This window comes from Bubalus kerabau, chromosome X, assembly GCF_029407905.1.
Source record: "Bubalus kerabau isolate K-KA32 ecotype Philippines breed swamp buffalo chromosome X, PCC_UOA_SB_1v2, whole genome shotgun sequence".
In the NCBI taxonomy this organism is placed as follows: Eukaryota; Metazoa; Chordata; class Mammalia; order Artiodactyla; family Bovidae; genus Bubalus; species Bubalus kerabau.
In genome coordinates, this window is record NC_073647.1 from 67,068,156 (window position 1) to 67,190,608 (window position 122,453).

At 40.5% G+C, this 122,453-nt stretch overlaps 3 protein-coding genes and 2 long non-coding RNA genes across 6 annotated transcripts; 2 read left to right on the top strand and 3 right to left on the bottom strand.

Moving 5' to 3' along the window:
- Positions 1-3,363: 3,363 nt before the first annotated feature.
- FAM199X (family with sequence similarity 199, X-linked) lies at positions 3,364-34,823 on the bottom strand. Its single transcript, XM_055563482.1, has 6 exons — positions 33,730-34,823; positions 22,837-23,056; positions 13,393-13,542; positions 12,990-13,151; positions 11,307-11,573; positions 3,364-10,020 (listed from the first exon to the last, which is right to left on the bottom strand). The coding sequence occupies exons 1-6, from the start codon at positions 33,924-33,926 to the stop codon at positions 9,850-9,852; spliced, it is 1,167 nt and encodes a 388-aa protein (XP_055419457.1). The 5' UTR covers positions 33,927-34,823; the 3' UTR covers positions 3,364-9,849.
- Positions 34,824-43,785: 8,962 nt separating this feature from the next.
- On the bottom strand, positions 43,786-46,607 carry LOC129638645 (uncharacterized). Its single transcript, XR_008707954.1, has 3 exons — positions 46,579-46,607; positions 45,227-45,334; positions 43,786-43,935 (listed from the first exon to the last, which is right to left on the bottom strand). It is a non-coding gene; the product is annotated as an uncharacterized LOC129638645 (long non-coding RNA).
- Positions 46,608-48,552: 1,945 nt separating this feature from the next.
- LOC129640379 (uncharacterized) lies at positions 48,553-79,197 on the top strand. Of its 2 annotated transcripts, XR_008708770.1 has the most exons (6): positions 48,553-48,914; positions 72,042-72,275; positions 73,454-73,542; positions 74,917-75,100; positions 76,603-76,676; positions 79,183-79,197. It is a non-coding gene; the product is annotated as an uncharacterized LOC129640379 (long non-coding RNA). The 2 variants fall into 2 exon arrangements; XR_008708769.1 differs by lacking the exons at positions 76,603-76,676; positions 79,183-79,197 and adding an exon at positions 75,951-76,441 and having other exon boundaries at positions 48,556-48,914.
- A 10,640-nt stretch (positions 79,198-89,837) lies between these two features.
- On the bottom strand, positions 89,838-92,933 carry ZCCHC18 (zinc finger CCHC-type containing 18). The gene is given in 6 exon segments (XM_055565663.1): positions 89,838-90,436; positions 90,438-91,183; positions 91,186-91,673; positions 92,126-92,210; positions 92,373-92,457; positions 92,805-92,933. Coding segments are annotated over 3 exon segments (1,209 nt in total). The 5' UTR covers positions 91,550-91,673; positions 92,126-92,210; positions 92,373-92,457; positions 92,805-92,933; the 3' UTR covers positions 89,838-90,337.
- Positions 92,934-93,250: 317 nt separating this feature from the next.
- Positions 93,251-105,347, top strand: SLC25A53 (solute carrier family 25 member 53). The gene is made up of 2 exons (XM_055565664.1): positions 93,251-93,545; positions 102,781-105,347. The coding sequence occupies exons 1-2, from the start codon at positions 93,358-93,360 to the stop codon at positions 103,730-103,732; spliced, it is 1,140 nt and encodes a 379-aa protein (XP_055421639.1). The 5' UTR covers positions 93,251-93,357; the 3' UTR covers positions 103,733-105,347.
- Positions 105,348-122,453: the final 17,106 nt, after the last annotated feature.

The following is a 122,453-nucleotide window of genomic DNA, read 5'->3' on the forward strand; positions in this document are numbered from 1 at the left end:
TTACTAGTTAGGAGCAAAAAAGTCACCTTCCTCTTAATGTCAATTTCCTCATTTGCAAAATGCAGAAAAGAGGATTGTGCTACATCAATGGTTCTCCATGTGTTCATGGACCAGCCTCACAAACACCTAGGAGGTCATTAAGAGTGCCTACTGAATCAGAAACTTTGGGAGTGGGGCCCGGCCATCTGTGTTTTAACAAGCCCTTCAGGGGATTCTGATATAAACTCAAGTTTGAGAACCACCAAGCTAAATGATCTCTCAAGTCTCTTTGAGCTCTCAAATTCTACAATTTGGAAAGTATAAACTTCAGTAATTCAAAATATAAAACCAAAACCAACAGTTTCAGTCACACATCTGTTAAAAGATTTTCTAAAATTAATTTCTAAGGGAAAAAGAATAAGAATCTTTACTTTTACCTTATATCCCCCACAGTACCCGTGCATACCTATTTACAAATACCGGGCATTCATATATTTACCATGTGGTCCAACTTGGCTGAAAAAGAAAATTCTTTGACCCAGAGGCAGGTGACAGAGAAAATACCTAGTTCAACTTATCTTGTACAGTTATTTTCCCTACCTTCTACCTGCAATCCAAAATATCCCATGGCTTTATTAATAAAGTAGTAGGGAAAACTGGACTTTGTTTTTATCTAAAAGCAATACATATCTTATTTTCACTGGAAATATGCTCAAGACACACCACCAGGATTTATCAAGCAATAATAAAAATAATTATTCTATCTTAGTGCTAACAAAAGTATAATTTTGAAATAAGGCTGATGATAATGGTTTTGATTTCAAACAAGTAAACCAGATATTTAATATTAAGGAATTATTTTAATAAGTATGGTGATATCATGCTGCTGCTGCTAAGTTGCTTCAGTCGTGTTCGACTCTGTGCGACCCCATAGACAGCAGCCCACCAGGCTCCTCCGTCCCTGGGATTCTCCAGGCTTGAACACTGGAGTGGGTTTCCATTTCCTTCTCCAATGCATGAAAGTGAAAAGTGAAAGTGAAGTCACTCAGTGTGTCCGACTCTTAGCGACCCCATGGACTGCAGCCCACCAGGCTCCTCGGTCCATGGGATTTTCCAGGCAAGAGTACTGGAGTGGGGTGCCAATGCCTTCTCCGATGGTGATATCATAGTTATGTATAATATAGAAGTGCCATTATCTTTTAAAAAAACTTGATACTATAATATTTAAAAATGAAGAATAATACCTGTGAACTTAACTATCATCAAGTATTGAGCTAAGGTGAGTGGTTCGGTTCAATTCAGTTGCTTAGTTGTGTCTAGCTCTTTGAAACCCTATGAACTGCAGCACGCCAGGACTCCCTGTCCATCACCAACTCCCGGAGTTCACCCAAACTCATCTCCATTAAGTCAGTGATGCCATCCAACCATCTCATCCTCTGTCATCCCCTTCTCTTCCTGCCCTCAATCTTTCCCAGCATCAGGGTCTTTTCAAATGAGTTAGCTCTTCACATCAGGTGGCCAAAGTATTGAAGCTTCAGCATCAGTCCTTCCAATGGACACCCAGGACTGATCTCCTTTAGGATGGATTGGTTGGATCTCCTTGCAGTCCAAGGGACTCTCAGGAGTCTTCTCCAACACCACAGTTCAAAAGCATCAATTCTTCAGTGCTCAGCCTTCTTTATAGTCCAACTCTCACATCTATACATGACCACTGGAAAAACCAGTCTTGACTAGATGAACCTTTGTTGACAAAGTAATGTGTCTGCTTTTTAATATGTTGTCTAGGTTGGTCATAACTTTCCTTCCAAGGAGTAAGCGTCTTTTAATTTCATGGCTGCGGTCACCATCTGCAGTGATTTTGGAGCCCAAAAAATAGAGTCAGCCACTGTTTCCCCATCTATTTGCCATGAATTGATGGGACCAGATGCCATAATCTTATTTTTCTGAATGCTGAGCTTTAAGCCAACTTTTTCACTCTCCTCTTTCACTTGCATCAAGAGGCTCTTTAGTTCTTCTTCACTTTCTGCCATAAGGGTGGTGTCATCTGCATATCTGAGGTTATTGATATTTCTCCCAGCAATCTTGATTCCAGCTTGTGCTTCTTCCAGCCCAGAGTTTCTCATGATGTACTCTGCATATAAGTTAAATAAGCAGGGTGACAATATACAGCCTCGATGTACTCCTTTTCCTATTTGGAACCAGTCTGTTGTTCCATGTCCAGTTCTAACTGTTGCTTTCTGACCTGCATGCAGATTTCTCAGGAGGCAGGTCAGGTGGTCTGGTAATCCCATCTCTTTCAGAATTTTTCACAGTTTAGTGGATGGGGAGGTAAAAGGAACAAGATTGGCCATGAGAGAAGCGTTGAAGTAGATATGGTATATGGGGATGCATTTTACTCTTCTACTTGAAATTTTTTAATAAGACAAAGCAGAAAATATGCCAATTCAATTATCTGCTGTTTTGAGTAAAAAGAAGCATAGAGTGGGATCCTGCCAACCAAATGAATAAACTGGAATTTTAAAAATATTATTCCTCCATTACAAGGGAAGTAATGTACTTAAATTTAGTATCTATCAGCTAAGAAACACAGATAATGTACTAAAACATCCCACTTACCATGAGACTCAAACTGATAGTGAGGGAGAGGTAGAGATTGTCAGACGTAAGTAACAGTGATTCTCTTAAAGCTCTCACATTACAAGAAAAAAGATGCGCTCTGAGGGATGATTCTGAAATAAGCAGTTTTTTTTAATAGACTCTTTAAAAATGTATGTCCTAGTACTGTCACTTAGGACTGATTTTGCATCAAGAGAAGGATGAACTCAGAGAAATCTCCATGGTAGCACTCTGCAACAATCAAAACAGAAACTGGCACCTAATTTCCACATCATTCAAACATTAAATTGTACTCATGGTCAAGTGAAATAGTCAATATTTGAGAAATGTCTCCATTAAACCATCAAGTTCCCAACTTAGATAGTGGCCTTAAGGAAGTAGACAATGAAATGCAGCACACTCTTCCTCTCATACCAATCACTTATAAATAGTAACTGTGGGCAGAAGTTTTGAGTCAATGATTACTGTTCACTGGTAAAATGATGATAGTGGTCACTACATAAAACAAAATACCTAGATCTGTACTATCCAACAGAACTGTGATGATGGAAATGTTCTATATCCTGTATTTTCCAACGCAGTAGTCTCACCATATATGGCTACAGCACTCTTGAAGTGGTGCTAATGGGACCAAGAAGCTAAATTTTAATTTTCATTCACTTAAATAGCTACGTGTGGTTATGGGTTACCATAATAAACAGTATATACAGTTTTAGAGTACTTAAGAAACACATACACACAGATAAACACACACATTTCACTTAATATCTGACTCACATTTATTAAAAATTGAAATTACAGAAAAGCATGAATAATATTGGCTTTATTAAACAAGCTTAATTAACTTACCTTTGACTAACAAATCAAAGCATTTAATATCACAAAAGGAATTTTGAGCACGAGGTCAATTCCAACCTCTGAAGTTAAAAACAAATGAAAAGCAGCCAAGACATTTTCCAAAGGAGAGAGCAACCACAGATCTCCCTCTAGTGGCAAGAGATAAAGTTGCTGCTGAAAAGCTGAACTGCTTCCTTTTATATAACTTAAGAAAACTCTAGAAGGAAAATAGATCTGGTTTTTGTAAACAACGTTAGACCTAATTTTCACTTACTATGAATTCTAATGTCTCTAGAAATCTGATCTTTCCAGGAGAAAAGAGATTTGCCAGTGACATCTGGGGAATTGGGACTTACACAAAACAAAAGCTATGGAGCCTTAACCAAACTGAGCAAAAGAAAAGAGAGAAATTTTTCTCTGTTGATAAATGTTCTAGGATGGGACATGAAAAGGAGTAGATTCAGAAGTATAAAGTAGTAAGCAGCAGTGGGTTTGTAAAAATCCATGGTACATCAAAAGAGACAATTTAAAATATTACAATTTTTTTATAACTAAAACACTTTTCATTCTTATAATCAGTTTCAAAAGACAGCTCTACCACATTGCCATTTTAATTACAACCGTACATACTATATAGATTTAACTACTGAATGACTACTTTCAAGTACAAGAGGAAACTCAAAATAGAAGTGACTTGTGTTACAGCTATTGTTTTTCCCTCACAGCTTCAGGAAAAACAGCTTTTATATACACTGAAGTAAGTACAGAATGTACAGAAGACAGATATATATATACAAAAGTGCATTAATACAGTAATACATTTAGCAGAAATACAGGAAAAAAATCCTGGTTAACAATCTGATACATTACAGTATTTAAGACTACTTGAAGATTCTCCAAACCAGTCAATTTCCTACTTGCTTTGGTTATGATATTGATGCTACATAACTAACCTTTGAAACTAAAACAAAAAAATTGAAATTTTTAACCATCTGTGAAATGTTTTACATATACTTGTGTTTATTCTTAATAGCTTTTGAAAACAGTTTTATAAAACTCCCAACACAAAGATTTAGAATGGATAATACATATATCTAAATTAGAGTATTCAAAGAGGAAATTAAATTGATTCACTACAGGAACAGACATGGTCTGCTCCATTCCTAAAAGCCTCAGCTTGGTAACCTAACCTCAAAGTCTCAACTTAAATCCAATTGGTCAGCTACTATTAAAGAGCAAGCAGCTCCACAAAACAAGCCATGGCTTCAGGCCACTGTTCCTTAGAACAATTCACAATAGGTAAGTGTTAACTTGTCATTTATACATATTAATTCTACAACTACCTTTATATAGTCAAAATGCATAATTAGACTACTCTCTGCATATGTATAATTAGACTACTCTCCTCTTTTCTACCCCATCCCTCACAAAAAAAGAACACAGATTTCCACAGGTTCCATTGACCACAAAGATGTAACAAAGAAATCCAACAATACTTATTGAAATCAGAGAAGACCAAATCAGTTTTTCCAAGTTCAGTATGGATATCAAATTTAAAAAATTAATTTACCATTATGTGATCTAGGTTAAAACATTAATAACTTTAATTTAAAATACAATTGTGAAGGGGGGCTGAAAACAAGTAATTTTCATATTGGAAAAATTATGTAAATAAAATTTTAGTGAGTCAACTCGGCTATACCATGCAACTTCCTATTTTTTTGTCTTAAATTATTTTATTGAAGTATAGTAGATTTCTTACTCTTATTAATAATAGCCAGTTACTTAGAATTTGTAGAGTTCCTTCTAAGCCTTATGGAAATAAGAATTAAGGATTAAGAAATAAGAATTAAGCATTTCTAAGGAGCTATGTTCCAGATACTACACTGATAAGGATGCCTAGGTCTAAATCTCTCTCAGATACCTCCCACCACTTAGCATAATTTAATTGTAAAGATAAAACTTATCTTACTTTGTCAGACTTAAAATGAATCCAAAGTTATCACAGTACATGTGTATACAAATATTTATTTTCTACCTAATAGTCCTTTTAAGGATTAAACTTACCTCTAAGTTTAGACATATTGAATGTCAGTGTGCGCAACATCAATACTATCATTTGACTGTAACTGGAAATTTTTCTATCAACCATCTCAAACTATAAACTGATTTTAAGTAACCCCTTCCCAGTTTGAAGCAAACATTTTTTCTTGTAAACAGAAGTGTTAAGAAGTTAAAAGGAAGAGGAATGTTATGCTATTACATAAATGAATACAAGAATCACTAAAGTTAACAAACAAATCAAATTGCTATATAATCTCTGCTTTTGAAGTACTTTTGCCTTGAAAATTATCTTTCCAGAGTTAACTCAATTTAAAAAATATTCTTGGGAATTCCCTGGAAGCCCAGTGGTTATAACTTCATGCTTTCACTGCCGAGGGCCTAGTTTCAATCCCTGGTCAGGGAACTAAGATCCTGCAAGCTGCACAGTGAGGCCAAAAAATAAAATAAAATAAGTAAAATAAAAAAAAATCCTGCTTCATGAGTTTTATCAGGGGAAAAAAATAAACAAATACATTAAACTATACTTTCCTGCTACTGCTGCTAAGTCGCTTCAGTCATGTCCGACTCTGTGCGACCCCAGAGACGGCAGCCCACCCATCCCTGTGATTCTCCAGGCAAGAACACTGGAGTGGGTTGCCATTCCTTCTCCAATGCATGAAAGTGAAAAGTGAAAGTGAAGTCGCGCAGTCGTGTCCGACTCTTAGTGATCCCATAGACTGCAGCCTACCAGGCTCCTCCGTCCATGGGATTTTCCAGGCAGGAGTACTGGAGTGGGGTGCCATTGCCTTCTCCAAAACTATACTTTAGATGACTTCAATGTTCTATGACCTAGCTGGGCCAAAAATCAAGTTATATAAGTGAAACTTAAGATCTGAAGGTTTTCGGTATGTACTCTATTATCATTGATTAGTTCGATATAATGCCTTTGCTTACTGATATCCAAGAGCATGGGCATTTTATAAAATGAATTACAACATTTAGATTACTTTTGAATTTGGAAAAGCCTAATGTTGACAAACAGTATAGAGTTCACCTTTAAGGCACAGGAAGCTATAAACAAAAGACTCTACGCTAGAGAATCCTGGGAACAAGACTTTTCTATTTGTCATGAACTAACATTTTTGGCTTAAATATGAAGACATTTGATAAATTTCACAATTTTTAAAGCTCATCAGAATCTGGATACCTTTATATGGTAGTTCTTAAAATTTTTCCTTTATGAGGGGTTTTAGCACTTCTAAGAGCTAAATGAGATGTCTATTCAATCCACGGAGTCATCAAATTTCAAATCAGTTTCTGGCATTAATTCAGCAATATCTAGTTAACCCAGAGGACTGACAAAATGGACAAAACAGCCACCACTTAACTAAAAATGAGACAAGTCTCAAAAAATAAAGTTATTTTACTCTAAGTTCTTCTTGGGACAGAAGAACAGTATAAAGTCCTTTGTACTTCACTACACATTATTCTACATTGCCTCACTTAAACTCAGTTGCAAAAATATAGGAAAAAATGCATCATTTTGTTTAAACTCAAGGTTTGCACTTTTAAAACCTGTGATAGGGACTGACAGACTTCTACAAGGTCTCTTTTCCCCAGTTTTGTTGAAATATAATTGACATACACACAAGATCCCTAATAAAATGTTCTGGATAAATGTGATGTGACTTCATTATGCCCTTATTTAAGAAGTCTTATTTTTTAATCATGCCCTCATGTAACAAGGCTTATTTTTAAAGGGAAAGACTTATTTGCTCTAATGTCAATTCTCTACAGTTGAGAACTGACAATGGAGCAAATAAGTCTCACATTTTTATTAATTGGTTAGTCGAGGTTTATACTTTTAAAGAAAAAAATTGAGTTGGATTTGTTTTAAATTGCACTTAGAAAGAGATCAGACTAAATTTATTATTTATTCTAAGAAATAAATAATTCAAACCTGAATTATCTACATGAGGCATTAAAACCAAAAAAAAAAGTATAGCACATTAACAAAGACAAGAATTTTTTTTGTCTTTTTCTGTTGTTTTATTTGGGGGGAGGGGGCGTAGGTAGAGAAAGACTTTGTAATCTCCCTCTTTAATCATAAGCAAACACAAATTGCTTAAATTTTTTTTCTGTTCTTTATTTCAATCTCTTCCAAGCCACCTTACTGAGCTATCTCTAATTTATGATACCATAAAGACTGTGCATCCAGATTTGCACAACACTTCATGGTGTACTTTACTATAAACACTCAAACTTTTATAAACTTTAAAAATGGGCTTTGTGGCACTTTGGTAAACTTGTTTAACAGTGACCTAAGTTAAATCTATGGTAATAAGACTGCGATTATTGGGAGAGTAGAGCAATTGGTCTTATTAGGATCTTTTTTTACTGGTCACTGTCAAGTAAATTGTTTCCAAGTATTTAACAGATACATGCTGTTCTATGGTCTCCAAAAGGGGCCTGTTTTCCTTGAAGAGTAACTAAAGAGAACAGGCAGTCATTCCCTGGAATTTTGCTTTTGCTAAGAGCAGGTAGAGAATTCAGCTGTATTTGCTCTTCTATTTACTCTTTCTGTATTTAGAAGGGAAAACACAACAAGGTGGACCCTTTCAATCTTCCTCAAGAGTATTCTGGGATTTATCCCCAAGCTCTCTTTGGGCCCTCTAAGCTAGTCAGAAGCACTAAAGAGGGGGTAAGGGGAAAGTTAGAGGGAATACTCCAACTGACAACCATATACACATATATACTGTTATTTCAGTAAAATTTTAAAGTATGAATTTAGTAGTCTTCAAAATGTTACAACCATACCACAGACCTCAGTAAAGCTGCAATATATCAATTTTTCCCTTAGTTTCAATTCTTTAACTTTTGAGGAACCAAAATAAAGTAAAAATTTCAAAACACATGATTGTAAGCAAAGGTTATGCTGAGAATTAAGAATTCACAGCTGAGAATTAAGGATCTACGTTGTTAATCTTTTTAATGGATTACTTGATATGATACAGTGTAAAAAAGGTAGGAATCTATCAACCTCTGACTCTAGAGTTTAAAAAAATATTAACAACTCATCCTACAAAATCATGATTACCTCCCAAGTTTCCACAATAAAAAGAAAATTATGAAAGTCAGAAAGCAGCTTGATTGTCAGTAGTATCAGTTTCCATTTTCTTTAACCCGTGTGAATGTTTAAAGATGTGTGGGAAAATAAAAGGAATCACACTACTTATAATGTTCATGATATCAAACTCTTCATGAAAACATTTAGAGACTCCATGATTTCACATTTAAAATTAGAGTACTATTAGTAGCCAAGAAGCAAAGGTTTTTTAATATCTCACTGCTCAGTGTATTTCTAGCGATTTATAGAGTTTAGCAGAACTGTAAGGGTTTCTTGAGTTAATTTTGAACATTAACTTATTCACATGCCATAAAGCTGTTACACCAAATATTTAAAAATTAGAGCTGTGCTGAAAATAAAAAAAAAACTACAAAAAGAAGTTGACAGAGATGTTTCTTGCCTTTAAGACAGTTTCACAGCCTAAAATTTCAAAAAGCAGTGAAAAGTAGAATTGGTTGTTTTGCTTGCTGGATTTTTCCATTTGAATATTAATCAATGTAGCATTAAGTCTAAAATTCAGCTACTAGTAACATTATTTTCTCAGTAGTCATCACTTGCAGAAAGGATTCTGAATATACACAAAGTGAAAAACAAAAACAAACCTAACAAAAGATGTTAGGGCCTATTTTTTACACATTTGAGTTAAAATGAATGAAAACAAATAAACCTAATGAAGGCACTATTGTAAACAGCAATCCACATTCTATCCCTACAACCTCAAAAAAAAGACGTCCACTAGGAATTGAGAATTATGCTATGGCCCTTTAGAAAAACTAAGAAATCATAACATTAAGAAGAAACTGAATTATGATCTCTACACATTCTATACTGACATAATAAATTATCTGTCAGCAGTACCTTGAAATCTCCTAAACTGTTAAAGTACTAATCTGAAAAAGCCCACTTAACCACTCTGAAGTTTAAATAGTTAAAACATTTACTAAATCAGTGGTTCTTAAAACTAGAGTGTGTGGCAGAATAACCTGGTACCTGTTGAAACACAATGCTATGCCCCTCCCCCAGCATTTCTGATTCACTAGGTCTGGGGTGGGACCCAAGAGTATGCATTTCTAATAACTTCTCAGGTGATGCTGAAGCTACTGGTCCGAGGACGAACTGCTGAGAACCACAGACCTAAATTATGAACGGTACGTCAGCACAGCCCTAACCAAAAGTTTGGTCAAGATGCATGTAAACAAATAAGGATAGAATAATGCTTAGAAACAATGCTGATAAATTCACCCTTATTACATCAAAACATCTACATCTGCTTCATGGTCTTCCTCAGTCACTTTCAAGGACAGCACTTCTTCATTAAGGAAGAGCCCACTGAGCCTCTCCTTCCGAGCCTGCCTCTGCTCTTTCAGCTGCCTCTTGCGTAAGGCCTTCTGTTGTAACTTCCGCTGTTTGGATCGCTTCTGTCAAAATAAAAAATTCTAAATCAGTGAGGTTCAGTTCTGGCATACCCACCCCAAAGTATGGATCAAATTCGATATTTTCTGAATAGAGATGTTCAAATTCCTCTGCAGTACAATCCTGGTTCTAGTAAGTGAGCCATTAGCTTAGACATGAAAACAATTTTTCAAGATTCTGTATTTATGGTATTTGACTAGGAAATCTGATTAGGAAGGTTTGAAACCTGATCATTTGACTAGTTATGGATAACCAATCATTTCTAAGGCTTTTTTATATTAAATTAAGGTACACTGGTGTCAGTGCAGAGGAAACATGCAGTGAACAATAATGAAAACATATGTAGAGAACACTGGCAAAATCTCTAATGCTTATTCTTTGAAGGTGCCTTTCATCCAAAAGCATTAGCAATTTTACAATTGCTGGGAAAGAACCATGTCTTTTTCATATTAAGCAAATGCCATCTTTTAAGCCCATTAGAAACCCAGTGGGTACTCTATTTCTTGCCACTGGTGAACTGATGCCAAAAAAGAATGACCACATACACAGAGGAAACCCTTGGCAACCAACAAAGCTGGCTATGTTTCTGCCACTTTGGTTAAGAACCAAGTAAAGAATCACTTTCCAGGAAAAGTCACCACTGGGTTCCCAAGAGTTATAGAGATACCCTTATCATCTGTAAGTTAGCTCCACACTGTCACCACTGCAAGGAACCGAACTTTCCCACTAAGCATAACAGAACTATTCTATATACATTTAAATTTTCTATTTTTTATGCGTCCAAAAATACTATACAGAGTTTTTTCAACTGTGAAAAGAGTAGTCAGAAATTAGAGAAAGCATTATTACATTTAAAAAAGAGCTACAAAGAAACATTCATGGTTAAAACTTTAAGAAAACATTTAACACACACACATACAAGACATACAGGACATTTTTAGGAGCTAATAGACAGCAACATCAGCAACCTAGTGAGATCTGCTTAATAGTAAGTTGCAGTCAGTATTGCAATCTTGAGACTCACTCATTATTTCCATCAATTTATCTTACTTAAAACAGACACAAAAATCAGATAAAATTGAGGGTAATATGGCTGTGGGTCAAAACAGCATTTCAAAGCACTCAATGTAGAGGGCTTTGTTCAACAGCAGAGAATCCTGCTTGCTCAATTAAAATCAAAACCCACAGGCATCTATAGAGCAGGATAATTTTAACTCTTCAAGAACTGTATGTGAAGGAATACTAATGTTAATATTGAAAGGTAAAGTTTTGTATTGATTAGACGTTTTACTTTTGAATCCCGAATCCGCTCTGCTGCACTTGCAGACAAGTTGCTGTCACTGTGTGCTCGACTCATGTTGGCACTGGAGTTTGAAGCAGAGTTTCCAACACTGGACCCACTGCTGCTTGCAGAACTGACCATGCTGGCACTGCTGCTGCTGGCACTGGCACTGGCACCGCTCACTCCACTGGTGCTTGCACAACTAAAGTTGCTTCTCTTCCAGGCCTCTCTTGTGGGCCGTAGGCGAGGGCTATGCTCCTTGATATAGTTTCTGACCTTGGAACAGACAGACAAAAACTGGTTAGTATTGTACCTTGATGTTCTGCCCTCAAAATAATGGAGAAAAGAAGAATATTGTACTTAAAGATTGTCAAAAGTGCTACAGATGCATATAGGTTGACCAGAAAGACAAAAGAAATCTCTAAATGTAGAAACAAGTACCAGAAAAATTCTGGTGCTCAAAATTCTAGAATAAATGTTATGAAGCTAGATTTTTTTAAGTATATAAACTATAATCAGTAAATGAAAAGCTACTAGCTTCCAGAATTTAGGAGTGTAAGAAAATAACACTAGAAACAGAAACCAACAATAAAAGAGGTAAGAGTAGGCATTTTTTAAAAGGTTGCCACTTAAGTATGCTGCTGATTATATTAGAGTGTTTCCTAGAACTTAGGTAGGGGCCCATAATACCTGTCTTCAAACACAAGGCATCAATTTACCATACTAGTGAAAAATGGGCTGGAATGTAAAAAATTATATAGTTTGTCTGTTGAGAGAAACACTGAAATGAGAGAAATTTTTCATAAATGATGACAAACACAAAAAATTAAAATGTTCACTCAAGTATAGCTCTCAATAATATTTTGATTCTGTCCACTGGTCTTTTGTAAGATGAGTTACAATAAATCTATACCTTAGCATAACAACTCCTTAAATTGTGAAGTCAAATTTCAAATCCTATATAACTAGAAAGTAGGTTCTAGATCCAAATGATCCCAGAAAGGTATGGCCACATGAGATATACATAAAACCTCTTAAAACCACATGTTCTAATATTACATTTCACAGCAGTGATTTTGACCTTAATTATCGATATATTTATATATGACTATTCAAGTCATATATGACTATTCAAGTATAAAAAGCAGAGACATTACTCTGCCAACAAAGGTCCATCTCATCAAAGCTATGGTTTTGCCAGTAGTCATGTATGGATGTGAGATTTGGACTATAAATAAAGCTGAGCACTGAAGAACTGATGCTTCTGAACTGTGGTGTTGGAGAAGACTCTTGAGAGTCCCTTGGACTGCAAGGAAATCAAACCAGTCCATCCTAAAGGAAATCAGTCCCGAATATTCATTGGAAGGACTGATGCTGAATCTCCAATACTTTGGCCACTTGATGCGAAGAACTGACTCATTGGAAAAGACCCTGATGCTGGGCAAGATTGAAGGCAGGAGGAGAAGGGGACAACAGAGGATGAGATAGTTGGTTGGCATCACCGACTCAATGGTCATGAGTTTGAGTAAACTCCAGGAGTTGGCAGTGGACAGGGAGGCCTGGTGTGCTGCAGTCCATGGGGTCGCAAAGAGTTGGACACAGCTGAGCTACTGAACTGAACTGCTTCAAGTATACATGTTATCAAACAATGGCATTTTTAATAGCTGTAGAATCTGTATTTTCTTTACATACCTGCTTCAGTTTTTCATCTGTGAGACAGTTAAGTTCAATAATAAACTCACTGTCGGTAGGGGAGATTTGAGCAGAAGGATCAATTATTTTAATAATATCAAGTTGTTCCCGAAGACCCATCTCAGTACTGACTTTACGACTCAGATACTCAATATATTCCACCTATATGATGAAAAATTATAATAAATAAGATCAATGCCAAAACCTCTGATCTTTTAGTGTGCAACTTATAATATGTTTAAGTATCAGAAACACTTATATTTTTCCCTGCAAAACAATTAGAGCTCAAATTCATATTTACTAAGCAATCTACATTAATCTAGTAGCTTTAAATTAGACAATAAATGAAACTTCACATATTCTCCACATATACGCTTTTAATTAAGAATGTCAAGATCTCTACCTGCTCATCGTTTGTCATTGCACTCCAAGGAAGTTCATCTAAATTCCGGTGCTTGTTTTTCTTTTTAGGAAGCAGGCAAGGTGAACTTGGAATACTGGGTATGACATCAGAAAGTACATCACTCCCACTGGCAATGTCACTGCCAGGTAACTTTATAAAAATAAGGAGAAGGTAGGGAAAGAAAAATTAAAAGCAAGAGTTTAAATGCCATGTTTCATATTGACTAAAAATTACTTTAATAAAAGACTAATGACAAATACTGAATCAGAAGACATTAACTCTGATCCACTCTTATTTTAGACAAAGCAGCAATATCATACTCTTTTTATATGCAGTCATTCAATGAGCAGTATTTTCCAAAAGCTTAAAATCACAATCGAAGCTTATTAAAATGCTAACTTAAGAATCACTCATCATTAAGGTTTTAAATTCATATGAATGCAGGTTAGGGCCCACACTGCATAATGAATAAGAAGCACTAGTCTCTATCTCAAGAAACCTGAGTGATCTGCCACTATCTGGCTCTTTGCCAGACACTGTGGTAGATATACTTCCAAAACAAAGACAAATAAATCATGTCCCTTGTCCTCATGACTGTATTAATAACCTCAAGACAATTAAAATAATTTAAAATATGTTGTTAATACGTATCCATGGCATTGTAACAGGTACACGGAATCCAAAGGAGTCTAAGTCATGGTCCTTACACAAGAACTTTATATTCTACTTGGAAAGATAACACAGTAGCACAAACATATAATTATACAACATAACGAACAACAAATGCATGTTTGAGATGACAAGTCATCAATGGAAATACCTAGCAACAAACTGAAGCTACAAGACTAAAGCTTAGAGAACTACTAGGGGACAGGCACTGGGGAGTCAATTGCATAGAAGAGATGTATGAAGCCACAAAAAGGGGGTGGATCACTCTGCAAGGTGATCATGTTTACAATGAAGTTATCTAAATTAGATATTCCCCTTTAAAAACATTTTTACTTTGATAGTCATTGATGAATCCAAGTACATAAGTGACATCCAACAATCTATGACTTCCTTCAAAATCTCATTAACTAACACTTCTTGAATTGTTTACCCTTGGCCCAAATGTCAGTGTAATAGTCAGTATTAAGAACATTGCTGAATGCATGCACAAAGGCCATCTTTTCCCGTTTTTAACATCAATAAAACATTTTGCTATTTCCCCTTTGAAAAACTTTAAGTCACAACATTACTATGTTAAAGATCCTCCTGGGGTTCCTAAAACAAAATGAGGTGCTCCTTATCAGATGAAAGGCCTCCCCTACTTCAAACTACTTTGATAAACTAGGTAGAAAAAGGAACTTTCAAAATATCTATACTCTCAAAACATAAGAAAAAATTTCATCTAAATCTTTAGCAAATACCTGTTAAGTGCCAGACTACATGCTAAGCATTTTAATTGTCCCTTTAATTATGTTTACATGGTTGTTGGGGGGTGGGTGGTAAAAAACAGGCAATTAATGGTACTTTGGCCATTATTTTTTTCTGGGGAGAAGTAAAAGATTCCAGAGTTCAAATCCCAGCCCCACTGCTTACTAGCTGTGTGATCTTGTAGAGGTTAGTTCCCTTCTTTGAGCCTCAGAGTCTTCAGTAAGTTGTGGTTACTATCATCCATCTCAAAGGACTGTTGAGAGATTATATGAGGTAACATGCCTGGCACATAGGTGATACTCAATAAATTGAAGTGTGTACTTTTTTCTGTACCTTGCCATGGTTATAAAAAGAAAGGAACATAAACTCTGAGAATATTTCATGTTGCTTAAGTGGCTGGGTTAAGTTTCATATGTTAGTCTCTAAGAATGACAGCTTGGGGTAAAGGAAGAGGCATTCACATAAAGAGAATAATAAAACCATAGGTAGAAGAGAAAAAAAAAACAACACAGGATGAGATTAAGAAGACCTATATAATTAAAACAAATCAGTGCTAGGGATTTAAAAGCTTTACAAATGAACCAGAGCTGTTATATGATATAAAGAAGTAGGCCAATAACATTTCTAAATAGAAGAAGTAATAATGAAATTGGTCTGGAAGGAAGATGAGTTAAAAAGCAGTATGGGGGCTTCCCTGGTGGTTCAGTGGTTAATAATCCTCCTGCCAATGCAGGGGACATGGGTTCAGTCCCTGGTCTGGGAAGATCCCACACGCCTTGGAGCAACCAAGGCTGTGTGCCACAACCACTGAGCCTGTGCTCTACAGCCTGAGAACCACAACTACTGAAGCCCTCGCACTGTAGAGCCTGTGCTCTGCAAGAAGAGAAGCCAATGCAATGAGAAACCTGCACACCTCAACGAAGAGTTGCTCCTGCTCGTTGCAACTAGAGAAAGCCCGCGCCCAGCAATGAAGACCTAGCGCAGCCAAAAATAAATAAGTAAATAAATATTTTAATAAAATACAGTACGGGAACAAAATAGAGGAAAGACTGGAATTAGGAAGCTCTTTTTGTGATTTGGACCTAGACTAAGATAAGCAAAAACAGAAAGAAAAATGGGAACAGATAGGGAAATTTTCAAATGAAATACAATTTATAAGACTATTTGATAACTGAATAGATAAGGATAATAATCAACTGGGGCTACCCAGGTGATGCAGCAGTAAAGAATCCACTTGCCAATGCAAGGGATTCAGGTTCGATTCCTGGGTCAGGAAGATCCCTTAGAGTAGAAAATGGCAACCCACTCCAGTATTCTTGCCTGGAAAATTCCACAGACAGAGGAGCCTCGTGGGCCATAGTCCATGCAGTTGCAGAGAGTCAAACACGACTAAGCACACGGCACACAATAGTCAAATGACCATATGTGAGACCAGAAGAAAATTGGCAACATTTCACAGTCATACAACCCATCCAGGTTAACACACAACCCTTAAAGACCTCATTTTTTTTATGGCAAGAGACCTGAAGTAATGTTATATAGATCTAGTCCAACACCTCATTTTATAAGTAAGGGAAAAATGATATCCAGGGAGGGTCATACGGTTAGTGGCAGCATCCAAATCAGGACACAAGTCCAGAACTTTCAACTATATCAGACTGTCTTGCCTTGCAGGTAGTTTGGATTGAGAGAAGAAGGCAATTTGGGGTATGGTGAGTTTGCAGTGATCATGAGAAAACCAAGTACAAATGTTCTTTGAAATTACCATTATCATTTTTCAATACAATATAAGACATGTAACAAAGCAGAGTCTTTTTTTCCCTCCATGAAAACACAGTAATTGGAAGTTGCATTACTGATTAAGGATTCAGCACCAGATAATGGGTTAGCATTAAATAATAAGGTCATTCAAGTGGAGATGTCAAGTAGCCAATTGGAGACATGGGATTACAGCTGCAGATGTACAGAAGAATTTACTGTACGGATTCCTGTGTATTTATTAGAGCAGCAATTTTCCATTTTATAACAATATATTTCAGAGTCAAAATGGTTAATAACTCTCATATTTTTCATAGACAACAATATTTTGTATATTTATATTAGAATCAGTAATTGTGGCAAGGAGAATTAAATCAAACCTCTGCCATATTTTCTGTAGCATGTAGCAAAACTTTATGAGTAAGCTCATTTCTGTATCAGCTGATGTGCAATTTCAAATTGCACCTCTAGGTTTCAAGCATGACAGCTGTATTACTCACTTTCTAAATTTTCTATGCTTTCCTGCTCAACAATAAAATAATTTCTCAAGCTCTAAGACTAGTCAAATATATCTTTAACAATAAAAGGACTGTAAGCAAAGAAAACTAAGTGCAAGGCAAAATGCTTTGATGCAACTTCAAATGCTAAGATGCTTTTCATTCTAAGGTTAAAATCCTGCCTTATCAGGTAGTTAGCATTTCTCTTCCGAGAGAATCTATGAATCATTTATATTTATTTTAGTTGTAACTGAAACATCTGTTTAGAAGAAAGATTTAAACATATGTAGATTTTAATCACAACAGAGGTAATATGAATTTTTTAACTACAGTCAATGATTTTTAGCCTATATTAATCCTAACACATTAATTTGTAATTATCTTCTAGGGTAATTTACTATTCATCACTATGAGATCTCACAAAGACAAGAGAGCTTTATAAACCTTTCAGCATATTTAAACAGCAAATATCCATGGTAACAGAGTACCTACACTCCAATTTCAGAAGTGGGAAAACACATTACTAAGGCAGGCCTTAGTTTGTTTCAATGTTGTAGTCAGTCGTGTGCATTAATGGTGAGTGTTTGGGGATAGTTTTCCACTCCACTCATAAAATGAATGAAGAAGTCAGCAATTAAGATTTTAAAACGCCTGCCATTTTGCAACATTATGGATGATAAGAACTCTAAATAAGTCACATGAAATAAGCAAAAATAATAATAATTTCTCAGAATTATCAGAACTCCATCTGCTTACACTTTATTAAAAATCCTTGTAGTTGGATATTAAATACAAAGTGTGCACTTCAAAAAAATGAGACAGTGGGAAGTAGAGGAGCAAAGAATGAGAATTTGTGATTAGCAGAGGCAAAGTATTATATATAGGATGGATAAATAACAAGGTCCTACTGTATAGCACAGGGAACTATATTCAATATCCTGTGATAAACCATAATGGAAAATAATATATACATATCTGGGAGTGTGTGTGTGTATAACAGAGTCACTTTGCTGTAGAGAAGAAGTTAATACAATATTGTAATCAACTATACTTCAATAAGATTTTTTTAAATGAGGCAGTGAAGAATAAAAAGGTATAATATCTAAACAAAAATGCACACTACTTTATTATTTATAATAGAAAAAAACTGAAACAGATATGAATAGAGGAATGGTTTCATAAGTTCTGGAATATCTAGTACCAGGAATATTATGTAGTCATCAAATGAATAATTTAAATATCACAAAAAAGTTTATATGTTAAATGAAAATTTTTTATTACAGCATCTTATCCAGAAGAAAAGCAAACACTGCCCAATTCACTCTGTGAGGCAAAGTGATACAAAGGCATCACAAGAAAGGAAAACTACAGACCAGTATCTCTTATGACTACCAATGCAAAAATCTTCAACAAAATAATAGCAAACCCAATCCAGCAGCAATTTAAAAGGATTATATACCATGAGCAATTACGATTAATCCCAGGAATGCAAGGGTGAATCATTATTAGAAATCAATATACTATATCACACTAACAGAAGAGAAGAAACTGCATGATCATCTCAACAGACATGCAGAAAAAGCATGTGACAAAATCTAATACCTTTTCATATTAAAAACATAGAACTAGGAATAAAAGGGAAATGCCTCAATATGACAATAAAGAACATCTGTGAAAAACCTACAGCTAACATACTCAATAGTGAAGGACAAAGCTTCTCACCTAAGATAAGGAAAGAAACAAGGATGCCTGCTTTTGCCAGGGGTATCTAGATCTTCTCTCTTTCAACATTGTACTAGAGATCTCATCAGGGCAATTAAGCAAGGAGAAAAGTATCCAGATTGGAAAGGAAAAAACAGAACTATATATTCATAGATGACATGATCTTAAATACAGAAAACCCTAAAGAATCTATACACAAAAAATTATTAAAAATGAGTTCAGCAAAGTTGCAGGATACAAAATCAATATATGAAACACAACTGTATTTCTATACACTAGCAGTGAATAATCCAAAAAATGAAATTAAGAAAACAACTCCATTTACAACTATATTGAAAGAATAAAATGTTTAGGAATAAACTAAACCAAGGAACTAAAAGACCTAATTAAGCATAGAAAACTATTTTAAAAATCACTGAAAGAAATTAAAGAAGGCCTAAATACATTCTGGCCCATGTTTATGGACTGGAATATTTAATAATACTATTAAGATAGCAACATTCCCCAAATTGATCTACAGATTCAATGAAATCTCTATCAAAATTCAAACTTCCCTTTTTGAAGAAGTGACAACCTGATCCTAAATTTTGATAAAAAAAGAACAAAGTTGCAGAACTCATACTTTCTGATTTCAAATCTTGTTACAAAGCTAGAGTCATCAAAATATAAGGATAAGAATATCTTGCCATAGATAGATATATGAATCAGTGGAATACAATCAAGAGTCCAGAACTAAACCTATATATGTCTATGACCAATTCATTTCCACAAAGGTATCAAGATCATTAGATAAGGAAAAAATACAGTCTTTTCAACAAGTGGTGCTGGGAAAACTGGATATCTACATTCAAAAGAATGAATCTGGAACTCCTACCTTATACCATATACAAAAAGTAACTCAAAAGGATCAAAGACCTAAAATGTAGGAACTAATTAAAGCTATAAAATTCTAAAAAGGAAACAGATGAAAAAATTTGCATGATCTTGGATTAAAGGATGGTTTTAAAAATATGACATGATAAGCACAGAACTCAAGAAAATATAAATTGGAATTCTTTAAAATTTAATTTTTTGTGTATTAAAGGACACTATATCAAGCAAACAGACACAATCAAGTGAAAACACAACACACAGAATGGGAAATATTTTTGCAAATCATGTATATGATAAGGGTCTAGTAGTCATCATGTATAAAGTATTCTTACAATTCAATAATAAAAGACAACACAACTTAAAAATGGGCAAAGGATTTGAAAAGACATTTTCCCAAAGAAGATATACAAATAGTCAGTAAGCTAAGAAAAGATGCTCAACATCATTAGTAATTAGGGAAATGAAAATCAAAATCACAATGATATACCAACCTTACATATAGTAGGATGGCTGTAATAAAAAAAGACAGACAATGTAAAGTGTTGGAAAGGAAGTGGAGAAACTGGAATTTTCATGTATTGCTAGTAGAAATGTAAAATGGTACAGCCACTTTGGGAAACATTTTGGCAGTTTCCCAAAAAAGTGAACATAAAGTTATCACATGACCCAGCAACTCCCAATTGTATTTTCAAGAGAATTAAAAATAAAAATCCATATGAAAACTTATACCTGAATGTTCATAGTAGTATTATTCATAAATAGCTCCAAAGTGGAAATAATCCCTCAGTTGATGATGAATTAAACAAAAAGTGATGTATCCATAAAATGGAATATTCAGTCATAGAAAGAAACTGCTATGGACTAGATGCTTGTCACCCCCTAAATCCGTATCTTGAAGCCCTAATCCTCAATGTGATATTGAAGATGGGGCTTTGGGAGGTAATTAAATTTATAAGACATCACGAGAGTGGAGCCCTTGTGATGGGATTGGTGACCTTATAAGGGAACAAAAAGAGGATATTGCAGAAGACAGCATCTGCAAGCCAAGAAGAGTGTGCTCACCAGAACCTGTCCATGATGGCATTCTGATCTTGGACTTTCAGATTCCAGAACCATGAGTGTTTGTTTTTTAACCCACCCAGTCAATGATATTTGTTACAGGAGCCTGAACTGACCTAAGACAGGAATGAAATATACTCTTATGTGCTATATAACATGGATGAACTTTGAAAACAGTGAAAGACCACAGACACAAAAGGCCACATATTACACGCTGCTGCTAAGTCATTTCAGTCGTGTCCAACTTTGTGCGACCCCATAGACGGCAGCCCACCGGCTCCCCCATCCCTGGGATTCTCCAGGCAAGAACACTGGAGTGGGTTGCCATTTCCTTCTCCAATGCATGAAAGTGAAAAGTGAAAAAGTTGCTCAGTCGTGTCTGATTCCTAGCAACCCCATGGATGGCAGCCCACCAGGCTCCTCCGTCCATGGGATTTTCCATGAGTACATTTATATTAAATGTCCAGACAGGTAAATCCATAGAGAAAGTAAAAGAGTGGTTGCCAGGTGACAGGGGGAAATTAGGACTATCCACTAACAGGTATGGGTTTCTTTTGGAGTAATGTAAATATCCTGGACTTAGATATGGTGGTGGTTTCACAACATTGTGAATATATTAAAATTTCTGAATTATAGAGTTATTAAAATGGTACCTTTTATCTCAATTTTTAACATGTTTTATCCAAATCATATATATAACTGGAGAAGGCAATGGCACCCCACTCCAGTACTCTTGCCTGGAAAATCCCATGGACGGAGGAGCCTGGTAGGTTGCAGTCCATGGGGTCGCTAAGAGTCGGACACGACTGAGCGACTTCACTTTCACTTTTCACTTTCATGCATTGGAGAAGGAAATGGCAACCCACTCCAGTGTTCTTGCCTGGAGAATCCCAGGGACGGCAGAGCCTGGTGGGCTGCCGTCTCTGGGGTCGCACAGAGTCGGACACGACTGAGGTGACCTAGCAGCAGCAGCAGCAGCAGATTATTTCTTCCTCTTTAAAAACCTCTTATTTTTCAGCATAGTATTGTTTATAACTAGAAAAAAACTGAAATCAACCTAAATATTCATTATTAGGGAAATGATTAAATTATGCTTCAGTTATTGAAAAGAATGAGATAAAGTAGCTGAAACAGCAGAGGTGACCAGGGATCAAACCTGTGCCCCCTGCAGTGGAAGCACAGAGTCTTAACAGCTGGACTGCTAGGGAAGTCCCTTTGTGTGCCTTTTTAACACTGTGCAAACATACTGTATCTGTATAAGCTCTTAATGGTGGTAACCACAGCAGAGTTGGACTTGGAGACTTATTTTTAATTTTATGCCATTCGGTATTATTTTATATTTTAATAAAAATTTTTTGAAATAAAATGTTTGATTCCTCTTTTGTACAACAATTTCAAGTATCTAGAAGGCGATATTCAAGCAAACACTGAATATAACAGTTGCTGTATGCAAGGAAAGCTTCTTCAAATGTTATTGTCTTTTTTGTTGTTGTTATTCTCTTTTACAGTCAGAAAATGGATGTTGCAATAACATGATCTACATTTTCTGAAGGACTGTTTGGAAATGCTGCCTCATAATGACAGTAATTTGCTACAAAGCCATTTTTTTGTGTTATAATGTGCCACAGAAGAAAAAACACTGTTAGGTGGAAAACATCTCTACATATGAAGAGAATACAAAATGAGAAATTATATTCCTGACAACAATGAAAAATTATGTATTATGGAGTGGTTTGTGATCTTATATATAATGTGACCCTGGTGTAAAATTATTATACCTATAAGGACATGAAGGCCATTTATTACTAAAGAGAAAATTTGCTTGGATTAATGCATAGAAAGGTACTGATGATATATATATTAACAGGAACATTATACAAGTACTAAATTACATAAAAATGTACAAAAGGTTACCTGCAGCATGAGAAGCCTAAAAGGTACATTAGTAAAAATAAAGGATACATATTTCTTCTAATTCTTAATGCTGTCATAGAATCTTTAGGACTGAACAAAAATTGGGAGAAATTTACTTTGAGGTAGAAATGAAAATACCCGAAACAGAAATTCATACTTCTACTTATGGAGTAATAATGGCAATATAAGAAAAAAAAAAACCTACCTGCCATTCAAATTCGCTATCTGACCAATCCCAGTATGTGCTAATAGAAGAAGAGACATCACTGCAGACACTCCCTTCAGGAAATAAATCAAAAGACGTGAACTCTTGATCATCTAATAGGGAATAGCAATCATCTTGATCTCCAACAGAAACGGATGAAAACAGTTCTTCACTGCATTCTGAGCTGGCCACACTTGTTCCACAGGAAGTTAAGTTCCACCTTAAAAACGACACAAAGTCAATCACAACAGAAACTACAGAATCCATACAATTTTTTTTTCCACTGATAGATTTATTTTTTTTTAATTTTATTTTATTTTTAAACTTTACAAAATTGTATTAGTTTTGCCAAATATCAAAATGAATCCGCCACAGGTATACATGTGTTCCCCATCCTGACATACAATTTTTTAAGATACAAACAGTTCAGTTCAGTCGCTCAGTTGTGTCCGACTCTTTGCGACCCCATGGACTGTAGCATGCCAGGCTTCCCTGTCCATCACCAACTCCCAGAGCTACAAACAAGATATATTTATTACATTTATGAGGAATATGAGCATATTTCTAGATACAATATACGATAATTATTTTCAAAAGAGCTCTTGTAAAGATATATAGTAAAATATTTATGAATGAGTATGTCTGGAACCTATCTCAAAATTATATGGAAGGGATTGAGGAATGAGTGCATGTTCAGTTGCTTCAGTCGTCTGACTCTGTGTAATCTTATGGACTGTAGTCTGTCAGGTTCCTCTGTCCATGGGATTCTCCAGGCAAGAATACTGGAGTGGGTTGCCATGCCCTCCTCCAGGAGATCTTCCTGACCCAGGGATAGAACTTGCATCTCTTAGGTCTTCTGCATTTGTAGGTGGGTTCTTTACCACTAGCGCCACAGATAGGGGCATAGATAAAAGTACGCTGCCGTATGTAATTACTGAAGCTGCATGATAGGCATATGGGGTTCATTACACTATTCTCTACTTTCACATCTGACTGGAGCCAGAATGAATTCTAATTCTTGCTCTGTCATTTGCCTGCTGTTTGATCTGAAACAAAACAAATCTTTGCCAAGCCTGGGTCATCATATTTAAAATGCAGTTACTATGAACATTATATGACAATGCATACAGAGCACTCAGTGGATATAAAATGTGCTCAATACATGGCAGCTATTATTATTTTTTTTTAATTATTGGTTTTAGGTTGTGCTGGATCTTTGTTGCTGTGCCCATGTTTTCTCTAGTTGCTGCAAGTGGGGGCTACTTCTCCAGTTGTGGTGCATGGGTTTCTTATTGTGGTGGCTTCTCTTGTTGTGGAATATAGGCTCTAGGGTGCAGGCTGAATAGTTGTGGTGCACAGGCTTAGTTGTTCTGTGGCAGGTGGATTCTTAACCACTATGGACGACCAGAGAAATCCACAGCTATTATTATTAAAGGAAGAGGGCAGTCAGTGCAGGGCAGAGAAAAGTACCAACACAGTATACAGGCAGAAGCTCAAAGTGTTTCTTATATTTAAGTAACTTTTAAAAATTATTGCAAATATGTAAGAATAAGAAAGGAGTCATGAATAAGATTAAAATGACCAATAATTCCACTAATTAGCAATAACTGATCCATAATATTTTGGTACTTTTTTCTACATGCATATGTATATTTTTACGGAATCAGTGTTTTGTGTGTGTATAGGTATTAGTGCCCTATTTATTTTCACTTAACATTATATACTGAACATTTACCCAGCTATATTACTTGAAAACATTTTAATGCCTATATAAATAGTCCATTGATTAAACATAATTTATTAAACATTATCCTTCAATAACAGGTACTTAGCTGTTCAAAATTCCATTTTTTGGTATTACAAATAATACTGAGATGAAACCTTTTTGTTTATAATTATTTATCCAAATATATAATCTCTTAGGGTAAGTAACTTGAAAGGAAATTACTAAATCAAACAATATGAACACTTCTAAGGGTGATAGTATACTTAGCCAAGTACCTTTCTGAAACGTTACATAAATTTACACTCCCTGCTGCTGCTGCTGCTAAGTTGCTTCAGTCGTGTCCGACTCTGTGCAACCCCATAGATGGCAGCCCATCAAGCTCTGCCATCCCTGGGATTCTCCAGGCAAGAACACTGGAGTGGGTTGCCATTTCCTTCTCCAATGCATGAAAGTGAAAGTGAAGATGCTCAGTCGACTCTTAGCGACCCCATGGGCCGCAGCCTACCAGGCCCCTCTGTCCATGGGATTTTCCAGGCAAGAGTACTGGAGTGGGGTGCCACTGCCTTCTCCGTTACACTCCCTAAAGCAGTCTATAAAAGTGTTCATTTCACAACCTTAATAGCACTGAAATTTTCATTTTTAAAATTTTACCTAGCTGATAGGAGAAAAACTTTTTTATATCAATTTTTATTTCTTTGACTACTGTCAAGAACAAAATTAAAAATATTTATTAGCTATTTTACTACAGCATTTTACAATGTGTTAGTATTTTTCTTGTTGATTTTGTTAAGAGTTCTTTATATAGTAAGGATATTAATATTTTGTCTGTATTATTTGTATGCAGGTCAAGAAGCAACAGTTAGAACTGGACATGGAAAAATGGACTGGTTCCAAATTGGTAAAGGAGTACGTAAGGCTGTATCCTGTCACCCTGTATTTAACTTACATGCAGAGTACATCATGCGAAATGCTGGGCTGGATGAAGCACAAGCTGGAAACAAGACTGCTGGGGGAAACATCAATAACCTCAGATATGCAGATGACACCACCCTTATGGCAGAAAGCAAAGAGGAACTAAAGAGCCTCTTGATGAAAGTGAAAGAAGAGAGTGAAAAAGCTGGCTTAAAACTCAACATTCAAAAAACTAAGATCATGGCATCTGGTCCCATCACTTCATGGCAAATACATGGGGAAACAATGGAAAAGTGACAGACTTTATTTTGGGGGGCTCCAAATTCACTGCAGTTGGTGACTGAAGCCATGAAATAAAAAGACGTTTGCTCCTTGGAAGAAAAGCTATGACCAACCTAGACAGTGTAGTAAAAAGCAGAGACATTACTTTACCAACCAAGGTCCATATAGTTAAACATTACTTTACCAACCAAGGTCCATATAGTTAAAATTATGCTTTTTCCAGTAGTCCTGTATGCATGTGAGAGTTTGACCATAAAGAAAGCTAATCACCAAAGAATTGACACTTTTGAACTGTGGTACTGGAGAAGACTCTTGAGAGTCCCTTGGACTGCCAAGAGATCAAGCCAGTCAATCCTAAAGGAAATCAATCCTGAATATTCATTGGAAGGACTGACGCTGAAACTCCAATACTCTGGCCACCTGATACGTAGATTCATTAGAAAAGACCCTAATGCTGAGAAAGATTGTAGTCAGGAGAAGAAGGGGATGACAGAGGACTAGATAGTTGGATGGCATCACTGACTGAATGGACATGAGCTTGAGCAAGCTCCAGGAGATGAAGGACAGGTATGCCTGGCATGCTGCAGTCCATGGGGTCTCAAAGAGTTGGACACTATCGAGCAACTGAACAACAAGTGTATTACCTGTTGCAGAGTTATGCATTTTTATTTTTTTTTTTTTTGGTCTTGAAACCTACAAATCTGTTTTCTTTTATAAATTTCCACTAGCTTTGTATTATTGAGATAATCTTCATTGCTTTGGCAGTAGCCTAGGAAATTAATCCTTAGGATATGAGTTAGTATATCTGATACTAATCAGGTACTGAAATAATGACTTCCTGAAGAATAGCCTATTACTTACCTATTATTGGAGAAGGCGATGGCACCCCACTCCAGTACTCTTGCCTGGAAAATCCCACGGATGGCAGAGCCTGGTGGGCTGCAGGCCATGGGGTGGCTAAGAGTTGGACACGACTGAGTGACTTCACTCTTACTTTTCACTTTCATGCATTGGAGAAGGAAATGGAAACACACTCCAGTGTTCTTGCCTGGAGAATCCCAGGGACGGGGGAGCCTGGTGGGCTGCCGTCTATGGGGTCGCACAGAGTCGGACATAACTGAAGTGACTTAGCAGCAGCAGTACCTATTATTAGGTTGTTTCTCATCCTTCATTAAATCCACGTTTTTTCTTGAATTATGTATTCATTTTTTAATTTCCCCTCTTATTTTACATAGCTAATCTTAATTCCAAAGTTCTTGATTTATAAAATTTGGGCAACCTGACAATTTTATGGCACCTTTTCCTTTGTGATAAAGGCAGAGTATTTTAAAGCACTGAAACATACACAACATAAAACACTGAAACACACACGCTAACCTAGTATAGTTCCATAATATAAAAGCAGATGTCTAAAAACTTTTATAAATAGGCAAAAACTCAAAATTCATCTAAGAATCCTAGAATACCTTTTAATATTACCTAGCTTTATCACACGCTTGCTAGGTAAGCAGTATACGCATTTTTAAAAAAGATCAACAAACCTGGTAGAATTAACCTAATTGCTTCAGTCATGCAATAGGACAATAAAAAGCCTTGAATGGCAATTACAAGTTCTGTCCTTTCACACACTCAGCAGACATTTAGTTAGTCAGTATCTTCAAAGCGCCAAGCACTGTGTCATGTACTAGGAAAAGCTGTTAGGTAATTGTTTTAATAGGCATTTCTTCTCAGCTTCAAAAATTTAGTAGAAATGTGTTTTTTTTTTTTTTCATGAGTAATGATGACTCTCTTTTTTAAAAAAAAACTATGCCATATTTAATAATTGAAACATTAGGTCACTGACAAGGGAGTCTGGAATTTGCTTGATTTTGTGCTCTTACCTTACGGCAAAATCAGGATGTTCCTCAGTTTTTCAGATCTGTAACTTTTAATAGATATTACAAAGTTCTGGGTATTCTTAGAAGCCTTAGCTCCTTGTTCTTTTCTTTTTTTAATTAACAACAAGGAAACTGATCTCATACTTGAAAGTCATTTACAAAACGGAAAAACAGCACTTCAAGTTTTCAAAAAATTCTCTTATCTTCTAATATGCAAATATTATTATTGTTGTTTTAAAACAATGTAGATAAAAACCAAGTAGGAAGTACTTTCATCCACTGCCAGTGGGAGTGTTATATTGGCACTGACATAATCTGTATATATAGATTTGGTACATATATGTATAAAACATTTTGGTAGTGTATATATAAAGAGATTTAAAAAGGTTCATTCCTTTGGACTCAGTAATTGCTTTGCTAAGAATCTATCCCTTTTCCCAAATAGAAATTTGGAAAAGAAGATGTATATACAAACTTGTCCAAATATTATAATAGCAAATAAAAAAGGGGGGAGACAAACGCTCCCAAAACATTGGGAATAATTAAATGAGTATATTTTATAATCATTAAAATCATATTTTCAGACCATTTATTGGAAAATAAAATACAAGTGCAAATAACCTGGTCACAAATTATATATATAGCTCGATCCTGGTTTTTAAAATTATATGTGTACAAAAAAATAATAACATTAAAAGTAACAACAGGGAATTCTCTGATAGTCCAGTGGTTAGGACTTGGTGCTCCCATTCCAGTGGCCCAGGTTCAATCTCTGGTCAGGGAACTAAGATCCTGCAAGCCTCATGGTACAGCCAAAAAAGGTAACATCATCAAAATGTTGACACCTGTTATCTGTGGTGAAAAGGATTATAAGTAGTCTTTATGGTTTTGTATATATGCCCACAATTTTTTCTAATGAGCTTTTAAAATAGAAATTTAAGTGATGCTTTTAGACAGTTCTGTTGGCTTCAAACATGTAACGCAAGAGCACCATGTATGTGCGCTCAGCACTGAACTCTTCAAACTTACAAAGCCCTTAAATCTTATTCCACTAAGAGAAAACTACCTAACACTAAGATCCTAGCCACAACCATGCAATTATTTACAAAGGACACTCTCTCCATATCTCAGAAGAAAAATGTTGAAAAGAATCCATGAAATGGGGTTTAACTCAGTAACTAGGCTTACTGCCAAAATTTTAATTAAAAAAAAAAAAAGCCAAGAAGACTTATCCGCAAGGCATTTCAGCAATAATATACAGATGAAGGGCTTTCAATGGCATTTTTGTAAAATTAAGAAAAGTACATGCATCATATACATTCTTCTGAAGCCCTTCTCAGGAAGACCTAACCATTACCTCTGAGAATAAGAATCCAATGAGCACTGTGGAATCAAGTCCTACTGTCAATGATGAAAAGTCATTCCAAAGCCATCCTTTCTCAGTTAACAATCCCCTATCATCACGTGTATTCATCTCGGACGCCCTGCTAGAATTCCCATACAGCCACCTTGACGTCTGCTACTCTCTGGAGCCCAAAAGGCCATCAGGGTCCCAAGTTAGAACAGATGACACAACCCCCTACTCGGCTCATTCAAATTTCCAACTTTCATCCCAGCGACTTCAATTGTCTTGGGATCCTTACCCATCCTCTTACCCCCTCTATAGTTTGGGAGGTAAACAACATTCCATGATATTTCTAAGGCTAATTCTTCCATTTAGCCTTCTGAGTTAATCCCATCCATCTCCTTGTCATCCCACCTGCTCTAGTATTTTTGATTTCTCCTTTTCCTGTGGGCTTCTTCTAAGGAGCTAACATATCTATTCTTCGAAAATAAACACTAGACAAGGCAGAAAGCAAAGAAACTTTCACTTTTTTTCCAAATTATCATCACATCTCCCTTTCCTTTCCCTGTTAAATTTATTGAAAAGTTTCTTCTATTCTTTCAACCTTTGTAACCCACAGTTCCACTCCTATTGCACTACTGAAATTGCTGTTCTGATTACTCCCCAATCTACATTTCTAACCTGGGTAGTTCTCAAAAGCCTTATCCCCATCCTCAATTTGTTGCAACAAATCCCTAAATAAAATTATTCCTGCCTCTGTAACATATCACTTCTTGAAATGTGGTTCTCCCACCTATAACTCACAGCTCTTCTGCACTTCCAATTTTCTAACAAGACAGGAAAACTGTGGGTGGAACAAAAGGCACCCGGTAGTCTTGGGCTTTTTCTAGTTAATGGGGCTAGAAATGGGGCTCTGAAATCACAGAACTGAGTAACTAACTGCTGTATACAATACGTAGTTCATTTTGTATCCTGCCAATAGGGTGTAGCAAAGTGAGACACTGTCCTCCCACATGCTTTTCACAATTGTTCAATGTCAAAGTACTGATGTACTCCTGAAAGAGGAAGAGATAAACACACTGAGTAGTTCATATTAACCTCCTTCATCTCACAATTATAGGATCTACCAATATTGCTGTAATTTTTTCAATTTGCTAAAGGATATCCTTCATTTGATGACAATGGAAGTACAGTGGACAAAGGCTGAAAGAAAATCCAGTTACATCAGAAAAATTCTATCCTCCAAACCAAAAAAAAAGCCTTAAAAACTATATACATATATATTTCATATTGACATTTCAATTAAAAAATGTTTTTTGGCTTACTGAAATTTATTTTATTCTCCCCAAATTCCAGACAAATCCAACTTGGTCATAAAATCCTAAAAGATACTCCTAGGAAAGTGAATTCTCAGGAAGTTGGCTATGTTCATGTAGTTTATTTTCCAGTGAACCTAGACCAGTGACACACCAATATAAGTGACAGGTGACTCTAAACACAACAAACATTCAAACTTAGGGATCGTAAGTAATAGTGCCTTGGCCCTCTTGGTTAATGAAGACTGCATAGATACCCCAGAGTCCAGTAAATGAGTGGGCACAAAACTGTCATCATCACAAGGCCCTTATCAATAGCATTATCTAAACAATCTCCACAGTTTTGTTATCAGGTAACAGTGAAGATGCAAGATAAAGGTAAATCAATTATCTACCCACTGACAAGCTTTCTGTTTTTAATGGGACTTATTTTATAATGATTAAACCCAAGACATGGCTTCCCTGGTGGCTCAAACAGTAAAGACTCCACCTGCAATATGGGAGACCTGGGTTCGTTCCCTGGGTTGGGAAGATCCCCTGGAGGAGGGCATGGCAACTCACTCCAGTATTCCTGGCTGGAGAACGCCCATGGACAGAGAAGCCTGGCAGGTTATGGTCCATGGAGTCTCAGACAGTTGGACATGACTGAGCAACTAAGCACACAGCAAACCCAAGACATAATATCAGTGCTCAACTATTCAGATCTGATTGTTGGATTGTTCCTTGAATTGATGAATAACGTGCTGTGAAGAAAAAAAGTGACCCATATGATTCTGAAATAAAAGAACTCCTTAAACTAAACTTTGCCCACATATATGATTTAGCTGTTTGCTTCTCCCTGAAAAGAAATGACTGGAAGCTTATGGTCCTCTCAAATGCCACCCTGAGGAGGGGATAAGAAGGCAGAACATTCCAGAAGGAAAAAAGATTTAAAAAGCAAGGTAGCCTGGGGCAGAAACATCACCTGCTCTAAGAATTGCTAATTCTACTTTCCCTAAACTCAGCTGAGAAGAGTGCAGAGCAAGATACACTAGACCTGCTGCTACCATTCCAAGCCCTGTGAAAAGGAGTTGTTGTTGTTTAGTCGCTAAGTCCTGTCAGACTCTTCATGACCCCCTGGACTGTAGCCCGCCAGATTCCTCTGTCCATTGGAGTTCCCAGGTAGGAATACTGGAGCTGGTTGCCATTTCCTTCTCCAGGGGATCTTCCCGACCCAGAAATTGAACCCGTGTCTCCTGGCATTGGCAGGTGGGTTGTTTACTGCTGAGCCACCAGGGAAGCCCAGAGTAGGAGAAGGGGTATTGAAAAACAGGCAGTAACTAGAAAAAAATAATGCTGACTTGGAAAAACTGGGGTTGAACAAGAACCTCCCCCCTCTATCTTCATCACCTCATTCTGGAAAACAACCTTGACCTTACCAAGGTCTGATAGACAAGGGGGAGAAAAACAAGGAGAAAATGGGGAGGAGGAGAAGGAACAGAACAGAACAATCTGTAAGAAATGTTATTATTCACCGTTCTTCACTCCCCAACACCTCCACACATTTTGGGAGCACTTAACCCCTATCCCCACTCCCCTGCCCTCATCATTAGAGCAGGCTAATCCTGAGATCATTTAACTTTCCTGTGTATATGATTTACTCCAATGCGGCAAAACTTAAATATCAAATATGTGCACAAGTATTTTTATTTTCCAATGCAAACAATTCTAAGCACACTTGATTTCATAAATGTTACATTCATAGTAACATTTAGTCACATCCTGGGCTTCTGTGAGTTAGTCTAAGAAACTAACAACCATTTATAACAGTGCAGCCATTAGCTCTGTTCCAAGTTTCATCACTGTCTCCAAAGGAGTAATCCTGGCTTTGCCAAACTCGGTTTTATGACCTTGAACTCAGTCTTTTCTCTCTAGGCCCCGGTTTCTTCATTTTTTATAACCAGGATTTGGAACAGTTAAAACAAACTTACCATGACTTTCTTTTCAAATGTATTACAGTGATGAGCTTCATCATTATTTAACTGTAACACCTTGTTTTCAGACTATAACTTTCTTTTAGGTAACAAATGTATTTTATACATTCCTGGTACTCAGTAGAAGCTCAGCAACTCTGTAGACTGATTTAAGGGATTGGTGGGGGAAGCATGCAAAAGGTATTAGAATGTGGAAGGATTTGTTTGTGCTCATATTGTAAAATGGACCAGAAATCAGAACTAGAGGCCTTTGCCTTAATTCAGCTCCAGTATTTTCCATAGCTGAATCTCTCTCTCCTTCCCTCCTCCCTTGCCTCTCCTCCTCCTCCCTTTTTCTCCACACACCTTCCCCAGCCTGTTTGTGTGCCCCTATACAGGCTTCCCTGGTGGCTCAGCAGTAAAGAACATGCCTGCCAATGCAGAGACTTAAAGAGACTCAGGTTCGATCCCTGGGTCGGAAAGATTCCCTGGAGGAGGGCATGGCGACCCACTCCAGTATTCTTGCCTGGAGAATCCCATGGATAGAGGAGCCTGGTGGGCTATGGTCCATGCAGTAGCGAAGAGTGACATGAGCGATTGAGCCTGCACATACACGAATACATATAATATGCACCTATGTTATAGGTTGGGGCTGTGTGTAAAACATCTTCAAATTCCCCACATTTGATATAACACAAATGTCTGCATGATAGAATTCTCCAGAACACTCTACCTTCTAATAAAACTAGTTACAGGATGCACCCTCTCAAGAAATTTGTATAAGCAAGCTCATCCTACGCTTCGCTCCATCCCTCCACTGGCGGAGCAAACCAAAGGATGTGCTTCAGGAAAGAATCTTCCAGATTTAAGCTTATACATTTTGGCAGGGCCTAAAGTGCTAGGGCAAAGAGTTCACAGAGAAAGGAAAAAAAGAGAATCATCTGGTTTTCTAGAGCTTCACTAAAAAATGGGAGGCGGGTTGGAGGTTGGAAACAGTGCTATAAGACATTTAAAAAATAGAGAGGAAGATTCTAGCTTTTAAAGTGCCACCTTTCAAAACGTCGACTGATTTTGATTTTGAGCCATCCGAAATCCTCTCTATAGCATACCGGAATTGGAAGGGGTTAAACTTTTGCGGGTGGATGGAAACAGGGAAGCATCTAAAAATCAAGGGTGGGGGTTTGGGATTCGCAGGGTACAGATGGGGCAGGAGGGGGAAGGGAAGAGTAGCTGGGTCAGAAGATGAATGGGGTGGGGGAAGAGAGTAAAATGCCGGCCAAAAGGAAAATCGGAGGGAAGGGGTGCAATAGGGAGGGGGAGAGGGAAGGAGCCCGGGAATGAGAGCTGGGTGGAGAAAGGTGGGGGAGGGGGCAACTGGACGCACAGCCCCTAGGCCGAGGGCCAGGATCGGGGGGAGCCGGCGTTGTCCGACTGGAGGCAGGGGTGCGGTAAATTTGCTCCTGCCCTCAGCAGAGGATTGTACCTGTTGGTGTGGAAGCGGTGGAGCGGGTCCGTGCGATGGCAAGACGAGAGCTGGCAGCCAAAATCGCTGATGTCCAGGCAGCCCGGCTCCTCGCTCGGGCAGGTGCCCACCCCACGAGGGGGTCCCAGAAGCGGGAAGGGCTCCTCGGGAGTTAGAAACTTCTCGTATGAAGTGGTGGCTGACGCCTCGTCGGACATGGCTGGAGATGGCCTGGCTCGGACTCCCCACTCCGGCCCGGGGCTGCTCCCGCGCCTGCCCCTGCCCCCACTCTAACCTGTCCGCGGCCCACTGCTGCCCGGGGAGCGCCTGGTGGCTCGCAGGGGCTGCTCCAGGCCACCCAATCAGCGCCTCAGTGGCTTCTGCAGCCACCTCAACTGTCGTCGCGGCTGCCCGACCTAGCCCAGCGTAGCGCCGCCGCCGCTGCCACCCGGCCCGCCCACCGCGCTCGCCACTCGCGACTGCAGCAGTCTGCCAGGCGCCCGCAGGGAGGGGAAGGGCGGCGGGAAGCCGCTCCCTGTGCCCCCTGCTGGCGCGGAGGAGGAACTGAATCTCCGCCCGCCGCAGCCCGCGCCGCCGGCTCCGCCCCGCCCCGCCCCGCCCTTCGCGCGTCGAATCAGGGATTCCAGGAGCTGTAAGAGTCCGACGCTTCAGGCCAACCTCCTCCTCCACTTTCTCACCCTCGGCGGATTACTAAGCAGCAAGCCGCAGTCCCAAGAAAAGGGACTTGGCCAAGGTCACACTACGGGTGCGTGAGAAAGAATCCAGAGGCTTTGGTTCCCAGCACAGTCGATCACCCTGTCCCAATTCAACAAGTATTTATTGAACTCCTGCAGTGTGTGTGCCCAGCACTGTGCAATGGGCTGCAGGGGAAGAGGGCCAAGTAGGAAAAAAATAGTCCCTGCTTCTCTCTTGATCGCCTAACCCCGAGAACTCTTCGCAACAGCCGGCGGGCTTCTTAGAGTTGCCGGGCACGTAATGCTCTTTTGTGCTCTGTGTTCTTGCTCGCATTATGCATTCTGCTTGGAAAACCCTGCTTTTTCTCCACTGGTAATCCTTAAAGCCCCAGCTCAAATGTTACCTCCTCTGTGAAGCCTTCCCTGACTCCCAAATGAGACTTAGGCATTCCTACTCCTGTAGAAGATATAATACATTATGGCGCTAAACGTCTTGAACTTGATAAATCAGCTTATTAGGTGTCACATGCTTTTCTTTCTTCCTTCCTCCTTCTCGTCTCTCTCATTTCTAGACAGTAGTTCCAGATCTTGGGAGTGTAAAATTTTTAAAAATAGTCGAAGGAAAACACAAGGTTACCGATTACTTATTTTGCCAAAGACAATTTTTAAAAGTACCTACTATTTTACAAAAGGAAGTACATTTTAATATAAAATGATAAGGCCATAATCTCTCAATTAAAAAAACATTAAATATATTTAGCTTTATGGAAAAACATTGCAATGATCCTTGAGGGAAATGTAGAAGTAGATGGAAAAGAGAGGAACAGTAAAAGAATGCAGGAGGACGGGAAGGAGAAAGGGGGTTGGGAGAAGTGGGGAGTTGTCACATGAGCCCCAAACAGTGTCTTGTCCTACCAACTCCTCAACCGCTCCTTAAAATTTAATGTCTTGCTTCAGTTATTTGGCTACCCTACTGTTGAGTATATCTTCTTTCACTCAATTTAGAGATCAAAGAACAGTAGTGATCTATGATGGAGAACTATGGTCTCCAATGCACCCATTTTCAGGGGCCTGGACTACTGAGACAGAACGGCCCATACCTTAGTCCTCACTAACAAGAGACTTGATTGTCCAATTGAAGCAGGAGTCAAGTGCTGCATTATAATGCAGGTACTCAGGTAATAGTACCAGAACGTATTAGTAAGAAGCTAACAAAATAGTCTCATTTAAACATATATTTATTTACACATACTATAATAGGGCAGTGTTTTTCAAACTGGAATCCAATGACAGAGTCTGAGTTTTTCTACAAGTATGTTTTACATTCAGTTTTAGGCATATTCTGGAGTATCTGGATGACTGAATGGTAACAGCTGCCACATAATTAGGACGTGTATTTGAGTCTGTTTTTAAAACCAAGTTGGCACAAAGTAATACTACTTTGTCATGAGCTAGTGAGAAAAGAAATGAAGTGACCCTCCTCCTTCAAGGCTTACTGTACAACTGAAAATTTTTGTCATTTGAAAGTAGAAAGTGATGGGAAAGGAGAGTCCTCACAAGACACACATACAAGCATGCTGAAAATCAAGAGTGCACACAGGCCAGCCGGTAGTATGCTCAGTTTCTAAGGGCAGTTTTGTCTCAGCAAATATCATGTAACACATTAAATGAACATTTTCAAAATTTGTGCATAATTGGTAAATTGAATTTGTATAAGAGCTTTATGAACAGCAGAGTTCATATTTAGTTTTGTTTATATTTAGGAAATTGTAGTATAAAATTAATATAAATGATTGGCTCTGAGAAAGTTTTTGAGTTCCCTTACATATATTTTTCAGTTGAGAAACAGTGATAGAAATAATGACAGCAGCACATAGAGTATGTGCACTATGTGTATAATGTTTACTTAAATATATGATCTAGGAGTTGATGACTGTTGTGCATCCTTCCTTCTTGCTTCACTTCAATTTTCTTGGTTAGTTCCTTGGGGGTACCTAGTCTGAATGCATTTACCCAATTCATCCTTCCCTACCATTATAATGAAATAGAATAATTCTGATATGTATATATTAGTTCCCTACATTCTTTGAGGGTCTGGGCCTGGAAGGCAACCCTGGAGTGCTCTACCTTCCTCAGGTGCATAACTCAGTACCCAGAGAGATGATGGACTGCAAGAGGGCTGTGAAGAGACTGAACAGGATCGAGAATTGCCAAACAATCTTTATCATTTTGGTTACTATTGGATAGAAATATATTGAATTTGACACAGTGATCTGTGATCTAATCTTTATAATTTTTTCATGTGACTGATGGATGCAAATTATAAGTGTGTATATATCTATGTCTATACCTAGATATATGAGATGTGCTGTGCTATGCTTAGTTGCTCAGTCATGTCCAATTCTTTGTGATTGTAACCTACCAGGCTCCTCTGTCCATGGGAATTCTCCAGGCAAGAATATCAGAGTGGGTCACCATGCCCTCCACCAGGGGATCTTCCCAACCCAAGGACTGAACTCAGGTCTCCCACATTGCAGGCGGATTCTTTACCATCTGAGCCACCAGGGAAGCCCAAGAATACTGAAGTGGGTAGCCTATCTCTTCTCCAAGGTATCTTCCCAACCCAGGAATCCAACTAGGGTCTCCTGCATTACAGGCAGATTCTTTATCAGCTGAGCTACCAGGGAAGCCCCAGATATATTAGATTTTATATATATTGGAGAAGGATATATATATATATAATCAGCTCCCCAAGTATCAGCAACACAACTTGAAAAACAAAGCTTGAGTATATTACTTATCACAGCAAAGGAGAACATCTATTCCATAAAGATTTGGCAGTGTCTCAGAGGGAAAAAGGTAAGGATAGAATTGATTAAAATAGGGTGTTTGTTTTAAAAGTAGAGATTTCAGTGTGGAGACTTGACTAGGATTGAGTAAGACTCATGATACAACAGTCCAAGAGTGGTGGAAGCAGCAAGGCAAGAATTGAGGTAAGAAATTTAGAGAATCTTAGGGTGCAAACATTGTCAACGCTTTCCATTGAAGAGTTCGTGGGTCTTTTGAGAAATTCTTATGAAGGGTATTCAGTATGTGCTCAGTCACTCAGTTGTGTCCAACTTTTGCAATGCTTTGGACTGTAGCCCACCAGGCTCCACTGCCCATGCAATTTTTCAGGCAAGAATACTGGAGCGGGTTGCAGTTTCCTCCTTGAGGGGATCTTCCCAACTCAGGGATCGAACCCGTGTCTCCTGTATTGCAGATTGATTCTTTACCACTGAGCCATCAGAGAAGCCCTATTGGGTCTGTGTCTACATTAATTTTTTGGCATGTGGATGACCAGTTGTTCCAGCACCATTTGTTAAAAAGATATCTTTTCTCCTTTGTCAAAGATTATTTTTTGTTGGTCTGTACTAGGACTCTGTGTTGTTCCACTGATCTATTTGTCTCTTCTTGTGCCAATACCACACTGTTTTTACTACTGTAGCTTTTATAGTAGGTTTTCAAGTTGGGTAGTGTCAGTCTTCTGACTTTGTTCTTCAAGATGTGTTGGCTATTCTAGGTCTTTTGACTTTCCGTATAAACTTAGCATAAGTCCGTCGATATCCACAAAATAATGTGTTGGGATTATGATTGGGATTGCACTGAATCTATAGAACATTGGGAGTGCTAATGTAAATAGTATTGTGTTTTTCATTTCAAACACCACTTGATCGTTGCAGGTATATAGGAAAGTGACACTTTTGAATATTAACCTTGTTTCCTGGGGAAGTTCTTGGGATGAGCAATCAACCTGTTTGCCTGGGCAGGATAGTCCTAAAAATAGAGAGATGCTCATGAAGACAGAGGAACAGCAAAGTTATACTAATATAGACAGTAAGCATAGTTTTGTTTCTCAGAGTCCAGGCTGAGTGTGGGGATAGGCAGCTTGGGCTTTCAGTTTTTCCTTAAATACACTAGTAATATCTAAGGTGTGACCATTCTGGATTTTCACTGTTGTTTGGGGTATCACAATCACATGTCAAGTTTCTGTCTATAGTTGTTCTGGTCCCCAAGTTTCCCACAGTGGTTATTTATATCTCTGTATCAGGCTTTTCTGCTCTTCCTGCTATATAGCCATTTGCTAGATTGTCATAATAACAGCTGTGATAGAGATCATAGATCTGAAACTGAAAAATAATACTAAAAGAAGTATTATGATCAGAATTTATATGTTTGATTATGATCAGAATTTGTGGTCCACTTCTCAGCTAGGAGCCATGAGTGCCTACATTAAACCAAGGGAATATATCCCATCCCTAATCTGAAGAGTCTGCCAAACCAGCTATGGGGTTGTTCTCCAAATTGCCCAAATTCAGATTTCTTGGTTTACTTCCTGGAGTTTTAGTAGTATCAAAGATCTACTTCTTTGATATGAAGGACTTCCCTCATAGTCTGTTGGTTAAGAATCCACCTGCCAATGCAGGGGACACGGGTTCAATCCCTGGTCCAGGAAGATTCCTCATGCCACAGTGCAACTAAGCCCATGTGCCCTGAACTCTAGAGCCTGCAAGCCACAATTAGAGAAAGCCTACATGTGACAATCAAGACCCAATGCAGCCAAAAATAAATAAATAAATCTTGGAGAGGACTGTAGGGATGTAGGCACAATATCCTACTGTTAAATTAGCTCACGTTCTCCCTCAAGAAGCCAGTCCTATATTTAAGGCAGTTCAGTTCTGAACCATGGCCCATTCAGTTGCATGAACTTCTGGGGCAAGAAGTTTTAAGTGGTTGTATTAGTTTCATAAGGCTGCTATGACAAATTGCCACAAACTTGGTGGCTTTATTCTTGCACAGTTCTGAAGCCTAGAAATCTGAAATGTGGCAGGACCACACTCACTCCAGAGGCCCTAGAGGAGAAGTGGTCCCTTCTTTTTTTCAGCTTCTTGTAGCTGCCCTTGCATTCATGGACTTGTAGACTCATTTCTTCAACATCTGCCTTCATCACACTGCTTCCTTTGTGTGTCTCTCAAATCTTCCTCTGCATCACTTTTTAAAAAATATTTATTTATTTATTTGGCTGTGCTGGGTCTTAGTTTCAGTATGCAGGATATTTAGTCGTGGCATGTGGGATCTAGTTCCCTGACTAGAGATCTAACCCAGGCTCCCTGCATTGGGAGCTCGGAATCTTAGCTGCTGGATGACTAGGGAAGTCCCTGTCTCACTTTTTTAAGAACACTTTTCTTTGGACTTAGGGCCTATCTAGATAATCCAGGATAAGTTCTCCTCTCAAAATCTTTATGAATATTTTGGGCTTAATATATACTGCAATATTCACAGATTTCCGAGATTAGAAGGTGGAAATACCTTTCAGGATCTACCATTCAGCCCACTGCAGTGGCATTGTCTAAATCGCTTGATATTCTCTGAACCACAGCATGTACGGTTTGCTCTACTTTCTGTGCCTTTAATAAAGCATGAAATGAAGAGGCCTGAGAAAAGGAAAAAGAAATCCAGAATTCCCAAAAAGCAGTTAGGGTTTCAGTCCTCTAATTGGAGACCCCTCCTTTTTTCTTTTTTGAATTATCTTCTGTTTACCCTTTTTCCTAGAAGACAAACTAATGGGGCAGAATGTATATCAGAGCCAATTCTGATAATGCCAATTACCAAAATTTTAGACAAAATATCTATAATGACTGAGTCTACTTTCATCAAAAACAGTAAATGTTACATCTGATTTACAAAAAAATAGAAACAATTTTTATAGAGGAAAAAACTGAAAGATAAATAATAATAGAGATATGACATACATTCTATACCATGAATATACTAAACATACAGGAAGAACATATATTTACAGAATATCAAGAATACCAACTAGTTTCTGATCTTAGAGGAAATGCTTTTAGGTTTTCACTGTTGAGAATGATATTACTTGAGTCAGTTGGAGTAAGGTTGATGAACCTAGATTCTGTTATACAGAGTGAAGAAGTCAGAAAGAGAAAAACAAATACCATATATTAATGCATGCATATGTAATCCAGAAAAAATAGTACTGTTGAAACTATTTACAGAGAAGAAATGGAGACACAGACGTAGATAACATACTTGTGGGCACAGCAGGGGAAAGGGAGGTTAGGACAAATTGAGAAAGTAGCACTGACATATATACACTATCACATGTAAAATATGTAAGTAGTGGGAAGCTGCTGCATAACACAAGGAGCCAAGCCTGGTGCTCTGTGACAACCTAGAAGAGTAGAATTGGGGGGGTGGGGGGGCGCTCAAGAGGGAAGGGATATATATCATATATATATATATATATATATATATATGACTGATTCACATTGTTGTATGGCAGAGACCAACACAACATTGTACAGAAATTATCCTCCAATAAAAAAAAGAATACCAACTAAAGAAATTCAGTAAGTCTGGAGCAGGTACAACAAAACCTATATTTTAATGGAACTCCATAGGTTAAGTCTGATACACATCCTCACTTAAAAGCCACAGGCTTTGAAGATGCTAGATTAAAATTAATAAGAAGTAAGGTTGTGGCCAAGAAAAAGTTTACAATAATAACTAAAATTATAACCAATAATGCTAAACTGCTTTTGCCTAATATTCTCAGGCAAAGTACCACCAGAACTCTGATAAATAGAAATATCATGGAGACCAAAAGCCTTGAGAAATCTCTAGATACTTTCCATTTAGGATACAATTTCTGACATTTTTATGTTAGAAATATTTTGCCCATACAAATGTAACTTAGGGGAAACTGAGCATCTTTTCTAATTAGACAACTCTTCCTATGCATCTCATCAATAGTAACACTACTGCTGCTGCTGCTGCTGCTGCTGCTAAGTCGCTTCAGGCGTGTCTGACTCTGTGCGACCCCATAGACGGCAGCCCACCAGGCTCCCCCGTCCCTGGGATTCTCCAGGCAAGAACACTGGAGTGGGTTGCCATTTCCTTCTCCAATGCATGAAAGTGAAAAGTGAAAGTGAAGTTGCTCAGTGGTGTCCAACTTTTAGCGACCCCATGGACTGCAGCCTACCAGGCTCCTCCGTCCATGGGATTTTCCAGGCAAGAGTACTTGAGTGGGGTGCCATTGCCTTCTCTGAATAGTAACACTAAATAAACATAATAGTTTCTAGCACCTTTCTTCTAAGGTAAAAGAAAAAACAAATCTTTGACTGATTGAGGGCCTTTTGGAAAATATCAAATATACCTTTAGGTACAAAATATATCCTGAAAGTTATTTTATTTCATTTTACATTTAGGATTCAACCTTAGGAAGAAAACAAAATCAAAAGTCAAGAAATTTGAATACTTAAAATAGGATAGTTGGTGAAAAGAAACAGTATTTGGCTATTCATATGAAGGGAACAATAAAGCATCTAAAAATAAACACAGAAGGTAACATGACTCTCAAGAACCTCAGCTCCTTCATAAGTGAGGAATCTTTGTTTTCTTAAATAATCAAGGACATGATTAAAGTCAACACAAAGCACAGAAATCATTCTGGTAAAACATGAAATCTTTTTTATTTGGAAGATTACATAAAATAACCCTTCACATTGTAGGTGAAGAAAATAAACAATAAATAGTGTCATGTACTATGCTGCTGCTGCTGCTAAGTCACTTCAGTCGTGTCTGACTCTGTGCGACCCCATAGACGGCAGCCCACCAGGCTCCCCCGTCCCTGGGATTCTCCAGGCAAGAACACTGGAGTGGGTTGCCATTTTCTTCTCCACTACATGAAAGTGAAAAGTGAAAGTGAAGTCGCTCAGTCGTGTCCGACTCTAGCAACCCCATGGACTGCAGCCTACCAGGCTCCTCCGTCCATGGGATTTTCTAGACAAAAGTACTGGAGTGGGGTGCCATTGCCTTCTCCGAATGTACTATGCTAGGCCCTTGAAATACAAAATAAATGTGACATACTCTAAATCGTCAAGATTTTACAGCCTAGGTAAGGAAACAGGTATGACTTTTTTTTTAAGTGAAAGAATGTGACAGAGATTGCTAGTTGTTTATCCCTTTCTCCCCATTATTTCTAAGTGATAAAACCTGATTTTCTTGGGTGGGGGGTGTGGCTATGTACCCAAAATGTGGCTATGTAGGAAAAAATCTAATTTCTCACCCTTTCTTTCAAATAGGGGTGCTCATGTGACTAAACATAGGTCAATGGTATGTAGGTGGAAGTTGCTGGGTGGGGCCTCCTAGAAAGTTTCAAAATTTTGTCTGTGTGTATGTGTATGTGCACATATATGCACTGGGGTGGGGGAGGAGTGAGGGTGCTTATGAAGTTGTTAAGCTGGGAGGCCATTTTGCATTACCTTTTTACTCATTCTTGCCTAGGACATGGGTGTGATGGCTGGAGCTACAGCAACTATATTGTTACACTGAGGAAACTGAGCTAGGAAGGCAGAGCTTGAGCTTGAAAAATAAAGCATAAAGATGAAAGGAGAAGCTGTAACAATATTGAACTGCCTACTTTTGGATTTTTTATATAATAGAAAAATAATGGGTCTCTTAATGACATGCAAAAACAATTGTTAACTTATGCAACATATAATTATAATACCGTGAGATGCAAGGTCTAAAAGAGGTATGTATAAAGACCTATGAGTGCACATTTAAGAAAAGGATGAATTCTGCCTAGGAAAAAGGAGACTGGGAAGGTCTTCACAGAGGGAGTGACATTTGGCTTGGGATTTTAGAATATGCATATCTGTCAACTAGGCCAGAAAAGATGGGCATTGTGTATCAACAGTGACACTGAAATTCCATATCATTTCTATGGTGAAACTGGTAAATGATGAAAGATAGATGAAGGACTTAGAAAATGTTTTTATTAGAAATGGATAATGTGATAATCATTTACAATCTTAGAAACCTTTAAGGGCTGATAGGCAGAAAATTTTTGAGAAATACCAACAGAGGGTACTGTTATAATAAACTTTACATATCTACCCTCATACAATTTTCTTATTATTTCTGAAAATAAGTTATATTATTATCCTGTATAATTCTATCCATTTCAGTGCTTTAGTACTTCAAAAATTTTAATGAGTAATTCACCATTCTTTAATTGCTCTTACCAAGACTTCACTTAACAATGATTACAGGTAAGTTAGGAAAGTCATTTCTTCTCTTCAGTATACCTGTGTTAAGCAAGTTAACAGAGTATTCTTTCCTATGCTATACTGAAAATCTTGTACAGAACTAAAATACTGAATAAGCTCTATAAATACTGAGATTTATTTGAGTAATGTAGAAAGGGCTTTTCAGAAACAACCAATAGTTTTCAGATCAGTATAAATTTTTAAATAATGATATTTCCCTCTTATGAAATAGGAAATGTTTATTTCAGTTACAAAACCAAAAACCACCACTTAAAAGACTTTCCATAATCTGATTTTTTTCAAGGGAGGATAAAATCAATATATTTAGCAAAATAACAAGTACAAAAGAATTGAAAGGGATTGAACCCAGGTCTCCTGCATTGCAGGTGGATTCTTTACCAGCTGAGCCACAGGGAAACCTGAAATAATAAATAATAACATAAAATATACAAATAAATACATGTAAATAAAAAATGAAAGGGAATTAATGATCAGAGGTCACACTAAAAGCAATATATTAAAATACACAGAGAAATAAGTTTTCAGATATGTTTGGGTCTTGATTTAGATGGAAGTTAATTGAGGGGATAATCCCAGTGGAAAAAATCACCTTGGCTCTTTTAAGCCAGAAGAGTGGATTTAGCCAGCCGTTTTGGTATGGTGGTTTTACAAAGGCTCTATAATAGGATTTATGTGTTGGAGGAAGAAACTGAATGTGATGCCAGAAGTTAAGGATTTTGTATGTCTGCAAATGTAAATTTAAAAATCTGATCATTTTTAATCTGAACAATTTTTCAACCTGAACCTTATTCAACCAATACCTACACACTTCTACAATATTATGATCAAGGTTTATAATAATGATCCCAATATGTCTTCTGAATTATACCAGAATTATTTTAGGATATATTTTTATTATTTGCAAATTGGTAGTCTTGTCTGTTTTTTTTTTAACATTTCTAGATTAATCAGAGTATCCTTATCAGATACATAACCTTGGGCTTTTTCTTGGCCCTCTTCAGTAACAGCTTACAGTCAACAGAAATGAAATAGCCAACAACTGATCAATTTAAGATTCATGCTATTAGAGCAGGAATATCTATCACAAAATAATTATAATCTAACCAAAATTATAACGTCTCAAATAGCTTTTTCTAACAATTATAAGTTTTTTCCCCATAATCTGTAGTGAAAAAGAACTACAATGAAGCATGAATGAATTTACTTTTTAATTTGAGAGAATGTGGTCTGTTGATATCAGCAAGACAAGAGAAGTTAGGAATAGGCTAGGCCTCATTTTCATTGTTAGGTTGCAGGGGTGTGTGGGGAGCATGAATCTTATAACAGTACTGAAGCTTTTATTCTACAGAGTGCAATTATCCAGAAAAGGAAGCAGCTGTAGTTAGCTGCTAACACCCACAGCTGCTGGGGGAATCGGTCCATCTGTCTTGTAAAGGGAGCCTGAACTGGTCACCAGCAGTGTGTGTACCCTACAGTATAGAAACACTGTCGTATGTGTATTAGGACCCCAGATGAGCCCTTAAAAACACATAACTGAAAAATACCACAGAAAGCACAGCAGAACTTGAACACAAACTACATATGACAGTTTCGAAAATTATGTTATGAGAACATCTGGGATGAGATACTGGGAACACATCTCCCTTTCTAAAATTGGGTTTAGGAATAAGGAATATCCTCTCCCCTTACCTACTATTTTTGCAAAGCAATAGCAGCTGGTGGTAGCTTCTGTGATCAGGGCAAGTTGCCCAGAAGTCAAAGAACCAAACTGGTAAGAATTTGAGGCAGATGAAATCTCTGGAATGGGAATATGGGGTTTAGGATGAAAGGAGCTATAAGTGTAGGGTCTCTTGTTTATGTCTGAGATCTGCACCCAACCTCTCTGCTTTATTTCTACTGGCCCTAGAGACACCTCTGTCTGCTTGTTTTCCTCTGTTGACACTTATGCTTTGCACCAGGGAAGATTTCCTGACTTCTGGAACTGGACTTCTCTCAGCTTTACCCCTATGCTGACACTTTCTAATAGTCTGACACTAGAAATAATGGGGGAAATTAAGATAAAAGCTTTCTCATCCTCTCTTTCTCTTCTTTATCTTTTTAAACTTAGCCACCGGAAAAATTCCATGGACAGAGGAACCTGAAGGGCTACAGTCCATAGGGTCGCATGACTGACTAACACACACACACACACACACACACAAACTTTAAAAAAAAAATTTATAGGAGCATGTGCGGTGTGCTTAGTTGCTTAGTTGTGTCCAACTCTTTTTAACCACAAGGACTCTAGCCCACCAGGCTCTTCTGTCCATGGGATTTCCCAGGCAAGAATACTGGCATAGTCGACCCACAATGTTTTGTCAGTGGGATGGCCTATATGGGAGAAGAATCTAAACTTAGCCATTTTGAGTAGAAGACCAAGCCCAGGGACTTACCTGGCAGTCCAGTGGTTAAGACATTATCTTCCAATGCAGAGGGTGCAAGTTCAATTCCCAGTGGGGAGCTGAGATCCCACATGCCTCATGACCAAAAAACCCAAAACTGAAGCAGGGACTTCCCTGGTGGTCCAATTGCTAAGGCTCCATGCTCCCAATGCAGGGGGCCTGGGTTCAATCGCTGGTCAGGGAACTAGATCCTACATGCCATAGCTAAAAAAATCCTGTATGCCCAAGATTAAAGATTCTATGTGCCGAAACTAAGACCCACTACAGCCAAATAAATACATATTTCAAAGAAACCTGAAGCAATGCTGTAACAGAGTCAATAAAAACTTTTTAAAAATGGTCCACATTAAACACACACACACACACACACACACACACACACACACAAGACTAGCCATCCGTGCTATTGTTGGGGGTTGTGAAGAAAAAAAAGACAAGTTGATTCTTTGGCAGTTCAAGCCCAAAGGCTTTCCTGGGTGTGCAGGGTAATGAGTTCTGAAGTGTCAAAAGGGAGTAAAGAAGGTCAGGGAGCTACAAAATGGGTACAGGGGTAGGGACAAAGCAGTACTTGGTTTACCTTCAGCAAACTTGGGGACTTACATTCTTTTTCCTTACTAGTCCCTTTACCATCAGCAGCCTTTCTCCTGGAAAAAAAACAAAAAACAAAAAACACTGTGAACTTCCTGGGCATCAGTTGGGAAGTGGGAGTAGGTACGTGTGGAGTGAGAATAACAAAACCCTGGTACTGTAGGATCTGAGGGAAAAGAGGGGATTCCTTTTTTGTTTTTAACTAGGAAAGAGGAGATTTCCTTGTGCTATTGGGCTGAGGTAGAAATACCTGATTCTACCTGCTGCTAATGTGGAAATTACTACCACTTTGGCTGGAGTCAGAATAGTATATTAAAGAGTCTCTTGGTGCCATCCTAAAACAAGCAAAATCTTTTATAATATCCAAGCTTTAGAGAATGATGAGGTGAGGTGGGGATCCTGGACCTTTTATCTCCAGTGGTCTTAGGCAGTATGGGCAGTAATAGGGCCTGTGTGGCACAGTGGGGCACAATAATTGAGTTCATTATGACTTGCTATTTTAGTCATCTTTGCAGCCAACCTTCAGGGGAGAGACCCTTGCTTTATTGTCTCCTGTCCTTCTGCCTCTGAAGAGAACTTAGTGTTCCTGACCTGCACGGATATTGAGGGAACTCTTATGGAAAAGAAGAGCACTCACAAAGAATTTATGGCAGTTTTCTCAGTGATATTTGAGAAGGGTCAAATCATATCTAAAATGCCTTCCCTGGTAGCTCAGATGGTAAAGAATCTGCCTGCAATGCAGGAGACCTGGGTTTGATCCTTGGGTAGGGAAGATCCCCTGGAGTAGGGGATGGCGACCCACTCCAGTATTCTTGCCTGGAGAATTCCATGGACAGAGGAGCCTTGTGGGCTATGGTCCACAGAATCAGAAAGAGTCAGACATGACTGAGCAACTAACGCACACAAGACAAATCAGAGTTTTAAGTCTCAGCTCTATTTGTTAGTAGCTCTGAGTTATCTGCAATCTCACAGTTCTGAATTTTCTTAGTTGCTTAGAAAAACAAAGGAGGGGAGAGAAGGATAATACAACTACTACCAATGATCATGAGGATTAAACAACAGAAATGGATGTAAAGCACTTAATATAGTACCTAGTCCACAGATAATCAAATGTTAACCATGATTATCATTTACTATTTATAAGCTAGAAGGTCTTAACTGAGAAAACATATCCATCAACGTCAATAATTGTAATTTATATTCCAATATACCACTTAACTCTTTGCTAGGCAATGTTCTAGGTGCTACTTGCATATAACTTTTAAAATTCTCACTACAACTCTAGAGGTAGATCTTACTATTATACCCATTTTACAGATGAGGAAGTCAAGGAATAGCGTGCTTAAATCCTTTAACCAAGATTCCATGGTTGGATAAATGGTAGAGTGGAGATTCAAACTCAAAAAGCCTGGTTTACAAAATCGGTACCCTTAACCATTGAGGCATGCGGTTAAATAGTCAGACAAGAACTAAAAGGAGATGAGAAATGGAGGGTAGAAAAGGCACAGGATCAAGGCGAACAGTCAAAAACAGCAAATTTGGAGTGTCCGTTGGTTCAGAAACTTAAAAGGCATCATTGTGAACTGTTCATGTTGTCAACAAGTATATTAAGGTCTTATTTATAAATGAGTAGGTAAGCTTACAAGCCAATTTACAAGCAAGTTGCAAAAACGAGATAACTATAACTGAGGGACCTGCTTGCTTGCTAAATCGGGTCGGACTCTGTGCAACCCTATAGATTACAGCACGCCAGATTATGGGAGTGGGTTGCCATTCCTAGGCATCGAACCTGCGTTTCTTATGTTCCTGCATTAGCACGCAGATTCTCTACCACTAGTGCCACCAGGGAAGTCTATAACTAGAGGTCCCACCTTTCACGTCTTTTACCACTTAAGTGTCAGGGATCTCCCCATGATGCAATCTGCCTGCCAGGGGTGGTCCAATAAACATGGACGTGAAGGGGTTAATGCCGGGGTTTGGGGGTGGAACAAGCGGAAGCGAAGAGGATTGTGGGAGCTCCTTTGTACGTCGCCCCAGGGCATCTGGGAAATATGCAGTGCTCTTCTCTATTATGACCGATCCTAAGTAAGGGCCACCGGCTAACTGAGTCTGGCCGCTGCCGGCGCGGCGTCTCTCCGAGGCTGGTAAGCAGGAGCCGTCGGCCGGCACCAGGAGAGCAGAGGAGGCGGAAGTTTGTAACACTTGTTTTGGGCTGAAGGTGTAGGCACGTCCTGACCTCCAGTCGCGCTGGAACAGGGGAACCGAAGTGAAAGGGGGTGAGGAGTCGGGGGAACTGACAGCCTGACGGACCTGGCGGCGAGAAGTGATGACAAGGATGTCGGAAGAGGGTATGTAATTGTGTAGGTGATGAGTGTGTGAATCTTCTTTGTAGTGTTTGGGGATAGGGGAGATGGCGAACAGATGAATGGAAGGTAAAATCAGCAGGGTGAAAAAACATTTTGTTGGCGGGGCACCGGCACATGCGAATTGTACCTATATGGGATGATTTTATTGGAGTGATTTTCCTGAGCTCCTGGTTTCAGATTCTACTTTGGACTAGTTGACTCCCTTTTAACAAATTACCAAGCACTTGCGCTGTTTTGGGTACTGCACTGGAAGCTCTGTATGAGGAAAGGAATTAACCTTTTTCCTCGACCATTAAAGCCTGTCAGTTACAGTATGCATTTGAAGACAGGCAGTGACAATACAAGGGGATAAAGTGTTTTGAAAACCTGTCGGGGGCCACAAACGCTCCAGAGGGTGCCATCTGGGATGGTCTTTGATGTGATGATTTGACATATATTTTAAAGATAAACAGGGGAAAACTATGTGCAGTTTTCTCCAAGCACGTTCCCTTCCTGGTTAGCTCAGCTATCTGGAGTGTGACTGAGTAGCACTTAAGGCCCAAACTCGTTTATAACAGGTGAGAGCATTTATCCATCACAGTGGTACTTCCAGGACCCCTGCTGGAGAGTCAGTCTCTCCAGAGAGCAAGACCTACCTTTACATGCATAGTCTGCAAGCTCTGCTGCTGCTGCTAAGTCGCTTCAGTCGTGTCCGACTCGGTGCGATCCCATAGAGGGAAGCCAGCTAGGTTCCCCTGTCCCTGGGATTCTCCAGACAAGAACACTGGAGTGGGTTGCCATTTCCTGCTCTAATGCATGAAAGTGAAAAGTGAAAGTGAAGTCGCTCAGTCATGTCCAACTCTTAGCGACCCCATGGACTACATTCTACCAGGCTCCTCTGGCCATGGGATTTTCCAGGCAAGAGTAATGGAGTGGGTTGCCATTGCCTTCTCCGAGCTCTGGGTAGGACTAAAATGGCAGAACTCAAGGGCTCTCTGGTCTAAGCATTTGAAACGCTTCTGTGCCAGCCGTTTGGTTTTCTAGCAAACTCAGTTCACAGCTGGGAATTGTGGATTTACTTGAAATTCTAAGCAATTCTTTTAAAACTTTTGAATCATCATACACCTGCTGCTTTGTTTGCCAGAGAAACAGCAGTATAGCAGGCAGTCCAAGTCAGTGGTTCTCAAACTTTCCTGTGTATTAGAATCAGCTGGAGGACTTGCTAAAGCTCAGATTGCTGAATTCCACCAAAGAGTTGCTAATTCAGTGGGTCTGGCATTGGCCTCCAAATTTATGTTTCCTACAAGTTCCCAGGAGATGCTGATACTGCTCATTCTGGGCGTTCTCAGAACACACTTAGAGAAGTACTAGTCTAAACAGAACTGAGATTAGTAACCAGAAAGGACATCTCTAGGGGAGAGTAAGCATATTCCTAATGGTTAAACAAGTCTGAATTAAGCCATGGTAGATATGAAATAAAACAGGTGTGTTTTGGTTGTTCATTTGTATGTTTTAAATGGATGAGCAAAGATGAGTCTTCTTGAACTAAACAAAGTAAAATTTGCATCAGTTTTTTTTTTTTTCACTCATGGGGATCAGAGTTTCTTAAATCATTTAAAAAACACAATAGTTGTTTTCTTTTCAGATCCCTTTCTGAGTTATATTCAAATAGGTAGTTATTTGTGCTCCTCAGATGGCTCTAGTGATAAAGAACTCGCCTGCTAGTGCAGGAGACATAAGAGATATGGGTTCAAACACTGGGTCGGGAAGATTGTCTGGATGAGGGCATGGCAATCCATTCCAGTATTCTTGCCTGGAGAATCCCATGGACAAAGGAGCCTGGTGGGCTACAGTCCATGGAGTCACAAAGAGGCAGACATTGACTGAAGCTACTTAGCACACAGGCACACACACAGCTAATTATTTATAGAACTCACACTTGTGTCATCACCAAAAAAAAAATGAGGTGTTCTAAGTTCTGGTAATTATGTTTGAAGTTAAAAAGTGAAAGGACAGTTGGGACAATCTAATCAACACAGAAATAGTTGTATAAGGAGCCAGAATTGAGATAGTGTGATAAGTAGTTTATTTTTTATTTTTTCACCCTCAATGAAATCCCTCCCTCTTCAGAAGAAATAATCAGTTTATTCACTCTAGAGCACAAAGGGAACCAGAAACCTTACTGTGCCAGAGATTAACATGAAACCTTATTTTATAGATTGACCTAAACAGCCTACTGGAGGGTTGCTGTTGTTGTTAGGCACTAAGTCATGTCCAATTCTTTTGTGACCCCATGGGCTGTAGCCCACCAGGCTCCTCTGTCCATGGGATTCCTCAGGAAAGAATACTGGAGTGGGTTGCCGTTTCCTTCTCCAGGGGATCTTCCTCATTAGGGATGGAACCCAGGTCTCCTGCATTGGCAGGTAGATGCTTTACTACTGTGTCACCAGGGAATGGCAGTCTGTAGTTCTGCCTACCCTCCAAACTCTTCCATGGGCCTGAAAAAGATCAGGACACATTTTTCAGAAATGTCACTCATTCTAGACCTGTTAGTGTTGGCTCCCAAATCTCTCCCCAGGCCAGTTATGAAGCAAAACAAAACCTCAAGACCAATCATGAAGACATACATAAAATGCACACAAAAGAGTCCAAATAAACTGGCTTAGGTCTACTGTGAGCTTTTTCAGTGACCAGCAAGATGCTAGGATGACGAGTGACCTGGATGTTTCAGAAATCTGAAGGTCTTCCATTACAAGGGAATCAGCAGGACACTGTAAGGGTAGGAAAAAGTTTTCCTCTACTGTCTCAAGGTCCCTGGCTGGGTCTGAAAATTAAACTGACAAAGACAGATTAACAATAGAGAAGCATACAAATGTATTTAATGTAAGTTTTATATGACATGGGAGCTGTCACAGGCAAATAAAGACCCAGAGAAACTGAGTTCAGTATTTTGTGCTGACTTCCCAGGTGGCATGACTTAGTGGCTAAACAAACAACAAAATTTTATGCTAGGTTTGACAAAGAGTGGGAAATCATGGAGAAATAAGACAAAATAAGGAGTACAAGGGAAGTGTATAAACTGGGGGAGACTTAGCAAGTCCTGTTTGTTAGGATTTTCTCTGCATCCCTTTGTATTTGGAGAGAAAAATTATCCCCTCCTCTGGATATAAGGAGGGAACCTCTCACATGAGGATTTTATGACCTGTTTCAGGAGAGAAGAGGAGCGAAGAGGTCAAGTGACCTTGTTTCTGCCATTTACTCAAACTCCTTCAGCTTTGAAATATTCAGTATGCCATGGCACCATATTTTGGGGTAGCATGTTCTGAACCCTATCAGTAATCACACACATGACTCTCAATTAAATTTCACATATGGTTGGTGAGTTGTACACTGATTCCTCCCCTCCTCACCAGTCCTCATCTCTGCCTAATTTGCACTTAGTCTTATAGACAGTATAGTTTTCAATGGAATGTAAGGGGATAAAAAGGAATAAAAGAAACCTGTGTTAGTTTGAACTATGCATCACTGTGTCCTAAGTGATTCCTAAGTAGGAATGATTGAATTTTGTTGCTCAAGCGCTCAGTAGCTTATGGATCCTGAGAGCAGACCAATGGATGCTAAACGGAATTTGCGGCCAGGTGTGTCAGAGCAGCAAACACATGATCACTCCTGAATTCAGATTCAGACAAGATTTCTTCTAATCCAGACTTCCTGCTTGTTATGGCTGATTCCCTAAACAACTTTGTTTTTTATTTTTGGCTGCACTGGTTATTTGTTGTGACATGTGGGCTTCTCTAGTTGCAGCATGCAGGCTTAGTTGCCTTATGGCATGTGAGATCTTAGTTCCCCGACCAAGGATAAAACCCATGTCCCCTGCATTGGAAGGCAGATTCTTAACCACTGGACTGCCAGGAAGTCCCTAACTTTAAATCAGTATATATCTCTAACCTGAAGTGGAGTGAAGTTTTCAATCTGGCACTTAACCACAAGGTATGGATGTCATTGTTTTCTTTGGAATGTTTTTTCTGAGGATGAGAATTCTTACATCAAGTGAATGAGAACTATAAAGTAGAGGGGAGATGGGTAATTAACATAGTTAATGTCATGTTGTTTCTTTGAAAAATAAGATTAGAAAAAAAAAAAAAAACAAGAGGAAGAGGAGACACAAATATATTCTAGAATCTGGAATCTGCAACTGATGAGCCAGTTGCTAGGTGTATAACTTACTGCTTTTCCCACAGTAGAGGCCTAAACAACCATGTGCCTGCAGCCAGGTTGCCCTTAGATCCTGTGACCTGTTGGAGACAGGCGAGTTACTGCTACTATGTATCATGATGACTTTTCTGTACTTGGTAATATGATGAAGGAACCCTGATAACCTACTCTCATACACACACACACACACATATGTAGTATCTATGGGAGCATTTTAATAGCTTTCAGAGATCCAAAGAACTCATATAATTGTCTTCCAAAACTGCATGTAAAAGTCTTACAGAAAGCTGGAGATCAGAAGATCAGAAATGGCCTTGCCAGAAATGTGTTTTCTAATTTCAAGGTCCTTAGAGGAGTCGCCAGTGCACTGCAGCTGAAGACCACCAGGAACATACCTGTGGTTGAGCAAGTTGGTTGCTTACTTAGTCAAGGCAGAAGGCGCACCATGGGGAGCTGGTGGAATATCTCAGAGGGTGTTAGAAAGGACTTATTATTAGGGTTTGGACTTGTATTAGGTGATTTGGGGCAGAATTAAAGAAGTGAGGCTTCGTTCTGAATTGCATTCTGTTAGGAAGCAACAGACTATACATAGGGATAATTCCATGATTGGGTATCTTAATTAATCTTATCTAGCAGCAGCAGCAGCAGGAGAATAGACTAGAAAGAGGCTAATTGGTAAAGTAGCAGCTATTAGCCAGGATAGGAAGGTGTTTTGGCCATTTTGTGATTTGATCAAAGTTGGCGTTTTGTTTCTTTTCAGACATGGATGCAGTAGTCTTGATTTTGTCACAGAGTGGCCTTGTTTGATGTTTATGGTCTGTGTATGCTCCTCTGTATCACTGCATGGGGCTGAAGGAAACCACAGTGTTATTTCCAGTGACATGTATAGATGTTTTATTCTTTTAATCTGACAGAATATGGTTCACTTTTAAAGCTTCTGTATTTGTCTATATGTTATACCCACTGCATAAGTCATTTAATCTGTAAGTTAGAAGTCCTAGTATTTTGTTGGAATTGTGTAATTGGTGAGCCCTCAATGATATTGGTTGTAAATGTTGAGTAAAACCATCAACTGACCTCATAGTTATGGGTCGAGAGCAGAATGTCTCAATCTCTTGGTTCCTTGTAAAAATGCATGTGAATTTGGTGTTTGACTCTTTCAATGTGTTCCAGCCACAATGAACGCCCTTACTGGAACCTTGATCATCCATTTACTACTATTTGTTCTGCTTACTCCTTCTGTACATTCTTCCTTGAAAATTATCCCTATCTGTTCACACATACCCCAATCTTTTGTAATACTAAAGGCCCAAGTCAGACAGTACCACTTGTTTGGAAACCTAGATCTCGTGTTCTCTTGGTCACCTTTCCCTGTTTCACTTTTTTGTCACCTTCAGTTTTGCATTGTAGTTATCTGGAACTGTGTCTGACCTTCCTACTAGTCTGTGATCCCCTGGAAAAGAGAATCTATATTAGATTGATTTAGGAGTTCCCCACAACTGCAAGATGGATGTTTTGTTCATCTTTAGGGACTGCAGAGAGGACACGTGAGCCTGGACATGCTAATGAAGATCATACATCTAATTTGTAGCAGAGCTAGGGCCAGAACCTAGGTTTCCTAATTTACAACTTGATGTTCTCTACTAGATGAAGAAGGAAAAGGGGGAAGAGGAAAAGAGGGACGAAGTAGTATGCTTCATGAGCACAAACCTTTGTATCTGTTTCATTCAGTGCTGCATCCCCACTGCGTAGAACAGTGCCTGGCACGTAGTGCACACTCAAAAAATATTTACTGAAATAACAAGTGATTGGGGTAAATAGGCATTCAGGTACAGGGATGATGTACAATGACCTTAGGGGGCATAGGTATTGTTTACTTATCATAAGTTCTTATCTCATGTGTTGTCCTGATGCAGGAAAGAATAAACAGAAAGCCCAAAAAAAATCCAGCTTTTTCTGCACTGGTATTTTCCCACTGCTCTCTTGTACCACTTATCTTTCCCTGGTAGCAATTCTAAAGACTGTCAGACATCTCCCACTGAGCTCTTTCATCAGTGTTCTGATAAAAGAAAAATATGATGTACTGAACACAAAATGTCTTCATTTTATGTAAAAACCTTCTTGGGAAAGTTAGTATTTCTTTAAAAGATAAAAAAGGCATAGCTCGTTACTAATGGCTGCCTTTTATTGGCCTTGCTGGGGACATCCCAATGGGACAATGTGGCTGGAGTCTAGAGTTGCCCAAGAGGGCCTGCTCTCTCAGTAGAGATGACCCCAGGTAATGGAGGCCATAGGTATGGCTGAAAGACAAGAAAGAGGATGGATAAAACCACATACCTTTTAGTCCCCTGTACTCGCTGGCCTGTGGTCATCATCCTGGTAACTCCTACCTCAAATCTCACTAAAGAAAATCACCTGCTGTCCCCTCCCAATCTGATTTCTTCCTCCTTGTCTTTGCTTATTGTGTTCTGAAAAAGGTATCTTTTCCTTAGCTCTATTCCAATCTTTCTTCTTCTTAATTCTTACCCCCAGGGCGAAAGTGATTTTGTACAAATTTATATAGGAAAATCATCTTCTTCTCTGTGATACCTGAAAGTACAGTCTCTTAAGATTTAAAATCTAAGGCAGGGATTTCCCTGGTGGTCCAGTGGCTAAGACTCCATGCTCCCAATGCAGAGGGCCTGGGTTTGATCCCTGGTCAGGAAACTATTAATAGATACCACATGCCACAACCAAGAGTTCACATGCCACAACTAAAGATCCTGTGTGCCACAGCTAAGACCCAGCACAGCCAAATAAATGAATTAATTAAAATAAAATTTTAAAGTGACTAAAATCCGGGGCGGAGGGAGTGGGACTAGGAAACACACTTTGGCCTCAGTGTAGTCCAAAGCCACGTGGTTTATAAGAACCCTCGATCTGAGGAGTTAAGGGCGCTTGCTCAGATGAATAGCACAGCCTCTGGGGGAAGACTGCCTGTTTTGCAGTTTGGGCTCCATGCTCTGTAGGCTTTGGTGACTTTGGGCAAGTTATTCAACCTGTCTGTGCTGTGGTTTTCTTATCTGTGAGATAGAGATGTGTTAGGGGGATTTGCAGAGTTAATATAGGTGAAGCACTTAGGATGGTGCCTGGCAAACAGTAAGTGCTATTTATTTATTTTTAAATATTAGAGTATAGTTGATTTGCAATGTTGTGTTGGTTTTGGGTGTACAGCAAAGTGATTCAGTTATACATATACATATATCCACTCTTTTTCAGATTATTTTCCCATATAGCTTATTACAGAATATTGAGTAGGGTTCCCTGTGCTATACAGGAGGTCCTTGTTGATTATCTGTTTATATATAGCAGTGTGTATATGTTAATGCCAAACTCCTGATTTATCCCTCCCCCACCTTTCTCCTCTGGTAACCATAAGTATGTTTTTGAAGTCTGTGAATCAGTTTTGTTTTGAGTTGTTGGTTTGTTTTGTTTTGGCCACACTGCGTGGCATGCAGGACCTTAGTTCCCTGACTCGGGATCAAACCTGTGCCCCCTGCAGTGGAAGCACAGAGTCCTCACCACTAGACCACCAGGGAATTCCCCTGTTTCTGTTCTGAAATAAGTTCATTTGTATCATTTTTTTTTTAGATTCCACATATTAGTGATATCATATGATATTTGTCTTTCTCTTTCTGATGTATTTCCCTTAGTATGATAATCTATAGATTCATCCATGTTTAAACAGTAAGTACTGTTTAAATGTTAGGTGTTGTATCTGTCATTATTATTATTAAAGTTATTAAAACAGACTTTTGTGTGTATGTGCCATCAGGAGCTTAAGGGAAGATGTAAGTGGCACCCCACATGTAATAAATAAGTGTTGAAAGTGAAAGTGTTGTATAGCTCAGTTGTGTCCAACTCTTTGTGACCCCATGGACTGTAGCCCACAGGCTTCTCTGTCCATGGGATTTTTCCAGGCAAGAATACTGGAGTGTGCTGCCATTTCCTTCTCCAGGGGATCTTCCCCACTCAGGGTTCGAACCCAGGTCTCCTGCATTGCAGGCAGATAGGTGTTAGAGAAGCCAAAAATGCTGAACAGACCTAAAGAATTAAGAAATTCTATCTAAGGGTGTTTTCAGGAGTTTTAATCTTTCACTAAAAACAAATCTCAGTTACAAGCCATTGCTTGTAATTTTTAAGTTATTCAAGACACAGTTGCCTAATCTAAGATTGGGAAGATTGACACCTGTGTTTTCCTCTAGTTTTATAATTTAATCTCTTACATTTAGGCCTTTGATCAATTTGGAGTTACTTTTTACATACAACATGAAGTGGGAGTCCAACTTCATTCTTTTACATGTTAATATCTAGTTGTTCCAGCACCATCTGTTGAAAAGGCTATTCTTTCTTGAGTGGTCTTGACACCCTTGTTGAAAATCAATTGCTGTAAAAGTCTGAGTTTATTTCTGGACTCTCAGTTCTATTTCTCTGATCTCTCCGTTTAACCTCCCCCAGTACCAGTCTTAATTACTATAGCTTTGGGGTATTTTTTGAAGTCATGAACTGTGAGTCATCTTCTTTTTATTTTTCCAAGATTGCTTTGGTTGTTCTGGACCCTTTGAATTTTCATGTGATTTTAGGATCATCTCATCTGTTTCAGCAAGACAGCTAGAATTTTGATAGAGATTGCAGTGAATCTGTAGAAAAATTTATGGAGTATTGCCATATTAACAACATTAAGTCTTCTGATCAATGGGCACAGGATTCTTTATATTTGGGGTCACAAAGAGTCAGGCATGACTGAGTGACTTTCCCTTTCATACTTTCATACATACACAAGTCTTGCACATCTTTTGTTAAGTTGAAAGTGAAAGTCAGTCATGTCCAACTCTTTGTGACCCCATGGATGATACAGTCCATGGACCAGCTGAGCCACCAGGGAAGCTCAAAAGTAGTGAAGTGGGTAGCCTATCCCTTCTCCAGCAGGTCTTCACGACCCAGGAATCAAACTGGGGTCTCCTGCATTGCAGGCAGATTATTTACCAGCTGAACTACCAGGGAAGCCCCTTTGTTAAATTAGTTCCTAAGTAATTTTTATGCTATTATAAATGGAATTGTTTCATTAATTTCCTGTTTGGAGTGTTCATTGCTAGTATAGTTGATTTTTGTATGTTAACCTGAAACCTTAATGATTTTATTAGTTATAGTTGTATTTTTGTGATTCCTTTGGATTTTATGTGTAAAATATCATGCCACCTATAAATACTTCTTTTCCAACATAGATGTTTTATATATCTTTTTCTCCTTTCATTGCCCTGGCTAGAACCTCCAACACAATGTGAAATACAAGTGGCAAGAATGGAAATCCTTGTCTTGTTTCTGGTTTTATTATGTGTCTAGGTGTGATTTTCTTTGAGTTTATCTTGGAATTTGTTGAGCTTCACAGATGTGTAGATTCATGTTTTTCATCAATTTTGGAGAATTTCAGGCATGTTTTCTTCAAATATACTTTCTTTCCCTTTCTCTCTCTCTCTTTCTGGGACTCGTTATGTGTATGTTGGTATGCTCATAGGTCTCTGAAGCTCTGTGAATTTTTCTTCATTCTTTTTTCTTTCTGTTCCTCATTCTGGTCAATCTCAATTGACCTGTCTTCAATTTTGATGATTCTTTTTTCTGCCAGCTCAAATCTGCCGCTAAACTCCTCCAATAAATATTTATTATATATTTCAACTCCAGAATTTCTGTTTGGGTCTTTTTAAAATAATTTGTCTCTTTATTGGTATAACCTAAATCAAATCCCTTACGATTATACAGTGGAAGTGACAAATAGATTTAAGGGACTAAATCTGATAGACAGAGTGCCTGATGAATTATGGACGGAGGTTCATGACATTGTACAGGAGACAGGGATCAAGACCATCCCCAAGAAAAAGAAATGCAAAAAAGCAAAATGGCTGTCTGAGGAGGCCTTACAAATAGCTGTGAAAATAAGAGAAGTGAAAAGCAAAGGAGAAAAGGAAAGATAGACCCATTTGAGTGCAGAGTTCCAAAGAACAGCAAGGAGAGATAAGAAGGCCTTCCTCAGCGATCAGTGCAAAGAAAGAGAGGAATAAAATAGAATGGGAAAGACTAGAGATCTCTTCAAGAAAGTTAGAGATACCAAGGGAACATTTCATGCAAAGATGGGCTCAATAAAGGACAGAAATGGTATGGACCTAAACAGAAGCAGAAGATATTAAGAAGAGGTGGCAAGAATACACAGAAAAACTGTACAAAAAAGATCTTCATGACCCAGATAATCACGATGGTGTGATAACTCACCTAGAGCAAGACATCCTGGAATGTGAAGTCAAGTGGGCCTTAGGAAGCATCACTACGAACAAAGCTAGTGGAGGTGATGGAATTCCAGTTGAGCTATTTCAAATCCTAAAAGATGATGCTATGAAAGTGCTGCTCTCAATATGCCAGCAAATTGGGAAAATTCAGCAGTGGCCACAGAACTGGAAAAGGTCAGTTTTCATTCCAAACCCAAAGAAAGGGAATGCCAAAGAATGATGAAACTACCGCACAATTGCACTCATCTCACACACTAGTAAAGTAATGCTCAAAATTCTCCAATCCAGGCTTCAACAATACGTGAACTGTGAACTTCCAGGTGTTCAAGCTGGTTTTAGAAAAGGCAGAGGAACCAGAGATCAAATTGCCGACATCCACTGGATCATCGAAAAAGCAAGAGAATTTCAGAAAAACATCTATTCCTGCTTTATTAACTATGCCAACGCCTTTGACTGTGTGGATCACAATAAACTGTGGAAAATTCTGAAAGAGATGGGAATACCAGACCACCTGACCTGCCTCTTGAGAAATCCGTATGCAGGTCAGGGTGCAACAGTTAGAACTGGACATGGAACAACAGACTGGTTCCAAAGAGGAAAAGGAGTACGTCATGGCTCTATATTGTCACCCTGCTTATTTAACTTATATGCAGAGTACATCATGAGAAATGCTGGGCTGGATGAAACACAAGCTGGAATCAAGATTGCCAGGAGAAATATCAGTAACCTCAGATATGCAGATGACACTATACTTATGGCAGAAAGTGAAGAAGAACTAAAGAGCCTCTTGATGAAGGTGAAAGAGGAAAGTGAAAAAGTTGGCTTAAAGCTCAACATTAAGAAAACTAAGATCATGGCATCTGGTCCCATCACTTCATGGCAAATAGATGGAGAAACAGTGTAAACAGTGGCTGACTTTATTTTCTTGGGCTCCAAAATCACTGCAGATGGTGACTGCAGCCATGAAATTTAAAGATGCTTGCTCCTTGGAAGAAAAGCTATGGTCAACCTAGACAGCATATTAAAAATTAGAGACATTACTTTGCCAACAAAGGTCCGTCTAGTCAAAGCTATGGTTTTTTCAGCAGTCATATATGGATGTGAGTTGGACTATAAAGAAAGCTAAGTACTGAAGAATTGATGCTTTTGAACTGTGGTGTTGGAGAAGACTCTTGAGAGTCCCTTGGACTGCAGAGAGAGCCAACCAGTTTATCCCAAAGGAAATCAGTCCTGAATATTGATTGGAATGACTGATGCTGAAGCTGAAACTCCAATACTTTGGCCACCTGATGCGAAGAACTGATTCATTTGAAAAGACCTTGATGCTGGGAAAGATTGAAGGCAGGAGGAGAAGGGGACAGGCAGAGGAGGAGATGGTTGGATGGTATCATTGAGTTGATGGACAGGAGTTTGAGTAAGCTCCAGGAGTTGGTGATGGACAAGGAGGCCTGGTGTGCTTGGAGTCACAAAGAGTCGGAGACGACTGAGCAACTGAACTGAACTGAATTCTGTAAATTCTGTTTTTCGTGTTGTGTGTTGCCACTGAAGTCTTGCCCAGATACATCACTAAGCTTGTAGCTTAGCTGTCAGCTAAAAATTGGTGGGAGTTTTTCTATAGTGTCTTGAACCAATAACCCTCCCACTTACTACAGACCAGCTCTGTGTGTATTGTGGTACACTCTCAGTGCTCTGGTAAAGTGAAAGTGAAAGTGTTAATTACTCAGTCATGTCTGACTCTTTGGGACCCTGTGGACTATAGTCCACTAGGCTCCTCTATCCATGGGACTCTCTAGGCAAGAGTACTGGAGTGGGTTGCTATTCCCTTCTCCAGGGGATCATCCCAACCCAGGGATTAAACACAGGTATCCTTCTTTGCACGCAGATTCTTTACCATCTGAGCTGCCAGGGAATCCCCCCAGTGCTCTGGTAAGCAGTTAACAATTCTGTCTTAGCTTTCACTTCATGTTTTCACAGACTTGAGGTTAGCCAGAGGTGAGAAATGGGAGCCTTCTATGTCTTTCTTGGGCAGGTACACAGCCCTTGACATGTGTGACTTTTAGATCTTTAGGAATGTATTGTGGCTTTTCAAAGACATCTGTGGATATCTCATTCCCCAAATCTCAAGTTTTTTAATCAGTCTCTTATTTTCCCACCAGGTGGTGCTAGTGAAAAGAACACGCCTGCTAACACAGGAGGCATAAGAGACGTGGGTTTAATCCCTGGGTCAGGAAGATTCCCTGGAGGAGGGCATGGCAGCCCACTCCAGTGTTCTTGCCTGGATAATCCCCTGGACAGAGGAGTATGGTCCGTAGTGTTGCAAAGAGTCGGACACAACTGAAGTGACTTAGCACATTTATCTCAACAGGTATCATGGTTTAGGCAGCTGTGATGTTAAACAATTGCCACTGAAACTGTTTGGCAAATGCCCCTGTAGATGCGGCTTTTCCCACTATCTCATGTCCTGCTGAGTCATGTTAAATAACTGCCAGCCATGGGAAGGAGGCTTTTTCATTGGGAGCTGACAGATCTAATAGTGATAGTGCTCTGAGGATGAGAGTTTTTCAGGCTGTTTTGAAACAGTAAAGCATCTGCCTGCAATGCAGGAGACCTGACTTCGATCCCTGGGTCGATCCCCTGGAGAAGGAAATGGCAAACCACTCCAGTATTCTAGCCTGGAAAATCCCATGGATGGAGGAGCCTGGTAGGTTACAGTCCTTGGGGTCACAAAGAGTCTGACGTGACTAAGCGACTTCATTTCAGTTCACTCACTCTGCCCCCACCAATGACTGTTAGGCTACTGGCTTTCATGGCCTTTTACCATGGGTGTGAGACTGCTGGTTTTCAAGACTACCACTGGTCAAGAGAGAGGGGGATTGAAATAGGGCAAGTTAAAAGGCCTCAAAGATCAGCGTTCTTAACAAGACTCAGTAGTTTTCTTGAATAAATGCTCCTCAGATTGGGGTCTGCATACTTTTGAATCACTTCCAGAGTTCCAAAAACGTTGATTTTAACAGTTTTTGCAAGTGTTCTCATTGCTGTTTTGCAAAAGTGGATTTCCAGAGGTTCCTACCAAGCCATTCTGAAAGCTCCTACTCATAGATTTTTATTCTTTTTAGGGTACAATCGGATCTCCATCTAAGGAAGTGTTAGTCACCCAGTTATGTCTGACTCTTTGCAACCCCATGGACTGTAGCCCACCAGGCCCCTCTGTCCATGGGATTTCCCAGGCAAGAATTCTGAAGTGGGTTAGCACTTCTTTCTCCAAGGGATCTTCTTAACCCAGGGATCAGACCCAGGGATTGAACCTGGGTCTCCTGCATTGCAGGCATATTCTTTACCATCTGAATCACCAGGAAAGCCCTATCTCCATCTAAAATAACAATCTTATGTGGATGTTTGCGTCAGAACTTCTTAGCAGTAGACAAGATTTGGACGAACAATGACAATGCTGAAGATGGCCTCTTCCTGTGTCTTGACAACTCTAAAAGTCTGTTCTGAAATGAGGCTGGGCTGTGATCATGAGCAGGCCAGTGGGTGAAAACTATGGGTAGCCAGAGGAGCTAATGTTGTCTTTTCTCCAACTAAGTCGTTTCATTCTATGCTCATAGGCACCTGAAAACCTGGAGGTATATTTGAGCCAAACTTCTCCACAGATGGGCCACCAATTCCTCTTTACTGTTCTCCATATTCTCCAGAAAGTTTACTGGACATGGACCATTCCTTTAGAAGGAATTTGGGAGAGAATGATGTTAAAGGGGGGGAAACAAATACTTATTGAATGAACCAGTGAGTAGTGGGCTGGAGAAATCAGGGCAGGCTTCCCACAGGAGGCATGGGTTTGATCTTATCCTGCAAGAATTGGTGCATGTTGGTTCAGTTCAGTTCAGTCGCTCAGTCGTGTCTGAATCTTTGCAACCCCATGAATCGCAGCACGCCAGGCCTCCCTGTCCGTCACCAACTCCCGGAGTTCACTCAAACTCACATCCATCGAGTCACTGATGCCATCCAGCCATCCCATCCTCCGTTGTCCCCTTCTCCTCCTGCCCCCAATCCCTCCCAGCATCAGAGTCTTTTCCAATGAGTCAGCTCTTCTCATGAGGTGGCCAAAGTACTGGAGTTTCAGCTTTAGCATCATTCCTTCCAAAGAAATCCCAGGGCTGATCTCCTTCAGAATGGACTGGTTGGATCTCCTTGCAGTCCAAGGGACCCTCAAGAGTCTTCTCCAACACCACAGTTCAAAAGCATCAATTCTTCGGCACTCAGCCTAGTTGAAAAAAAAATGTGTGGTGAGTAGGGAAGCAGTTAAATTTAATGCAACAAACTGAAATATCTAATTAATTCCACTCACTGAGCCACTGTAGGAATATACCTCAGGCTTACCCCTAGGGGAAAGCCACAGACTAGGCAATGATTAAAAAATAATAATAATAAGGAGGGAGGCAGTATGTCCTAGTGGTTAGGAATTCAGTTACTGATGTTAGACTGCTTAAGTTCAACTCCCAGGCTTTCTGCTTATTAGCTATGTGATCCTTGACAATTTAATCTCTCTGGCCCTATTATCTTTATCTGTGACATAGGAATACCTTCCTGCCTCACAGGTTTGGTGAGAAGATTAAATGGGATAATGCATCAATAAAGTAAAATACAGTGCCTTGTGCAGAGTAACTGCTCAGCAAAGGGCAGCAATATATTTTTTTCTTGCAGTTTTGAGATATAATTGTAATAAATTTTAAGGTATACAGTATGATATGATTTATGTATATCATGAAGTGATTATCACAATGTTTAGTGAACATCCATCATCTCATATAGGTACAGAATTAAATTAAAAAAAAACACAATTTTCCTTGTGATGAGAAAACTTAGGATTTACCCTCTTAACTTTTATATGTAACATACAGCAGTATTAATTGTATTTATCATGTTGTACGTATATCCCTAAGGCAGGCAGATTTTTAAAAATATTTATTTGGCTGTACTCGGTCTTATTAATAGTTGCAGCACTCAAGATCTTCAGTCTTTGTTGTGCCATGAAGGATCTTTTGATTGCAGCATGTGGGAGCTTTAGTTTTGGAATGAGAACTCTTAGTTGTGGCATGTGGGATCTAGTTCCCTGACTAGGGATCGAACCCTGAATTGGGAGCATGGAGTCTTAGCCACTGGACCACCAGGGAAGCCTGGAAAGTGAGTTCTTCAATTCTGTTTACACATTTAACTGTTTAAATACTGAATTAGTTTTGTTCACTTTTCTGTCTCCCATGTCTTAAACAAATTTGTTGGGTGAATGAATGCCTGCTGGTAAACGATCTTAATACAGCGAGAAGTGCTGTAACAGAGATTGAATACAAGGCACTTTTCAGTACATGAGGGATAGGGTATGTTATGCTTAACTCTGAGCAGTTCAGGGAACATTTGGTTGACTGGGGCTGTTCCCTTCTAGAATTTTCAGTGCAGTCAGATCTATGAGAGTCAACTGCATCCCCAAACTAGGTAAAGCGATGCTATGGAGCCACCAGGTGGCACTACTACACAGGGATTCAACCAGCAGAGGAGCCCTTTCCAGCCAAGAGTTCATGTTTCTGTCTGACGCAGTTTTTCTCTCCTCTCCACAGAAACTCAAGCTATGACTTCTTCCGTCTTGTTCTGCTGGTTTTGGAGCACTGCCATTCCTACCCAAGGCTCAGTTCAGTTCAGTCACTCAGTCGTGTCCGATTGTTTGCAACCCCATAGACTGCAGCGCACCAGGCTTCCCTGTCCATCACCAACTCCCAGAGCTTGCTTAAACTCATTTCCAAACCCAAGGCTACTTGGGAGCCATCTGATGCTTAAGCTACTCTGTCTTTATCAGGCGAGAGGAGAGAGAGAGAGACAATGCTGAGTATATTTCCAGTTCTTTGTGTTTTGGACTTCTGACTCCCACACCATTGCCTTGTTTCTTCTGCTCTGCCCTGGATGAAACTAAAAGAGTAAGGGGGAGAAGCAAAACTACCCTTTTTTGAAACAGCAGGCACTATATCAGAAATGTTATATGGTCACATTGTTGAATGGCAACAGAACCTTGAGAAATTAATTTTGTCATTTATTTTGTCCGTTATCTTGCTTCAGCAGTTATTAACATAGGCACTGCCAGTCTTATTTCTGCAATACCTCCCACCCAACACCACTGAATTATTTTCAGGCAAATCCCAGATGATTTTTCATTGCATAATTTCATTTTAAAATGCTTTCTTACATTTCTCTCAAAAAAATTTTAAACGTCACAGTATCATTATAACACTTTTAAAACCCCCAATAAATAATACCCTAATATTATCAAATATATACATTCTGTTCAAGTTTACCTAGATGTCTCATTTTAAAAACTGCATTTGGTTAATTCAAATCAGGATTCCAACAGAGTTCATACATTTAATATATTTGATATATGAGCTATGAGCCATTTTACATAGAGGGAAACTGAGGATCAAGAGATAATCTGTTGAGTATTCAAAAACAATTCTCTATTGAATCAGACCTGGTACCAGTTGTTGGGGATGCAAAGATAAGAAACACCCAAGTCTCTGCTTCAAGGAATTCAGTCTTATGCTCCTATGATGCTCTGTGAATATATTTGTCACAAGACTTAGTATTTTATTAGTGTGTGGTTTTTTTCTCTCATACCAGATAAGTGGCAGGAGGCAGGGACCAGTTTGTGGTCAACATTATATTCTTAATACCAAGCATAGTCCTTGGCACATAGTAGGTGTTTAACAACTATTGGGAAAGGAATAATTTCGTCAGAGTGGGCAGGGGGAACCATTGAAGAGTTTCAAGCAGGGCAGCAGCATGTTAAGACTATCACTGTAGATTGGTGGCGCATGTCATCATTTGGATTGAAGGCATGAGAGACTGGAGGCAGAGAAGGGACCTTTGCTGGAGAGCCAGACTAAAGCAATGGTGGTGAGTATGGAGAGGAGAAGACAGACTGGAGAGTTACTGGGGATGTTAGTTTGGCGGTACTTGTTAATTTGTTAGATGTAGAGAATGAGTGTTTCTGGCTTTAATGATGGTGGTGCCACAAATAGATTCAGAGCAAAGAGGAGAAGCGAGTTTGGGGTAGAAGATGAGTTCCATTTTGGAGATGCTAAGTTGTGTCTGTGTGATCTTCAGGAGAATGTGGAAGACTAGAGCCCAGGTCAGAGGTCAGGAAAGAAGATCAGGGGAACAGAGCATGAAGGTAGAGCTTGAAAGCCTGGTGGTGGATGCTCTCACTGGCAAGAAGACATGCAGGGAGTGGACTCAGGAGGGAACTCGGACACTTACCAAGGGAGTGGAGAATGAGAAGCCCATGCGAAGGATGAAAAAGGAACAGCCAGGGAGATTGGAAGAAAATCAGGAGAGTGTGTGGTGCCACAGAAGCCAAAAGAGGAAAAGTTCAGGAGAGAGGGAGTGGGAGTGGTTGACACTCTTGAGGTAGGTCAAGAGGTGGTGACAGAAGACAGCTCAGTGCTGTGGTCAGAGTGTGGTGAGTTGTGAAGGAGTGGCAGGTGGTGGGCATCAAAAGGCCAGTTGGTCCCTTATCCAAAAGGGCCTTGGTCACCCACCTATGGAGTTAAGCCTTCATTCTGTAGATAATGGAGAGTCATCAAGAGGTTTCAAAAAGCAGTGACCTGGTCAGATTGCAGTGTTCCAGAAAAATCAGGCTGAGGCAGGATGCTGCAGAGGATGTTGTGGAGGAATAGGATCTTTAGCAAGTAAAATTGGCAGGCACTGAAAATGGTAGCTAACACTCATTGAGCCCTTATTATGAGCCAGGCACTACTCTCAGTGCTTATATGAATTATCCCACATCATTCTCACGACCCATCTATGGGGTAGATAACGTTGTTGACCTCATTTTATGCCTGAGGAAGCTGAGGTACAGAGAGAGAAAACAATTTGCAGGTGGTCAGAGGGCTGGTAAATGACAGAGCCTAGATTCAAGTCCAGGTGGTTGGTTCTAATCCACTCTAACCTGTTTCACTGCATGCCACTCTTAACTTCTAGATTTTGTTTTGCCTTGATTAGATGTGAGGAGTGAGGGGGTTAGGATTAGGTTCAGGCTATGAGCTATCAGGCATCCAAAATAAGAACAGATTAAACAGGGTAGAGGGTTTCTGTGGTGGCTCAGTGGTAAAGAATCTGCCTGCCAAACAGGAGACATGAGTTTGACCCCTGGATCAGGAAGATCCCCTGGAGAAGGAAATATTCTTCCTTCAGCACATACTCCAATATTCTTGACTGGGAAATCTCATGGACAGAGGAGCCTGGTGGGCTACAGTCCATGGGGTTGCAAAGAGTTGGACATGACTGAGCAACTAAACAACAAACACGATAGAAATTCATTTCTCTTTCATTAAAGAAAGAAATTAATTAAAACCTAAAAGGCTTAATGGCGAGTCATCTCCACAATATGGCACTTGACTCCATGGTACAGGATACAGCTCCAGCCATCATGTTCATGCTGTAAGCAGCAAAATGCTGGGTGGAGGGAAAGAAAGAACAGATATTGGGGCCAGCTGGCAGTCTGCTATAAGAGAAATTCAAGAACTCTGCCATGGGTAATTGCAAGGAGGATGGGGTTACCAGCAGTGGAGGTAGAGAATACAGGAAACCTGTTAGGCCTTATTATTTTTGTTTGCCCAAGGTCTTTCCCCTCCCTTGGAAGCAAAACCCTCTGTTTTAGGGGAGTACTGCTCCTCTCCTGTCCAGCAATGCCCGTTTTAGTTTGGGCTCCCAATCCAAGTACCCTATCATCTCCCTAGTCACAGTTGATCTGATGGGTTGATATACAGGCATGTGATGTAGATCAGAACAATCTGAATCCTTCTCTTCACCAACTTAAATGGGGGAAAATACTGTGTCCCACTTTTGTGGGACAGCTTGTAGATGTGTAGCCAGAAACCGTTGGTGGCCCTTTTACAACTACAAGGAAGAAGCATGTCTGAGAGAATGCAATCAGCATGCAGAATGAACTGTAAATACCTATTGGTGTTCAAGCCTCTGGTCTTGTCCTTGAGACCCATGTACAATCTTGCCCTTAGAGACTTCTGATAAATTCCCTCTTGTGCTCAAGTTAAAGCTGTATTTCTGTCAACTTGCAATCAGTAAAATCCTGATTAAAGCTGTGTTCTAAAAGTTAACTCTCAAATCAGTGTATATATACTTAAGGTGTGTGTGTGTGTTTCGGGGTGGTGGTCATAGTAAATAGCAAGCAGAAGCAGGAAGATAATTTATGAGGCTGTTTTAATAGTCTACATGAGGAACAATGAGAATCTGAACTAAGGTGATATCAGTGGGTACTGTAGCTCCTGGCAGGGTTTGCCATGTCTCTTCTAGACCTTGAATCAGTTGCACATATCTGCATATTGATCATCTCTGCCTGGATGGATGGCATCACCAACCACTGCTTGGATGGCATCATTGACTCAATGGACATAAGTTTGAGCAAGCTCTGGGGGTTGGTGATGGACAGGGAAGCCTGGCGTGCTGTATGTAGTCCATGGGGTCGCAAAGAGACACGACTGAACTGAACTGAACCTGGATGGAATGTAGCATGTCCCTGTTCATTATGAGGATATTTTCCTCTATGTCTTTTGTTCTTCAGTTGCTGACTTGTAACCTACTCTTTGTGACACCATGGACTGCAGCACACCAGGCTTCCCTGTACTTCACTATCTCCTAGAGTTTGTACAAACTCATGTCCATTGAATCAGTGATGCCATCCAACCATCTTATCCTCTGTTGTTCCCTTCTCCTCCTGCCCTCAATGTTTCCCAGCATCAGAGTCTTTTCTAATGAGTTAGCTCTTCACATCAGGTGGCCAAAGTATTGGAGCTTCAGCTTCACCATCAGTCCTTCCAATGAATATTCAGGGTTGATTTCTTTTAGGATTGACTGGTTTGATCTCCTTGTAATCCAAGGAGTTCTCAAGAGTCCTCTAAAACCACAGTTCAAAAGGATAAATTCTTCAGCACTCAGCTTTCTTTATGGTCCATCTCCATCCATACATGACTACTGGAAAAACCATAGCTTTGACAATACAGACCTTGTCGGCAAAGTCATGTCTCTACTTTTTAATATGCTGTCTGTTTTTCATAGCTTTTCTTCCAAGGAGCAAGCATCTTTTAATCTCATGGCTGTAGTCACCATCTGCAGTGATTTTGGAGCCCAAGAAAATAGTCTGTCTCTGTTTTTATTTTTTCCCATCCATTTGCCATGAAATGAGGGAACCGGATGCCATAATCTTCATTTTTTGAATGTTGAGATTTAAGCCAACTTTTTACTCTCCTCTTCCACCTTCATCAAGAGGCTCTTTAGTTCCTCTTCACTTTCTGCCATTAGGGTGGTGTCATCTGCACATCTGAGGTTATTGATGTTTCTCCCGACAATCTTGGTTCCAGCTTGTGCTTCATCCAGCCCAGCATTTTGCATGATATCCTCTGCATAGAAGTTAAATAAGCAGGGTGACAATATACAGCTGTGGCGTACTCCTTTCCCAATTTTAAACCAGTCTGATGTTCCATGTCCAGTTCTAACTGTTGCTTCTTGACCTCCATACAGGTTTCTCAGAAGGTAGGTAAGGTGGTCTGGTATTCCCATCTCTTTAAGAATTTTCCATAGTTTGTTGTGATCCACAAAGTCAAAGGCTTTAGCATAGCCAATGATGCAGAAGTAGATATTTTTATGGAATTCCCTTGCTTTTTATATGATCCAGTGGATGTTGGCAATTTGATCTCTGGTAGTTCTGCCTTTTCTAAATCCAGCTTGTACTCTGGAAGTTATCAGTTCATGTACTGCTGAAGTGTAGCTTGAAGGATTTTGAGCATTACCTTGCTAGCATGTGAAATGAGTGCAGTTATGCAGTAGTTTGAGTATTCTTTGGCATTGCCCTTCTTTGGGGTTGGAATGAAAACTGACCTTTTCCAGTCCTGTGGCCACTGGTGAGTTTTCCAAATTTGCTGGCATATTGAGCACAGCACTTTCACAGCATCATCTTTTAGGATTTGAAATAGCTCAGCTGGAATTACATCACTTCCACTAGCTTTGTTCATAGTAAAAGCATCCTAAGTCTTCATACTCCAGGATGTCTGGCTCTAGGTGAGTGATCAAACCATCGTGGTTATCTGGGTTACTAAGACCATTTTTGTACAGTTCTTCTGTGTATTCTTGCTACCTATTCTTAATATTTTCTGCTTCTTTTAGGTCCATATGGTTTCTGTCCTTTATTGTGCCCATCTTTGCATGAATGTTCCCTTAGTATCTGTAATTTTCTTGAAGAGATCTCTAGTCTTTCCCATTCTGTTGTTTTCCTCTACTTCCTTGCATTGTTCATTTAAGAAGGCTTTCTTATCTCTCCTTGCTATTCTCTGGAATTCTGCATTCAGATGTGTATATCTTTTCTTTTTGCCTTTGCCTTTCACTTCTTTTTTCAGCTATTGGAAAGGCCTCCTCTGACAACGATTTAGCCTTTTTGCATTTCTTTTTCTTGGGGATGGCTTTGATCACCACCTCCTATACAGTGTTACAAACCTCCATCCATAGTTCTTTAGGTACTCTGTCTATCAGATATAGTCCCTTGAATCTGTTTGTCCTTGGACATATGTGTAATATCTGCTTAAAAACTCCTCTGCCTTAATTCTAACATCTAGATCTCTAGGGGCTGGTTTTCACTGATTATCTTTTTTTCTTCAGTATGGGTAACATTTATCTGTTTCCAATATGCTCAGTCTTTTGAATTTCTTGGAGGACATGTTGTAGAGAATCTGGATTCCATTGTGTCCCTCAGAAGAGTATTGATTTTTTTGTTTTAGCAGGTAGTTAGCTTGACAGAACTCAGATTCTATACTCAATTTCCCCTGCAGTAAGTAGCAGCCAAAATTTCTGTTTAGTTCTTTTAGTTTGAACTGTTGGGGAACTGCCCTGTGAGTGCATGGCCAAGTTTGAGGAACCTGTGGGACATTCAGTCTGAGTACGTATAAGTCTGGATTAGTGGAGAGAGAGCTGGGATGGAGATGTATAATGCAGAATCTCTGGTGGCTAAATGATAGATGAGTCCATGGGTGTAGATGATATAACCAGATAACAGAGTAAGAAAACGATTGATAACAAGGCCCAATAGTTAAAGGAAAACCATAAGAAATGAGTCACTTTAGGAGACTAAGAAACAGCCAGAAAATTCAAGGCACACAAGGAGAGGTGGTATACAAAAAACAGGGGAGGAGAATTTCATGAATGAGTTAGTGGTCAGTAGATTCCAGTTTAGCAGAAAAAGCAAGCAAAGCAAGTACTAAGCAGGCATTGGATTTAACAACTAAGAGGTCTTCACCTCAGGGATCACAGTTTCAGTGGCATGGGGCATTGCTACATTGCAGTTTGAGGAGTGTGAGTGTGTGGTAGACTTCATCCTATGTTCCCTGTTAACAGTTCCTGTCAGTAATCATACCTCTGTCTAGTCACCTGGTCTTGAATCTGGTGAGCTCGGTATATAAGTTTAACTAATAGAATGCAAGAAGTGATGCTGCTTGACTTACAAGGTTAGGTCATAAGAAACCTTGCTACTTTCACTTTGGTCTTTTAGGGCTATGAGCAATCATTTAAGAACTTTCATCACCCTGTTAGAGAGACCACATGGAGAGATTGTGAGACAACATGGACAGAGCATGAAGCCTAGCTGCACCCAGCGTTCCAGAAATCTCTACCAAGGCACCAGCCATAAAGGAAACCATCCTGGCTCCACCAGATCAACTTAGCCACCAGCTGGACATCACTAGGTGACTCCAGTAGATGCCATATGGATCGGGAAAACTGTCCAGTAAGACTTGCTCAAATTTCTCATCCACCCAATCATGACAATAATAGAATGCTTATTGTTTTCATTCCTGTGTTTGGGGTGGTTTATTAAACAGCAGTGTATAACTGGAACATTGGACATTGAATCCCTGATAGCTCAGTTGGTAAAGGATCTGCCTGCAATGCAGGCGATCCTGGTTCAATTCCTGGGTCAGGAAGATCACTGGAGGAGGAATAGGATACCCACTCCAGTATTCTTGGGCTTCCTTTGTGGCTCAGCTGGTAAAAATCTACCTGCAATGGGGGAGATCTGGGTTCTGTCCCTGGGTTGGGAAGATTCCCTGGAGAAGGAAATGGCTACCCACTCCAGTATTCTGGCCTGAAGAATTCCATGGACTGTATAGTCCAAGGGGTCTCAAAGAGTCAGACATGACTGAGCAACTTTCACTTCACCTCACTTGGGTATTGAAATAATAAAGATTGTAAATGCATGTTATACTTCCAGTAAGCTTGGAGAGGAAAAGATCAGATGGCAGCTAGAAAGTCTCATAAGATTGTGGGCAGTTTTTTTTTTTTTTTTTTTTTTTAAGGTGGTAGATACTTGAGAGTTTGCATGTTTTGGTGGAGGGATCTAGGAGATGGAGGAAGCTGAAGATACAGAAGAGAGGGGCTATCTCACATTGATGTGTGAGATTTTGAGAAGGGCAGGGATGAGATCCAAAACTCAAGTAGAGGAGCTGATGTTAGGCATAAGGGTAGTGGGGCACTTTAGTCTCTAAAATAAGAGATGTCTGCCCTCTTCTGGATGTTTAAAAATGTCAGGCTTTCTTATTACTGTAATTAAAAGAATATATGAAGGTTAGTTAGACAGTAATGGATCTCCCAAGCATTGATGACTGTGGCACTTTCTTTGGCTTATTCACTTAACCCAGACCAGGAAATGACTAGAATTTCCATCCTTAGTTCTATTTTTCCTGTTAACTAAGAGTTTGTTCTGTCTAATGAGAATGTTGTGAGTAGAAATAGTTATTGGGCTTGAGGATGGTAATGAAGATTTAGAAGAGTTGTTTTGAGAAGTGAGAGCAGAAACTGACTAAAATTTTGTGGATTTTGTGCCTGGTGGATTTCCATGCATTATTGGATTGAAAACCACAAAAATGAGAGAGCGCTGATCATTATAACTATGATATTTTCTTTAAGGATACACACACTGCATCCTGCTAGGCTCCGTTGTCCATTGGATTCTCCAGGCAAGAATACTAGAGTGGATTGCCATGCCCTCCTCCAAGGTATCTTCCCTACCCAGGAATTGAACCTGAATCTCCTGTGTCTCCTGCGTTGGCAGGCAGTCTTTATCACTGAGCCACCTAGGAAGCCTGATATTTTAAAGTCACAGCATAAAGAGAAAAGACTATCCTTGCGTGGATTCAGAGCTGATGTCTTAGGTCAAGGTTTGGTGAGAGTATTGGTCAGAGAGGTTAAAGTGATTGATTATAAGATATAAAGTAAAAAATAAGGAAATGATAAGCCATACTGGGAGAAAAATGAATGGATCAAGGAGGTCTTGATAAGGTTGAAGAATTAGTGCAGTGTGAATAAGAGAGAGAATGAGCTGGAGAGACAGAAGTAGACTAAACTGTTTCAAGGATAAAGAATTCTAGGTGATCACAAAGTTCAGGGTATGAATATGGAAGAAAGTCGTTGGAGACAGACAAGAAAATCAAGAGAATGAGAGGCCAGGGTACTGCATGAGTGAAAACATGGAACTTGAAATTACTTTAGGTAATGGAAAAACTTGAGGGTGGAAAAGAAAACATTAATTGGGATGCCATATCCCTCAATGAAGGTAAGGGAGTGAACAGAGTTCAGAAGCTGACATAATAAGAAGACTGTGATGTGGTTTACAGAGAAAAATGCATGTATTAGATAAGTTTCCTTCAGGCATGAGTTATGGTGATGTTGGCTGTGAGTTCAATTTCTTGATTTAACAATAAGGTAAATCAAGAAAAGGGAAGAGGAAATTTGCTGACCTATATGTGACACCATCCCAAAATCACTAAAATACTATCTGTTGTGTGCAATGAAACTATGGAGAAGATGGATAACTAGCTAAATTTGTGGATTCATAAGATGGCAATCAAACTTTACAAAGCATAATAAACAACATTGTTTTGAGGCTGAGAGCCAAAGAAATTTAAGATCTTGTTACTCAGGTCAGGAAAATGTTAGACCCTTCTCAGTATGATAAAGGAATAGTGCATGTATAATTCATTATTTTAAGAACTATAAAATGAGATGTCTTTAAACAGAAACACAAATGTACCTATGGCTAATTCTTGTTCATGATTGACAGTAAACCACAAAATTCTGTAAAGCAATTATCCTTCAATTTAAATAAATAAAGTGGCAAAAAAAGATTATATGTTGATTGGTTGATGAGAATGTGACCAGGGGTTTGCAGGAACGTCACCCTGTATGTCCACTAGGAGCAGTGGCTCAGTATTTGCTAGTTCACCACTCAAGGTAATTTTATTGGATATAACTACCCCATATAATGAGAATTAATGTGTGTGTGTGTGTGTGTGTGTGTGTGTGTGTGTGTGTGTTGAAGTATTTTAATGCAAAGTTCAGACATCCTAACATTTCCTTTGTAAATATTTCAGTATGTGTCTCCAGCACAGTGATGCTTCAAGTGTGGTCTGAGGACCCTGGAGACACCTGACACCTGAAATCCATTCAAAGTGCCTGGGAACGCCTCCTTTTTCCAACTACATATCTCCATAAGGTTAAATTTTCTTCATATATGTCAACCAAAATAACCACAATGATACCACAGTGATGAAGCAAGTAAGAGTCTAGCTGTCTTATATTAAGGCAAACATTACAGAGCTTTTCAAAAAAGAAAACATTTCTAAATTATTTTTGGGGGGGGGGAAATAGTTATTTTAATAAAATGTATTGTTTATGTTAACATGTAGTGAATTTATTGTTATTTTAATGAATTAATAAATATTTTTAGATATTTTCAGTTTTTATTTTGAATATAGTAAATATTAGTAGATCTGTAACCTACATAAGTGAAACTCTTTAGGGTTCAAGAAAATAGTAGTGATCTCTTTTTACTGTGCTCACATTTTAAACTATATTATAAAAAAGCTGTCAGAATTTTTAAAAAGAAGCACTAGTGTACTTCCTTTGAACATGTTTGCAAAACTTGCAGGAAGGAAGAGAAAGTTTTAAACTACTCCAGCTATGCATGAAAAGGAGCTAGCATGGAATGATTCTAGTAATTAAAGTCACCAAGGCTACTTTCTGAAACTTTGGAAATCCCACAACAACTTTTTAAAAAACCTTTTTTGTTTTTAAATAATTATGACCTCACAGGAAGTTGCAAAAGCAGTGCTTAGAGATCCATGTGCTTGTCATCAGATTTCCCCAATGATGGTATTTTATGTAACTGTAAAATGTCAAGTCCAGGAAATTGATATTGGTACAGTATTGTTAATTAGATTATAGACCTTATTCGGTTGTTGTCACTTTTTACATACTTTCTTTTTTGTGCATGCATGTAGCTCTATCCAGTTTTACCCCATGTATAGATCTGTATAACCACCACCACAGTCAATATATAAAACTGTTCAGTTATATCAGTTATTCCCTGGTGGCTCAGACAGTAAAGAATTTGCCTGCATTGTAGGAGACCCGGGTAAGATCCCTGGATCAGGAAGATACGCTGGAGAAGGGAATGACGACCCACTTCAGCCTGGAGAATTTCATGGCAGACCTGGCAGGCTACAGTCATGGGGTCTCAAAGGGTCAAATAGGACTGAGTGACTAACACTTTCAGTTATCCCAAAAGTGCTCCCTTGTGCTACCCCTTTATATTCTCAGCCCCCAGCTCCATCCTTATACCCTGGCAACAGTTAATCTCTTCTCAATCTCTATAGTTTGGCATTTATATAAATGGAATCCTATAATATGTAACCTTTGGGGATTGACTTTTTTCACTGAGTGAAATGCCCTTGGAGGTCCATCCTAGTTGCTATATTAATAGTTTGTTCCTTTTTATTGCTGAGTAGTATTCCACTGGATGGATATACCAGAGTTTATTTATCCAGTCGCTAATTGAAGGACATTTGGGTTGTTTCCTGCTTTTGCTGTTATGAATAAAGCTGCTCTGATTATTCATATACAGGTTTTTTTAATCTTTTATTTTTAATTGGAGGGTAGTTACTTTACAATATTATGATGGTTTCTGCCATATATCAACATGAATCAGCCATAGCTATGTATATGTCCCCTCTGTCTTTAACCTCTCTCCCACCTCCCTCCCCACCCCACCCCTCTAGGTTGTCACAGAGCACCTGATTTAAGCTCCCTGCATCATACAGCAAAATCCCACTGGCTATCTATTTTACATATGGTAATGTATATGTTTCAATGCTACTTTCTCAAATCATCCCCCTTCTCTTTCCCTCACTGTGTCCAAAAGTCTATTCTTTATGTCTGCATCTCCATTGCTGCCCTGTAGATAGGTTTATCCATACCATATTTCTAGATTTCATATATATATATGTATTAATACATGATATTTGTCTTTCTCTTCCTTCCTTACTTCACTTTGCATAATAGGTTCTAGGTTTATTCACCTCATTAGAACTGACTCAAGTGTGTTCTTTTTTATAGCTGAGTAATATTGCATTGTGTATACACACCACAGCTTCTTCTCATTTCTTTGGGATAGATGCTCAAGAGTTTACTTGTGGGGTCATATGGTAAATGCGTGTTTAGTTTTATAAGAAACTGCTAGGATGATTCCTAGAGCCTTACTATTTTACATTCCTAGCAGTATTGTATACAAGATCCTATTTTCCACAGCTTTGCCAACATTTGGTATTACTATTTTATATTTTACCCATTATAATGAGTACATAATTGTAGCTTATTGTGGTTTTTATTTGCATTACTCTAATTAGGTAATGATATTGAACATCTTTTCATGTGCTACTTGGCCATCCATATGTCTTCTTTGGTGAGATTCTGTTCATGTCTTTTGCTCATTTTCTCATTGTATCATTTGTTTTTTACTGTTGAGTTGTGAGAATTTGTTATATATTCTAGAAACCAATTATTTGATGGGTATAAGTTTTGCAGATATTTTCTCCAAATCTGTTGCTTGTCTTTTCATCCTCTTAACAGGCTGTATTACAGCACAAGAATTCTTAATTTTGGTGAAATCCAATTAATAATTTTTTTTTCCTTTGTTGTTCAGTAACTAAGTCATGTCCAGCTCTTTGCCACCCCATGGACTGCAGCACTCCAGACTTCCCTGTACTTCACTGTCTCCCAGAGGTTGCTCAAACTCATATCCATTGAGTCGATGATACATCCAACCATCTTATCCTCTGTCTTCCCCTTCTCCTCCTGTCCTCAATCTTTCCCAGCATCAAGGTTCTTTTCCAGTGAGTCAGCCCTTTGCATCAGGTGGCCAAAGTGTTGGAGCTTCAGCTTTAACCTCAGTCCTTCCAATGGAATATTCAGGGTTGACTTCCTTTAGGATCAACTAGTTTGATCTCCTTGTAGTCCAGGGAACTCTCAAAAGTCTTCTCCAGCACCACAGTTCAAAAGCATCAATTCTTCGGTGCTCAGCCTTCTTTATGGTCCAACTCTCACATACATACATGACTACTGGAAAAACTATAGCTTTGCTGTTCAGACATTTGTCAGCAGAGTGATGTCTCTGCTTTTTAGAACACTGTCTAGGTTTTCATAGCTTTTCTTCTGAGGACCAAACATCTTGTAATTTCATGGCTGCAGTCACCATTGGCAGCGATTTTGGAGCCCAAGAAAGTAAAATCTGCCACTGTTTCCATTTTTTCCCTGTCTATTTGCCATGAAGTGATGGGACCAGATGCCACGATCTTAGTTTTTTTGAATGTTGACTTTTAAGCCAGCTTTTTCACTCTCCTCTTTGACCTTCATCAAGAGGCTCTTTAGTTCCTCTTTGCTTTCTGCCATTAAAGTGGTATCATCTGCATATCTGAGGTTATTGATATTTCTCCTGGCAGTCTTGATTCAAGTTTGTGCTTTGTCCAGCCTGGCATTTTGCATGATACACTCTGCATATAAGTTAAATAATCAGGGTGACAGGATACAGCTTTGATATACTCATTTCCCAATTTTGAATCAGTCCATTTTTCCATGTCCAGTTCTAACTGTTACTTCTTGACCTGCATACAGGTTTCTCAGGAGACAGGCAAGGTGGTCTGGTATTCCCATCTCTTTAAGAATTTTCTACAGTTTGTTGTGATGTATGTTATGGTTTTTGGTGTCTAGTTCTTAGATCTTTTCAGCAAGATCGAGGTCCCAAAGATTTTCCTCATGTTTTCTGACTAAAAGTTTTAAAGTTTTATATTTTATACCTAAGTCCATGTTTCATTTTTTAGTTTATTTTTGTATCTTATGCAAGGTTCAGGTTGAAGGGTTTTTTTTTTCCATTGTTCAAGCACCATTTTTAAAAAAGGTATTCTTCTATTGAAATTTTTTACACCTTTGTCAAAAATCAGTTGGGTATATTTGTGTTGGTCTGTTTCTGGGTTCTTTCTTTATTTCCTCTGACCTGTGTCTCTCATTCCTCTAATATCACACTGTCTCAATTTGCTATATCTATATAATAAATCTTATCATTAGGTAGAGTGATTCTTCTCAGTTTATTTTTTTTTCAGAATTGTTTTAGCTATCATAGTTACTTTTAATTTCCTCACAAAGTTTAGAATAAGCTTCTCTATATCTATGAAAAATCTTCCTGGGTATATGTGTGTGTACTCAGTCATATCCAACTCTTTGTGACCCCATGGACTGTAGTCTGCTAAACTCCTCTATCCATGACAGGCAAGAATACTGGAGTGGGTTGTCATTTCCTATTCCAGGGGACCTTCCCAACTCAGGGATTGAACCCACGTCTCCTGAGACTCCTGCATTGGCAGGCGGATTCTTTACCACTCAGCCAACTGGGAAGCCCTGTAAATGCTTTACAGGTATTTAATATTCTAGTGAGTGCACTGTTGTTGTTGTTTATTGACTAAGTCGTGTCTGACTCTTTGTGACCCCATGGACTGTAGCCCGCCAGGCTCCTCTGTCCGTGGGATTTCCCAGGCAAGAATGCTGCAGTGGGTTTCCATTTCCTTCTCTAGGGGATCTTCATGACCCAGGGATGGAACCCACATCTCCTGCATTTCCTGCATTAGCAGGCAGATTCTTTACCACTAAGCTACTTGTACTAATTGTTTTAAACCTAGAGATCACTTTGGGGAGAACTGATGTCTTTACTGTATTAAGTCTTCCAGTCAGTGAATGCTGCATGTCTCTCTGAAAGGTTGCTGCTGAACCACAAAAGATGCCAGGATACTTGGCCTCTGGAGGAGAAGAATTCAATCTGGGGCCAGAGACGAGGCTTGATCACTCAGAGCTTTTGTGTAATAAAGTTTTATTAAAGTATAAAGGAGATAGAGAAAGCTTCTGACATAGACATCAGAAGGGGGCAGAAAGAGTGCCCCGCTGCTAGTCTTTAGCTGGATATTATATAGCTGCTAGCAGTCTGCTAATTAGAGAAAGGAAATGTCTCAAAACTCAGAGAATGTCACCAGGGCCCTCACCCACAACATGCATTGAGATAACATTGGCATCAGGTGAGTCATCCCGGACCATGAAACGATTGACATAAATCTTGAAGAAAGGCAGATTTCCAAACAAATATACAGTTTCATTAACATAGATTAGGAGAACAATGTATGAGTATAACATACTGGTTTGTCAAGTCAGTTCTGAGCCTTTAGGTGGAACCAAACTGAAGACAGAGTCTAGGATAAATGCATAGTACATTAACATAGCTTAAGAGACAAACATTTCCATAAGAAAAATGCATTGGTTAGCTCAAGGTTTGAGAACAGTTCAGGTGGAACCAGGTGTCATTATGGCAACACAGAATTTTAAGAGAAACCTCTTTTGAAATTTGTATAAAGAAGGGGGAAAATATAACACTAGTTTGTTTCCTCCTGCCATTTAAGAGAGAGAGAAAAAATGTCTGACACTTGCAGCTTATTTCCTCTGTTTGGAGACCCCTGGCCTTCCTATCTGTTATTCTCTCATCTCCATTCATTTAAATCTTTGCTTTTTTGCTTGCTTGCTTTCATCAGTTCAGCAGGAAGGGATATAGTTATAAAACTGCTAGGTTCTCGGTGGCTTCATCTCTGTAAACCCTGCAGCCTTAGTTGCCTCCTTTGTGGTGACAGCTCCCTCATAACGTCATGACGAGGATTTAAAGAGACATTGCAGGTGAAAGTCCTGCCTCTGACATGTTTATTTTCCTTCTTATTGATCCTGTTTTTAGCTTTTGGGCCTCTCATATCCTGTCTGTGAACCCACATGGCAATAATAGTGGGACTGACTTCCAAAGGGTTGTTGTGAGAAAGTAATGTGAGAATTGAAGTAAAACACTGAAGGGACTGCCAGATACAGAGTAAGGGCACCATGAGCAGTGGCTGTATTAATATTATATGAATGTAGGGAGGTAAAACTGTAATTTCTCCCTGATAGTTTCACTGAAAGAAACTGTTGACAGAAATCAAATATCTAGTCCAAAGACCTGCCAGCACAAGGCAGGTTGCAGGATCTTGCTGATGGTTTGGGAGAGTGTAGGAAGTTCATCTCAACACAGCAGACAACATGAAAGAAAATCTCAGAGCCAAGTGCCTGCTATGACCTGATTTTTATATGTTTGTTTTTGTATAAAAGCAGATCTGGAAGAACATAGACCAGACTGTGGGGAATCAGATTAGCTTTCACTTTTACTTTGTTCCTTTCTGTATTTGAAAGCTGTTTTATTTTAATTGAACATATGCTACACTGAACAATGTTAAGACAAATTATTTATTTAAAGGCCAGCCAATAAATTAGCCAATCAGCAAATTACACAAATGAATCTCAGGGCAGTTTCACTCACACTTCTCTTCCATTCAGCTTTCTGCCTGGCTGTTGAGCTCCTGGCTTCCTTGGCTTAGCAGCTCCCATTTCCCCAGGTTCCTTCTGCAGAGAAGTAAAACTGCTGTCTTCGTCTAGATCCAGGCCATCTCAGCTGGGTCCTCACTCCCTTCCCCAGCTAAACAAGCATCCCTGCAGGTGTGTTCCTAAGCAAAGACAGTTCCTATTCCAAGAGGAACTATTTGGTTAGCTCTTAAAGGATTTTTATTCTCACCCTTTTCTACATGGGTAAAGGAGCCTAAAGCTACTGAGTTTAATAAAGTTCCCTGTGAAGAGGCTGAGAGGGAGGGCTTAGGTAATCCATCTACAAGACTGTTTAGAAAGTTTGGAGAGAAGCGTTTGATGCAGTTGTAATGGTATTCTGTGGCACAGTACTTAAAATGCACTGGGCACTCTTTCAGTTCAGTTCAGTTCAGTCGCTCTATCGTGTCCGACTCCGCAACCCCATGAATTGCAGCACGCCAGGCCTCCCTGTCCATCACCAACTCCCGGAGTTCACTCAGACTCACGTCCATCGAGTTGGTGATGCCATCCAGCCATCTCATCCTCTGTCGTCCCCTTCTCCTCCTGCCCACAATCCCTCCCAGCATCAGAGTCTTTTCCAATGAGTCAGCTCTTTGCATGAGGTGGCCAAAGTACTGGCGTTTCAGCTTTAGCATCATTCCCTCCAAAGAAATCCCAGGGCTGATCTCCTTCAGAATGGACTGGTTGGATCTCCTTGCAGTCCAAGGGACTCTCAAGAGTCTTCTCCAACACCACAGTTCAAAAGCATCAATTCTTCGGCACTCAGCCTTCTTCACAGTCCAACTCTCACATCCATACATGACCACAGGATAAACCATAGCCTTGACTAGATGGACCTTTGTTGGCAAAGTAATGTCTCTGCTTTTGAGTATGCTATCTAGGTTGGTCATAACTTTCCTTCCAAGGAGTAAGCATCTTTTAATTTCATGGCTGCAGTCACCGTCTGCAGTGATTTTGGAGCCCCCCAGAAATAAAGTCTGACACTGTTTCCACTGTTTCCCCATCTATTTCGCATGAAATGATGGGACCAGATACCATGATCTTTGTTTTCTGAATGTTGAGCTTTAAGCCAACTTTTTCACTCTCCACTTTCACTTTCATCAAGAGGCTTTTGAGTTCCTCTTCACTTTCTGCCATAAGGGTGGTGTCATCTGCATATCTGAGGTTATTGATATTTCTCCTGGCAATCTTGATTCCAGCTTGTGTTTCTTCCAGTCCAGCATTTCTCATGATGTGCTCTGCATATAAGTTAAATAAGCAGGGTGACAATATACAGCCTTGATGTACTCCTTTTCCTATTTGGAACCAGTCTGTTGTTCCATGTCCAGTTCTAACTGTTGCTTCCTGACCTGCATACAGGTTTCTCAAGAGGCAGGTCAGGTGGTCTGGTATTCCCATCTCTTTCAGAATTTTCCACAGTTTATTGTGATCCACACAGTCAAAGGCTTTGGCATAGTCAATAAAGCAGAAATAGATGTTTTTCTGGAACTCTCTTGCTTTTTCGATGATCCAGCGGATGTTGGCAATTTGATCTCTGGTTCCTCTGCCTTTTCTAAAACCAGCTTGAACATCAGGCAGTATTTAAAGCTTTGCAAATGCTCACACATTTAATTCTTACCACAACTCTTTGAGGGACTTCCTGTTATTTCTCCAGTTTACCAATGAGGAAGGTGAAGCACAGAGCACAAATTCATACAACTTATAACAAAAAGAGCCAGGGTTTCAAGACTGTGCAAATCATGTCCCTCCTCTCTTGATCAAACTGCCCAACCCCCCCATAGGGAACCTGACTGGCCATTTTTATACAAAGTACAATATTCATATTGGAATCACGGTATCACTACTCAAAGAGCTCAGACAGTGCCCAATCACCCAGCCAGTACCCAACTCCCAAAAGCTAGATTCAAGAATATGGTTTAGTCTGTGCAGTGTAGCAACATGTCCTGCTTGAAACTAAATTTCTGATTATCTTCTTTTTCATCCATATGTTATTGAGGGTAGTTGCATTTTCACAAAAGGAGGATGTAGGATAGCCAAACAAAAAAGCCAAAAAAATTTCTCATTCCAGAAAATGCAAGTGAGATCATCCTTTTTTTTAGTTGAGTACCTCAAGATGTGATATTTAGCTAAGGTGATGGTAAAATGGTTGGAACTTGTGGATCTAGAAGTCTACAGAAACCTGTGATTGTTTTGAGGCTGCATTCTGCCATTGGTCTTCAGCCTGAGAAGTACCTGAAACTGCTGGAAATGAATAATTAAACATGTAGAACTGAATGATAATGAAAGATCTGAGTTTCAGCCAGGCTTGTAGAATACACCTCAAACAATACTCAAAAGCATATTTAAAGCCAAAGAGTGTATATTTTAAATGAAGACTGCAAAAGAGACTGAAAATATATGCAGCATATGTCCAATATAATAATTTAGTTAAGGTATAAGGGAACATCTGGTAAAGATAAGAGTAGAAATCAATGAAGTGGAAAACAAACAATAGAAAAGTCAGCTAAACCAAATTTGTCCAAAAGACTAGTAAACTTTTGGAAAAATCTACTGAGAATAAAGAGAAAATTTTAAAAAATGTATTCCAAATGCCACTAGATTGTATGCTTAAAATGGGAGATTTTATGTTACATGAATTTTACCCCAATAAAAAATATTCAGAATGGAAAAAGGGGAAATATAAGCATGGATAGAGTACAGAAGAATCATACCATTTGATATGATATTTAGTAAGTGCTGTAAAAATAACCCATTAAAATATGAAGGATTATAGATGAATCAAGAGGCAAAAATGTTGATAATTCTTGAAGCTGGGTGATGGGAAATGGGGGTTCATTATACCATTCGATACACCTTTGTGTGTATTTGAAAAGCTCCATTAAAGAAGTTTAGATACAACTCCCCAAACTATTTGAAAGTTTAGGTAATTTTGTGATTTCTTAGAAAGCTGAATGCTGAAGAATTGATGCTTTTGAACTGTGGTGTTGGAGAAGACTCTTGAGAGTCCCTTGGACTGCAAGGAGATCCAACCACTCCATTCTAAAGGAGGTCAGTCCTGGGTGTTCTTTGGAAGGAATGATGCTAAAGCTGAAACTCCAGTACTTTGGCCACCTCATGCGAAGAGCTGAGTCATTGGAAAAGACTTTGATGCTGGGAGGGATTGGGGACAGGAGGAGAAGGGGACAACAGAGGATGAGATGGCTGGATGGCATCACTGACTCGATGGATGTGAGTTTGAGTGAACTCTGGGAGTTGGTGATGGACAGGGAGGCCTGGCATGCTGCGATTCGTGGGGTCGCAAAGAGTTGGACACGACTGAGCAACTGAACTGAACTGAACTGAACTGAGAGCTAATTGGCCTTTAAATATTACATGTTAAAGTCTATAGTAGCTCAAGGTTAAAGAGTCTTAGGGGCACATTAAGAAATGAGGAAGGTTGATGATTAAGATTCCCAAAACATCACATTATTACTTCACCACCAACTAGTTAAAAGCAAGTCATTGAGCTGGAGGCCTTACCAGTACCAAGTGTTGCCTTTAACCATTCCCTGCAAGCCACTGGGAAGTTCAGTCTTTGAGCATGAGCTGCCCGTTTTCCTTGCATGGTGCCTGGCAATAAACACTGTACTTTTATCACAACCAGTGTTGGTAGATTGGCCTTGCTGAGTAAGTGAAGGGCACGGAGACTCGAGTTTGGTATCATTAGTTCTGTTTAAGTAATGTTAAAAAAAAAAACAGTGTTGGAGATTCATATTTGAGTTGTAAAGTACCGGGGTCCAGCCCCGGTTGGATCCAGGGATTCCCTCAGGATGATGGCATAGGTGATTTAGAATAGCAATAGCTTAATTAAGTATTAATTAGAGATATAAAGAGTGGTTAAATAGGGATAGCTCAGTGAGAAAATTCAGTGGAGAAAAGAGGCTGAATAACTTGGTTTACGTGGAAAACCAATAAAACTCCGAGACAAGGAGTTTGCGTTCACCTACGTAGGCCGCAGGCGTCCTTCCGTTCTCCCGAAGGAGAGGAGATACTAAGGCCTCCCTGGTCAGATCTTAGAAGCCCAGGCAAAATTAGTAGGCTTGACGAGCCTCCACGCTCCAGATGGGAATTCAGCCAGAAGGTGAGAGAAAGAACGACATGGGGAGACCAAGCTTCGGTGAGCAAGGCCCGTAGCTTTATTTTCAACAGGGGCTTTTATACCCTAAGTTGCACATAGAGGATAATAGGGGGTGTGAAATCATGCAAAGTCAGCAGTCTTTGATCCTTATCGAAACCAGGGTTGTTTTTTTTTTTTTTTCTGCAAACTTATCGTATACAAATGGTTTAGATGATTTACATCATCTTCTGGCCAGAAGGCCTGTTAACATTTTATGACTCTGACAAAGGTTTGTCAACCATTAGACTTATTTTCTCTAAGAGTAATTATTTTAAAGTTTGGCGCCATCCTCCGAAGGTGTTAGATAAAGTTGCATTCCTATAGGGCAAAGGTGCAGTGGGTTTACAACAAAGGAAAGAGTTTATTACCTTAAGGGTCTAAAGTTGTTAACACCAAGGCCACTACTTATTTTTTCTACATACCAACTATATTAATTAATACACTTCCAAGGATACAATACAGGGGATGTGGAAACTTGGCAGCAAGCATTGGCTCAACAATGAAATCTTCTACTAGTTCTATTCTGACAATTTCTAACTCTCCGAGAGGCTCTATACTATTTGAATATCTTAAGCACCCCATAGCTCTCGTGGTTGGGAGACTGTAAACAATCGTATGCATAGCTGTAGGAGTCCGGGTAAACATGTCAGTCAAGTTAGAGAGCCATCTGAGGGGTTTGTGAACTAAAACACTCTTGTTACGCCCAGGAACTTTATTAACTGGAGCTGTAAGTTAACTCTTTTTCAGAGAGAGATGGTGGCGGGGGACAGGCCCCCCCCCCGTAAAGTCAGAGGTGTAGGTGAGAGCACAAAGCAGTAAAGTAGGCAGACTCTGGTTTTGGGGGTAGATGCTCGAGAATTTCCAGGGGGACTCCTGAGGCTTGATCCCACCTTTGCGTATGTCGAGCCTCCTTCCTCATGACCTTTGCCACGGGCGGAGTTCCTCACACTGGCTCCCAGCATCAAAGCTCTAAAGAAAAGCCATAAAATAATAATTAATAATAAAAGTAATAGCTATAACTATCATGAGAGTGGTTTCCTTTAGGGGAAAGTCAACAGGTTGTGATTTTACAGCAGCTCACAGGGATTTCAGGAGTTCCGGTAATGTTTTATTTCTTGATCTTTGTGGTGGTTTGCTGTACAGTAATTTATTAAGGTGTATATTTGCATTTTATGCTTTCTGTTTTTTTCCCTCTTAAATAAGAATGTTTTAGAACCTGGAGATAATATCAGGATCTATCTGTTTATTTAGGGTTTATTATGAGAATGAAATGAAACCATGTTGAGCTCTTAGAATATGCGTGGTACTGTGTAAGACCTTAATTAGTAAATGTTAGCTATCTACAATAAAAGTTGCTATTATTATTGTCTTATTATTTGTTGATAATATTTCTCAGCTTTCTGTTAGTCTTTTATTTCTGCCAATGCTATCTTTTGTTATTGGCCTTTACTGTATAATTTCTTTCGTCATTCCTAACCATAGAAAGTCTTCTGCAGTCTAGAGATTTAATAAATATTTATTTTCTTGCAGTTTTAAATGTTGCTTTTGAACATTTGATTCTGTTCATTCCCTTCATAACAACAATATATTATTAAAAATTAGTGTACACATGCATAAAATCTGCATTTATTTCTCAAATTTATCTGGAATTCATATTTAATGTCATGGTAGAAAGTAAACAGATCTTTTTTCCAATCAGGTCATTAAGTCCCCCCAGCACCACTAATTGAACAATTCATCTCTTCCCCACTGACTTCTGTGGCTTTCACCTCTTGCATATGTTAAATTTACAACCATTTGCACTTAAAACATAGAAATGGTATGTGACTACAACTGAAGGAGGGGGAGGGGATGTTGCCAGGCAGCTGCAACCTGGAGAGAAAGAGAAAGAAAGGTAGAAAAGTCTTTTTTTGTGTCAAAGAAAGGTTCCTTAAAGATTCCATCCCTGAGTGTGACACACAAGCCACTTACTCTTATGATGTTTGGCTAATCACTTCCTGTGTGTAGACCTCAGTCTCCTCATGTGTCATGCACAGATGACAGCATCTACATCATATAGGACGGTGCCTGAGAGTTAACCTGAGTAAGCTTTGGAGTCAGCCAGTCAGGAGTGTCATCTGCGGTTCATCATGAACTAGCTGCATGATCCTAGGTCATTTCCTACCTTTCCAGTTTGTTTCCTCATCTGAAATATGTGGTGTGCATTGCATGCTCAGTTGCTCAGTTGTGTCCAACTCATTGTGACCCCATGGACTGTAGTCCGCCAGGTTCCTCTGTCGATGGGATTCTCCAGGCAAGAATACAGGAATGGGTTGCCATTTCCTTCTCCAGAAATATGTGGCAGTTAATAGTAATTAAATTAATATTAATAGTAAATTAGAAATAGTAATAGCTACCCTCTGAGGTTTCTATGAAGATTAAAGAGCTATATTCCATTAAAGGGCTTAGAACAGGAGTTCCTGACACATAATGTGCTTTTAGTAAGTCACAGTTGTGGTGATTTTAATTTCTGTCACTATTATTATGGAACAGTCAGGAAGAGAAAGAAGTTGCAGCAAAGAAGACTGAGAGGCATCAAAAAGATCTTAGAAGGGGAAACTATGAGACTGGGGTGTCAGAGAAGATCATATCTAGAAGGAGGGAGATAAAGCAAAAGAAGGTATTTCAAAGGCTAACATCTGACAAAAGACTCATTTCATCTCGCAGCATGGGGAGGGAGGTTGGAGGGGGGTTCAGGATTGGGAACATGTGTACATCCGTGGCGGATTCATGTTGATGTATGGCAAAACCAATACAATATTGTAAAGTAATTAGCCTCTAATTAAAATAAATAAATTTAAATTTTAAAAAAAAGATTAGGGAGAAAGAAAGGAAGAAAACCCATAATCTTAATTGAAACCTATCAGACAAAAAATTATCTAAAAGCTTTCTTTTGGCTATTACCCTCAGTCTGATCTGAATGCCCATGTCTCCCATGTCTTCCAAACAGAAAATACATACTTCCTGCATAAAAGAAAAGCCAGTGTCATGTGAAATGAAATAAACTCACAGATTTGCATTGTTTTGTAGAAATAAAACTTAAGACAATTTCAGCTTTAAATGACATAGAAGAAGATAGAGGCTGGAAGAAACGGGGGATGAATTAGAGGTTATCAAAGAAGTGGTCTATACTGAATCCCCAAGCTAACTCCAGTGTAAAGGAGGGCACTGGTTGGTGTAGCATTTATTTATTTTTCTTTATACTCTGTCTGGTCCCAGAGAGAAATTATGACGGCATAAACTTAATTTGTGTAAATCAGTCAACAAGTGATTATGGAGTAAAATTGAGAAAAGGTGAGTAGAAAGAGGAGTGATATTTTAATCTTGGATAAATAGGGGGCAGATTCCTTCTAAGGGCCGGTTTAGAGAATAGGATGGAGACTATAAGCCTGTAAGAGTCTGAGAATGTTGGGCTCCCCTGTGGCTTTGGGGGCCTGATTGGAGCTATATCCTGCCCCGTGGTGGGGGAGGGGTCCCCTGTATTTTCTCATGCCCTGGCATCCAGATTGTTTTTCATCTTTCCCCAGTGATTTCAATTTCTTGGGTCAGAGGGAGGTTTGCCGGGAGTTCTTGAGCTTCTGGTGTCCCCTAGCATGTAGCTAGGGTGAAGCCAGGGTCATCCCAAGTCTCCTGGTACTGAACTCTCATGAGCAGCTGCTTTGTCTGCAGTTGAGGGGGAGGCAGAGGGTAGTGTCAACCCAAAGGGTAGTCTTTTTGCCACGGGGTGTTGTTCAGAAGCATTAATGGTAGCACTTTAAGGAATCTGCTCAGGGAAGGGAACACCGCCCCTTCCCAAAGTGAACAGGAATGGAGCCCCTGAAATACCCATTTCCTATTATTGCCCCCTCCCCTGTCTGTCATCAGATTTCTCAAGATGTATTAGCTAAGAAAGCACTGGGGCATTATTTTTAAAATGTATGTATTTATTTATTTGGTTGTGCAAGGTCTTAGTTGCAGCACACAGGATCTTTTAGTTGAGGCATGTGAACTCTTCGTTGTGGCATATGGGATATAGTTCCCTGACCAGGAATTGAAACCCAGGGCCCCTGCATTGGGAGCACAGAGTCTAAGCCACTGGACCACCAGGTAAGTCCATTGGACACAGATTTAGTTCAGTGCCATAGGTCAGTTGTGATAGGGGACTCTGGGAGATAGCTCCTTTCAGCTTCCGTTTTCCTCATCTGTAAATGAGGTTGATAAAACTCCACTTCACAGTATGAGTTCCCCCCATTTAAAAGCTTCTGTATTTAGTTTTCTTATTATTTTCCTTCTGTATTCCTAAAAGTAATCTCACACAGAGACAGCAAGCATACTTGATGCTTATGAATTGACATAAAAGTCCACAACATATATTGTTTGGTGAAAAAATACACAGCATAGAATAACACTTATATTTGATCACTTTTATCTGTATATAATATCTATCTTGGTACACAGGAATAGGGAGATATCTAGAAACCCATTCATCCAAGGACTGACAATGGTTATGCAAGGGTGGGGAGTTTCAGGTAATTTGCACTTCAGTTTTTGTAGTTTCTTTCGGTCTCTGAAAGTTTAACAATAACTTGTACTCCTTTCACAAAAGGAACACAATCATCAAGGAAATAGACACACACATAGACCCTTAGGCAGATGGAGGGAGAAGCAGGGACAGAGGTCAGGCTGTCTTCTTCATTTTGCTGGTATCTACAATCTCTTCTTCCCCAAAGAAAGCCACTTTGTGGATTAATTCACGCACATAGAAGCCTCCCCCAGCCTACCCTAGTTTTCCCCATCAGCAGTCTCTGAATACAGTTAAGGGTTCACTTAGGGCTGGGTCTAGCACATTACTGTGGCTCAGAGAGGCCACTGTGCTTGCCTGGGATATCTTTTGATGTCTCCTCTGTATGTGTCAGCTTTTGCAGGGTGATGATCAGATTCTCAAAACACCTGGGCCTTGTTGCTCTTACTATCACTGGTTTCCTTTGAGTGGCCCTCCTCACCACAGTATGAACAGTGGATAGTATATTTTCTCTTCCTGGTTCTACGTATATCCCCAGGACCATCATTGTTATATGCAGAACCACCACTGGTAGAAGGAGATTGAGCCTGAGAACTGTTTAGGGAATCAATGACCAGTATTTGATCCTGAAGTCTGGCCCTGACCCTGAGGGGAGGGGCACCTATGGATGTAAGTGGAGGGTTCTGAGACTCCACCATGATCACATCCTCATGTGAGTCATTAAGGGTATCATCTACTTCTATCACATCGCAATCAGCAGTGCTGATGGCTATTGCCTGGGGGCCCTGAAATGCCACAGGGCTTACTGCTGTCTCCATGATTAGCTCAGATCTTTTGGGCCGCTTCCGTTTCATAGAAGTGTCATTCCAATCCTCTTCCTCCCTTATCGTCCTGATTAACTCCAGGAAATTGGGGAGACACTCCTGCTCATTTGCATACATCCTGAGAAGATTCTTCAGCCTGAAGAACAGGTCCCCATTCAGCTCAGCCCCTAAAAGGAGCTGGTGCAGGCGTGTCTGATTTGCATCTTTCTCAGCTATTATCCCAGCCTGAATAGCGTTCTGGAGCTGCACCTCTAAACGGATTACACAAAGGGAGGCTTTCTCCCCTTGTGCCTGCAAGGTGTTAAAAAATTTGCCATGGGCAGTGACTCTGCTTTCAGAATCCCCAACACCAACTTCATGGCACACAAGAAATTTGCCACACTGAGGTTGGGGTTGGCTGTCTGCAGTAAACGCATCACCTCCCAAGTGGGGCCCCTCAGGGTTTTCATCAAGCGCTTGAGCTTTTCCTATTCAGACATATTCCAATCTGGCAGGGCCCCACTGACTTGTATCAGCCAGTTTTCAAAGGTTTCTTCCTTCTGGGCTGGCACCACCCTCCCGGAGAACAATTTCATCTTTCCTTCTGCCATGTTGACCCTTGAAGGACCAAGACTCCCCTTCCCCCTCAGGGACCTCAACATGGAATGGGCCCAGGGTGGCAAGGCTGTATTCTGCTGCCAGTTGTTACCCACACGTGCAATGATGCTGGCCATGACTGACAATGATCATCTATATGAATGTAACAAAATGCTCAGCCTTTCTAGAAAAGCCTAATCTGCAGGAGAAATCCCCAAAGCAACGTTCCTGGGCTCCATCTTCCTTGTATCTCAGGAGGGTCTGTAAAGAGAAGAAAGGGGGAAAAGGTTAGTAAGGTAGTAGACTGCATGGAGCAGTTTGCGGTCGCTTCCTTTACGTTCCTGAACACCCTGCGGGTACATTTTCCATTCGGCTACTGCCCTGAAAATATCCTGCAGGAAACTGGCAATTACAATCTTCAGGAGTTAATGGGTGTTCCCGTGCTAGCAGGGTGCTTTTCAGATCTGCAACTGTGCTCTCCCGAGAATCCTCCAGGAAGGAAGGCAACAGCGGCTTAGAATTCTAGGTGAAATAGTGCTTAGAGCCCATATTGGGCTCTCAAAATAGAGAGCAGTGGTCTAAGTCTCACAGATTTGTGGTAGCAAATAAGATCTCCATGAAACTGACGGTTTCAGGTCTCAACCACACCCCCTTCTCAAAGTTTCCCCCGTTATTTCTCAGATTCCTATATGAGCTTGGAAACAAATGCGCACCTTTATTTCACAACAAGAGCTTGAGTTAGAAAGCTGGATTCCGAGGTAGGTTGACCTCTGTCCACGCGAGATTGCAGATCTCAGTCTTCAGGCCATGGCGGAGGGCAAAGCAGGGCAGGGAAGGGAAGGGTTAGAAGGAGTTTCATCCCTCATCTCGCTCCCTCGACCCCTCCCTCCACAGTAGCCAGACGGAGAATTCCCTCTCCCACCTTGTGAATACAAGCCAAAGTGACCCTCTATTACATACCCCTGAATCCACTCCGGGAAATCGTTGTCCTACCAGCTCCGCAATCAGCCGCACAGAAATTGAGTTCGAATTCGACTTTGGTGGTCTGCCACGGAGAGAGGGAATGGGAGTTGGACACACACACCCACATATGCCTCACCAGGAAGGGATCAGGAGATGCAAAGGGGGTTCAAGGCAGACAGCTTGCGATCCCCCCTGCTTCCCGCCCCCTAACTATCCCCCTGAAAACGTTCTCCTGTCAATCTAGGCAAATCCTACCCATTTGGCATCATTCAGTAGAACCCACCTCCTGTCTCTGCGCAGCCGGGCCGCGGGAGTGCTCCTTCGGCTGCCTTTCAGCCCTCGCGATTTGGTAAACAATAGAGCCGCCCAATCCTGATGGAGCTCTTCCCTCCTCTCTCCGGGACAGGCAATCGCGCCCTTTTTCGTTACCTGTGCTCGGCCGGTGGACAGCGAATGCTCTGGCGGGGACAGGTGTGGATGCCGCCTTCTGGTCGCCGTGGCCCTGCAGTGAAAAAGGATGACGCCTCCTCTGCTGCTGCTGCTGCTAAGTCGCTTCAGTCGTGTCCGACTCTGTGCGACCCCATAGACGGCAGCCTACCAGGCTCCGCCGTCCCTGGGATTCTCCAGGCAAGAACACTGGAGTGGGTTGCCATTTCCTTCAGTGCATCAAAGTCAAAAGTGAAAGTAAAGTCGCTCAGTCGTGTCCGACTCTTAGCGACTCCATGGACTGAAGCCCACCAGGCTCCTCCGTCCATGGGATTTTCCAGGCAAGAGTACTGGAGTGGGTTGCCATTGCCTTCTCCGGACGCCTCCTCTACCGCTAACCAACTCAGAGCCTCCAGACGGAGCCTCTTCACCCAGCTTTGGGTAGCTGGGTCGAAGCAGCTCGGTTCCCAAGGCAGCAGAGGCCTCCCCCGCCCACTCGCTGTTAGCTCCCAGCAGCCGCCGCTTCTTTTAACCTCTGCGGGTTGAGACAAAGAGCATGATGAGTCGGTTGGCGAGGCCAATCAGCGGGGCGAGGGGGCGGCCTCCCCGCGCAGCCTCCTGCTCAGGGCCATTGCTAGCAAAAAGGAGTAGCAGGCCGGCGGGGGCTGCGGCACACAGGCGCGGAAGCCGGTGCGGTGTCAAGTGCAGCTCGGACTCTCGGACCCTGCCGATTGGCATTTTACCGTGAGTTTGCTGCTTGCCCCTCGCTTTCTTTCTCTTTCACCTCTTCCACCTCTGTCCTCCACGCTTTGAGACCAGATGCCTTCAACACGAGGTGGGACAGACATCAAGCGAACAGTGCAAGTTCCTCACCTTTGTACAGAGGGAAGGGGGAAAAAGCATTTACTGAGCGCTTTCTACGTGCAAATGGGCTGTCACGGACAACTCGTTTATTTTCAACAGCCTTGCGAAGGAGGTAGCAGTATGCCCACTTAACAGAGAGGGGACTTAAGCACCCAGTCACTATTCTTAGGAAGTGCAGAGGTAAGAGCTCACACTCAAGTCTACAAATCTGATTTCAAATGCTGCCCCCTATTCCTCTCTACTCTCAGACTGAGGGTTAGTTGAGAAAAGCCAAAGCCAAAGTGGAGATGGGAAGGCCCATTTGGAACTATATAGAATTAGTGAGCAACGACTATTATCTCCATTTTTCAGATGAGGAAACAGGCACAAGGTTAGGCGGCTTGCCCCACATCACACAGCAAATAAATATCAGCATCCGGTTTTACTCTGTTGTTTTCCAAATACCAACTCTTTGCCGATCTGAGCTGCCTAGAGGGCATTTTTTTTACATGAGTGGTCTTAAACCAGCTCAGCTGCAGTCTTAGTGTGCTGGTAGTGCTGAAGGAGGGCTTGGAGAGGCAATGCAAAGAGGGGTAGGGGAAGAGGTAGGAAACTTGTATGGTACCCATTGTACAGAATAAGAAAACTGAGACATTTTCTTTCTCTGTTTTACACTACAGCAGGCTGCTTACTTTTTCTTTCAGTAAAACATTATTTTTTACAGCTTATGACCTGAAAGGAGACAAGACTCAGAGAGGTAAAATGACTTGCCTGAAATTAAAAGGTGAAGCCAGAACTTGTATCATATCTCTCTGACACCAGAATCCATGCTATTAACCAAAGTATGGATATGAAGCTGGCTGCCTCAGAATCATTTTGAAAAGCTTGTTAGAAATACAGATTCCTAAGCTCTGCCTCTGGGGGATCCAGATTTACTAAGAACTAGGGCTAGGGAGGGTGATTTATATTTTTAACCAGTGCTGTAGTTAATTCTGAGATGTAGAGTGGTTTGTGAACCATTGCTAGAGACACTAAATTATGCTTATGGCAATAAGTAAATGAAGATGTGGCCAATGTATCTCTCCATATGGTAGCTGTTGTGAAATGTAACTTGAGAGCAGAAGTTCCTACCTAGGGTCCTTCCTGAAATTGTTTGTGAAGAGTAGAATTTCAACTATGTATATTCTTCTGAGTTCACAGCTTTGTAGATGTTCAAATGAGTCTGTGGCCCAGAAATGGTTAAGAACCACTCCCCTACAATCTTTCTTCCTAACATTTTCTCTTTCAATTTGTACTTGAGGAAGAAGTATGAGAAACGGAACATAATTTGATCTAACCCCCTAAATACAGCTCTCTGCCGCTGATATAGCTCTTTTATTTCCTGGCTTGAGGACACGTTGCTAGGTTGCCCTTCTGTGAGCTCTTGAGGGGACCTCTCCTTTGCTGGATTTGGAATCACTGGCCGCAGAGAAGGAGCAACTCCATGGAAACAGCATGCAGGGCTGTCCAGAGTGAATGGGCCGTGAAGCCCGTGACAGAGAAATCTGCACCATTTTCCATGACTTCTGGTTCTTGAAGAGCAGGTCTTACTTCCCTTATGTAGATTGTGGTTAGGAGGCCCCCCTTCTGGGCTTGTTCTTGATTCCTGATGTTTGGAAGCAAGCAAATAATCTGATGTCTTGTCATTGCTGTTGGGCTGTGTTCAACCTGCCAAGGAACTTTACCTGTTCTTTCTGCCTTCTCATTGGCTACCTCAATACATAGAGTTCCTTGGAGTAAACAATGCAAATTTGGAGTTTAAGTACTTTGCATCTGAGGACTGTGGAATTTCTCATGGGTAGAACAGTAGCAAGGGGATGGAGGGTGGAGGATGTAGGAAGTAGAGTGAAGCCTCACCTCACATAACCAGGGGTGAGGCTGGCACAGCTCTTGGATTTCCTTCAGACTCTTGCTCTGCTCCCCAATATCATGACACCTGACCCCAGGTCTCTTGCAGACTCTTATTCTGTGTTTAAATTGGCTTCACTGCCAAAGTAGGTGATCTACAGTTGGAGTTGGTGGGGGTGGGATCAAGTAGGACAAAGGGTAGATCCTGTAGCTCTGACAAAAAATAGTGGAAAGAGAAAGATTGTATGCTGGTGCCTTGATTGGGCCCTTAGAACAAAGTGAAGGTCTCTTTGTGCAAGGCTGGGAGGAGGATTTGCTGAACCGGCTCCAGTTAGATAAAGGTATCCCTGATCTCTGGCATCAGTGTGTGGGAATACTTCCCAATTCATGGTTCTAATGACACCACATTTTCCAACTGTAACAAAGAAACCTTAAAAGACTGAAAGTTATGAAGGTAACACTATTAGTTGAAACAATAATAGCTGCCCTTGGCTGCCTGCCTTCTTGGTGCCAGGGACTTTCCATTTGTTATCTTATTTAAGCTTCTCAGCAATGCTGAGACAGGCATTGTTATCCCATTTTGCAAATAGGAAAACTGAGTTTCAGGGAGGTTAAAACACCTTGTAAGTGGAGGCACTGGGATTCCAGTCTGGGGCTGCGTCAGACTCCAAAGCCCGTGACAACTCTTCTCTGTTGTCTTCCAAACAAACAATTTAAACAAAAAATCCTTTCATTTTATTTTAAAATCAATTTTAATTGCTATAGAGTTTATTTACCATCTTGTGTTAATTTCTGCTGTACAGCAAAATGATTGTTTTATATATATATATATATATATATATATATATTACACATATATGTATAAAGCTTCCCAGGTGGCACTAGTAGTAAAGAACCCCCTGCCGATGCAGGAGACATAGGAGACACAGGTTCAATCCCTAGTTTGGGAAGATCCCATGAAGGAAATGGCTACCCATTCCAGTATTCTTGAATACCATGGACAGAGGAGCCTGGTGAGCTACAGTCCATAGGGTCACAAAGAGTTGGATGCGACTGAAGCTAGTTAGCATACACATATGTCCAGTTCAGTCGCTCAGGTGCGTACGACTCTTTGTGACCCCATGGACTGCAGCACGCCAGGCTTCCCTGTCCATCACCATCTTCTGGAGTTTACTCAAACTCATGTCCAGCATGTCGGTGATGCCATCCAACCATCTCATCCTCTGTCCGTCCCCTTCTCCTCCTCCCTTCAGTCTTTCCCAGCATCAGGGTCTTTTCCATTGAGTCAGTTCTTCACATCAGGTGGCCAAAGTATTGGAGTTTCATTTTCAGTATCAGTCCTTCCAATGAATATTCAGGACTGATTTCCTTTTATGGACCACAGTCTTGTCTAACTCAATGAAACTATGAGCCATGCCATGTAGGGCCACCCAAGACGGACAGGTCATGGTGGAGAGTTCTGACAAAATGTGGTCCACTGGAGAAGGGAATGGCAAACCACTTCAGTATTCTTGCCTTGAGAACCCCATGAACGCACATATGTATATGCTGCTGCTGCTGCTAAGTTGCTTCAGTTGTGTCTGACTCTGTGCGACCCTATAGACAGCAGCCTACCAGGCTCCCCCGTCCCTGGGATTCTCCAGGCAAGAACACTGGAGTGGGTTGCCATTTCCTTCTCCAATATATAAATATATATATATATATATATATATATATATACACACACACACACACACACACACAAATATAAATATATATATACACACACACACACACACACAAATATATATATATATATATATATGCACATTCTTTTAATATTCTTTTCCATTATAGTTTTTCATGGGATACTGAATAGAGTTATCAGTGCTCTATACAGTAGTACTGGAGAAGGTGATGGCACCCCACTCCAGTACTCTTGCTTGAAAAATCCCATGGACGGAGGAGCCTGGTAGGCTGCAGTCCATGGGGTCGCAAAGAGTCGGACACGACTGAGTGACTTCCCTTTCACTTTTCACTTTCATGCATTGGAGAAGGAAGTGGCAACCCACTCCAGTGTTCTTGCCTGGAGAATCCTAGGGACAGGGGAGCCTGGTGGGCTGCCGTCTATGGGGTTGCACAGAGTCGGACACGACTGAAGCGATTTAGCAGCATACAGTAGGACTTTGTTGTTTATCCATACTATATATAAAAGCTTACATGTGCTAACCCCAACCTCCCACTCCATCCCTTCCCCAACTCCTTCCCTCTTGGCACCTACCAGTCTGTTTTCTATATCCTTGATTCTGTTTCTGTTTCATAGATTGGTTCATTTCCAACAAACAATTTAAAATGCACTCTGCAGACGACCCAGTTTATTAGACTGATTTCAGCCTTTAAAGCAATGTTGTAATCTTACCTATATTCCTAGGATCTCATTTTTTAAATACAACTACTAATATAATGTATGGATCAACTTTGTATACGGGGTATCATACTAAGTATTTTGACTAAGTATTTTGTATACTTCATCTCATGCAACCTTCATGACACTCATTTTACAGGTAAGGGTACTGAGGTTCAGAGAGTGGAAGAGACTTGGCCAAGGTCATAAAGCTAGGAAGTAGAGCAGTGAAATTCAAACCCAGGGCTATCTGATTCTATAGTCTGTATCTTTATGCTATATGCAGTGGGGCAAACAAATAAGGCCCTCATTATAAATTGACTTGTCTCTGTCAGCCACAGATCTCTCTCCTTCCCACAGCCTGCATCCAGAACCGGGTACCACTCATGCTTTTAGGCATCTGTGCTTTAGGCTGCTTCCTTAGCCTAGAACTCCTGCCCTCACTCCTACATCTAACTAGAGCCTGCTTGTGGGTTAAGAATCAAGTCAGATGCCCCCTCTCAGAGAAATTTTAGACTGCTCCCTATGCTCAGTCAGTCAGTTCAGTCGCTCAGTCATGTCCAACTCTTTGTGACTCCATGGTCTGCAGCATGCCAGGCTTCCCTGTCCATCACCAGCTCCCAGAGCTTGCTCAAACTCATGTGCAGCAAGTCAGTGATGCCATCCAACCATCTCATCCTCTGTCCGTCCCCTTCTCCTCCTGCCTTCAATCTTTCTCAGCATCAGGGTCTTTTCCAGTGAGTCAGTTCTTCACATCAGGTGGCCAAAGAATTGGAGTTTCAGCTTCAGCATCAGTCCTTCCAGTGAATATTCAGGATTGACTTTCTTTAGGATTGACTGGTTTGATCTCCTAGCAGTCCAAGGGACTCTCAAGAGTCTTCTCCAACACCACAGTTCAAAAGCATCAACTCTTCAGTGCTCATCTTTCTTTATGGTTAAACTCTCACATCCATACATGATTATTGAAAAAGCCATAGCTTTAGACTATATGGGCCTTTGTCAGCAAAGTGATGTCTCTGCTTTTTAATATGCTATCTAGCTTTGTCATAGCTTTTCTTCCAAGGAGAAAGCATCTTTTAATTTCATGGCTGCAGTCACCATCTGCAGTGATTTTGGAGCCCAAGAAAATAAAGTCTCTCATTGTTTCCCCATCTATTTGCCATGAAGTGTTGGGACCAAATGCCATGATCTTCATTTTTTGAATGTTGAATTTTAAGCCAGCTTTTTCACTCTCCTCTTTCACTTACATCAAGAGACTTCCCTGTTAGTTCAGTTGATAAAGAATCTGCCTTCAATGCAGGAGACCCTGGTTTGATTGCTGGGTCAGGAGGATCCTCTGGAGAAGAGATAGGCTACCCACTCCAGTATTCTTGGACTTCCTTTATGGCTCAGCTGGTAAAGAATCTGCCTGCAATGCGGGAGACCTGGGTTTGATCCCTGGGTTGGGAAGACACCCTGGATATCTCCCTATGCTAGGTGAAATATATTGCTTTTATGTTCTGCTCTGTCCTTGATTAGTGTAAGCTTTGTTTTGCCTTCCAGTATAGTTTAGCTCATTGTTGACCTGTCTCCCCCACTAGATTCCCAAGACCTCCAGGGCTGGTACCAAGTCCTGTTCACCCCTGCTTCACAGTGACTTACCCACAGTGATTGATATGTGTTTGTGAACAGACCAAAGGACTGGCAGAGGGATGCCTGGAATGAATGGATACATATAGGGCTGGATCCTGGCATGATCATGCAGGCTGTGCATCTGGGCTAGACTATCCAGGGAGTCTGGAATCCTTTCCACCCACTTTACAAGGTTATAAACATAAGAGATACATCATAGGGCCCATGGGGTAACTGCTCTAGGCTGACTCCAGGCTTGTTCTGAGGCCCCTACTTTGGAATTCTTGTGTAAGGGGCCAGGCTGTCCAGGATTGCTTTTATAACACCTTTGCATTCACAGAAGAAAGGTCTTCCTCGTCTCCCACGTGGACACAGGATTTGTCCCACCATACCACTGTAAAGGGTTCTGAGTGTGCTGCAGGAGCATGTGCAGCATCCGCATAGGTGTGAGGTGGGGAAACATCTTAAAAAAAATACAGTTGACTGAGGCCACCATGCCATGGATGGTCAACCACTTTATCTCATTTTATTTTGTTATTCTTTACAACAACCTTTTGAGGGAGGTCTCTTGTCCCTCGTCTGTAGCCAAAAAACTGAGACTGAGTGAAGTGTCTTGCCTAAGGTCATACAACTAAGCAAATGGTGGAGGCAGAATTCATACTCAGGACTGTCTGTTCCCAAAGGCTGGCATTTTAACAGGAAAACACATAGGAGAAAAATTGACTCCCTCTCCCCCATAAAACAGGATGAGTTAGATTTATAAAATTATGACAGCTATTTCAGGTAAGTTGTTTCTAAATTATTGTTCACTTTTAATCCCTGAAAAAGATTGGCCAAAACAGAAGGAACCAGGGATGGAAAAGCACAATTCCTCTATCAAATATTGGCCTGAATTCCTCTCCATCAACCCCCTGCCACATGCACAGTATGAGGATGCCTAGAGAACATCCCCCTACCCTACCCCCCAGCGTCTGCTCATTTCATAATTGAGATGCTTGAGGCTCCAAGATGTTAATATATTTCTAAAGGTCACACAAGAAGTTGAAAAGAGAACTGGCACTGAGAATTCTGGTCTGCCAAATTCTAGCCCAGTTTTCTTTCTGCTAAATTGGCCTGCCTTACAGTCAATCAACACATGTTTACAGGTTACTCAGGAAAATGTGGGAAGGAAGTGGAACATTACTGCATTCTGAGATAGAAGAGGGGACAAATGCTTCCCTCACCACCCATCCTTATGCAGGTGCAGATAAAACTTGGAGATAAATCCTTGGTAGGACAGTTGGGTAATTTTGGGGTCCCCTGTGGCTTCGGGGGCGTGATTGGAGCTCCCCTCCAAGGAGAGGGGTCCGCTTTGGCTCCTGGGATATGGAGGGGGCTGCCATGGGCCCAGGAGTGCCCTGGAAGGATGCAAGGAGTGGGCCTCTTGAGCCTGTGCTCCTGGCCAGTTCTCAGCTAAAGAGTCCAAAGCAGAGGAGCCTTCCCAGCCTCTTGGCCATGAGAGTTAAGGATGTGAGGCTTAAGGGCCTCCGAACTGCTGAGGGTAGGGGAGGGCTGGTGGAAGAGCACAGGAGGCTGAGCCTCTACTCCCTCCCTCTAGACAGACTGTGGCTTGAGAGGGGTAGGGTTGTAAGGTTAGGTACTGGACTGTGGATGGAGCAGGAGCAAGAAACCAGGGAGAAGCTTATGGGGGTCATTCTGGAAGGAGAAGCACTTTAAGGCAAGTTCTTGAGTGCGGCAGCCCAGGGAAGGCTGCAGTGGGCTTCTTGCAGGGCCTGGCTTCTAGCCCACCCCCAGTTCCTCAGCCTGGTGAACCCTTTGTCCCTATTGGATGGGCTAGTGTAACTAGATCCCCAATAGCCCTCGCCTCTGGGGACTACACAGCCCAGGGTTCTGTGTGAAACCTCTGGGTCTGCAGTTTCTACCAGGCTTCCTGTCCATCTAGATGTGAGTCTGATGCCCAGTCATGGCACCCTGTGCCCCTGTCCCCCACCACACCACTTCCTGTTCCTCTCCACACACCATTCCCAAGCCCCACACCCTGTCCTCTCACCCCTAGTTCCTTCCTGACAACTCCCTCAGGTTCTCAGATCTGCACCGACCATTCATTTCTTCTTGATCCCAAAATTCTTTCATGGGCCCTGGCTCCGCAATTACCTTTCATACTACTCCATCTGCTCCCAGACTGCTCCCAGACTACTCCCAGGTAGGAGCAATAGCTTGGAATCTTTGCACAGCCTCTTCCCTCTAGTATAGTGGCTCTGAACCAGGGCAATTTTATCTTCTTCCCTCACCCTGAGGACATAAGGTAATGTCTTTAGATATTTTTGTTTGTTATAGCTGTGCTGTGCTGTGCTTAGTCACTCAGTCATGTCCGACTCTTTGCCACCCCGTGGACTGTAGCTTGCCAGGCTCCTCTGTCCATGGGGATTCTCCAGGCAAGAATACTGGAGTGGGTTGCCATGCCCTCCTCTTGCCATAACTGGGTAGGTCACAACTTGTGCCACAGGATACCACTAAACATTGTATGAACACAGGGTGGGCACCTGTGATGAATTATCTGGCCCCAAATGTCAATAGCCTGTACATTAAGAACACCTGCACTGTTATACAGCAACAGGTCTATAAGGTTAAGCTCAGAAACTGTCATGTATAGAGCCTTTTCTTGCTAAACTTCCAGGAATAGTTACTCTTTCTGTTCCTCAATTGGGAGAGGCGAGCGGGGTGTTGCCATGAAACAGCTAGCACATCATCAAGAATCTACAAAAAAAGAAGCAAGGAGCTTCCCTGCTCCCTAAATTTACTACCATCTTTTAGAGAAAGTACTGGACTACAACCTTTGAATGACTTTCTGCCTGTAGAAGATAGTGCCACTTTTTGGAAAGGGAAGAGCAACTTGTTATTTTAGCAGTTTATCAAATGCAAAGTTTCATATGGTGAATGCAGTAAGGATGGGGAGCCCTCCTTCACTAATTTTATTTTCTTCATTCTTCAACCTTCTTTGAATATGAGAATATTTGCTGGGTCAGAAAAACACCCTAGAGGTGACTCTGTTCAGCAAAACTAACTGCCTTTGTTTTAATTTAAGGTGGAGGAATTCTTTCTTAAGAGTGTACATATTTCTCAGAAACTGGCCCAGAGAATTATTTGTTTCTTTAGAGCTGAGTTTCTTGAGCCTCTGTTTATAACTAAGCAATGAAGATGCTTGCCAAAAGATTTCATTGGTCAATCTAACTTCTTTTTTTCCACTCTTGCCAGTTTCTTCCATCTGCACCCAGGTATCTTCAGCATGGGGGAACAAAACCACTCTCCCAGGAAGGAGCTTCAGCACTGGACACAAAAAGAGCCTCCAGGAAAGAGAAGCTGGCACTCCCATGCCTACGCCCTTGGTGCCATTTCCAACTTTATGTCCACTTTTCTGACCTTTCCTATCTATAAGGTTGTGTTCCGGCAACAGATCCATGCTGTGGCGGTGTCAGAGGCTGTGCGGCAGCTTTGGCATGAAGGCCCTCAATACTTCTACCGGGGAATCTACCCGCCTCTTCTCTCCAAGACATTGCAAGGGACTCTGCTGTTTGGGACATACGATAGCATGCTGTGTTGTCTCTCCCCTGTTGGGCCACACTCCCTGGGGAACCGCTGGGCTGCGGGGCTTATGTCTGGTGTGGTGGAGGCTGTGGCACTTAGCCCCTTTGAGAGGGTGCAAAATGTGCTCCAGGATGGTCGCAAGCAAGCTCGCTTTCCCAGCACCATCAGCATTCTCAAGGAATTTCACTCTTATGGGCTTTGGGGCCGGCTGTCACAGGGTTACTATCGCGGTTTCTGGCCTATCCTTCTCAGGAACAGCCTGGGGAGTGCTCTGTATTTCTCCTTCAAGGATCCCATCCAGAATAGCTTGGCAGAGCAAGGCCTGCCCCACTGGGTTCCTGCCTTGGTGTCTGGGAGTGTCAATGGAACAATCACCTGCCTAGTTCTGTATCCTCTGATTGTGCTGGTTGCCAATATGCAGTCCCACATTGGCTGGCAGAGCATGCCAAGCTTATGGGCCTCTATCCAGGATGTGTGGGACACTCGGGGCCGAAAGGTATTTCTGATCTACCGGGGAGGTTCCCTGGTCATCCTAAGGTCCAGTGTAACCTGGGGCCTTACTACTGCTATCCATGACTTCCTGCAGAGGAGGTATCATTCCAGGAAAGAGCCGAAAGACTGACTGGCTGCAGGCAGTGTAGTGTGGCCATGGCAACTTGTTATTCTAAGCCTTCCTGGGGTGGCTTAAATAGCTTACTTCTTTGGTTTGGTCACCTAATACAACTATTCTTCAAAATCTTTCAACTGTCAGTACACTTGAGAAGGTCCCAACTACCAGCCTGTTGTGTAAAGACAAAACCCAATAGGGTTCCTTGGTTAGAAAAAGAAATTCACCCCAGTTTATCCACAGCTTCAAGCAGACACAGGAAGGCTTTATGTAACATGTCACCTGCATGAAATGTCATTCCTTTAAGGAATTTGCTGACATTAAGAGGAAACTCTAAAAGATGACCTTAATCAGGCACTGTGAGTTCTGGGACCCCTCCAGTTGTCTTCTGGGCCAAACTGAGTGGAGGACCAGGAATTCCAATTTCAGAGAACTAAGCTTGACTCTTGGTATGGGGATTCCAGAGACTTTTTCAGATGGCTACGTTCACTACCCCTGCCACCACCTCTCTCACTTTTCAAAGTTGTTGGTGCTAGTTTCAGGGTAGTGGTTGTGGCTAGAAATCCTGAATTAGACTTGTCTCAACTGATCAGATGCCACAAGAACTGGTGGGAATGGGAAGAAGTGTGGTCCTTGGATGGAAAGAATAGACTTTGAGTGAAGAGGTTTAGTTACATGCAGAATAGAAAATTCTACTATTGATTGATTGGTGTTACACGCTGGGACATTTCTGATAGCAAGGCAATAACATTGCCTAGTAACCACTTGAGTTTCCCTAAGAAATCTGGAACTGAAATGATTATATCTCTTCATCAATAATTGCATATTTTATTGCCATGGATAAATATAATTACTGTGACATAAGTTAAAGATCTGAAATTGTAGCCTGTCATTTAAAGTCATTCAAAATATGCCCCCCATAAACTATGTAGCATATTATCACACCATTCCTACTTACATAGATCCCATACCCTAGCCAAACTGGAGTATTATTCCCTCCTCAAACATGCCACTAACTTTCCCATAGCCATGCTCTATCTTCTCCACCTCCAACACCTGTTCTCTACATGCCAGTTCGCCAAAATCCTTCCAGTTCCTCAAAGCCCAGCTCAGATGCCACCTTCTCTAAGGAGTCTCTTCTGATTGCCCCTACTGAATGTGATTGCCCCTACTGAATGTGATTGCCCCTACTGAATGTGATTGCCCCTAAGTGAATGTGACATTAGTCTCTTGTGATGTCTCTCTCCAATTACACTTCATACGTGGCACTGATTCCATTATGTCACTGAGCTCATGTGGTCCTCTGTTCTTGATGTTCTTCAATACCTCCTACTAGACTGTAAAACTCCTTGAAAGCAGGGATTCTTGTATATGTTTTTAAATCTCCCATTGTGCCTAGGTGCTCAATAATGTTGGCTGAATTATTGAATTGATTATCAAGCTGTGATATGGTCTTTATCCTCAGGGTGCTGTCCCTTGTACATGAAGATAATGTTATTGATTCATTGTCATGAAGACTTTAGGGTGTAATTTTTGTTTTATTAGTGGATTTAGTTTTGTGCTAATGATAATGATGCTGATGATGATAATAATAATACCAACAATAAGTAAAAGTGACTTTCAACTGGGACATTTGATGAGTTTGTGTTATTGGTGGCATGTTTGTTATTGGCAACACTTTGGATCTGAAATTCGCAGAGACATTGCCTAATGGTCTGATATTTATTTTTAACTCTGGAATTTTGAGGATTTCCAAGATGACATACATTGCAGTTTTTCCCTTATAAATGATATCATGTAATGATCTCCACATGCACCTCCTTCCTTACCAAACCAAAATTGTCATTTATAATGATCTGACTATAGATCCTGGCTGTGGGGATTCCTCACTGAATATCAGAGAAGTTAAAGACACGGCTGTAAGCATTATGAGATCAGAGAGCATTTGCCAGCAAGGTCAACAAAAAATGGCTGGTCCAGAATCGCTGCAGATGCATTCCCATGTCTGATCCCTCTGCAGACCTGGATGTGGTGGGTCAGTACTCTGCTTGTAGATTCAGTGACAGGGAGCACAGAGTCTGTACCAGGGAAGGAAAAGTAGAAGAGCAGTTAGTTCTACTTAAAGGCTAGCTCTCAGAATACAAAAAAATCATTATTTAGATAATGACTTCAGTTTATAAGCTGAAAAGAAGGGGATAAACTATGGTACTCTCCCACTTTTTTATTCAAGATAAAATATGGTACTCCCCCGCATTTATTTCTAAGCACACTGTCCATTTTCACTTATGTCACTATGTCAGTCCATGTCTGTTCCTTAATTTTAACTTATTTAGAAATAAGTTCAAACTTCTAGAAAAGCTGCCAACATAAATAGAGTTCAAAGAACACTCATATACCCTTTATCCCAAATCACCTACTATTAACATTTTACACCATTTGCTTTATTTCTTGAGCACTCATTCTCTCCACACATATGATATTTTTTGCTGAACTGAGTTGCACTTTTTAATATTTCTAGATTCAATATTTGTAGATTCAAATTTTTTTAAAAAGACTGAGGGCTTTAAGACACTGGCACAGTTATAATTGAATAAATGAAAGCTCACAGCAGATTTTAAAGCTACATTAGTGGTAATTATTTAAATTTACTATATTTGTCTTGTTAAAAATTTTACATTTTCATTATGTATGTTAATACTTGAAGTTATGCAATTATAAATATGAATTTACAACTAAAGCATGTTATAATTGAAATAATTTATTTTTACAAATTGGTTCATGTAAAATTTTAAAATTACATAGGCTGGGCTTCCCTGGTGGCTCAGTGGTAAAGAATCTGCCTGCTAATGCAGGAGAGCCCAGTTCAATCCCTGGTCCTGGAACATCCCACATACCATGGAGCCACTAAGCCTGTGCGCCACATCTATTAAGCCAGTGCTCTGGAGCCTGGAAGCAACAACTACCGAGCCCATGTACCCTAGAGCCCGTGCTCTGCAACAAGAGAAGCCACTGCAGTGAGAAGCCTGTACACTGCAACTAGGGAGTAGCCCTGACTCTCCGAAACTAGAGACAAGCCCTTGCAGCAATGAAGACTCAGCACATCCAATTAATAAACAAATAAAATTATATTACAAAACACATAGGCTGATCAACTTTTCCTGTTTAAATCTTCTGAGTAAAATTTGAGAGTGTAATAGTTTTCTAGTAGTTTTAAATGTCAATATTTAGTTTTGTGGTGTTAATATTGTTTTCTGACATTTAAAAATTGCTTTTGGATATAAGATCAATAAAATAAGGAGATAATAAATACCTATGTATGTTTAAAACTTATAAAATGTAGAATTTAACACTAAAGCTACTTGGTATAAAAAGGTGAAAGAAAAAGAATAAAAATCCCTGTATGAGCTCTGTGTATTTTGGTCTAAATATAAACTACTGCAGATTCCTAAATCTCAAAGTGAAAGAATAAGTAACTAATGTATTACAACTATTATCACAATTATATGGTTTATTAAGACAATTTTGCTTTTAATATTTATTTTTAAACATTAATAGCATTGTAATTTATGTGTTTGGGATAACCACATATAGTATGGTAAAGTTAATTAAATAATGGTATGTTGGAGACAAACTGGAGAAGGAAATGGCAACCCACTCCAGTGTTCTTGCCTGGAGAATCCCAGGGACGGGGGAGCCTGGTGGGCTTCCGTCTATGGGGTCTCACAGAGTTTGACACGACTGACGCGACTTAGCAGCAGCAGCAGCAGCAGCAGGAGATGAACAGCATGATAATTCAGGAAAAAAGTGAAAAGTTTTCCTAAAGAATAAGGTAAAAATACTGAAGTTCCCTGTTCTGTTCCCTTTCCAACTTATCTTTGTCTTTCTTTTCCTCAAATCTTCAATGCTTCCTCCTTCACCCTCAGTCCCAGTTCATGACCTTACTTTCTCTCTCATTAGGAAAAGAGAAGCATTCAGAATAGAATTACCAGTTAGAAGAACATTTATAAAGTTACTGCATATGTAATGACCACCCAAGATAAGAAATTCAACATCTTGATAACCCCCATCACTATTCCTCCTGCACTCCAAGCCCCTCACTGATGCCATTCCTCCATCCATCCTAGAGATAACTCCTATGCTGGCAAATATGATATCATTTCTTTACTTTTCTTTATAGATTTATCTTCCTGTCACTGGGAGGGGAACCCCTTCCAGGGCCCAAGAGTGGGCTCTTGTCTAACAATCGAAAAGGAATTGTCCGAGGAGACACATGTACTGACAAAGCAAAAGACTTTATTGGCAAGGGGCGCCCACGTGGACAGCAGCAGGGAAAGGGAACTTGGGAGAACTGCTCCACCACATGGCTCAAAATCTCAGGTTTTATGGTAATGGAGTTAATTTCCTGGTTGTCTCTGGCCAACCATCTTGCCTGGGCCTATATTTGGTCTGATTCAAGATCCTTCCTGGTGGCATGTGCATCTCTCAGCCAAGATGGATTCCAGCAAGAAGGTTTCTGGGAGGTTGGCAGGACATATTATGGGCTAGTGTCTCCTCTTTCCTTTTGGCCCCTCCTGAATTCTTCCAGCTGGAGATAGCTTGTCGGTTCTGTACTCCTTATCAGGACCTCCTGATGTGAGATAACTCATGCAAGTGGTGGTTATCCTGCCTGGCCAGGGCAGGCAGTTTCAGTCAGTGGTTCCCTAACATTCCATATAAGCATCCCTAAACAATACAGTTTTATTTTATAGATATTTGAACTTTATGTACTTGGAATTGTGACTAGCTTCCCAGGTGGCACAGTGGTAAAGAATCCATCTGCCAACACAGGAGACTCAAAAAACATGGGTTTGATCCCTCAGTTGGGAAGATCCCTTGGAAGAGGAAAATGGCAACTCGCTCTAGTATTCTTGCCTGGAGAATCCCATGGACAAATGGCTACAGTCAGGCCAGCTACAATCCATGGGGTTGCAAAGAGACGGACAAGACTAAGCATAAATGCACACCTTTCATATTATATGTGAGATTCATCCACACTGCTGCAAGTAGTTCTAGTTACTTCATTTTTGTAAAATAAATTTACTTTCAGTTCAGTTCAGTTCAGTCGCTCAGTCACGTCCGACTCTTTGCTACCCCATGGACTGCAGCACGCCAGGCCTCCCTGTCCATTACCAACTCACAGAGTTTACCCAAACTCATGTCCATTGAGTCAGTGATGCCATCCAACCATCTCATTCTCTGTCGTCCCCTTCTCCTCCTGCCCCCAATCTTTCCCAGCATCAGGGTCTTTTCAGATGGGACAACTCTTCGTATCAGGTGGCCAAAGCATTGGAGCTTCAGTATCAACACTTTCAATGAATATTCAGGGTTGATTTCCTTTAAGATTGACTGGTTTGATCTCCTTGCAGTCCAAGGGACTCGAGAGTCTTCTCCAACACCACAGTTCAAAAGCATCAATTCTTTGGCACTGAGCCTTCTTTATGGGCCAACTCTCACATCAGTACATGACTATTGGAAAAACCATAGCTTTGACTATACAGACCTTTTTTGGCAAAGTGATATCTCTTCTTTTTAATATGCTGTCATAGTTTTTCATACTGTAGATTTGTCATAGTTTTCCTTCCAAGGAACAAGCACCTTTTAACTTCATGGCTGCAGTCACCAGCTGCAGTGATTTTGGAGCCCAGGAAAATAAAATCTGGTACTGTTTCCATTTTTTCTAAATTGCCTTGCCTCATGATTATTTTTACGTATTTTATATCCTTTACTTGACAGGTCACTGGAGGCAGAGAAAGGGTCTTTTTCATCTTTGTGTTATCCATGATACCGAATACAATCTATTACACATTGTAGATACACAATAAGTGTGTTTTGGTTAACCTGATAGCTAATACCAGAGGGATGGATAAAATAGAGTTATCATTCATAAGAATTAATGTAAATTGAATGCATACTCTGTGCCAGGTACTATACCAAAGCTTTACAATAATTATTTAATCTATCACACACTCCCATGAGATAAGCACCATTTCTAGTTTTTATTTGCCCAAGATTTCATAGTCAGTAAGTTAGAGCCTGGGGCAGAATCATCTGACTCTAAATCTTCTGCTTTAATCAGTGTGTTATAATGCAAAGCAACATGGTGGGAACTCAAACATTTTGAGTTTGGAAGAGGGTTAACAGATGAGAGACTAGCTCTTATTTCCTGGAAGACTTAGCATCTGGGTTTAGAAAGCTAGATTGGGGCTAAATTGTGGATGTCTTTGAATGCCAGGTATGGCATGAGAAGTCATCTGCCTTTCCCTGATTTCCATCTGCACCAGTCTAGATGCTGATTACCTTCTGAGGCCCAACATAAACACCTGATATGATATGAGAACTTCCACAGTCCTCCAAATCACATTGAATTGCCCCTACTTCCATAGTACTTTGTTTACATCTCTGCCTTGATGCATAATATTACTTTCTTAATGGTAATAGTCTGTGGATGTGTCTATCTTCTTCACATTTTGTAAATTCTTTGACAGCAGGCACCCTATTTTACCAGAATATATGGGAATGTGTGCATATATTTTCCTCATTTCCTCTTTATTATATATTTATAAAATCATGTACAGATGTGAGAGTTGGACCATAAAGAAGGCTTAGCACTAAAGAATTGATGCTTTTGAACTGTGGTGCTGAAGAAAACTCTTGAGAGTCCCTTGGACAGGAAGGAGATCAAACCAGTCAATCCTAAAGGAAACCAACCCTGAATATTCATTGGAAGGACTGATGCTGAAGCTGAAGCTCCAATATTTTGGCCACCTGATGCAAAGATCTGACTTCTTGGAAAAGACCCTGATGCTAGGAAAAACTGAGGACAGGAGGAGAAGGGGGCAACAGAGGATGAGATGGTTAGATGGCATCACCAATTCAATGGACATAAGTTTGAGCAAACTCTGGGACATAGTGAAGGATAGAGAAGCGTGGCATGCTGCAGTCCATGGGGTCACAGAGAGTCGGACAGGACTTAGTGACTGAACAGCAGCAGTATGAATAGCTACACTAGTGACATATAAAAAAAGATGTAGAATTCAACAACCGATTAGAAAATTCAGTATAAAAATAACCCTTTCACAGTAGCCCCCAAATCTAAAAGGTAGCTAAAAAGATAGCTAACAAACATGAATACACCATTACACATAAAAGCATAAAATTGTGCTAAAGGACATTTCAAAAATATCTGAAAGTAAAGAAATAAACTTAGTAAGAACTATACAGAGTGTGAGATTTTACCTATACACAATCTAAGATATTAGGCTGCTCTAGTTCCATGGATTCTGGCATAAGGCATGAGAATCTTGGGTGAGAGACAAAGGACTTTATTATAATTTTTTGATATAAATTTATTTATTTTAATTGGAGGCTAATTACTTTACAATATTGTATTGGTTTTGCCATACATCAACATGAATCCGCCACGGGTTTACACTTTGTTATTGACAATAAAAGCAGTAACCAGAGCTTATGATGATTTGTGTCTATCCTTAATACCCCCCACCCTCCTAACCAAGTCCCACAAGGATGATATGAAGGACACTGAACACATACTGGATTGCATTACAGGAGAGGGACAATGAGTTTGGAGGTTCCACTGATTTTATAGAAAGTAAAAGCAAGCCTGCTCTTTTTCTATGGGTAGATATTTCCTCACCCTTCATTGCAAACATGACCCTGGGAAATGGCTCAGAAAAACAGGCTTCAAGGATTGCATTTTGGCATACTCAGCAAGAAAATACAGGGATACAAAGGGACCACAGAGGATTGTTTCTCCCAAACACTATTGCATTTATACACGGGAAGACTTCATGTCAATAAGTTAGCATGCATGTGTGCTAAGTCGGTTCAGTCCTGTCCGACTCTTTGTGATCCTATGGAATGTAACCCACCTCTGTCCATGGGATTCTCCAGGCAAGAATAATGGACTGGATTGCCATGCCCTCCTTCAGGGGATCTTCCCCACCCAGGGATCAAACCCAAGTCTCTATGTCTCCTGCATTGGCAGGCAGGTTCTTTACCACTAGTATGACCTGGGAAACCCCCCAAAAGTTAGCAATTCACCTCAAATTAATCCATAAGTCCAGTAACACTCCAATCAAAATATTAATATTAACAAGACCATTTTTTTGTGGAACTTGAAAATTGATTACAAAATTGGAAAAGGCATATGCAGAAAACTTGGTTTCCCTGACAGCTCAGTTGTAAAGAATCCACCTGCAACGCAGGAGATGCCAGTTCTATTCCTGGGTCAGGAAGATCTGCTGGAGAAGGGATAAGCTACCCACTCTAGTATTCTTGGGCTTCCCTTGTGGCTTAGTTGGTAAAGAACCTGCCTGCAATGCGGGAGACCTGGGTTCAATTCCTGGGTTGGGAAGATACCCTGGAGAAGGGAAAGGCTACCCACTCCAGTATTCTGGCCTGGAGAATTCCATGGACTTTATAGTCCATTGGGTCACAAAGAGTTGGACACAACTGAAAGACTTTCACTTTCACCTTCTTTATACAGAAAATTGATTTATGAAGGATGTTGCACTGCAAACGAGTGGAGAAAGGACTGATAAAGAATGGTCTTGATCTGAGGGCTGATTTTATGTGTGTCTTCATTTTGTGAATATTCATCAAGATGTACAGTTAAGATATGTCCATTTTCTGTATGTGTGCTATACTTAAGTAAAAACCTTTTGAAAACCTGCTTAATAGTATATTTTCTCACCAGTAGAGTTGCATGTTTGAGTAGAGAAACTCAAACAAGTTTGTTTAAGCTACACTTATTTTAAACCAAATAAGGATGGCTTATAAACCAAACCAACAAAATAGGAATGCAGAAAAAAAATTCTTGGAATACAGAGAAATTTTTCAAAATATGTTACAGACCAATAATTAGAATATAAAATACGTAAAGTACCCATGAGAAGCAATATTAAGAAGACAAACAGGGGTTTCCCTGGTGGCTCAGTGGTAAAGAATCTGCCTAAATTCAGGAGACACATGTTCAATGCTTGGTCCAGAAAGATCCTTACATGCTGCGGAGCAACTAAGCCCATGTGCCACAACTACTGAGCCTGTGCTCTAAAGCCAGGAAACTGAAATTACTGAAGCCCGTGGGCTCTAGAGCCTGTGCTCCACAAGAGAACCCACTGCAATGAGAAGTCCATGCCCTGCAACTAGAGAGTAGGCCCTGTTTGCCTCAATGAGAGAAAAACCTGTGTGCAGCAACTAAAACCCAGTGCAGCCCTCCAAATAAATACAAAAATAAACAAATAAAATTATTTTTAAAAAGAAGACAAAAGAAAAATGGGTAAAGGATATCAAAAGATAAGTCAAAGAAGAGGAAGTATGTTTGCTCAGAAAAACCTACAATGAGATGCTCACCCAAAGAAATGGTATGGGAAAGGTAGGTTCAACATTAGGGAGATGCTAATTTTCATTTCTTAGACTGGTAAAAAAAGAAATTTAAAGATACTTATCTGCAAGAATGTGGGGGAAATGGGTACACTTCTACAGCTGATGTGTGTGTAAATTGATGTAATTAGCATTTGGCAGTGTCTAGTGAGGTTGAAAGTGCTGCACTCAATATGTCAGCAAATTTGGAAAATTCAGCAGTGACCACAGGACTGGAAAAGGTCAGTTTTCATTCCAATCTCTAAGAAAGGCGATGCCAAAGAATGCTCAAACTACTGTACAATTGTACTCATCTCACACGCTAGTAAAGTAACTCTCAAAATTGTCCAAGCCATGCTTCAACAATATGTGAACTGTGAACTTCCAGATGTTCAAGCTGGATTTAGAAAAGGCAGAGGAACCAGAGATCAAATTACCAACATCCACCAAATTGCTGGATCATTGAAAAAGCAAGAGTTCCAGGAAAACATCTATTTCTGCTTTATTGACTATGCCAAAGCCTTTAAGTGTGTGGATCACAATAAACTGTGGAAAATTCTGAAAGCGATGGGAATACCAGACCACCTGACTTGCCTCTTGAGAAATCTGTGTGCAGGCCAGGAAGCAACAGTTAGAACTGGACATGGAACAATAGACTGGTTCCAAATCGGGAAAGGTGTACATCAAGGCTGTATATTGTCACCCTGCTTAGTTAACTTATATGCAGAGTACATGAGAAACACTGAGCTGGATGAAGCACAAGCTGGAATCAAGATTGCCGGGAGAAATATCAATAACCTCAGATATGCAGATGACACCAGCCTTATGGCAGAAAGTGAAGAAGCACTAAAGAGCCTCTTGATGAAAAGGAAAGAGGAGAGTGAAAAAGTTGGTTTAAAGTTCAACATTCAGAAAACTAAGATCATGTCATCTGGTCCCAACACTTCATGGCAAATAGATGGGGAAACAGTGGCAGACTTTATTTTAGGGGGCTTCAAAATCACTGCAGATGGTGACTGTAGCCATGAAATTAAAAGATGTTTACTCCTTGGAAGGAACGTTATGACCAACCTAGACAGCATTTTAAAAAGCAGAGACATTTCTTTGCCAACAAAGATCTGTCTAGTCAAGGCTATGGTTTTTCCAGTAGTCATGTATGGATGTGAGAGTTGGACTGTAAAGAAAGGTGAGTGCCGAAGAATTGATGCTTTTGAACTGTGGTGTTGGAGAAGACTCTTGAGAGTCCCTTGGACTGCAAGGAGATACAACTAGTCCATCCTAAAGGAGATCAGTACTGAGTGTTCATTGGAAGGACTGATGTTGAAGCTGAAACTCCAATAGTTTGGCCACCTGATGCAAAGAACTGACTCATTTGAAAAGACCCTGATGCTGGGAAAGATTGAAGGTGGGAGGAGAAGGGGCTGACAGAGAATGAGATGGTTGGATGGCATCTCTGACTCAATGGACATGAGTTGGGGTAAACTCTGGGAGTTGGTGATGGACAGGGAAGCCTGGCATGCTGCAGTCCATGGGGTCACAGAGTAGGACACAGCTGAGCAACTGAACTGAACTGCATGAGGCTGAATGGGCTTTCCAGGTAGCACTAGTGGTAAAGAACCTGCTTGCTGATGCAAGAGGTATAGAGATGGAGGTTCGATCCCTGGGTTGGGAAGATTCCCTGGAGGAGGGCATGGCAACCCACTCCAGTATTCTTGCCTGGAGAATCCCATGGACAGAGGAGCCTGGAAGGTTACAGTCCATGAGGTCACAAAGAGTCAGACACGAATGAAGCAACTGAGCATGCACACACAGTGAGGTTCAAGATGCACGTACTCTGTCATTTAGCAATTCCAGTTCTAGGAAACAAATTTATAGAGTAATAAGAGGCTATAACAAGAGAATTCATTGCAGCATTCTTTGTAATAGAAAAAAGAGTAGCTACTCAAAAATGTCCACAAGAATGAAATGCATAAGGAAACTATTCAAATATTCAAAAATGGAATATTATATACCAGTTAAAATGAATGTACATATGTTATAGCATGAACATGGATAAATTTAAAAGATTATAATGTTGGGTGAAAAAATCAAGTTGTGGGCAATTACATGCAGTGTGATATAACATTGTAAAACAAAAATTATGATAAAATTCATTTAAAAAACCCCATATCTTGTGCAATTCTAGGTACTTAGACTCAGTGAACAAAACAGAGATATCTGCCCTCGAGGACTTTACATCTCAATGGAGGAATACTGAAATAAAGCAATAAGCATACTAAGTAAATAAGTTGAATATTGTATTAGAGAATGATGAAAGCAGAACAGAGTAAGGCAGATAGAGTAGGGCTGTGCAGGTTGCAGTATTAAATAAGCTAGTTCAGATAGGCTTCATTGAAATGGTGGGATTTGAGCCTTAAAGAAGGTGAAGGAGTGTAAATAATTGGATAACATGGACAAAGGATTAATCTCCAAAATATACAAGCAGCTCATGAAGCTCAATACCAGAAAAACAAACAACCCAATGAGAAAGTGGGCAGAAAACCTAAACAGACATTTTTCAAAAGAAGACATATACATGGTTAACAAACATGAAAAGATGCTCAACATTGCTGACTCTCAAAGAAATGCAAATCAAAACTACAATGAGGTATCACCTCAGAATGGTGATAATAGTCATCGTTAAAAAATCTACAAACGATAAATTTCAAAGAGGGTGTGTAAAAAAGGGAACCCTTTTGCATTATCAGTGGAAATGTATATTAATACAGCCACTATGGAGAACAGTATGGAGAATCCTTAAAAAACTAGGAATAAAACTACAAATGACCCAACTGTCCCACTACTGGGCATATACCCTGAAACCATAATTGAAAAAATCACATGTACCCCGATGTTCATTGCAGCACTATTTGCAATAGCTTCCCTGGTAGCTCAGACAGTAAAGCATCCATCTGCAATGCAGGAGACCCGGGTTCAATCCCTGGGTTGGGAAGATCTTTTGAAGAAAGAAATATCTACCCATTCCAGTATTCTTACCTGGAGAATTCCATAGACAGAGGAGCCTGGCAGGCTACAGTCCATGGGGTTGCAAAAAATTGGACACGACTGGGTAACTAACACTTTACAATAGTTAGGACATGGAACCAACCTAGATGTCCATCAACAGATGAATGGATAAAGAAGCTGTGGTACATGTATATTAGTACAATGGATTATTACTCAGCCATAAAAAGGAACACATTTGAGTTGATTTAATGAGGTGGATGAACCTAGAGCTTATTATACAGAGTGAAGTTAGAAAGAGAAAAACAAATATTGTATATTAATGCATATATATAGAATCTATACAGATCATCAAAGCAGTCAATCCCAAAGGAAATAAACCCTGAATACTCATTGGAAAGGCTGATGCTGAAGCTGAAGCTCCAATAACTTGGCCATCTGACATGAAGACCCCAATCACTAGAAAAGAGTCTGATGCTGGGAAAGACTGAAGGCAGAAGAATAGGGCAATAGAGGATGAGAAGGTTGGATGACATCACCAATTCAATGGACATGAACTTGGGCAAACTCTGGGAGATGGTGATGGACAAGTAGGCCTGGTGTGCTGCAGTCCATGGGGTTGCAAAGAGTCAGACATGACTTGACAACTGAAAACCAAACAGATGATGCTGATAAACCTATTTCCAAGACAGCAGGGGAAACACAGACATAGAGAACAGATTTGTGGACATAGTGGGGGAAGAAGATGGTAGGATGAATTGAGAGAGTAGCGTGAAAACATACAGTACTGTATGTAAAATAGATAGCTAGCGTGAAAACATACAGTACTGTATGTAAAATAGATAGCTACTGGGAATTTGCTGTATGACTCAGGGAGCTTAAACCGGTGCTCTGTGACAACATAGAGGATGGGATGGGGTGGAAGGGAAGTTCAAGAGGGAGGGGCCATACATATATCTATGACTGATTCATGATGATGTATGGCAGACCAACATAATATCATAAAGCTATTTTCCTTCAACCAAAAGTAAATTTTAAAAAGGAAAATGCATTAAATACTCATAACCTACCCAACATCATTGCTTAGATTAACCTGCCCTAAGGATCATGGCATCCAATCCCATCACTTCATGGGAAATAGATGGGAAAACAGTGTCAGACTTTATTTTTCTGGGCTCCAAAATCACTGCAGATGGTGACTGCAGCCATGAAATTAAAAGACGCTTACTCCTTGGAAGGAAAGTTATGACCAACCTAGATAGCATATTCAAAAGCAGAGACATTACTTTGCCAAAAAAGTTTCATCTAGTCAAGGCTATGGTTTTTCCTGTGGTCATGTATGGATGTGAGAGTTGGACTGTGAAGAAAGCTGAGTGCCGAAGAATTGATGCTTTTGAACTGTGGTGTTGGAGAAGACTCTTGAGAGTCCCTTGGACTGCAAGGAGATCCAACCATCGCATTCTGAAGGAAATCAGCCCTGGGGTTTCTTTGGAAGGAATGATGCTGAAGCTGAAACTCCAGTACTTTGGCCACCTCATGCGAAGAGTTGAGTCATTGGAAAAGACTGATGCTGGGAGGGATTGGGGGCAGGAGGAGAAGGGGACGACAGAGGATGAGATGGCTGGATGGCATCACCAACTCGATGGACGTGAGTCTGAGTGAACTTCGGGAGTTGGTGATAGACAGGGAGGCCTGGCGTGCTGCGATTCATGGGGTCGCAAAGAGTCGGACACGACTGAGTGACTGATCTGATCTGATCTGATCTGAAAGGTGCTAAACCACTTACATTTATTAGCTTACATCTGGGCAAAGTCATTTAACACAAATCCTCTTTTTTATAATAAAATGTTCAGTATCTCATGTAAGTTACTGAATACTGTACTGAAAGTGAAAAACAGGGTGGTTGAACAGGTACAGAATGAGTGGAAGCATATCAGGATCAGTTGTTTACCTTGTGATCACTCAGCTGACTGGGAGCTGTAGATCTCTGCCGCTGCCCAGCATGTTGACAGAGTATCCTACCACATATCGCTGGCCAGGGAAAACATTAAAATTCAAAAGCTTGTGGTTGTGTATTTTTCTTCTGGACAGGTTTAGCTGTGTGAGTACAGGCTCATTGAGGTGTATCTTGACTTAGCTAGAGATATGATTTTGCCAGGGAAGCAACAATACAAAGCGAGAGAGGGGCAGGAGAGTGGAGGGTATATGTCAGTGAGTGATCACAAAGATGAGCATGACATCTGAGCTAGAGAAGGAGGGGAGAGAAAACAGTAAGGGAGAGAGAGATGGTGAAATCTGGTAAGACCAATGGACTAGAGATTCTGGTGAGGTTAAAGGGTAATGGGGTGTGGGTAACAAAGGGAATGAACTGGAAAAAGAGGAGGTATATCAGAATGATCATTCTTGAGTTCACCAAGAATTAAGACAGAACTACTGTTGGGAGTGACCTACTGTAGGAGCTAAAATCTTTCAGAAATAAAGGAGAGGAGTCCTGAAGTTTGGTTGATGATCACAATGCAGGCTAATTGGTGACACAAGCTGTCAAAGCTGGAGGTTTTGGAGGATGTGGGAGAGGAATGTTCTAAAGGAGGCAATGAGAAACATGAAAGACATTTACCAGAGCTTCAGGCTCTGTGGAACAATGGCCGTGGGAGAAAAAAATCATCTGCTTCTCTTGAGTGGATGTCAGGGGACACAGAATCCTCAAGGAAGAGCCTGGTTTCTGTTAGGGCAAGAAAATGAAGGGCACATTCAGAGAAGAGGATGATGATATGAAGGAATTATTGAGGTTGCATTGCATTTTAAGAGTAGGAAAGGGGTGTGAGAAGTGAAGTAAAGAGAGAATGTGGTCACAGCCTTATGGAATTTAGAATGTAGATGTTTAGGAGTATCATGGAGATTTGGGGATTCTTGTGGTGACTGGCACAAATGGGGATGGACATTATGATGAGGTGGGTTCTGATGGATTTGAGGCAGATCGATTCAAGATAGACTTTGAAGTTGGGACAGGAGTGGGGAGGTGCCTGTCTGGGGCTTCCTTCAACCCCAAGAGATGTGGAAGTTCAGTCTTTGCTCCATGTTGCTCCTGGAGACAGATCATATAAATCTGTAATGATGGAAAACGTGGCTAGAAACTACATACCACATTCAGGGTAGGAGTATCCCTTGGAAAGTGAGAGGAGAATGGAAACGGGATGAAAGTTAAGGAAACTTCAATTTTTATATAATATTTATATTCCTTAAAATGGGCAAAGTAAATATACCTAAATATTAACAACATCTAACTCTGAGCGGTAGAAACACTGGTGTTCATTATATTTAATGCCTGGGACATTGTTGGCACACAGTGAAAGCTATTTTTTGAGCATGCTTTTCTGTTTTAAAAGTTCCTCCTACAAACACGCAAAACTCTAAAGTTAGAACACTGTGCTACAAGAGCATAGAAAAATAAATGAAGAGAAGTGGGGGAGGTGTGAGAAATGCTTGAGGAGAGAGTGATCAGTGATCTATGTAGAGCTCTACCACCATACACGAGTCATATCGAAAATATGGAGTGTAAGCTGAAGACAGTCTTATCTCCATTTTACTTTAATACTCTAAGGTTCTGGGTGAGTATCCAGAAAACGACCTTGGAAGACTGAGTTCTTCCAAATAACAACCAGATCCTCACTCTTCTCCCCAACAGAGACACTGGGTGGTGCTGCTGTCCAAAAATTCTGCTCGATCCTGGGGTTGTTGCTTCAATCTACAGAAGGGGATTCATCTAAGCAACTACTGTAGGCCGGCCTTCCCAGATGGCACTAGTGGTAAAGAAACCACCTGCCAATACAGGAGACATAAGAGATATGAGTTTGCTCCCTGAGTGGGGAAGATCTCCTGGAGGACTTCATGGCAACCCACTCCAGTATTCTTGCCTGGAGAATCCCATGGACAGAGGAGCCTGGCGAGCTACAGTCCATAAGGACGCAAAGAGTCGGACACATCGGAAGTGACTAAGCATGCTTTCACACTACCGTCGACCAAGCAAAGTGCTTGGGATTAGAGATATAAAGATGAATAGCCTCAGCAGATTCTCCTCTGATTACACTGCTACCAGCTTCAGTGGCTAAGAAATTAGAAAATGTGACTTTTACATAGGAGAGCACCACTGTCACAGACATGCCCAGTTGTGGGAGTGAAAGACCCCGCACGACCCACACTTTCTATGAGCACCCCTCCCCCACCAGCTGGTCAAGGATTACAACAGACAACAGTGAGCATCGCTGGTCATCACCACAAGCTTTGGCTCCTTTGGATATAAAATGCTGAGAGTACCTGAATATGGCTTCTTCATCTTGAATCTCAGAGCTTCAGATGTTCCAAGCTAACTGGGTAAGATGTGTCTGTTTGTTGTAGAGGCCCCTGTTATTGTGGAGGAGTGAGTATACTTGGGAGGAAGGGAAGTGGACCCTCAGGACGAAAGTAGTGGGAGAAGCAGGGCAGGTAGGCCAGCCATCAGTCCCTGGAGGAATCAGAGTGTGTTTGGATGGAGTCTGGGGAGGTGAATCTGGTATGAGGTTACTAACACCCAGTTGCAGGGGTGAAGTCCTGAGTAGAGGATAGTGGACTCAGGCCAGCAAGGCTAAAGCAGTGGGAGGGGCGAGGAGGTGGGTCTAGGATTCTTTGGCCAATCGAAGAGAAGTGGGGCGGAGCCTGACACCATACAATTGAGGGGTTCCTCGCAGGAAGGCTAACCTCGTGTAGAGTGCTAAGTGGTGTCAGTGCAGCCCTCTACCTTTCTCTGATCTTCCAGCCTTCAAGTGAGGACGTGTGTCCCCGCCGGAGCCAGAGGACTATGGGGACAGGAAGGCGTGGCGGCCTCGGGGCAGACGAATCGGGCCTGCAGGAATTGGAGGGGCGGAGATTAGGATGGGCGATTTGTAGCGGCGCCTCCTGGCAAGTCAATGCCTTTGTCTTCACAGAGCGGCCTTCTGAGCGGGATTCGGATCCTTCCCGGGTTGGTCCCTGGCAGGTCCGAGGCGGGAGCCCCAGGAGCGGCCATCCACTGCGGCTGTAGGTCTGATGCTGAGGGGACGAAGAGTCTGGGGCTCGGAATGGGCCCTCTGGGACTGGCCCTTCTCTCGCTCCCCTGCTGTGACTACTAGGTTGGACTGGGCTACCAACAATGATGATAGTTATTTTAAAATGTAAGCAAATTGCTACTAACAACGTGGCTTATGAGGCCAGCCCGGTTGTTTTTTATTTAAAGTCCCTGTTTCCCCACCTCTGGATTTTGGCAGCTGATCGCTTCTCCAGGAGGGTCCTAGGGTGACCACGACGGAGGGGAGGCGTATTCAGGAAATCTGGTTGCTTGGGGGCCTCTCCATTCTTGTCTGGGCACTAGAAGTTTTTAACTCCACCAGGCTGAGACCAGGCATGGGCAGGAGAGGTCTGCTTTCTGGGCTCAGAGGTCTCCTATTATCACCTCTGGACAAACCCAGAATGATCACTGAGCACCTCACCTCCTAGCTTCATCTCTTCCTCTCTCCTCTTGAGGAGAAAACATGGTAAAATAAAAATTGACTCTGTTTGGTTTATCCCATTCTGCTAAAGTTCTTGGTTTGATCATAATCGCTGTGCCATCTTACAGCATTTACAAACCAGTCCCACAAGGAGGTATTGTGAGATATGTAATTAGTTTTGACTGGATTAATCCCTCCTTTTATTGTAGCCCCTTAGTCTACTGTCTTCAGGCAGATGAAATAGAAAGAAACTAGTCCAATTAATGCTACATTTGTATGCTGCTTCCTAACCCCCCGAGAAAAATGTCCCCCTCTCTAATAATTGAAAACAAATTGAAGGTGCTCAAATAGTGCTATCTCCTGCTACAAATTCATTAGTTGGTGAAACCCAGCCCTTAATTTTTATTCTATCCTTATCTTCTCATGTGTTTGTATCACCTCCATTTTACCTTTGCTGTGATTTTAAAAGAGTCAGACATATTGGCTCCTGGCTTCTAGAACATCTTGGTTTCTAGTGCACTTGATGCAATGGCATTTACTGTCTTCAGAAACGGGATAATGATGTAGAATAAAACGTATTCTAATAAAGACATGACTCTTCTAAGATCTGTTGCTGTTTGCCTTTTGAAAATCAGCAGGTAAAATACATATTGACATTAAATATGACAATTTTGACTCTTACTCCTTAGTATGATAATAGTTCTACCAGGGCAGTTTTTTAAATATTTCTTTTCTATCTTTTGGTCAACATGAGTGATAAGTCAGACTTGTCTGAAGTAGAGAAGTCTGACAGGCCCAAACGGAAGAAAACT

Excerpts from the sequence above, each read along its gene's own strand:
- FAM199X (XM_055563482.1), bottom strand. The coding sequence starts at position 33,926 with ATGTCCGACGAGGCGTCAGCCACCACTTCATACGAGAAGTTTCTAACT. Across the intron at positions 13,543-22,836 it reads ATAGCGAATTTGAATGGCAG|TTACCTGGCAGTGACATTGC; the intron begins GTAGGTTTTTTT and ends ATTTTTATAAAG. Across the intron at positions 13,152-13,392 it reads CAATGACAAACGATGAGCAG|GTGGAATATATTGAGTATCT; the intron begins GTAGAGATCTTG and ends TTCATCATATAG.
- SLC25A53 (XM_055565664.1), top strand. The coding sequence starts at position 93,358 with ATGATGAGTCGGTTGGCGAGGCCAATCAGCGGGGCGAGGGGGCGGCCT. Across the intron at positions 93,546-102,780 it reads CTGCCGATTGGCATTTTACC|TTTCTTCCATCTGCACCCAG; the intron begins GTGAGTTTGCTG and ends CACTCTTGCCAG.